Raw genomic sequence first — 107498 nt, 5'->3', positions numbered from 1 at the left:
AATCAAAACTAAAAAAATCATGTAGGCTATCATGTAACCTCAATGCAGCCTCTTTACACCATGTGGTCCCCCCTCATAAAGTAAGTTATCATGTAGGCTATCATGTAAACCCAATGCGGATGCTCTTAATAAAGTATAAAAGTGATAAACTAGAAGAGAGAAGATAATGTGTCAAGATTCGTAGGATGGTCCAAAAAAGAAAACGTGTCAAGATTCGTAGGACGGAGGAAGTAAAAGACACTCATCGATTGTATCGACCTTGGGCTCTAGGCGGTCACACTTTTGGCCCATCGTCAAAGCCGGCTATAAATTGAGGAGATTTCTATTCGATTGTATCATGTTCAATAAATTAAGACAGATTCTTAGTTTAATGAATTGTAATTCACATATTATAGGCTTATAGCGGATTCACACTTCAAAGTAATTAATATTCCCTCCATCCCGCGAAACTTGAGCAGAATTTCTTTACTCCTTTTACATTAGTAGTTAGATTATTTGATCTCACAATTAGTCCAACGTTGACTTGCGACGAATGGAGATTATGTAATAACAGTAGAGCCGCTTCATGCATGATTTGTTACAGAGAGTTAAGCACAAAAACAACTACGAAAGCTAATCTTGAGCAATTAATGATTTATTGCAATATAAAGTCCAAATCTCAAAAGGGTTTAGGGCTATACAATATATTATGCATCAAGAAGAGCTATGTGTAGAAAAATTATGAAACAACTATAATAATAATAGCTATACAACACTGAAAATCTAGAGCTTGTGCAGGAGCAGGTGAGCACCATGCTGAGGTTGAGTAGTAATCAAATTGAGAGGCGCATGCGTATACGCCGGAGAAAGCTCGAACGAGAAGCTTCTTAGAAGCACGGCCACCGCCATTTTCGCCTCCAGCATTGCAAACACTTGCCCTATACATATTCGAGGTCCCCAGCCAAAAGGGTAAAACAAACCTGGACCCTTCTGCGCCTTGGCCACTCCTTCACTGAATCTCTGTGGATTGAACTCCATCGCATCGTCTCCCCAAGTTTTCGTGTCGTGATGCAATACAATAATTTGCAGTGAAAGCTGAACTCCGGCTGGTAAGGTATATTTCCCCAACTTGGTTTCCTCGCTGGTTCTCCGACCAAGAGCTATTACCGGTGGATAAAGCCTCAGCACCTCGTGCAAAATCATCGTAACCTGCAATCAAGATCATCAAGGTAAGTTTACTCAATAAGATTAACATGTTTGACAGGAAGCTACTTACAATCTTAAGCCGATTCAGGCCATCAAAATCTGGCGTTCGGTTACCAATGACTTGCATAACCTCTTCCCTGGCTCGTGTCTGCCAGTCGGGATATCTACTCAGTAAAACCAGTGTCCAAACAAGCAACACGGAGGTAGTCTCCTGCCCAGCGAAATAGAACAGCTTGCACTCCTCTACTACTGCATCTATGGTCATCCCAAAACTCTTGTTACCACCTTCCTCGATTTCTTGGAAGTTGGACGCCAACAATATACTTAGTAAGTCTTCATCATGTCTAGCCTCCCTCGTCTTCATAGCCTCGATCCTTTTACTAATGAGGCCTCGAATTGTTGACTGAACTTCTCTTTCAATTTGTTTCATTCTCCGGTTCCTTTTGGTGGGCAAGAATCTACAGCATTGTGAAAACACATCGCACACGAAAATAGAGAAGCTCATTACACCATGTAGCTACATAGAACTACTATCTTGATGGGATCTAACTTTTTCAGTAAAGATTTTAGTTTTGGTGATTCGTAATGTAATTAATTACCTCAATCCCGGAACGTATGCAGAGCCCAGAGCTTGGATGATGTGCTCAACCTGTTCTCTTTGAAGCTCGAATATTCTCCTCCCTTCTTGGTAGCTGCTACCGAATGAAGTTCTTGATATTGCATCGCCCGTTAGATTTTGTAAATAAGGCCATACATCCACCTCATAAGATCCTTCCGATGAAACATTCTTTTCCCACGTTTTCAGAACTTCATCACAACTCATATAGAAGGCCGGAATCATGAGCTGCGCCCGAGCAATAGTAAGAAAAAAGCATACTTATCTCAACACATTATCCTATAACAGAATCTTCAAAAAATTGCTTCTCAAACACATAAACTTGAAATGACAGAGCAATTTGGCCAAAAACACTTCAATTTCTCAACTATAAGAAAACACAAAACAAGATTTTGCAATAGAAAACCTTCAATTTCTCAAGATGGAAAGCAGGGTTGATGATTTTCCTGTGCTTGGCCCATTCATCTTTCTCATAGCTCGCAAGTCCTTGTAGCAGCAGCTTCGTCATCGGATTCCTGTTCTCCGGCCTCAGGTACAGATAACTCTTGCTCAGCACCTCCTTAACTAGCTCTGGATCAGTAAGGATAATGGAAGGCCTTGGCCCAAGCCAAATAAACGACTCATTTCCTAGATAAATCGATATTTACCCAAATAAGAAAACAAGAAATTCATTTTGATGCTGCAAATTGAATTCAAGATAGCTGAGCATTCATCAATTGATACATTCAACAAAATTGTGAAGAAAGCTCACTCAATGAACTCACTGACATCATTTATCACTTAACAAAACTAAATTCGACATGAACTCACTGAAAATCATTGCATTGCACATGGTAATACTGCAACCCTATCCACTTCCCATATCACACTATCTCAAACAATTTAACCAATTCATTTCTAATCAAGCTACAAGACTTCATTTTTCCAACATATGGTGACATAGAAATCAAAGATATTAATCAACCCTCATGTCTCTATCTCAACATCCAATCGGAGCAAGATTCTAATAAATAACAAGAAATACAGCATACCATGTTTGTGAATAGTGTTGACGATAAAGGGCGCAACTCTATTCTTGATATCATCATCAAGATTGATGGGCTTGCTCCTGGCTTCCATGCTCAACTGCGTCAGTTCCTTCAAGTCGCCATACACCAATTTGTAGGCATTACCTTTGAACCCCTGCTTCCTGAGGGCTTCTCCCAGCCTCTTGGGCGTGATGTAGGCCCAACTCAGTAATTTCCATGTGTATATCAACGCCGCAAGCGCCAAAGCAGACGCAAATACTTGACACAGAGCTTCCATTTTTCGTTTTGATCGGTAGGCTAACTGAGCTCTTACTATTTGAAGTATATGTTGATTGTTGTGTGGGTGGGATTCTGAGTTTCTTGAAGTATATGGATAAAACGACTCATACTTTTTTGCGAAAAATCAAAAGCTTCGAATTATGGGCTTCTACGAGACACACGTGAAAATGATAAGAGTCATAAGACGTTCACAAAAATAAAATCTGGAATGGGACGAATGTTAAAAAAATATATTTTTATTTATTTAATAAAATGGAGAAAAAGAACCACGAACTTAGAAAATGAAAAAAAAAAAAAAACTAATCAAGTCAATAAGTGAAGAAATAAGTCTACAAATTAATCAAATTATTATTAAAATATTACTAAAAATATGTTACGATATACTTTTACGAACGAATGAAAATGACAAATTAAATCTTATTATGGAATACTATTATGAATTGGTGATAAATTGCGAATTTTGCTCTTTTGTTTATTCTAGAGCCGCGAGCGTGGTGGATTCTGTCAGACCTGATATGAAATTTTATTTGAATTTTAATCTATTTATTTTTATATACGACAATTATCACTTTTTATATCAGTAAGTATCACTTTAATCATAAAAAAAAATGATATTATTATTTGAGTTATTGTTAATTTTTTAAGAATAACTATCATCTTATTAATAAGAATTGTCACTTTTATAGTACATTAGAACTATTAGTTTTATTTAAAGGATTAAATGCAATGCACGTAAGATCACAAACTTTGGTTTAAATACATTTTGCACACGAACTAGATTTGCACCAAATCATCCATATATTATACTCCCTCCGTCTCATTACAAATGTCCCATTATTTTGGATATAATGGACACGGAGATTAAACATGCATAGCTATAGTAAAGACAAACTCTACGAACTCTAATAAAAAATATATAAAAATACTTATAACTATTGAAACCTGCTATGAACGGAGATTATGTAATAACAGTTGAGCCGCTTCATGCATGATTTGTTACTGAGAGTTAAGCACAAAACAGTTACGAAAGCTAATCTTGAGCAATGATTTTATTGTTTTTATGGCAATATAAAGTCCAAATATCAAAAGGGCTATACAATATATTATGCATCAAGAAGAGCTATATGTTGAAGAATTATGAAACAACTATAACAATAATAGCTATACAACGCTGAAAATCTAGAGCTTGTGCAGGAGCAGGTGAGCACCATGCTGAGGTTGAGTAGTAATCAAATTGAGAGGCGCATGCGTATACGCCGGAGAAAGCTCGAACGAGAAGCTTCTTAGAAGCACGGCCACCGCCATTTTCGCCTCCAGCATTGCAAACACTTGCCCTATACATATTCGAGGTCCCCAGCCAAAAGGGAAAAATATACCTGGACCCTTTTGTGCCTTGGCCACTCCTTCACTGAATCTCCATGGATTGAACTCCATCGCATCGTCTCCCCAAATTTTCGTGTCGTGATGTAATACAATAATTGACAGTGAAAGCTGAACTCCGGCTGGTAAGGTATATTTCCCCAACTTGGTTTCCTCACTGGCTCTCCGGCCAAGAGCTACCACCGGCGGATAAAGCCTCAGCACCTCATACAAAATCATCGTAACCTGCAATCAAGATCATCATGGTAAGTTTACTCAATAAGATTAACATGTTTGATAGGAAGCTACTTACAATCTTGAGCTGATTCAGGCTATCAAAATCTGGCGTTCGGTTACCAATGACTTGCATAACCTCTTCCCTGGCTCGAGTCTGCCAGTCGGGATATCTACTCAGTAAAACCAGTGTCCAAACAAGCAACACGGAGGTAGTCTCCTGCCCAGCGAAATAGAACAGCTTGCACTCCTCTCTACTACTGCATCTATGGTCATCCCGAAACTCTTGTTACCACCTTTCTCGATTTCTTGGAAGTTGGACGCCAACAATATACTTAGTAAGTCCTCATCATGTCTAGCCTCCCCCGTCTTCATAGCCTCGATCCTTTTACTAATGAGGCCTCGAATTGTTGACTGAACTTCTCTTTCAATTTGTTTCATTCTCCGGTTCCTTTTGGTGGGCACGAATCTATAGCATTGAGAAAACACATCACACACGAAAATGAAGAAGCTGATTACTCTATGAAGCTACATAGAACTACTATCTTTCTTGATGGGATCTAAAATTTTCATTAAAGATTTTAGTTTTTGTGATTCCTAATGTAATTACCTCCATCCCGGAATATATATAGAGCGCAGAGCTTGGATGATGTGCTCAACCTGTTCTCTTTGAAGCTCGAATATTCTCCTCCCTTCTTGGTAGCTGCTACCGAATGCAGTTCTTGATATTGCATCACTCGTTAGATTTTGTAAATAAGGCCATACATCCACCTCATAAGATCCTTCCGATGAAACATTCTTTTCCCACGTTTTCAGAACTTCATCACAACTCATATAGAAGGCCGGAATCATGAGCTGCGCACGAGCAATAGCAAGAAAATTAAAAGCATACTTGTCTCAACACATTATCCTATAACAGAATCTTCAAAAAATTGCTTCTCAACCACATAAACTTGAAATGAGAGATCAATTTGGCCTAAAACACTTCAATTTCTCAACTATAAGAACACAGAAAACAAGAATTTGCAATAGAAAACCTTCAATTTCTCAAGATGGAAAGCAGGGTTGATGATTTTCCTGTGCTTGGCCCATTCATCTTTCTCGTAGTTCGCAAGCCCTTGTGCCAGCAGCTTAATCATCGGATTCATGTTCTGCGGCTTGAGGTACAGATAACTCTTGGTCAGCACCTCCTTAACTAGCTCCGGATCATTCAGGATAATGGAAGGCCTTGGCCCAAACCAAATAAACGACTCATTTCCTAGATAAATCGATATTTACCCAAATAAGAAAACAAGAAATTCATTATGATGCTGCAAATTGAATTCAAGCCAGCTGAGCATTCATCAATTGATACATTCAACAAAATTAAGAAGAAAGCTCACTCAATGAACTCACTGGCATCATTCATCACTAACCTAACTAAATTGACACATTCAACCCCCAAAAATTGACATCATTTATCACTTAACAAAACTAAATTTGACATGAACTCACTGAAAATCATTGAATTGCACATGGTAATACTGCAACCCTATCCACTCCCCATCTTAAATTATCTCAAACAATTTAACCAATTCATTTCTAATCAAGCTACAAGACTTTACTTTTCCAACATATGGTGACATAGAAATCAAAGATATTAATCAAACCCTCATGTCTCTATCCCAACATCCAATCAGAGCAAGATTCTAATAAATAACTAGAAAATCAGCATACCATGTTTGTGAATAGCGTTGACGATAAAGGGCGCAACTCTATTCTTGATATCATCATCAAGATTGATGGGCTTGCTCCTGGCTTCCATGCCCAACCGCATCAGTTCCTTCAAGTCGCCATACACCAATTTGTAGGAATTACCTTTGAACCCCTGCTTCCTGAGGGCTTCTTCCAGCCTCTTGGGCGTGATGTAGGCCCAATTCAGTAATTTCCATGTGTATATCAACGCCGCAAGCGCCAAAGCAGACGCAAATATTTGATACACAGATTCCATTTTTCGTTTTGATCGGTAGCCTATATATCTGTTACTGAGCTCTTTCTATTCCTAGAATTCTAGTACTTCTATATGTAGTGTCTTAGTGAGGTTCTGCTTTTTTTTGGGAAAAAGTGGATTATGTGATTTCGAATTTTCGTGGCCGAAGAAGAAACTGCGACGTCATAATAAAGTATGGGCATCTACGATACACGTCACACGGGTTAGCTTTTAGAATCGCATGAACGAAAATTATGAGACCATTAATAATGTCTCGTTACTTTTTAAAGACGAAAATTAAGAAAAAGTATAATTATTATAAAAAATAAGTAGATAAAAAATATTTTAAAATTATTTTAAATAAATTAGTATATAAAATAAATTGAGCCCACCATTAATAATATTTAAAATAATTATTTTTTTATACTTAAAATAGTACGAAACATTATTAATGGTACGTCTCAATATAAGTAACTGTTGTGAATTGTGTGGTAAATTGCGAATTTTGCAATTTGAACTTTTTCTAGAACCGCGAGCGTGGTGGGTCCTTTTGAGCTCGAGTCCGACCTAATACAAATTTTTATTTGGATTTAATCGATTTATTTTTATACACCAAAATTATCACTTGTATTGTTCAATATTATCCTCTTCTTCTCATTAAAGTTAATTTATTTTTTTATTTTGGATCGTCCCACTAAAAATGACTCATTTTCATAAAAAATGTATTTAACTCTTTAAAAGACATGGATCCTGCCACATTTATCTAATTATTACACCTTCTCTTTAATCTCCGTATAAAAAAGAAGTGAGTCATTTTTAATGGGACGAAGAGAGTCTTAATTTCATTAAAACAATTGTTACTTTTTTAATCATAAAAATTAAAAAATTTATTTGAAACATTGTTACTTTTCATAGAATAACTCTCACTTTATCCAGAAGAATTGTCACTTTTATAGCTATTACAACTATTTTTTAGCATTAGAACTATTGGCTTTCTTTAAAATACAATGTTACTTTAATTCATAAAAATTATCACTTTTATTAATAAATACTCCCCTTCGTCTCATTAGCCAGTAATGTCTCATTATTTTTAGTCACAATAATTAAAAAAAATGTAATTAGTGTATAAAATTGGTGAAAAATATTTAAAGATTATTTTAAATGAGCCGATGTATTAAGTCAGATGAGCTCACCGTTAACAAAATTTTAAGTACTTATTTATTTTTTTTACTAAAAAGAATATAAGATATTACTAATGGGACGTTCCAATATAGTAATTAGGATATTATTAATGGGACGAAAAGAGTATTACTTTTATATAAAAAGTCATGAATTATAATTTGGATCAACTTTATGACATCCATCTTAAATTTTTTAAAAAGTCATGAATTAATAATTTGGATAAAATTTCTATGACATCGGTCTTAAATTTTCAAGACCGAGAGTCTTTGAGTACCCCAACTTTGTCACTTGAGCTAGGCTTCATTGGCCATGACAACTAAGTTATTATTACGTTATCCTTGCAAAATGTTGTCGAACTTCGAATAAAATTAGAATGCATTTTCTGTACTTTTTTTTAAAACAAGCATTTTATTTACCTAATAAGAAATTATTAATAAATAATTCAATTTAATTTTGAGTTGCATGATTCAACGGAATGGATAATTTGGTCCAATTGAATGATTATTATCACTTTAAAATTAAATTAATTATTTAATCATCCTTCAATCTCTATCTATGATATATCAATTTTATTTATTTCATCCATCAAACCAAATATCTTGTGACATGTTTACTTATCGCGATTGATAAAATAGATGATTGGATATTTTTCTATTCAGTTTTAAAATTCTCAAATCTCACACTGATTTAGCAAAATATAAATAAAGTAAAATTAACTGCAGGAGTTACAACGGCCTTGTCATTTATGGCAGGTTGGCATCCTTTTCATTGCCATAAGTTGAAATCTTTTGTGATATGATTGTTATTTGTTACTCCCTCCATCCACAAAAAATATGCCACAATTTTCTTCTTCATCCGTCCACAAAAAATATACCACATTCATTTTTAGTAGTAGGATCCACATCATTCCACTCACATTTAAAGTGGGACCCTTACTCCACTACCAACTTCACTAACTTTTTATTAAAACCCGTGTCGAAAGTAAAGTGACATATTTTTGATGGACGGAGGGAGTATTTCCTTTTGAGAAGATATGATTGTCATTTTTAGTAAAGGCAGTAATGAATGAGTTTGTTACTGAAAATAGAGGTCGACAGAACAGAAGGGCCTAAGAGCACTTCCAGCAGATCACCTAAATACATCACTAACTCTAAATTTAGGCTAAAACAATTGAAAATGAGATAAAAAATGCATCCAGCAGATCCCCTAAATTGAATGGGGCCCACAAAAATTTTTACACCTACCTAAATTCAATCTTAAATTTACACCCACCCTAAATTTATTTTAAGCTTATAATTAATAGGGCCCACACATAATTATTGTTTTTATGTAGAAAATAGGAGATCTGATGTATGCATTTATAAAATCGAGATCCTAAAATTAAATAAGAAAGCTTTAGAGAGGAATATAGGAGTATAATTTTGAGATTTCTGCTGGGAGTGCTCTAACATGTTTGGATCACCACATTGGCAAAAGAATTTTCGAAAAAATATGCATGTGTGTGTTGGTTAATGTTCAAGACCTATTCGAATCATTAATCGCACGATTTTTAAATTTATTTATTTAATTATATAATTTATCAAAAATAAATAAATAAAATTTGGAATAATATATTTTGCATTTTACCTATATGAATGTAACATCGTTCCTCCAAACTTATTTTTTAAATATATAAATTTAATTTTAAGCATTAGTTCAAGTTATGCCACGTTTTTATAAGCTTTTTAACTGGCCCGACCATAGTCCATGTGTTGGCCCAATGAGCCCAAATAATCTGTCCGAACGGCCCAACCCGACAAATTTGATACCTTTAGCGACGGATGCAGTAAATCTTTATTAACAAACGACGGTAAAAAAAAAAAAAAAAAAAAAAAGCTAGAGCTTGTGCAAGGTAAGGTGAGCGCCATGCTGAGGCTGAGTAGTAACAACGGTGAAAGGAGCGTGCGTATACGAAGGCGAGAGCTCAAACGAGAAGCGTTGCAGAATCATCGACACCGCCATCTTCGCCTCCACCATCGCGAACATTTGCCCGATGCAGATGCGAGGCCCCCACCCGAACGGGAAGAATATACCGTGCCCCTTCTGCGCCTTCGACACTCCTTCGCTAAATCTCTGCGGATTGAACTCGTCCGCGTCGTCCCCCCACACCGTCCGGTCGTGATGCAATATCAGCACCGGCAGCGACACCTGCGCCCCGGCCGGCAGCGTTATCTTGCCTAGCTTCGTCTCCTCGCTCACTCTCCGCCCCAGGGCCACTATCGGCGGATACAGCCTCAAGACCTCGTACAGAATCATGGTAACCTGTCATCAAAGAAAAAAGAGTATAAGACTCGTTAGTCATGACTAATCCTACGTGGCATTCTCTCGAGACTAAGTCACGAACCGAGTCCATTTAACTAAACAACATATCATAACTTATCATGAGATTAAATCTTATCTAATCCCAACAACAGAACACCACCTTAAAATACACTCGATTATATGTGAGATGGTCACGAATAAATAAATGTAACACATGCATCTTGATCACACATAGGTAAATTGCTAAAAACATATTTGCACTTACAATCTTGAGGTGACTCAAGCCAGCAAAATCTGGTTTCCTGTCACCAAAGACCTGCAAGACCTCTTCCCTGGCTTTGGCCTGCCAGTCCGGATGTATGCTCAGCATCACCATCACCCACACGAGCCACGCAGAGGTCGTCTCCTGCCCCGCGAAGTAGAAGAGCTTGCACTCCTCGACCACCTCAGCTATGCTCATCCCGTTGCCACCCTCTTCGATTTCTTGAAAGTTGGACTCCAACAATATCCCAAGCAAGTCGTCACGGCTGCTAGCCTCCTCTGTTTTCATCGACTTAATCCTTCTGTTGATGAGTTGCCGGATCAAGGATTGAACTTCTCTCTCAGTTTCCTTCATTCTCCTATGCCTCTTGATGGGGACAAATCTACACATCAACACACACACACACACAAACACCAACTTAGTTCCTCATTTTCATAAACATAAATCAAATTCTATATTACTACCTCCATCCCGGGATATATAGCGAACGCGAAGCCTGCATCACAAACTCTGCCTGCTCCTTCTGAAGCTGGAATATCCTTCTACCTTCTTGGTAGCTGCTACCAAACGCAGTTCTTGATATTGCATCGCTCGTTAAACTCTGCAGATAAGGCCATACATCCACCTCATACGACCCCTCACCGGAGACAATATTTTCCTCCCATTTGCTCAAAACCTCTTCACAGCTCAGATGAAAGGCTGGGATCATAAGCTGCACCACAACACGATCAAAATTCCATCGAAAATCCTAGTGACTAAGTAACAACGTAACATGAATTATGAAGATGATAACCTTGAGTTTTTCAAGATGGAAAGCAGGGTTGATGATTTTCCTGTGTTTGGCCCATTTCTCTTTCTCATAGGCCACAACTCCTTGTGCAAGCAGCTTTGATAGTGGATTCCTGTTTAATGGCTTCATGTATATATCACTCTTATTCATCACCTCCTTAACTAGCTCAGGATCCGTTATAATAACTGACGGAGTTGTCCCCAGCCAAAAGAAACACTCATTTCCTGCAAGTTTTATTAGAACACCCCCAAAAATTAGTAAAAAAAAAATTTAGGAATCATGATGATCGACCAGTTTAGAATTTGCCTTTTTTTGATTCATTCAATTCAACCAATTATCTATGAAATCATTGAATCACTCGGCTATAACTCAAATTAACTCAACGATTAACAAATTTGGCAACAAAAACAAAACCTAATATGGTAAGATCTGATATATAATATATTCAACACACAAAAGTGATCAACAAAAAAAGAAGCAAGAGAGAAAAAAAAAATCCTACTAAAATACCGTATTTTTGAATGATATTGAGGAAAAACGCTTGGAGCCTAGGTTTGATATCAGCGTCAAGACTAATGGGGGCGGATCTAGCTTCTATAATCGACTGCATAATCTCCTTGAAGTCGCCATACACCAATTTGTAAGAATTACCCTTTAGCCCCTGCTTCCTCAGGAATTTCTCCAACCTCTTGGGCGCGATGTATACCGAATTCAGTATTTTGTATGCGCATATCAACACCACAAACGCGATAGCTGCAGCAGCCAAAATTTGGTATTCGACCGCCATTTCTGTGCTTTCCTTCTGCTTTGGGCATGGGCTAGGAGTGTGCAGCTCTTTATATAGACTAGTATTTATGCCTTGACTCTGTAGAAACTTACACAACACGACAAAGGTAGGAAAAAGCGTGGCGGATTACGTATCATGTGGCAACACGCTCTTGTTCATAACCATAATAATTTTGTTATCTTCTTCTTGAAATTCTAATGCACTCACTTCACAAATTTTATACCGATCTTCATATTTGGTAATCATATTTGGTAACCCTTTGATAAGAACTAAGGAGACATGTATGTATATATACGTGAAATTTATTAATTAATGTGGTTGTTCTTATGGCGTCATAGTGGAGAGTCAATCTTGACTCTTAAAAGTGATCCTCATCATTTTAGAACCAACACCCGATTGGAGAATGGAGAGCCAATTCTTTGACTCTTAAATTTTAATTTTTAATTTGTATTTAATTTAATGTTTGTATTTAATAAAAAATGCCGGGAATTTTGTGATTGGGCGGTGGTGCATCACACGCGCCCAATCAAAATGGAGATTGCACTAGGGCGCAGAGGGGAGGGGTGGGCGTGGAGGTTGGGGGCACCAGGCCCGGGCCGGCATCCGCGCCCCCCACTGTGGGTGACCTTAACGTAAAAATGTTGTTTTCATTTGATCCTAAATCAAGTAATATAATGAAAGAATACAGTTAAAATGATTAAACACGGTGAGAAATGAGAATAAATTCTGAGCATGAGATATTCAAATCTTATGGCAAAAATTTGGCCTGGATTTGAATTTTAGATGAGGCAAAAATTTAACTACATACTCTTCAAAAAAAAAAAAAAACACACATACATAAACTAAATATTGTGTATTACAACAAGCTTATTCATTATTTTCGTTTCTCACAAAAAATAGTTATTTTAATTACATCCCAACTCTACGTATATATAACTATAATTACTTATTTGTAGTTTAAATTTCTATTTAGAATTTGTTTATGTTTAGATGTTAGAATTAAATTTATCATCCCCTTAAGTATAGAAATATTGACTTCAAATTCTTGTTTGGATCGACACTGAAAAAGTTTCTTTGTAGTCTCATGAAGGATGATGATATTGAAATATATTTTGATGGATCACAATGATTAATTTTTTAATGATATCATTTAATTTCACATAAGGTAATAATTAAATTACTTTCGTTTTACAATTAGATATGTAAAAGAATGTATATTTTCAATTGGTCAATAAACTTGATTTTATTTATATAAACAAACTCTTCTTCTAATTGTGAAGAAAATTTACTAAAATGAACGAGATTCAAAAATTAAAGACTTATTCTTTTTTGTCCTTTATATATTTTCTAAGAATTAGGATTTTCCTATGAAAATATTTTATCCATTGAAAAATGATATTTAGTGATCTCATATTGAATTCAGCCATTTCTTCGTTAGCTTTTTGTATCTTGACAAACAAGAGACGACAGTAGAGGAGGAATAGATGATGACAGAAAATGCAAAGAATACAAGAGATAATTATTCATTAATAATGTATCATAAATATTGAAATTCGTAGGTGGTGTTGCGTTTCAACCAAGAATTAATAGCTTTGAAAATCACACCGATTGCAATGTCTTTATCTCAATTTCATTTTTTCTTGATATCCATGTCAAAATGTAAACGTAATTAGGTCATAGCTGACGCATCTCTTAGAAAAATTGTCGTCTAGGGAAAGCAGCTATTGAAAACAACATATAGCTAAATTTAAGCTATAATAATAATAATAATAATAATAATAATAATAATAATAATAATATTATTATTATTATTATTATTATTATTATTATTATTATTATTATTATTATTATTATTATTATTAAACCTGAACGACCTATAAAAGGGGTTTTTATGGGATTGTAAAAGTTTTTACGCTAAACAAGTAAATATAGATGTAATTAATGTTATGGACCTTATGGTCCTAATAATTTGGACTTAAATTTCTTTTCAAAGATGATGCGATTTTAAGATAATTTTGAAATAAATTTGGCAACGATTTTCTAATATTCTTCCGAAATTTCTTTTCAAAGATTATGACATTTTAAGATAATTTTCAAATAATTTTGTTAGCCAAAACATATTAATTGCTTTATATACGAAACTGTCGACATCATATCTTACAATTATACCCCACTCAATATATATGATAAAACCAACAACTAATGAAAAGTAACACTGTGAAGAAAAAATTACAGAAAAAGAAATTGCTGATGATACGACGTTGCTTGATTTAATAAACAAATGTGACAAAACAGACAAAAATTACATATACATATGATAAGAAAGGGCAAAAAGAACTTTCCCTTTCTCGCAATATAATTAACATGATAGAAATGTATAAGTTTTTCATTTGAAAAAATTAAGAAAATCAACTTTTTATGAGCATATATTATTTACAAAATTCTTTATATTTTAGTCATTGCAGTAATATGTACTTTGCTATTAGTAATATACTTCACCCATATCAATCACGAATTTTAATAAATGATTGGGCGTATTGTGAGTGAAATAAGTGTCTCATATTTTACGTGAGTATTAAAATAATTAAATTGGAATAAGAATTCCATATACTTTTATTAAAAATAAATTAAAATAAATATAAAAATATAAAACATTTAAAAATAAAAATATGAATATTAAAAATTGAGACGAAGGGAGTAATAAAATAGCATGCTCAACCATTAGAAAATACAATGTGTCACAATTATTATTATGTTTATAAGAAGTTATTGAATATATATCCTATGTACATAGATTTTTAAAAGTTTTGCCCACATCCTCATCAGTCATCACAGTTAAGCAGCAATTTCTTCTAGAAGCACAGTGTACGTGGGCAGCTCCAGCTTCTTTGTACAAAGTTGTCATTATTAGTCAAATGTACAATTGCAATTAGTTCAGTGGTCCAGAGTGATATGATTATGAGGTTAAATATTTTAAATTTAAGTCTATTATCATGTACTCCCTCCGTCCACCAAAAATATGTCACTTTATTTTCGGCACGAGTTTTAATAAAATGTAAGTGAAGTTGGTAGTGGAGTAAGGGTCCCACTTTAAATGTGAGTGGAATGGTGTGGACCCTACTGCTAAAAATGGATGTGACATATTTTTTGTGGACGGACGAAAAAGGAAATTGTGGCATATCTTTAGTGGACGGAGGGAGTAATTTTTTAAATATATTTATTTTATTTTTGGAAAAAAAAAAACATAAACTACAATTACATATTATAACACCTTTTCTCAATTTTCGTTTTTTGAACTAAAAATATGACCTTTTATAATAGGTGCGTTTTAGAAAATCCTATCGGTCAACCAAAAATTAACATGACTATCGAAAAGCCACATATGCAAAAATTGCAATCAAATCATTTAAGGTGGTTGAGTAGCAAGTTCAGGACGTATATTTTTTTGACAATCTTGTTATCCTTAATTAGTTGTATCTAATTTCTATCGATATGGTAAATTACACAAATTATAAAAATAATATTATTGATTATTATAAATAAAAAAAACTAAAAATAGTATTATATGAAATTTCAAATGTGAAAACACGATCAACAACCTAGTTTTGACTCTCTTTAATACTCCCTCCATCCGTCAAAAGTGGATCACTTTTACTATATCGGACGTCTGCAAAGAATATATCATTTTCTTTTTATAGAAATGATTTCACCATTCACTTTAATCTTTTATCCTTACAAATACATTTTATTTACAAAAAAATCACTCCAAACTCAATCTCAACCACACATCTCATAAAGTGGTGGGACCATTTCTCCACTACATCAAAATTATCACCAATTTTATTAAATCGTGTATCCAACCAAAATGGTTCACTTTTGACTGCCGAATGGAGTATTATTTTTCTGTATTTTTGCCTATGTTACAACTTAAAAGGGGGACAAGGGCACGTGCGTTTCTTTATCATAAAACTCAAAATTGCAGGCCGGCCGACGTAACTTTAGTGACCAAAATCAATTGCTATATATATCCAAAAGGACCAAAACAATGAATGTCATTCACTCACTGTCTTCTAGATTATACGTAGAAAATTTCATTTCATATTCCCCACCTCCTCTTAAAAAAAAAAAAAAAAAATCTATTATATAACTCGCACAGAGACAAAATTATTATCTACGTAAAAGTGAAAAAATTACACATTAAACCTAAAACTTTTCATAAAAAAGAGTCATCAGGTACTTCAATTTTACCGCTTGAGTTAGGCTTATGGGATCCTATTGTCTTCTTTTTATATTAACTTTTTCTCACCTCATTTGCTTTGCATAACGTTAAATAAAAATTGCTAATTTTTGTAAATGTGAGATACGAACATAATATATATATATATATATATATATATATATATATATATTAATTTGGTGGAACTTTTTCTAACTATTTGATATCAGCAAAACTCTAATTTTGAAATTTTAAAAAATGGACACCAACATATTTCTTAACATTCATAAAAATACTTAATTCTAATTTCTACATATATTTAGGCTAAAGGGATATAACATTCAGGAAATTAAAATTTAAAATACTCTTTTTTTCCTCATAAATCATGTGTGTTGGACCATTATATATCTAATCATTGTTGCATTTTAAAGTCGGATACGTATCCATGATATATGAATATGAGTGGATAAGAGTAGAGATTTTTTTTCTAAAGTATAATATATGGTGGGATGGTATCATGTGCTCGAGCGTACGGTAACAACCACCCAAATTAGCATTAATTAGATTAATAATTAGTAAAACATTATTTAATTTTAAATATAATTTGATTTTTTTATGTGCATCGTGCCTTATTATTATTATTATACTATCTATTTATTTAATTAATTTCATATAAATTTATTATTATTATTATTATTATTATTATTATTATGAAGTATAATTAATTTTTATTTTCAAAAATTAAAATTTTTAAAAAATTATATATCCTCACTTTGAATTTATCAATCATAATAATGAATTTTAACTAATAAAAATAAAAATAAATAATTAAAAATAATTATATACCCTAACAAGATGAAATAAATTAACTATAAAATTAAACGAAAGCAAACATAATTAAAGTTGAAAAAAAAAGAGTCAAAAGTGAGACGTTAAGTGTAGGGATACAAAATGCAAAACAAACTAGCGGTGAAATTATTTGTCATCATTTCATAATAAACAATAGATAATTTATCTAAAACACAGAGCTACAACAGTATAATATGTATAATCTTATATATTTCATCCAATCAATCTGAAAATCTAGAGCTTGTGCAGAAGAAAGTGAGCCCCATGCTGAGGCTGAGCAGTAATGACAGTGCAAGGAGCGTGCGTATACGAAGGCGAGAGCTCAAAGGCGAAGCGTTGCAGAATCATAGCCATGGCCACTTTGGCCTCCACCATCGCGAACATTTGCCCGACACAGATGCGCGGGCCCCACCCAAACGGGAAGAATATTCCCTGCTTCTTCTGCGCCTTCGACACCCCTTCGCCGAATCTCTGCGGATTGAACTCCATCGCATCGTCGCCCCAGATTTCCCGGTCGTGATGGAGTATGATCGTCGGCAGTGTAACCTGAACTCCCGCCGGCAATCTCACTTTCCCTAGCTTGGTTTCTTCGCCAACGCCCCGACCAAGAGAGACTACCGGTGGATAAAGCCTCATCACCTCGTACAGAATCATTGTAACCTGTGATGTGATCCAGATCATCAAAGTTTTTTAGGATAACAACTTATATATATTGATTTGAAAATTAGGACAATAACTTTCGGACTTGTAAAAATAAGACACTAATTATTAAGTTTTGCACCCGCAGGACATTTATGGACCAGTTATCGAATTTTAGGACTTTTCCGCACAAACCAAGCACATGAAAATCCGCACGGAGGGGTTGATTATGTGTCAAGCACGTCATTTTTACGGCTCCAGATAGGATGTCATGTGCTTGGTCTCTGCGGGAAAGTGCGAAAATTCGATAATTGACCGAGAAATATCCTGCGTGTGCAACACTTATTAATTAGTGTCGTATTTTTACAAGTACGAAAGTTATTGTCCTAATTTCCAAATATTCAACCTAAGTTACTGTCCTAAAAAACCCTCTAACTCAAGGAGTTAATCACGTTATAAATTGGGAGTTTAAAATTTTTTAGGTCACTATTTTATGACGATTTGTAAAAATAAGCCAATTTTTTTGAATTTGCAAAAAATAGGCTAATTATATGAGCCATATTTGAGTCTAATCGAGCTATTTTGGCCCACATTTGGCGAAAATAAATAGTTGAAGTGAGATGGTCAATAATTGGAAACTACTTACAATCTTGAGGTGATTGAGACCATCAAAATGTGGTGTTCGGTTAGCAAAGACTTGCAAGACTTCATCCCTGGCTTTGGTCTGCCATTCTGGATACCTACTCAGCAAAACCATCGTCCACACAAGCAGCACTGAGGTGGTCTCCTGCCCTGCAAAATAGAAGAGCTTGCACTCTTCCACTACTTCTTCATTACTCATTCCGAAACTCTTGTGGCCTCCTTCTTCCATCTCACGCAAATTGGACTCCAACAAGATCCCTAGTAAGTCCTCCTCACAAGCTTCCCCTCCTTTCATCGCCTTCATCCTCCCCTCGATCAGCCGCCGAATCAACGACTGAATTTCCCTCTCGATTTCGTACATTCTCTTGTTCCTTTTTGTCGGCACGAATCTACGCGTGCGTTCACAATATAAACGGAGTGTTAAATTCCGTCATGGTAAAATTTTCATTGGAAAATGGTGGATAAAAAAATATGAGAAAATATTATCTTTTTCTCTTTTTATCTTATGTTTACTAGAGATGAAAAAATGAGAAAATGTTGGAAAATATTTTCACGGTCCTATCATAGGATAATATTATCCAACAGTGGAGATAAAATGAGTGAAAAGGAGTTGCTCGAGAAAATATTACACGCTGTAGCCCGGAGAAAATTTTCTATCATAGTAAACATATGAAAATAGTAAAAAATGAGTGTGAAAATATATTTTTTCTCTCATTTTCCATCAAAGTAAACACACTCAAATTAAAGCAATTGATTATAAGAAAAAGCACTAATATATGATTTTTATTATAACCAAACCCTAGCCTCGTGTATATATAAATTAGAGACAACACTTTATTCTAGCCAAAAGTAACTCTTATGCATTTACGCAGTACTTACACGATTTATATGAATTTTGGTTATATGAATAACAAAATTTGTGAAAGTGTGTAAGGTCGTAATAGTCCAAAATGACTACAGGCTATTTTCATATTTTTATCTACATGACTATAATTTTCTTGTGTTATTAGTCCAAAATGACTACAGGCTATTTTCATATTTTTATCTACATGACTATAATTTTCTTGTGTTATTAATTAATTAATTAATAGGTCATGTTTTCTTATTTGAATGTTCCATTTCAATATATTCATTCCTAAAGTGGAAAGTCAAACGTAACAAAATCGCCACATAATTCATTAATTACACTATATATGTCTCACAAATTAAATTATCTCTATTTTTATTTAAAAAATAATATCTCCATTTTTCTTTCTACTTTTTGGATAAATATATCCTCAAAAAAAGTTATTTTCTCTATCATATTTTATTATAAACTATTCATTTCTTAACATCTGTGTGCCCGAGCCCTATGCCTATTAAATTGGGACGATGGGAGTACGATCGTACTATACCTCCATCCTGGGATGTATATAGAGCGTTGAGCCGCCACGACGTATTCAGCTTGCTCTCTCTGAAGGTCGAATATTCGTCTCCCCTGCTCATAGCTGCTACCGAACGCAGTTCTTGATATCGCATCGCTTGTTAAGTTCTGTAAATAAGGCCACACATCCACCTCGCTGCATCCTTCACCCGAAACCCTCTTTTCCCATCGGTTCAACACTTCTTCGCAGCTCAAGTAGAAGGCCGGAACCATGAGCTGTGCAGTTCACTTGAAATATATTAAAATTTCTAATAAATTTGACAAAACCCTAAACCACGAATTTGGAATAGATCATGACCTTCACTTTGTGGAGGTGGAAAGCGGGATTGATGATTTTCCTGTGTTTGGACCATTTTTGTTTGTCGTAGGTAAAGACGCCGAGCGCAAGCAGCTTAGCCAGTGGGTTGGGGGTCTGCTGCTTCAGGTAGATATCAGTCTTGGTTAGCACCTCCTTCACTAGCTCAGCCTCCGTCACTACAACTGAAGGATTTGAGCCTAGCCAGAAAAAGCACTCATTTCCTGCAAAAATTTATTCCAAATTTAAATCTTAAGAAAATGAAAAATATTAGTTTTTATTTATTAAAAAAAGAAGAGATACATATACCATGTTTTTGAATGGTTTTGATGAAGAAAGAGACAACTCTTGGCTTGATATCATCGTCAAGATTGATGGGCTTGGAGTAGGCTTCATCCATCGTCTTCACAATCTCCTTCATGTCACCATACACCAGCTTATACGAATTACCCTTTAAGCCCTGCTCTCTCAAGGCTTTTTCCAGCCATTTTGGTCTGAAATATGCCCAATTTAGTAATTTCAATATGTATGTCAACGCCACTAATGAAAAACCAGCAGTAAGTATTTGATACAGGATCTCCATTTTTGATCATGCTATTATGGCCACTCTAATAATCTCTTTTTAAAGGGGGGATGAAATTAAAAAGTTGCCTAGATGTGGTTTGTATTTATTAATTATTATGTATTTGATTTTTTTTATATATATAAAACGAATTAGGATCGGATCGTGTGTTGTTGTCGTATCATTTTCAGATGATCAAATTATGAAACTTAATTTGCATGTGGTTAATATTATGTATTGATTTTTTTTGTATATAAAATGATGTGATCAGATTATTTATTGCAGTTGCATTTGATCGATGGAAAAACGTTTCTCTTTGATTCTCTCGGTAGTAATGAACAAAACAATCCTTCCAAAAAGTCTAAATATAAAACGTGTTTGATTCTCTTCATAGCAATCCTTCCAAAAAAATTAAATATATTTTAAACTTTTTGGAATGATTATTTACTACGTGCATTAATACTAGCTACCAAGAGAATCAGACAGAAACGTTTACATACAATAGAAATTACAGCGATTAAACAATTATGTTCCATGATTAATAAAATGCATGATTAAATATTTTTATTCTTAAAAGTAGGATTTCTCCAATTTCACCCTTTCGATGGCTTAAATAATATAGATAATCAAGGACAACTTTGGGATATATCTCAAAGTTTCAATCTGTCAGAATAAACAAGAGATTAACTTTACTATTTTTATTTGTTAATGCTAATCCTCCAATGTAAACGCGCTTTAAGAGTGGTTGTGGATGGCATATAAGACCAATCACGACCTTTTCCTACTTTATCTATTAAATATAAAATAAAACATATTAGAGGCACCCTATTTATTCATAATTTTATCTCTTCGTTCTTCATTTTTAGCTATCTTATTCCATCCACTGACTAATCTGAAAATCTAAAGCTTGTGCAGAAGAAAGTGAATTATCTTATTCCATCCAATTAATGTGAAAGTCTAGAGCTTGTGCAGAAGAAAGTGAGCTCCATGCTGAGGCTGAGCAGTAATGACAGTGCAAGGAGCGTGCGTATACGAAGGCGAGAGCTCAAAGGAGAAGCGTTGCAGAATCATAGTCACCGCCATCTTCGCCTCCACCATCGCAAACATTTGCCCGACGCAGATGCGCGGGCCCCACCCAAACGGGAAGAATATTCCTTGCTTCTTTTGCGCCTTGGACACCCCTTCGTGTTGGGAAATCAGTTCCCCATCCAAACTTGGTAGAAACAAGAAATAAGAATAAAACTAGACACAATTTAACAACACAAGAATTTAACGTGGAAACTCCAAATCCGGAGAAAAACCACGACACACTGGAAAATTACTATATGATAAATTTCTACAATCACACAGTATTTCTCACCCTCTCGACTCACAACCACTACACTCTTACAAGCCTTTGAAAACCTCTCACCCCTCTAAAACAAAGAGCAAGGAATTTCAAACTAGAAGTAATCACAAGACTAAAGGTAGTGATTGGTGCAATTGTATCAAAGACCTTGGAACTCCTTAAATAGCCTAAGAGTCTCCACCTACTTTGATAGCAAAACCAATGTGGGACAAAAATCCCCACTTTCATTTTTAACACAATTCCAACAATCTCCACCTTGTTAAAAATGAAAGAAAAACACCATTGTCTTCACCGACAATTATGATTCTTATCACAAAGAACCATCATCCTCAAAAGAGAATAAACCTACTCCACCAAATGAGTAGAACACTTAGAATAAACCATTCTAAGAATTTTGCTTCGGCACATGTCGAAAAAACCTTGCTGAAATTTTGGTGCAACCTTCTAGCTTTTGGCCCTCCTAGAAGTCATCAGCCATCGACATACTTTTCACCACACACCTGCATCCATGCCAAAAAACCATGCACATGTGGTCCAACTAACATCGTCACATCCTCTATCATGGCCATTGGACATGCCATAAGGATATTCATGTCCTCAAAGGACATCATCAAACACGATGTTAGCTGCTTGTTCGGAGCTTTCTGCCGAATCCGCTCCACCTTGACGAGCTCCACCTGGACAGTTTCGCTTCGTATGGCCGGGTTTTCCGCACCTCCAACAAACAACGCCCTTGGAGTCTTTCTTCCTCCCTCTGCTAAAGGCCACCATTGCTGAATTTTCCGATGAAGGACGTCCTTCACTCATCAGCCTTCTTTCTTCCAAAAGAAGTTTGCCCGTGACTTCAGCAAAGACCAAAGTTTCCTTCCCATAAACTAATATTGGCTTCATGTGTTCATAGGAACGTGGAAGAGACAAGATGAGTCTCAAAGCCTTATCCCCATCTTCAATTTTTGCTCCAATACTCTCCAGTTCAGAGATAATGCCATTGAGAATACTCAAGTGATCTGAAATCTTCACACCTTCATCCATCCGTAAGGTATGAAATTGTTCCTTCAAATACAACCGATTCGAGATGCCTTTTGCTTGGTACAGAGCTTCCAGCTTTTCCCAAAGCTCCTTCGCACTCGAAATCCCATGTACATTTGCAAGTACATTCTTGGCCAAGCAGAGACGAATTGTGCTTGCCGCCTTCAGATCCAGATCCTCCCAATCTTCATCACTCATACCGGACTTGTTGTTTGCGTCATCATCTGCACCAGGCTTTTTGACTGCACCCGGACGTCCTTTCAGGGCCTTGTGTAACCCAGATTGTATCAGCACATCCTTGACTTGCACTTGCCACAAGCCAAAATTCATCATTCCATCGAATTTCTCCACGTCGAACTTCATTTGGACTTGAAGTAGACTTGACGTACCGCTTCTCCACCAAAATGAACAGCCGTCTCGCAAGAGACACCCCCGCCCGGATCTTTCTCAAGAAATCCTTTCTGATGTGGAAGATCAGACAATGCTGCAACCACAGAGCATACTTGGAATATCAAGAGACCTCAGCCAGGCTCTGATACCAATTGTTGGGAAATCAGTTCCCCATCCAAACTTGGTAGAAACAAGAAATAAGAATAAAACTAGACACAATTTAACAACACAAGAATTTAACGTGGAAACTCCAAATCCGGAGAAAAACCACGACACACTGGAAAATTACTATATGATAAATTTCTACAATCACACAGTATTTCTCACCCTCTCGACTCACAACCACTACACTCTTACAAGCCTTTGAAAACCTCTCACCCCTCTAAAACAAAGAGCAAGGAATTTCAAACTAGAAGTAATCACAAGACTAAAGGTAGTGATTGGTGCAATTGTATCAAAGACCTTGGAACTCCTTAAATAGCCTAAGAGTCTCCACCTACTTTGATAGCAAAACCAATGTGGGACAAAAATCCCCACTTTCATTTTTAACACAATTCCAACAATCTCCACCTTGTTAAAAATGAAAGAAAAACACCATTGTCTTCACCGACAATTATGATTCTTATCACAAAGAACCATCATCCTCAAAAGAGAATAAACCTACTCCACCAAATGAGTAGAACACTTAGAATAAACCATTCTAAGAATTTTGCTTCGGCACATGTCGAAAAAACCTTGCTGAAATTTTGGTGCAACCTTCTAGCTTTTGGCCCTCCTAGAAGTCATCAGCCATCGACATACTTTTCACCACACACCTGCATCCATGCCAAAAAACCATGCACATGTGGTCCAACTAACATCGTCACATCCTCTATCATGGCCATTGGACATGCCATAAGGATATTCATGTCCTCAAAGGACATCATCAAACACGATGTTAGCTGCTTGTTCGGAGCTTTCTGCCGAATCCGCTCCACCTTGACGAGCTCCACCTGGACAGTTTCGCTTCGTATGGCCGGGTTTTCCGCACCTCCAACAAACAACGCCCTTGGAGTCTTTCTTCCTCCCTCTGCTAAAGGCCACCATTGCTGAATTTTCCGATGAAGGACGTCCTTCACTCATCAGCCTTCTTTCTTCCAAAAGAAGTTTGCCCGTGACTTCAGCAAAGACCAAAGTTTCCTTCCCATAAACTAATATTGGCTTCATGTGTTCATAGGAACGTGGAAGAGACAAGATGAGTCTCAAAGCCTTATCCCCATCTTCAATTTTTGCTCCAATACTCTCCAGTTCAGAGATAATGCCATTGAGAATACTCAAGTGATCTGAAATCTTCACACCTTCATCCATCCGTAAGGTATGAAATTGTTCCTTCAAATACAACCGATTCGAGATGCCTTTTGCTTGGTACAGAGCTTCCAGCTTTTCCCAAAGCTCCTTCGCACTCGAAATCCCATGTACATTTGCAAGTACATTCTTGGCCAAGCAGAGACGAATTGTGCTTGCCGCCTTCAGATCCAGATCCTCCCAATCTTCATCACTCATACCGGACTTGTTGTTTGCGTCATCATCTGCACCAGGCTTTTTGACTGCACCCGGACGTCCTTTCAGGGCCTTGTGTAACCCAGATTGTATCAGCACATCCTTGACTTGCACTTGCCACAAGCCAAAATTCATCATTCCATCGAATTTCTCCACGTCGAACTTCATTTGGACTTGAAGTAGACTTGACGTACCGCTTCTCCACCAAAATGAACAGCCGTCTCGCAAGAGACACCCCCGCCCGGATCTTTCTCAAGAAATCCTTTCTGATGTGGAAGATCAGACAATGCTGCAACCACAGAGCATACTTGGAATATCAAGAGACCTCAGCCAGGCTCTGATACCAATTGTTGGGAAATCAGTTCCCCATCCAAACTTGGTAGAAACAAGAAATAAGAATAAAACTAGACACAATTTAACAACACAAGAATTTAACGTGGAAACTCCAAATCCGGAGAAAAACCACGACACACTGGAAAATTACTATATGATAAATTTCTACAATCACACAGTATTTCTCACCCTCTCGACTCACAACCACTACACTCTTACAAGCCTTTGAAAACCTCTCACCCCTCTAAAACAAAGAGCAAGGAATTTCAAACTAGAAGTAATCACAAGACTAAAGGTAGTGATTGGTGCAATTGTATCAAAGACCTTGGAACTCCTTAAATAGCCTAAGAGTCTCCACCTACTTTGATAGCAAAACCAATGTGGGACAAAAATCCCCACTTTCATTTTTAACACAATTCCAACAATCTCCACCTTGTTAAAAATGAAAGAAAAACACCATTGTCTTCACCGACAATTATGATTCTTATCACAAAGAACCATCATCCTCAAAAGAGAATAAACCTACTCCACCAAATGAGTAGAACACTTAGAATAAACCATTCTAAGAATTTTGCTTCGGCACATGTCGAAAAAACCTTGCTGAAATTTTGGTGCAACCTTCTAGCTTTTGGCCCTCCTAGAAGTCATCAGCCATCGACATACTTTTCACCACACACCTGCATCCATGCCAAAAAACCATGCACATGTGGTCCAACTAACATCGTCACATCCTCTATCATGGCCATTGGACATGCCATAAGGATATTCATGTCCTCAAAGGACATCATCAAACACGATGTTAGCTGCTTGTTCGGAGCTTTCTGCCGAATCCGCTCCACCTTGACGAGCTCCACCTGGACAGTTTCGCTTCGTATGGCCGGGTTTTCCGCACCTCCAACAAACAACGCCCTTGGAGTCTTTCTTCCTCCCTCTGCTAAAGGCCACCATTGCTGAATTTTCCGATGAAGGACGTCCTTCACTCATCAGCCTTCTTTCTTCCAAAAGAAGTTTGCCCGTGACTTCAGCAAAGACCAAAGTTTCCTTCCCATAAACTAATATTGGCTTCATGTGTTCATAGGAACGTGGAAGAGACAAGATGAGTCTCAAAGCCTTATCCTCATCTTCAATTTTTGCTCCAATACTCTCCAGTTCAGAGATAATGCCATTGAGAATACTCAAGTGATCTGAAATCTTCACACCTTCATCCATCCGTAAGGTATGAAATTGTTCCTTCAAATACAACCGATTCGAGATGCCTTTTGCTTGGTACAGAGCTTCCAGCTTTTCCCAAAGCTCCTTCGCACTCGAAATCCCATGTACATTTGCAAGTACATTCTTGGCCAAGCAGAGACGAATTGTGCTTGCCGCCTTCAGATCCAGATCCTCCCAATCTTCATCACTCATACCGGACTTGTTGTTTGCGTCATCATCTGCACCAGGCTTTTTGACTGCACCCGGACGTCCTTTCAGGGCCTTGTGTAACCCAGATTGTATCAGCACATCCTTGACTTGCACTTGCCACAAGCCAAAATTCATCATTCCATCGAATTTCTCCACGTCGAACTTCATTTGGACTTGAAGTAGACTTGACGTACCGCTTCTCCACCAAAATGAACAGCCGTCTCGCAAGAGACACCCCCGCCCGGATCTTTCTCAAGAAATCCTTTCTGATGTGGAAGATCAGACAATGCTGCAACCACAGAGCATACTTGGAATATCAAGAGACCTCAGCCAGGCTCTGATACCAATTGTTGGGAAATCAGTTCCCCATCCAAACTTGGTAGAAACAAGAAATAAGAATAAAACTAGACACAATTTAACAACACAAGAATTTAACGTGGAAACTCCAAATCCGGAGAAAAACCACGACACACTGGAAAATTACTATATGATAAATTTCTACAATCACACAGTATTTCTCACCCTCTCGACTCACAACCACTACACTCTTACAAGCCTTTGAAAACCTCTCACCCCTCTAAAACAAAGAGCAAGGAATTTCAAACTAGAAGTAATCACAAGACTAAAGGTAGTGATTGGTGCAATTGTATCAAAGACCTTGGAACTCCTTAAATAGCCTAAGAGTCTCCACCTACTTTGATAGCAAAACCAATGTGGGACAAAAATCCCCACTTTCATTTTTAACACAATTCCAACACTTCGCTGAATCTCTGCGGATTGAACTCCATCGCATCGTCGCCCCAGATTTCCCGGTCGTGATGGAGTATGATCGTCGGCAGTGTAACCTGAACTCCCGCCGGCAATCTCACTTTCCCTAACTTGGTTTCTTCGCCGACTCTCCGACCAAAAGAAACTACCGGTGGATAAAGCCTCAACACCTCGTATAGAATCATTGTAACCTGTCATTTAGCACTAATCACATTATAAACTAGCTAGTGCAAGTGTTTACCTAAGCTAATTTTAGAAGTTTTAATACTTCCTTTGCCCCCCGAAGTTTGAGCAGTATTCCTTTTCGGATTATTCCACGAAACTTGAGCATTTTTTTTTATATGGTAAAAGATTTTTCATTTAAGAAATTGCTCAAGCTTCACGGGAGTAGTTTATAAGATGTAAATTTCAAGAGGTTATAAGCTCTCAAAATATTTGAATATTGAGCTTATAATAAGCTATAGAGAAAAAAAAAATCTATTTAAAGAAGAAAAAATTGTAAATGGATTGTCTATAAGATTATGAAAAAAATTTGAGTTTAATTTGAAGAAATTATTTTTTTGAGAGCTTATAAGTTGTTTAGTCTAAGCTTATTTTAAAGATCTTATAAGATATAGTTTTCTATAAGTCAATCTTTGGATGATTTGAGCTTATTAGAGAAGTTTGTTAAAAATAGAAAATACTACTCCCTCCGTCCGCCAAAAGTGGACCACTTTGGCTGGGCACGAGATTTAATAAAATTGGTGATAATTTTGATGTAGTGGAGAAAGGGTCCCACCACTTTATGAGATGTGTGGTTGAGATTGAATTTGAGGTGGTTTCTTTTGTAAATAAAGAGTGTTTGTAAGGATAAAAGATTAAAGTGGATGGTGGTACCATTTCTATAAAAGGAAAGTGGTATACTCTTTGCGGACGCCCGATATAGTAAAAATGGTCCACTTTTGGCGGACGGAGGGAGTATTTGTTAAAAAGAGAAAATTGAAGAGAGCTTTCAAATATATATTTGAAAGCGTACGTGATAAACCATAACCGAACATTATCAAAATGATTGTTGCATATAAGACCATAAAAAAATGAATTGAGGTATATGAACTTATTTAAATATATAGCTTTTAAGTTGTTTAACAACTTATAATTTTCTTTTAAAAAGCATATAAGCTCAAGCAAACACCCTCTTAGCCAAACATTTTTCAAGAGCTTATGCGTTGTTTTAGGTAGTTTGTAAATTCAGCCAAATATCCCCTAAATAGTTGAAGTGAGCTTATACTTACAATCTTGAGGTGATTGAGACCATCAAAATCTGGTTTTTGGTTTGCAAAGACTTGCAAGACTTCTTCCCTGGCTTTGGTCTGCCACTGTGGATACCTACTCAGCAACAACATTGTCCAAACAAGCAGCACTGAGGTGGTCTCCTGGCCTGCAAAATAGAAGAGTTTGCACTCTTGAACTACTTCATCATTACTCATTCCGAAACTCTTGTCGCCTCCTTCTTCCATCTCTCGCAAATTCGACTCCAACAAGATCCCCAGTAAATCCTCCTCACAAGCTTCCCCTCCTTTCATCGCCTTCATCCTCCCATCGATCAGCCGCCGAATCAACGACTGAACTTCTCTCTCGATTTCGTACATTCTCTTGTTCCTTTTGGTCGGCACAAATCTACGCATTCGCAAAATAAAAAATGAAAAACATTAATATATACTCCCTCCGTCTCACTTATCTTGACAGATTTGCTTTGGAGTACACGAAAGTTAAGAAAGGGTTAAGAGTGTAAAGTGGGTGTATAGAAAAAGTAGGGATCACATACTATTTCGGAAAAGTGTCATTATAAATAAGACAAATCGAAAAGAAAAGTGTTTATAGTGTTTTATGTCTCGAACTTTTGTTTTCTCCTAAAAACCCTGAACTTTCAATATTTTTAATAAACTGTTCCGTTATGCATAATCTAATGTTTTGTGGCGTAACTCGACTCCAATTAGTTTGAGAAGAGCCATCTTTCTGTCACCAGATCGTGCAGCTGAATATTTTATGAAAAATGCTGAAAGGTCGAAGTTTTTTTAGGAGAAAACTTGTAAAGTTGGACACTTTATAGAAATCACTAAAAATTTGGGGTGTTTGGAAGAAAACGAAAGTTCGAAATATTTTATGTAAAATACACAGTTACGCACTTTTTGCCACTATTACACGATTTTCACAAAAGATGTGTAACAACGTATTTTATACTGGTGTTGGTTGCCTCAAAATGAAAAGCATTAATATATAATTTTCATTATAACCAAAGCGTAGCCTCGTGTGTATACATACCTCCATCCTGGAATATATAGAGAGCGTTGAGCCGCCATGATGTATTCAGCCTGTTCTCTCTGAAGCTCGAATATTCGTCTCCCCTGCTCATAGCTGCTACCGAACGCAGTTCTTGATATTGCGTCGCTCGTTAAATTCTGTAAATAAGGCCACACATCCACCTCGCAGCATCCTTCACCCGAAACCCTCTTTTCCCATCGGTTCAAGACTTCGTCGCAGCTCAAGTAGAAGGCCGGAATCATGAGCTGTGCAGTTCACTTGAGATATGAAATTTCTAATAAAATTGACAAAACCCTAAAGTAGGAATTTGGAATAGATCATGACCTTGATTTTGTGGAGGTGGAAAGCGGGATTGATGATTTTCCGGTGTTTGGACCATTTGTGACTGTCGTAGGTGATGAGGCCGAGTGCGAGCAGCTTAGCCAGTGGGTTGGAGGTCTTCTGCTTCAGGTAGATATCAGTCTTGGTTAGCACCTCCTTCACTAGCTCAGCCTCCGTCACCATCACTGATGGCTTTGGGCCTAGCCAGAAAAAGCACTCATTTCCTGCAAAAATATATTCCAAATTTAAATTTTAAGAAAATGAAAAATATTAGTTTTTATTTATTAAAAAAAGAAGAGATATACATACCATGTTTTTGAATGATTTTGGTGAAAAAAGAGACGACTCTTGGCTTGATATCATCGTCAAGATTGATGGGCTTGGAGTAGGCTTCCTCCATCGTCTTCACAATCTCCTTCATGTCACCATACACCAGCTTATACGAATTACCCTTTAAGCCCTGCTCTCTCAAGGCTTTTTCCAGCCATTTTGGTTGGAAATATGCCCAATTTAGTAATTTCAATATGTATGTCAACGCCACTAATGAAAAACCAGCAATAAATATTTGATACAGGATCTCCATTTTTCATGCTATCATGGCCACTCTAATCGTCTCTATTAATAGGGGCAAAAATAATTCAGGAAGCCTAGTTCAAGTGACAAAGTTGAGATATCAACAAATTTTTCTTTTGAAAGATTATTGGCTCAAGTTCCAACGATGATACACGGGTTGTATTTGTTTAGATAATTGATTCAGCTTGGAACAATATGATAGTTATTTGATCAATTCAATTGTAATATACATGTATGTTGCATCTCTAGAAATAAATTAATAGAGGGGAAAACTTTGTGATTAATATTATGTAACATCCCAGAAAAATGGGCCATGTAAATTAAAAAAATGTCAATAAAGTAATGAATAGAGGGATAGAGAGAATAATGAAAAAGTAAGAGATATATAAAGTAAATGAGGAGAGAAATATAAATAAATTAGATAAGGTAATTTTTTTTTTTTTTGAATTGAGATTTATAAATGAGATGCCCAAACAAGAAAATGATTGGAACATAGGGAGTAATTTTTATATATACAAAGATAAGATGATGTGAACGGATTGTCTTTATTGCAGTTGTATTTGATCGATGAATTGAAAGCATCAACGTGCAATTGGCCCACACTACACGATTCTGTTTGCTCCACTTGGTAGTAATGCACAAAACGATCCTTTCAAATTAAAGTATAAATTATAGTGAAGAAATTTGGGAAAAAAAGGAAAAAGAAAAAAACAAGAAAAATGTGTACATTGGATGCATCAATCGAAATTACAGCGATTTAACCAATTAGTTAAGAGTTGTATGGAAAGGTATATAACATAACACCAACCGCTACTTTTTTACTTTTAGTTATTTTAATTCAAATGTTGACATTATGTTTATGTATAGGTAGCATAGATAATTAAGCATATCTTCTTTTGAAAACTAACAAGAAGAAACATAAAAGCCCGATGAAACGAAAATACATCCAACACGAAAACCACAATATCTATCTATACTATATTAAAAATGGAGTTTCCAATTTGAAATCAATTTCAAATTAATTTCAAAATTGAGTGTCAATTTTGTAATTATAATAAAATTGAAGGTTTATGTTTAAACTATATGTTTTTCTTTTTATTTTTATTTTCTTTAACTTCTTATTTGCTGTTCCATTTCTTTCCAAATTTGTGAAATTCGATTAATTATAAAATATTTAATATGCATATCAAATTAAAGATCACGATAAGAGCTTTAATATGATATATTTTATGAAAATATTTGATTTAAAATGTAAAAATTAAATTTGTTTAAATATTAAAGTTTTATAAATTTCTCTCTCCTCTCTCATCTTTTTTGAATAAATATATTTTAAATTCTTTTTAGTTAGTATTTTATTTCAATTTTTTTTAAATTTTTTATTTTTTTTATTTGTCATAATATCAAATTTTATAATTGTGAATTATTTTTAATTTTTTCAATATTCAATTCAAATAGATTCAATTAAAATTAATTTTTTATTATATTTATAAGTATAATAATTGAATTAGTATTAATTTTATATAAATATAAAAATTTAAAATATTTTTCCGTGCATTGCACGGGATGCAAATGCTAGTAATATATATTCATGAACCTAAAAAATTTAATAAGGTAAACGTAGAAATCCATCAATAAAGCATAAATTTTTTCCATAAACGATGCTAGGATTAAAAATAATAAAATAGGCCCATAACTCAGTCATTATTTGACTGTTTATAGCATTAAAAAGTGGTATGGGTAATTATGTGACACCTCACAGAATCATTTTTACACGAAAATATGTTTATTTTCGACGACTTTGCACATTGTAATGTCAAAAGATGACATGATTTGAATTAATTTGCTGACTACAATACAGAACATGCATGCTCATGAACATTTTTGAAAAATAATATTACTCTCATCTTGAAAGAGTGTTTAATTTGTTCACCATAAATTTTAATAAAATAATCCACTTTTATGAGTAAAGTGAAGAAATAATAGTGAATCATATTAATAAATAAAGGTTAAAGATGAGTCATGTTATAAAATGAACTGTACATCCTCTTATGGGATGAAAGAAAAATAAAAGTAAGCATATTTTGGAACAGAGAAAATAGGGGTGTCTAAACGGGGCGGGTCGGGTACCCTACCCGACATTTGCGGGTACCCGACCCCGATTTTTGTGCAATTCTCCTACCCGATACCCGACCCGACATTGTCGTCGGGTACCCTAATACCCGACGCGGGTATTAGGGTACCCGCATACCCGCCTACAATGAACTTTGCGAATTTTTTCCCTTTTAATTTTTTTCGATGAATAAATGATCATGGTTGATTTTCGTATAGATTAGTACTTACTTATGTACAATAATTTCTTTTTGTTTGATAAATATAATTATATAAAGACTAACTGTGTATAAATTGATAATTAATTACCACGAAGGGTGAGTTTTATAATTCACCCCATACGTATATTATATAAAAGAAAATTCAAGTTAATTAACAGCTTATGTATATAATATTCTTTCTTGACTACTTGAAGAAAAATAGTTATGTATTATTTTCTTAATGAAAAGGATGTAGTCACGATATGTCACTACTATATTTATTGAAGTTCCCAACGAGTATAGTAGCAATTAGATAATAAATTTAAATAAATGTTACAACAAAAAGATTCAATATGTTTTGAAGGAAATTATTATTAGTCTGTCTCATAAATAAATATTACAACAAAAAGCTTAAATAAATGTTAAAACAAAAAGCTTCACATTCTGTTGTTCACAGCAATTGACGTTAGAGAATAGAGAGAGTTTTAGAATTTAGGGATTTAATTCAAATTCTATTAAACTATTATTATAAATTAATAAAAAATAAAATATAAAATTAAATTAATTTTTTATGCGGATATTCGGGTATACCCGATACCTGACGGGTATACCCGATACCCGCAAATTTTGTCATCCTGAACCCCGATCCCGACCCGATTCCCGTGTCTAGCGGGTATCGGGGCCGGGTCGGGTATACCCGATACCCGCATCCCGTTTTGACACCCCTAAGAGAAAATATAAAAATGACCATGCTAGTCATGATATGATGCAAAATACATCCAACACAAAAACCACAATATAATATACTCATGAACCTAAAAATTAAATAGGTACACATACAAATGCATCAATAAAGCTCAAGTTATTTCCTTAAATTCTTCCACCTATTATAATAGGAGAGATTTTTCCTACACAACTTTTTAAATAAATTAACGAGTAAACAAAGAAATTTAAAAATAATATCACTGTGGACTTGAACTTATAACCTTTAACTTTATATATTAACCACATTATCGTTAAGTCAACACACATTTGAATAGCGACAGCGAGTCCTTCCCATCTAGAGTTTGCGTAAATGCAAATGAGCCCCGTGTTGCGGCCGAGTCGTCAAGGCGGCCATCGGAGCGTGGGTATACGACGGCGACAGCTCGAACGAGAAGCGTCGCAGCATCATAGCGAGCACCAATTTGGCCTCAATCATCGCGAAATTCAGGCCGATGCATATCCGAGGCCCCCACCCGAACGGGAAGAAGAAACCCCCACCACCCTTGGCCGCATTCGTCACTCCCTCACCGAACCTCCCCGGATCGAACTCCGCCGCGTCCTCGCCCCAACTCCGTCGGTCGTGCTGCGCCAAGATGATCGGCAACGACACCCGAACTCCCGCCGGCAGAGTGAGCCTCCCCAGCTGGGTCTCCTCGCTCACGCTCCGCTCCAGAGCGAGCACCGGCGGATAGTGCCTCAACACCTCGTGCAGAATCATGCCCACCTGCATCCATCGTCTCTCCCCAATCACTACTACTAATCATAACACCAATTCACATTTTTTTTCGACAGATTGATAAATTTAAACTCACAATTTTGAGGCGATTTATGGCATCGAAAGTCGGGTTTTCTTCCCCTAAGACGCGCACGGCTTCTTCCCTGGCCTTCGCCTGCCAATCTGGATGTCTGCTCAACAAAATCAATGACCAAACCAGCAACGAGGAAATGGTCTCCTGCCCCGCGAAATAGAACAATTTGCACTCTTCTATTACTTGGTCAATCGTCATCCCAAACTTTCTATTGCCATTCTCTTCGATTTCTTGAAGATTCGACTGCAACATCAACCCCAACAAGTCTTCATCGATAGCTTCCCCTGCTTTCATGGCGTCGATCCTTTTATCGATGAGGCCGCGGATATTAGACCTCACTTCTTCGTAAATCTGCTTAATCCTTCTGTTCCTTTTGGTTGGTAGAAATCTACAACATATATAAAATCAGACACCCGGGTGAGTATTCGGATTTGGAATCAGACTTTTGCCTAATCCGATCAGATCCGATCCAAAAAAATCCGTAAGTTTCTAAAATTCAATCCAATTCGAATCATATTATCCGAAAATCCAAAAATCTCAGATAAATCCGATCCGAACCAAAAAATTTAGAAATATTTGACTAATAATAATCACATTGATATAAATGATAATTCAGATTTCGGATTTTAAAAGTATCAATCCAATCTGATCCGAATATTCGAAATTTGCCTAAAATTCAATTCAGTCTCATCTGAATATCCGAATCAAATTTAAAATTTCGATTTGATTCGGATCGGATATTCGAATTTCGGTATTGTGCTCTCCCTACCTCAACTTTCTATAAGAAAGCAATTTGAGTACCTTGATCCTGGGATATACACCGACTGCATCGCCTTCATAATAAGGGCGGATTGCTCGAGCTGAAGCTCGAATACTCTTCTCCCTTGTTTATAGCTGCTACCAAAAGCGGTTCTTGAAATCGCGTCGCTGGTTATGCTCTCCAAATAAGGGCACACATCAAACTCACACCACCCTTCCCGCGAGACACGCTTTTCCCATTCCTTCAAAACCTCGTCGCAGCTCAAGTGGAAGGCTGGTACCATCAGCTGTAGTCAAAATCAACATTTCTATGAAATCTTGATCATACTAATAATATTAAAAAAGAGAAAATGAAAAATAGAGGGACCTTGAGCTTGTCAAGATGGAAAGCAGGGTTGATGATTTTTCTGTGTTTGCTCCATTTATCCTTTTCATGGCTGAAAATCCCTTGCGAGAACATCCTCACCAGTGGATTCAATACCCTGGGCTTCTCAAAAACCGAATGCTTGTTCAAAACTTGCTTGATTAGCTCAGTTTCTGTGATCACCACTACAGGAGTTGGGCCTTTCCATATAAAGCACTCATTTCCTGCAGTTTTGAAAAATATGAGTAATGGACAACAGGCGAAACCCGTTGTATATAAGAAAATCGTCTATCATAAATGAAGGTGTAGTCGATTTAGGGCGCTGATAGACAACGATTTGCAAATTTCTTGTAGTGCACGTACCGTGTTTGCGGATGGTATTGAGAAGAAAAGGTTGCAATCTTGGCTTGATATCATCGTCGAGATTGATGGGCTTGGAGTTGGCTTCTTGCATCGCCTTCACCATCTCCTTCATGTCACCGGACACCGGTCTGTATGAATTACCATTCAGCCCCTGCTTCCTCAGGATCTTCTCCAGCCTCTGTGGCCTCAAATATGCCCAATTTAGTAATCTCCATGCGTATGTTACCACAACTGCGATGGCGAAACAAGCAGCAACGATGCTGTATATCCCTCGCATTTTTCTTTACTCCAAACCTAGTTTCTGCTGCACATTTGTGAAAAAGAAAAAGACTAATTAAAACGATAAACCAAACAGGGGCTCCACCTCCATCCCCTGCTTTCTAGAGCTTCACGCACAGTTAATTGGGATAAAATATAAACAATGTTATGCGTGGCTTAGGCTAAATTTGCTTTCTTTTCTTTCTTTTTTGACTTGTTTACGTTTGATTGCTTATTATTATTAAAAAGATGAAAAATATTGTATCTTATTGCTAGAAAGTAACATGTTAATTATGATATCCTATATGCTGAATTCATCGATACAAAATATAATTGATCTATTACTCCAAATCTTTATGATATATTTAATTTTAAGAATAATTATAAATTGAAGTACTATATATTTTTAGCTTCACTATTGGTGCCTCACTTTTTCTGGGCACAAAAATTAAGAAAAATGTGTAAATTAAATAAAATGACTAAATTCTATACATTTTCAAGAATTAATTGTTGTCTTTAATGAAAATAAGCCACTTTAACAGGATAGACTAAAAAGCGCCAGAATAGACTAAAATGGAAAATAAGTCACTTTTAGCCGGACATGCTCCCTCTGTCCCACGAATCTTGACACATTTGGTTTCGACACAGAAATTAAGGAGTTGTAGATTAGTATTTTAAGTGTATAGTTAATAAAGTATAAAAGTGATAAAGTAGAAGAGAGAATGTAATAATTATTACCTTATTTGAAAATGTGTCAAGATTCGTGGGACGACCCTAAATTATACGGAGAATGGGAGTATGATTTAAAAAAATATATTAATTCATTGGTATTAAATTATACGGAGAATGGGCCAGTTTCCTGTATGAGGGGCCTTATGATGAACCTTAATTGAAATGAATACAACCCATACTTTTTTTTGATTAAAATATCATTAGAATATACATTAACGCACATTTGAATATACATTATCTTTTTACAAAATAATTTTACTTTGGGGTAGCTCGATCTGACCTACTCACATTAAAACGATCTCATGGGTCTATTTAGAACGTCAGCCTTTTGAACTTCATATCAGTGGGTCCCATATAATATTTTACTATATATTCTCAAAAAAAAAAAAAATTACTACTATATTTATTTGCGTACCGTTGAGTCGTTGACTGGCTATGGTCGATTTAATTGCATTTACTTCAACATGAAAACAAAATCTAAAACATTATCCACGAAAGAAAAATACTCCCTCCGTCCCATTATTTATGGGACGTTACTGTTCGACACGGAGATTAAGAAGAGTAAAATTAAGGAATTAGATATGTAATGTTATTTTAATCAACACACTCACAGTCACACTTCCTCTCTCTCGGCCTCTTTCTCGTCGGACCGGTACACGGCGGTGCCGCCTCGTCGGCCCCTCTCCGTTCCCCCTGTCCTCTATCTCCCTTCCCTCTTCCCTCTCTCCATCTCTCTCTCCGACTCTCTTTCGAAAAATAAAATCAATTTATGCAAAATCGATTTTGAAGACATCCCAAAACCAATTCACCAGCAAAATCAATTTTGAAGACATACAAGAACCAATTCTGCAAAATTCGCCGGCGTCGAGCAGTCACCAGGCTTCCTCACCGGCGTCGAGCAGTTACCAGATTCAAATTACCAAACCAAAAAACAAGATCTAAATTCACCAAATTACATAATCAAATCAACAAAATAAAAATCAGATGTGCTTTGAAAACCCACAAAATTAGTGGAACCAAAATCGAAACAAAACCCTCAAAAATCGAAACAAAAGCCACAAACAAAATCGAAACAAAACCCACAACAATCGAAATTCAGTTATTGAAGACGAGATCTACACATCCCAAACCTACAAACAAAATTCGAACTCCGCCACCGCTGCTTCGTCGCTGCTATTCACCGGTGAGATGAGGCGGTGGAGACATGGGGGAAAAGACGGTGGAGGCGTCGTGCAGAGGAGGGAGAAGGCAGCGTGCAGAGAGGGGGAGCCGGTGGAGACGTCGCACAGAGGAGGGAGAAGGCGGTGTGCAGAGGGGGGAGACGGGCACCGGCGTCGCACAGAGAGGCCGGCGGCCGGAACCCAAGAAAGCCGACGAGAGAGAGGAGGTTTCAGGTGGAACGTGAGAGGGAGAGGTTCAGATTTTGAAAATATTTTCAAGTCCCTAAACTCATTTAAGAGTAATTAGCGAATATATTAATGCTTAAATGCCTCCTGATTTTTTCCAAAAAAAGAAATGTGCCATATAGGTTGGGACAGCCCAAAAAGGAATACGTGTCATGAATAATGGGACGGAGGGAGTAAAGAATTATTGTTAATTATTAAAATATCTAATTATGTTAAGCTCCATGTGATTTTGACGATCGATTTTAAGGGTATATATTGAGTTTAGCAAAAATAAAAATATAATCCTTCATTAAATATGATTCCTCAACAAATGAATTTTAGGAATATGCATATAATTTACCAAATTATTCATTTTATGTTTGGAACATATCAAGGAAACTGTTAGCATTCTAATTAATAATTCAAATTTATCAATTAAAAAAAGTTCTGTTTAAAATGTTATAATCTGAAATTTCACAAGAAAATTATATTTTCATCAAATTAAATCTATGATGTCTAAATTAAAACTACAGAAGAAAAATAAATAATTACAAATAATTAAACATTGCCACTGTTTTTCAGTAAGAAGATGTTGTTATAACCGGGTACACGATCAAGATATTACAAAATAATATTTTGAGAAATTACAACTCAAAATAATTGAAATATTACAAAGTAAATAATTTGAGAAATTACAACTCAAATAATTTGATACAACTGAAATACACTGTATAAATAAATTATACGTATAAACTAAGTCGAGTCGAGATGAATCTCTTCCCGCAAGAAGATTATCGCCCCGGTAGTGCTCTTCGGTTAGGCGTATCTTCCCCAAAGGTAAAACGACTTCGTCTCGTTGGATGTAGCACCACAATCCGGCGAGCTCCGGCGAACTAAATAGGATCAAGAACTGAGCACAAGTGTTTGCAGAGAGTGTTGTATGTAAATGGCAGAATGCAGGATTTTGTAGTTCTAATCTGCATGTTCTCCATAGGCCTATTTATAGGCAAGTGGTAAGTATGAATTCAGCACCTTGAATTCTACTCCACGGCTGGAAGCCGTAAATGTTGAAGAAATGGCCGGTGGGCGCAGTCATTGAAGAAACTCAGTTGCAAAAATGAAGACGCCATGCAGAAGTCGAAGTTGGCGTCCTGCTAATGCTTCTTCTGCTGCTGCTGTCAACTGTTGCTGTTGCTGTGGGCTTGGGAATAAAAAATAATCATTGGGCCAAGAATAAATTCTGTTGGGCCAATAAATAAAAAGCCCAGTGGAGTTGGTCCAAAAAATAGTTTGGGCCCCAAACACCACCCCAAAGCACCAATTGCCAAGATCCAAGTCCTTGGCCGCGGCCCGTACCCGACCCGCCCGTCCGGCGGCGGCGACGTCGTCGTCCGTCCGATCGATCGATCGATCGTCGGCGGCGGCGCGCGTGTGTGTGTGCGCGCGAGGCTAGTACTTAGATCAAGCCCACTAGCAAGCCCACAAGTCAATTTATCAACTCCATGTGCTTTGCTATTCTTATACATGAAAAACATCTCTATGTTTTCCAATGTGGGATAACATAACAAATGTTATTTTCCCTCTTCAACATCCAAACTTTGACATACAATATCTCACTCATCGGAAATCGGTTTTGAGACTTCAAGTATATCACGTTGATCTACTCGAGATGTAGATTAACATACAATCATTATTTTAATTAAATAATAAATATTTAATTAAATAATAATTTTCAGATATGGCATAAAACCATATTTCCAACAATCCCCCACATGAGTGAGAAAATAGTATGCGAAAGTATGCAAACACTTAGCTCAGTCCTCTTAAGATACAACATTGCATTTGGAAAGGTAGCTTGTGGCTTTGAACCTGCCATAGTCAATATTATCGAGTATACCGGCGGCCTAGTGGATTGTGTTCCTTGAACTAGTCCTCATCGATGTATACTTAGTCAACAATATTGACACAATATTGCTTCAATCCTTATTCGTTCTCACGTTTGTGTCCATTACAGGCCTTGGAACACCTCTTTGGATTCATAAGTGTTTCAATCGAAGCGGCCCCACTTCACACTTACATAGGTGACTCTTAACTCAAGTATCCTGCTATACTTGTCCTCTTCGAGGAGTTCTAGAGTCATTAAAAGTCAAAGACTTAACCTCACCACGTGCAGGTTTCCGAACACTCACTGTTCTACAAGGAATAGGCAATTCGAGTGTTCAACACACGGATTTTCATAGCTTAGTTGTCCCATTGAACCAAGTTCTTGGGATCCTCCAGTCATCATGGTTGGGTTGCCACTATGATTATCCTTAATTTGTGGACTTCAAACCCATTCCCCCTAACAGTTTATACATCTGATCTCGATGGATACTTTTTGTCAAAGGATCCGCTATGTTATCAATTGATCTTATATAATCAATTGAGATAACTCCACTAGTGATCAAATGTCTCACGGTATTATGACGTCGACGAATATGTCTCGACTTACCGTTATACAAATGGTTTTGTGCTCGTCCGATAGCAGCTTGACTATCACAATGAATTATCACGGACGACACAGGTTTCGACCAACATGGAATATCCTCGAGGAAATTTCTAAGCCACTCGGCTTCTTCACCAGCTTTATCCAAAGCTATGAATTCTGATTCCATGGTCGATCTAGCAATACATGTTTGCTTCTTGGATTTCCAAGACACAGCACCACCCCCCACAGTGAACACATAACCGCTCGTTGAAAACGAGTCTTTGGCATCAGATATCCAATTTGCATCACAGTACCCTTCAAGTACAGAGGGTTCCCTAGTATAATGAATCGCATAGTTTTGAGTATATTTCAAATATCTCAAAACCCTTTCAAGAGCTTTCCAATGTTCATTACTAGGGTTAGCTGTAAAGCTGCCCAACTTGTTGACCGAGCATGCTATATCGGGACGAGTGCAATTTGTTAGATACAACAAGCTCCCAATAATCTTCGCATATTCTATCGCGTCAACAGGTTCTCCCTTGTGTACACTCAAATGCACACTAGGTTCCCATGGTGTCTTAGCTATTGGCTTGTCAAAAGCGTTGAATTTCTTTAACACTTTCTCAACGTAGTGAGATTGTGTTATAGTAATACCATCAGGTCTTCTTAGAATTTTAATTCCAAGGATAACATCAGCTAAGCCCATATCTTTCATGCTAAAATTTTTACTTAGCATGCCTTTGGTTTCTTGAATCACTCGGGAATTACTTCCCATGATGAGCATGTCATCTACATAAAGACAAACAATAACATATCCGTTATTAGAATTCTTAATGTAGACACATTTATCGCACTCATTGATTCTGAATCCATTTGACAACATTACACTGTCAAATTTTAAATGCCATTGAAGCGGTGCTTGCTTCAACCCATATAAAGACCTTTGAAGTTTGCATACTTTGTGCTCTTGCCCAGGTACTACAAACCCTTCAGGTTGCTTCATATATATTTCATCTTCCAACTCGCCATACAAGAACGCAGTTTTCACATCCATTTGGTGAATCTCGAGATTGTGCAAGGCAGCAATAGCGAGAAGCATCCGAATAGATGTTAGTCTGGTCACAGGTGAATAGGTATCGAAGAAATCGTACCCTTCTTTCTGCCTGAAACCTTGAACGACAAGTCGGGCTTTGTACTTATCTATAGTACCATCAGATTTGTACTTCTTCTTTAGGATCCATTTGCATCCTAAAGCTTTACTTCCAGGTGGTAGATCCACTAACACCCAAGTATGATTCTGCATAATGGAATCAATCTCAATATCGATGGCTTCTTTCCAGAGAGCTGCATCTGAGCCAGACATAGCTTCTTTAATCGTCACCGGTTCGCCATCTAGCATCAAGACAACATAATCCGGTCCATAGACATTAGCTTTTCTAACTCGTTCCCCACGTCTCGGTTCTACATCCATAGGTTTAGACCTTGGTCTTTTCCTATTAGGTGGTACATGATTAGAACCCGTGGCATCATCTACTTGAGTAGAATTATTAGCTACTTCCATAGGTTTAGAACCTGTAGCATCACCATCAACTCCATCATTAGAGTTCGATGTACCTTTATCCTTGTTAGGATAGATATTTTCAAAGAATATAGCATTCCTTGATTCTATCGTTGTCCCAACATGTATATCAGGTATCTCCGATCTGTGCACTATAAAACGATAGGCACTGCTATTAAGTGCATGACCAATGAAGATACAATCCACCGTTTTAGGTCCTATTGTAACTTGCTTTGGTAAAGGCACTTCTACCTTGGCTAAACACCCCCACACTTTGAGGTATTTATACGAAGGTTTCCTTCCTTTCCATAGCTCATAGGGAGTTACATCTTTCCCTTTGAGTGGAATCTTGTTCAAGATATAGTTGGCCGTTAAGACAGCTTCCCCCCACATGTTCTGGGGTAATCCTGAACTAATCAACAAGGCATTCATCATCTCCTTAAGAGTTCGATTCTTGCGTTCAGCAACGCCGTTAGATTGTGGTGAATAAGGAGCCGTCGTTTGATGGATTATACCACTTTCGTTGCATAATTCAGCAAACGGAGCTACATACTCTCCACCTCTATCACTTCGAACCATCTTAATTCGACATCCAAGTTGATTCTCGGCTTCATTTTTGAAGTTTATAAAAGCTTCAATAGCCTCATCTTTACTTTTCAATAAGTAAAGGTAACAATACTTTGTGCAATCGTCTATAAAGGTGATAAAGTACTTCTTGCCACCTCTAGTTTGCACGAACTTTAAATCACAAACATCGGTGTGAATAAGTTCCAATGGTTGAGTGCTCATTTTTACCGATTTAAACGGTAACTTAGCCATTTTGGCTTCAACACAAACTTCACATTTTTCTTGTGAGTTGTATTCATCAACTTTTAGTAAATTCATTTTTACTAATCTCTTTATAGCATTTAGATTAACATGTCCAAGTCTACAATGCCATAAATCAGAACACTCAATCAAGTAAGCAGAAGAGGTTGATGCATCTTTATTGATTTTAGCATTGGCAGGCTTACAAGCTCTTACACCAAGTTTGAAATGTCCTTCGGAGGCATAGCCTTTCCCTAGGAACTTTCCCCACTTGCGTATTACAACATAGTCAGATTTGAAAAACAATTCAAAATCCTTATTCGTAAGCCTAAAGCCCGAAATTAAATTCTTTCGGACAGTTGGAACGTGTAATACGTCTTTTAATGTGATCTCCACGCTCGACGTGAGTTGAAGAATCACATCTCTCATGCCAAGGACTTGGGATGTCCGTTCGCTAGCCTCCATTATCGTTTTGTTTTCCACTTCTTTGTAGTTGTGGAACAACTCACGATTTATGCATATATGGACGGTAGCGCCGGTGTCCACGAACCAAGCGTTCGGGTTGTCCACATGATTCACCTCGGAGATCATGGCAGCAAAGTCATCGTGGTTCCAATCGTCGAAGTCCTTCTCGACGTTGTTCACGTTGCTCTTTGCCTTCTTCCGCTTTGGCTTGCGGCAATCCTTAGCCATGTGACCTTGTTTGTCACAATTAAAGCATACACCATCAAACTTTGATGGTTGATTACCGCCTTGCTTCCCTTTACCCTTATTATTAGGGTTAGGGCGACCACGTTTGTTGGAGGGACCGCCTTTCTCGGTGAGATTGGCCTTTGCCTCCATTGGAGCTTTTCCCTTTTGATCACGACTTCTCACGTGATCCTCCATTTGAAGCTTGGATATTAATATCGGCACGGACATCTCCGAGCGCTCATGCTTCAAAAGGTTTTGAAATTTCCTCCAACTAGGAGGTAATTTCTCTATGATGATTGCAACGAGCAATGCATCCGCCAAGGGCATCCCTTCGGCTTGAACCTCATGTGAAAGATTTTGGAACTCTTCCACTTGGTCCATCAATGGCCGGGAGTCGACCATTTTATATTCCAACCATTTGGCGACAATATACTTGGTAGTATTTGCCTTGTCCACTTGATATTTCAGATCAAGGGCCTCCCACAATTGTTTCGCGGTTTCATGAACCTTGAAAACACGGTAGAGCCGTTCGTCCAGAGACATGAGAACGGTGTTACGGCACAAGTAGTCGCCGCGGCACCAGTTCAAATATCCGGTACGAATTTCTTGGCTTGTCTCCCCTTCCCCTTCACTCGGGGTTGGAGGTTTATCCTCCATTAAGAATCCGGCAAACCCCACGGTTGTGAGGTAGAATAGCATCTTCTCTTGCCAATATTTGAAGTTCTTGCCTGAGAACGTTGATGGTTTCTCGGCAAGACCAATAGTTCTAGATGTTGACGATGAAGCCCCCGTTGATGCAAACGAGGAAAATATTGACGACGTGGTTGAACCGATGGTTGTAGAGGTGGTGGAGCCATCCATATTGACGTCGGTGTGAGCCATTTCTCGAACGTGTATCAACGGCAGAGAAATAATCTTCTTGCGATTGTTAGAACCGGGTACACGATCAAGATATTACAAAATAATATTTTGAGAAATTACAACTAAAAATAATTGAAATATTACAAAGTAAATAATTTGAGAAATTACAACTCAAATAATTTGATACAACTGAAATACACTGTATAAATAAATTATACGTATAAACTAAGTCGAGTCGAGATGAATCTCTTCCCGCAAGAAGATTATCGCCCCGGTAGTGCTCTTCGATTAGGCGTATCTTCCCCAAAGGTAAAACGACTTCGTCTCGTTGGATGTAGCACCACAATCCGGCGAGCTCCGGCGAACTAAATAGGATCAAGAACTGAGCACAAGTGTTTGCAGAGAGTGTTGTATGTAAATGGCAGAATGCAGGATTTTGTAGTTCTAATCTGCATGTTCTCCATAGGCCTATTTATAGGCAAGTGGTAAGTATGAATTCAGCACCTTGAATTCTACTCCACGGCTGGAAGCCGTAAATGTTGAAGAAATGGCCGGTGGGCGCAGTCATTGAAGAAACTCAGTTGCAAAAATGAAGACGCCATGCAGAAGTCGAAGTTGGCGTCCTGCTAATGCTTCTTCTGCTGCTGCTGTCAACTGTTGCTGTTGCTGTGGGCTTGGGAATAAAAAACAATCATTGGGCCAAGAATAAATTCTGTTGGGCCAATAAATAAAAAGCCCAGTGGAGTTGGTCCAAAAAATAGTTTGGGCCCCAAACACCACCCCAAAGCACCAATTGCCAAGATCCAAGTCCTTGGCCGCGGCCCGTACCCGACCCGCCCGTCCGGCGGCGGCGACGTCGTCGTCCGTCCGTCCGATCGATCGATCGATCGATCGTCGGCGGCGGCGCGCGTGTGTGTGTGCGCGCGAGGCTAGTACTTAGATCAAGCCCACTAGCAAGCCCACAAGTCAATTTATCAACTCCATGTGCTTTGCTATTCTTATACATGAAAAACATCTCTATGTTTTCCAATGTGGGATAACATAACAAATGTTATTTTCCCTCTTCAACATCCAAACTTTGACATACAATATCTCACTCATCGGAAATCAGTTTTGAGACTTCAAGTATATCACGTTGATCTACTCGAGATGTAGATTAACATACAATCATTATTTTAATTAAATAATAAATATTTAATTAAATAATAATTTTCAGATATGGCATAAAACCATATTTCCAACAATCCCCCACATGAGTGAGAAAATAGTATGCGAAAGTATGCAAACACTTAGCTCAGTCCTCTTAAGATACAACATTGCATTTGGAAAGGTAGCTTGTGGCTTTGAACCTGCCATAGTCAATATTATCGAGTATACCGGCGGCCTAGTGGATTGTGTTCCTTGAACTAGTCCTCCTCGATGTATACTTAGTCAACAATATTGACACAATATTGCTTCAATCCTTATTCGTTCTCACGTTTGTGTCCATTACAGGCCTTGGAACACCTCTTTGGATTCATAAGTGTTTCAATCGAAGCGGCCCCACTTCACACTTACATAGGTGACTCTTAACTCAAGTATCCTGCTATACTTGTCCTCTTCGAGGAGTTCTAGAGTCATTAAAAGTCAAAGACTTAACCTCACCACGTGCAGGTTTCCGAACACTCACTGTTCTACAAGGAATAGGCAATTCGAGTGTTCAACACACGGATTTTCATAGCTTAGTTGTCCCATTGAACCAAGTTCTTGGGATCCTCCAGTCATCATGGTTGGGTTGCCACTATGATTATCCTTAATTTGTGGACTTCAAACCCATTCCCTCTAACAGTTTATACATCTGATCTCGATGGATACTTTTTGTCAAAGGATCCGCTATGTTATCAATTGATCTTATATAATCAATTGAGATAACTCCACTAGTGATCAAATGTCTCACGGTATTATGACGTCGACGAATATGTCTCGACTTACCGTTATACAAATGGTTTTGTGCTCGTCCGATAGCAGCTTGACTATCACAATGAATTATCACGGACGACACAGGTTTCGACCAACATGGAATATCCTCGAGGAAATTTCTAATCCACTCGGCTTCTTCACCAGCTTTATCCAAAGCTATGAATTCTGATTCCATGGTCGATCTAGCAATACATGTTTGCTTCTTGGATTTCCAAGACACAGCACCACCCCCCACAATGAACACATAACCGCTCGTTGAAAACGAGTCTTTGGCATCAGATATCCAATTTGCATCACAGTACCCTTCAAGTACAGAGGGTTCCCTAGTATAATGAATCGCATAGTTTTGAGTATATTTCAAATATCTCAAAACCGACGGATAGAGCCTCAACACCTCGTGCAGGATCATATTCATGATTTTGAGTTGATTTAGTACTTCAAAATTTGGCTTTTGTTCCCCCAAAACTTTCAAAACCTCTTGCATGTCTTGCTCTTGCCTTTCAATCTGGATGCTTTCTCAGTAAAATCAAGGTCCAAGCCAGCAAAGTGGCACTAGTCTCTTGCCCTGCGAAATAGAACAGTTTGCATTCTTCGACTACTTCATCAATGCTCATTCCGGAGCTCTTGTTGTCGTCTTGCTCCATTTCTTTGTAATTCGACTCCAGCAATATGCCCAGTAAGTCTTCAGCAGTGGTAGCTTCCCCTGCTTCCATGGCCTTGATCCTTTTATTGATGAGACTCCGTATGATTGACTGGACTTCTCTTTCGATTTCTTTCATTCTCTTGTTCCTTTTGGTCGGCAGAAATCTACATTTTCAAGAGATGAAATTTAAGATGATTCGTTTGTTTGTGTAAATGTGTAACAAGGCGAAATGAACTATTATACGATGAGGTGGTCTTGGATACAATCGGGTGTATCGTACAACCTAGTTGCACTCGCACCCAGACACTGACTGGCACCTTGATTGGAATCTGCATCCTGACCCGAATCGTGTAAATGACACTGTTCGATTATACAAATAACACTGTCTTATAATCAACACTATTTTGTTATACACATGACACTGCGTATAAATGACACTATAACATTGTAAATGACACTCTGTGTATAATTGACACTATTTTTTTTTTTTTGATTTGGGGGAGTTGGGGAGGGGAAGTAGTGGGGTTTGAACCCGGGACCTCACTGTTCACACACAGGAGGTCGCACCGCTTGGTGTATAATTGACACTATTCAGAAATATAAATAACACTTCTTGTAATTGGCACTATAAGATTGTAAATGGTACTATAATATTTTAAATGACACTATAACATTTTAAAATGTTACAGTATCAGTTATTATATAACTGAAAAATGTCAATTATAGGCAGTGTCATTTGTATAACCGAATATCGTTATTTACACGATTTGGGTCAGGATGCGAACCAAATCAGGATGTTGGTCAGAGTCTGAGTGCTGATGCAACACGGTTGTACAGTACACCTTGTTGTACACAAAGTTTGGAAGAATTCTAATTTTATACACAATTTTTGAAATTTAAAATAAAATAAAACAAGTTTTAATTTTTCAAAATTTTCCCCAATTAATGTAACCCTAACTTCAAAATTTTGTAGTTCAATATGAAACCTTTGACACTTCATTTGCTCCTCATCTTTGAAATTTGAAATGACACGCACTAAATTTTAAACTGTTATGGTTTTATTTTATTTTTTTATGACTTAATGTTTGATTGCGAGGGAAAACTTTATTTTCGTATTGAATTATTGAATTGTGGAGTATGTACGAGTTATGAGCTTCTTATATTAGGTTGTACTAGTAGCATATTTTTAAAAAAAATTAGGGGGAATTTTATATTAGGGCAAAAATCAAGAAAAACAAAATTTAAATTTAATGTATTTTATTTCAAATTTCAAAGGTTACGTGCAAAATCAAATTTCGTCCAAATTTTATGTATTTTACAGCAATTTTCCTTTTTCATAATTGTGGTATATTTACCTTGATCCGGGAATATATATATATGGACTGCAAAACCTTGTCAAAATGGGCAGCCTGTTCAATCTGAAGCTCGAAGATCCTCCTCCCTTCTTTGTAGCTACTGCCGAATGCAGTTCTTGATATTGCGTCGCTAGTTATGCTTTCCAGATAAGGCCACACATCCACCTCACACGCCCCTTTCGCCGACGACAGAATCCTCTCCCATTCGTTCAGAACTTCATCGCAGCTCAAGTAGAAGGCATGCACCATCAGCTGATCATAATGAAGACAAAATCAACACATTGTATTGATACTAAGAATTCGTGCAGGAAATGAGGTATGAGGAAATGCCCAAGGCCAGTTTACAGTCGTTCGGTCTTTAAATTTCTTTATTTATTTATATATTAAAAAAAAAATAGTGCAGGAAATGAGGACCTTGAGCTTGTCGAGATGGAAGGCGGGATTGATGATTTTCCTGTGCTTGGCCCATTTGTCTTCCTCGTAGTTCACCAGCCCTCGCGCGAACAGCTTCGTCAACGGATTCGACTCCTTCACCTTATGATACACCGGATACTTCGCCAGCACTTCCTTAATCAGCTCCACCTCTGTGATAATGATCACCGGCTGCGGCCCCGTCCAGAAAAATGACTCATTTCCTGCAGTTTTATATATTTGTAGAAATTAAAAGTTGATTACTTTCTAATCTAAACAAGACAAAGTAAATTAAATACACACACACCGTATTTCTGAACAGTTTTGAAGACGAAAGCGATGACTCTTGGCTTGATATCATCGCCAAGATTGATGGGTTTGGAAGTGGCATCTTGGATGGTCTCAGACATCTCTTTCAAGTCGCCATAGACTAATCTGTATGAATTCCCCTTGAAACCCTGCTCCCTCAAGATTCTTTCCTGCTTCTTTGGCCTCAAATATGCCCATTTCAGTAATTTCAATGTGTAACTCAGCAAAACGATTGCTAAACAAGAAGCTATTACTTGGTATGCAAATACTTCCATTCTATCCAATCTTTAGCTCTCTATGGCTTATACTACACCCGGCCCTCACCTTGTGGTGCCCATTTATAGGAATGGTTTGCAGTTATATTTACCCACACCCGCAGTGTATGTGGCTTCATAAATGGTAAATCCAGCAGATTACAAATGTGGGTGCAGGGTTCCCATTAAAAGAGTTAATTACTTACGAAAAGGGAAACGATCTTCTAGAAGTTTACTTTTATTTTGAGGCGATCTTATTGATGTTTACTAGAACAACGTGTATACAAGCACTAGATTGTGCATGCAAAAAGGGAAACGATCTTATAGAAGGTTACTAGAAGAACGTGTATACAATTATTGTGAATCTAAAGTTCCAAATGAGATTGTGAGCGCCCAGGACATTAGCAAGGAGTGATTGTCGGTGCATAAGGCATTAAGACTTCGAAGTGGAGGAATACATAAACGAATCGAAACACACCAGAAAGATAGGCATTCCAAGAATATGCAGGTATATATGGGACTGCATATATTCGAGGAGATTATAAATGATTTTATTGGTGCTACTCATACTGATAAGATACATCTTCTTTTTCAGTGACCACGTGGAAAAAACTCCAAAGTTAAGCGAGGTTGACTTGGAGCAATTTAAAAATTTAAAAAGATACACGTACAAATTAAAAAGGTAAAATTTAAAATGGTACACGTACAAATTATTTCCGTAAACTTTTCCACCTATAGAGATTTTTCCCAAAATACTTTTTTTTGATAAATTAACAAATTATAATATAAAATGATTTTTCATGGAAATTCCATGGACTACACACTAGTATTTTATAATAATAATAATAATAATAATAATAATAATAATAATAATAATAATAATAATAATAATAATAATATATTGGATTATATAATACGTAAAGTCCTTCACACTCTCTTTTCTACTCCGTGGGTTCCATTAAGTATGACTCAAGTGTTTTGGGTATACATAAAAAAAATATTGTTAAATGTATAAAGTAAAAGGGTTTCATTTATTTGAAGGCATAAAAACGTTTTGACTTTGAGCCATTATTAATGAGGAATCATAAAGTGATATATATATTTGGGCCATTATTAATGAGAGTATTTATTAATTAGTGCTATCTATTTGATTTTGTAAATTTAAAAGGCTAATTTGACTATTCGGTTAATTGCATAATCGATTACTTAAGTTGTATCTTGTTTATTATTAAATGGAATACATTTCATATATTAATGGTTTAGTTGCTCTTTCTTTTCCTTATCAAAATTAAATAAATTTTATAATAGATTTACTTTCATCATTTCTAATCTTCTATGTAAAAATTAAATTTCAAATAATAATATTTAATCTTATAGTATAATTTTATAATATTATTAATTTTTTTTAAAGACAAATTTGAGTTTTTAAAATATAGATAGAGCGAGAATTAATCAAATGAGAATGATCCTTAAAATGATAAACAAGATTAAATCTGGAACATCAGATATTCAAATCCTACAGTTGAGATTAATCATGTTAAATGAGTTCGAATCCTGGATGGGGCGAAATTTTACCACATTAGTTTAATACGGCTGTACGTATGTTATAATTTTTTGTTTGTAAATTTTTATTGACCTATTCATAGATTTTATTAATTTTATTCGTTATAGATATTTTTTCATAGATGTTAGATCTGGACCATAGACATAACAATCCTATAATGTATAAGTCATCTCATTTTTTTAGGTTAAAGTCTATTCTCACTTGTTAAAGGTTATATATTTGATCAAAAGTGAGTAGTTTTAATATTCACTCGAATATAAACACGATTAACAAAGTAAAATAGGAAATGGCAATAGCTAAGGCAAAATTGTTTCATGGCTGCAACATTATATGTTGGAAAATTTGCTTTGTGCTGATAAAAAAATGTCACTCGGGTCAGCTCCAATCAAGTAACTTCATTTGGAGCGAGTTTATTTTGAATTAGATTTTTTTGGGCCCTATATTTTTGTTTTTTTGGGCCGGTCCATCAAGCCCAATAGCTATATTTGCTTCTTTCTTTTTCTTATTTGGGGCTATACAATATTTTTGCGTAAAATTTTAAATTTATGGATTGTCGGGGTAATAAATATGTATATTTATTAATATTTAATTATTTTTTTAGTGAGAGGTTATAGTGAGAAATAAAATAAAATAAGGAGTATTTTTTTTAGAATTATAAGAGTAATCTATTATATAATCAAATAAGTCACCTGCATGCAGACGAGATCTCTACACTACACAAATGTAAGAAAATAACCGCACGCATGCAAGATTACTAAATATATGTGTGTATATTATTTTTTAAATATTTGTATTTATATGTATGGTGAACGTTCATTATTTGCGAGCATCTTTCATAAGTGTTCTTGGCATTGGTCCACGTCGGTATTTTTTAAAATATTAATTTTCTGCTAATGTCTCACGATAAATTATTATTGAGATTATATGTATAATTTATACATTGCATAAAAAATTTATCTTCCATAGCTACATTAAATTTATCTTGGATTTTATATTTACCATCAAAAAAATAGTTATTGTGAAATTTTAACAATTGACTAATGTGAAATTTGTAGATTGTGCGCAAAGGCACACATTCTATGCTTTCTTTAAAAAATCAATTATTTTGGTTTCACAAAAAAAAAAGAATTATTTTGAAATTGAAAGGTAAACTATGATATAGAAAATTAGGTGAAACTACCAACTTCAAACGATGGTCAATATTGACAAATATGACACAAGTAAGAAACTTATGTTGTTACATTTTATTCGGAAAGTATACAAAGACTAGACACTTGGGGATAATTTTTTGAAAAATCGATTATTTTAAAATTGAAAGATTAATTATACTATTATGAAAATTTATGTGAAACTAGCGATTTAAAACGTGAATGACTCAATATCGACAAGTATGTATATATGACAACTGACAATAAGATTTACATTAAAATGTATATTAGTACATTTTTTTAGAAAGTACTACTTAACACTTTAGTCTTTTTTCAGTTTTTTGAAAAGTAAAGTCTTAAAGATTGTTGCTTCATTACTAACTACATGTGAGCATAGTCGAATTGAAATCGAATATTTATACCAATTCAATAGATTTTGGTGGGGTTGTTTTTTTTTTTTTTTTGACCGAATTAATTTGATTATCAAACCGACCGAAATTAAATATGGATCTAATGTGACCCATTTAGAGGGTGCTTGACTGAGCTTATAAGCTCTTTAAAACAACAACTTATAAGCTCCTTCAAATTATTTGACAAAATAAGTTTTTTAGAACTTAAAAGCAGTAAAAATAAGCTCAAAAAACTTATAAACTCCCCAAAAAATAAGTTCATCTACCCCAACTTATTTTCTCATTATCATATAAGAAACTACATCTTATAATATCCAAGAGCTTATAAGCTCTTTAAAATAAGCTTAGCCAAACACCCTCTAACTCTCCACCTTTGTTCTAATTGCTTGAAAAATTATTTTCCCTTATCCAAGTAAAAAGGTTGAATCAATATGCCATAAAGATGAGACAAGATATAAAATGACTAAATTCTGTTAACTTATATTCCCTCCGTCCCAATTTTTAATAATTTAACTTTTCTTTTTGACTGTCCCATATTTTAATTACTATTTTTAGGTAAACACTTGTTCCACTTTAATTATTTTAACACTCGCATAAAAGATGAGACCCTTATTCCACTCACAACACACACAACCACTTTACAAAAATTCGTGTCACTCTCAAATGAATATTAAAGTTGGAACGGATAAAGTACATTTTTCTAGCTGCTGAATTGATGATACTGTTTTAAATAAGGGGTTTTGACAAATAAAATAATCAATTATTCACATAAGCTCTCAATTCAATATTTTGGCGGCCGAAAAAAAATTGGGGGGGACAGAATTATAAAAATTGAAGAGGTGATAATTTAATTTGTCACTATTCAAAAGTCACGTTAAAATTGTAAATTCGAAATAATTCATGATTTTACTTCATCCGTCCATGAAATTGAGTCCCGTTTAAGGGTGAACACAAATTTTAATAAAATTATTAAAGTTATTATAAGTAGAATAAATGTACAGTACAATTTATAAGAGTAGTATTGTTAGTACATAAAAGTAGAATAAAAGTATGATATTAATTAAAAAATAGAATAAAAATACAATTTACAGTTAAATATAGGAAAAAATGTATTATGTGGTGATTTTTTTTTTTATACTTCATCCGTCTACGAAAGAACTTCCTATCTTTTCTTTTTGGGACGTCCACAAAAAAAACTTCCTACCTATTTTTGAATTATACCCCACTACTTATAATTACTTACTTTTTATTTTTTACAACTCTCAATATTAATTAGTATAACACATTTTCACCACTCTCAATACACTCAACAATCTTTTTTTTAAACTCATGTCACTCCCTCCTAAGAAGATTTTTCAAGGATGAGGAAAGTATTTTTTAAGTATAATATGATAGTTCAAAAAGTTAAATATAACTCTTTTTCACAAACGGCGGCGGAAAAAAGGTAAGCAATTTCCACTTTCTAGTGCCGTAGAGTAGCAAAACACGAAAAGAGGGGCGTAACAGTAAAAAAGTGGAAGCTATAACAAAAGCAGAGCTTCATCTCAGCAAAGGCGATAACAAAGACTGATAAACTATGGAAATCGTATTTTCCCAGATAGTTGCTGCTGCTGCTGCTTTTGCGCTTGTGATGAAATTACTAAACTGGGCATACCTGCGCCCCAAGCGGCTGGAGAAGGCCCTGAGGAAGCAGGGGCTGAATGGTAATTCCTACAGACTGCTGATTGGCGACTTGAGAGATTTTACTCAGGCCATTGAAGAAGCTAAGTCGAAGCCCATCAATCTCGACGATGATATCAAGAGAAGAGTTGCGCCCTTTCTCGTCAACACGCTCTCCAAATTTGGTGTGTTATTTCCTACTGCTTGCCTTCAAATTTACGTTTCAAGTTTCCTTTTATTCCCAAAGCTGAAATTGAATACTAGGTTTACTTAAATGCCTACTTTACTAATCTATTATGAAGTGATTCGAGAATTTTATTTAGACATTAAATTTTGTACTATTTAATTAGTTAACAAAAAATAAATACTTTTTTTTTTTGGATAAATTAACAAGTAAATAAAAAAAAATGATGGAACTCGAATCTAGGATCTCTGGTCTTAAGCATTAACCACACGGTCCACACTATCGCCAACACATGCATACAATAAAATACCTTTTGACTCCGAACAACTTGTAGGAAAAGATTCATTTTTTTGGTTTGGCCCGAAACCGACACTCATCGTAACGGATCCCGATCTAACTAGGGAGATTCTGGGTAAGTCCGATTTGTTCTTGAAGCCGCGACACTCGAATCCGCTGGCTAGGCTACTCGTGCAAGGAGTTCAGAGCCACGAGAAAGAGAAATGGGCAAAGCACAGGAAGATCATCAACCCTGCATTCCATCTCAACAAACTCAAGGTTTTATCTCTTGCGTGATATCATATACTCCCTCTTTCCCATAAGATAAGATCTAAGAGTGCATTTTTTGTCATTTTTGGTATGTTCTATAAGAGTGTGTACTTTTTTTTTCTACTAATAAAAGTGGGCCCATTCTTCCACTAATAACATTGCAGCTAATGATTCCCGCCTTCTGTTTGAGCTGCGACCAAATTCTGAGTGAATGGGAAAAGAAACTTTCATCGGAAGGTTGCTGCGAGGTGGACGTGTGGCCTTACTTGCAAAGCATAACGAGCGATGCAATATCAAGAACTGCGTTCGGTAGCAACTACCAACAAGGCAGAAGGATAATCGAGCTGCAGAGCGAGCAGGCTAAGTACGCCATGCACGCAATGCTCTCTATATACATTCCTGGATGGAGGTAATTCAACAAGCTACGTTTACTTTTCATGATCGATATATATATGATTGAGTACTTTTATTGTTACTATGATTTCTCCAATCTCATATTTTCAATGAGATATGAATCAAAACAATATTAGCTCAAATGATAGTTCTTACCAAGGGCTGTGAGATATCCTAAATCCAATCCATCTAAGTATGCAATTAATAAAATGTCATATACTCCCCCTGTCTCCGATAAGTGTGGTGTGGATGAGAGAGCACAAAAAAGGGACTCATAAAAGTTGATTTGTTTTGTAATTAATAAATAATTCGTGAGATGAATTTTTTGTAAATATTATACTCGAATGAGGGTATAATGGTATATCAATTCTAAAATTGAAAGACCATATTTATTGTGGACGATATCCATTTCCCATGTTGAACCGAGCGGCCCCTAACCTTGTTTGATGTGAGTTTGCAATGTGCAGATATGTGCCCACAAAAAGGAACAAGAGAATGAAGGAGATCGCAAAGGAGGTTCGCTCCATAATCCAGAAACTCATCGATATAAGGGTGGAAGCGATGGGAAGAGAGGAAGGCAGGCACGAGGACTTGCTGAGCGTATTGCTGGAGTCGAATTCGCAAGAAATCGAAATGCATGGTAGCAAGAGCTTCGGGATGAGTATGGACGACATAGTGGAAGAGTGCAAGGTCCTATATTTCGCAGGGCAGGACACGACTGCATCGCTGCTCGTGTGGGCTCTGGTTTTGCTCAGCAAGCACCCGCATTGGCAGACGAAGGCGAGGGAGGAGGTCCTGCAAGTCTTCGGCCATCAAACCCCGCATTTTGATGGCCTCAATCAGCTCAAGATTGTGAGTCGTTAATACTACGTACCTCACCCCTAAAAAATAGTCTTAGAAGAGGACGATACAAATTTTAATAAAAGTAATAGAGTATATTATGAGTGAAGATATGTTCTTATTAAAGGGTAATTTTATTAATGATAAATAATTGTAGATCAGATGGTAGAATAGGTAAATAAATTAATATATTGAGTGTGTTTTCTTTGATATATAAATTCATCATGAGAAAATGAAGGATAATAAAAAATTATTCCTAGAAATTCCATATTTCTTTTCCTTCTTTTTTTTTCTATAAAAGTGAATTTAATCATTTCTTATTCTTCTTTACACTCCAAGAAGGGATAATATTATCCCTTTATTTTTGGTTTGATAATATTATCCTTCTTGAAGTGAAAAAGAGGAATAAAAAATGGTGAAATTCTTTTTTTATAAAATGACGGAAAAGAAATATGAGATTTAAAAGAATAATTTTTTGTTATCCTTTATTTTTTTCATGATAAATTTATCAACTTAAAAGAACACACCCTAAAAGTTAGTGTCCATAAATGAAAAAGGAATTTTTTTTGTCGACATATCAAAATGATAAAAATAAACTATTTTTCAGGGACGGGGGGAGTATTTTCAACCCACCACGTGAAATTAGTGGCAAAATGTGTGTTTAAGTTTCATTTCTTGCCTACAGGTGACCATGATTCTGTACGAGGTTTTGAGGCTCTACTCGCCGACAGTTGGTTTGAGGAGGCGAGTGAGCGAGGATACAAAGGTGGGGGAGCTGACATTGCCGGCTGGAGTTGAGTTCCTGTTGCCGTCCATCTTGCTGCATCACGACCGCGAGATTTGGGGGGACGACGCGTTGGAGTTCAATCCGGGGAGGTTTGGAGAAGGAGTGGTGAAGGCGCAGAGGAAGAAGCAAGGTGTGTTCTTCCCGTTTGGGTGGGGGCCTCGCATCTGCATCGGGCAGACATTCGCGATGCTCGAAGCTAAAGTGGTGCTAGCTGTGATTCTGCAACGCTTCTGCATCGAGCTTTCGCCTTCATATACGCATGCTCCAAGCTCTAGAACGATATTATTAGAAATAATATTAAAATATAAATGATATATTAAGACCGTATCGAACTCTATTAATTTATGCTATGTGAAAATTAAGAATTGATATTGAGTTATATTTTATTTTTATATTTTAGAATTAAGTAAATACATAATCAATAGTATTTGATTATATGGAGTTATATATGGATTGATTATAATCAGAATGTGTTATATGTGTCAAAATGTACACACACAAGAAATTAATTAAGAGAATCCAATAAAAGACCTAAGATTCGTAGCTAGGCTTAGGCCTAAAAGACTTGACTCTAGACTTTCTAAATTAACTTCTTCTACAACTATAATTATACACAAATGCTCATGTGCAATCGGTTGCACCGTGCAACTGGTTTCTAAAATGACACTACTTCATTCGGGAAATGACACTACTTCCACATACAAATGACATTTGAAGATCTTCAAACGTCATTTGTATATGGAAGTAGTGTCATTCAGAAACTAGTTGCACGAGAGAATGCCTCATAATTATAAGGTGTAGGAAGCTCATAAACACATAAAAACATTTGAAAAGCTCAACAATTGAAGATCACTATGAAATCATCTTCATGAACAATCAAGGCTTTCTACAAGGAAAAATAATTTATTTTTCATCAACGTCAACGTCTAATTCAGAAACAATATGAAAGTTTTCTAGATTGATGTTTCCAACTTCAAATATAAGTTATCAAATTCAAAGCAAGTCCAAAGGAGATCAAGAAACATACTTCTCTTCAAGGATTTCAATTGAAAGGCAGGACCCGATCGATATTAACAACCTTATAAGCTGATGACACGGATATAAAAGTGATATTTTACCCACTTTTAAACTTTAGGCAGTAAAATGATGGAGTTTTGATCATATATTTTTTATTAAAATTTATATAATTCAGCACATTTTCAATAAATATCATTAATTTGAATAATCAATTGAGATTATGTATAGTTCGAGATAATAATAATAATAATAATAATAATAGTTTCCATCAACTGTAGTTTTAGAGTGAATGAGGGATTCAAATTATACCAATTAACTAATTATTTGAACTCATTTTCTGAGAGAGGAAGAACTCATTTAATTGATCAAATCAAATAAGATATTATTTTAGTTGAAAAACTAATTATCATATTGTAATCATTTTATAGAGATTATTACAAGTTCGATACGGAATTGAATATATCATTTATATTTTAATATTATATATCTAAGAGAGCATAATGCACAAGCATATCCAGAAAGGTAAAATAGAACATGGCCTTCAAGTTTTATTCATCAAGAAAATATGCTATAATCCATGATAAATAAATGCCAATAAATGTGAAGACTAGGAACTTGAACTCTTACCATCTTCTCCAACTGTGATGTTCCCAAGGTCACCAGCATGGCGATTATCATCTTCAGGAGCACCATGCTCTTTGCCAGCAGGATTGAAGTGAGGTCCTGAGATTGAGATACCACAAACAATTTCAATCAAACAAAAATAATAAAACAAGAAAGTCAATGCAGCCAATACAGATATAACAGAGCCACCAACAATTATTGCAAGGAAGTTACCAGTTGACATGCAACCATTGGTGGTGTCACCAAGGGCATGCACGTGAAAGCCATGGAGTCCAGGCTTAAGACCAGAAACGTTTCCAGTCACGGTTGTTGGACCTGATGAAAAACAATAGCAAAACACTAAGCATCCATTACCCGAACATATAGTGATACAAAAACTGATTTATTGATAATGATAAATACCATCTCCCTCCTGAGTGAAGCTGACAGTGCCACTCACACCCTCGCTGCTGTTAAGAACTACGACAGCCTTCACCATTGTTATCTACTTATGTGATCTACAAAATTGAAAAGGAAACACCTCAATAATCTTGTGCAAAAGAAAATACCATCACAAAAGCAAGGATCCAATGAAATGGTTAACAGAAACATATCACTTAATATTGCAAATAGTACAAAAGATCGGGATTAAATTGGTAATCTAGCATCAATATGCTACAAAATGCCTCAGAAACGATCAACTCATGCTATGAAAGGCGAAAAATCCATCACTTAAAATTACACTCCCTCTTTCATAAGAACTTTCATTTCTTACAGCATGAAAATTTGTTTACTATTGCCAAATTCAATTAAATAGAAAAGAATCCATCGCAATTAAGCACAATACTGTCAAAACCAAATCCGTAGAGATATATACTCGAACATAACATGAAGGATCCAAATTATTCCAGCATCCAAATTCTATTCAACTCTTCTAAAGACAGATTGAATCACACAAAATAGACGAACGAACTTGAAACTAAATCAATCTATAACAAACGATTAACAAAAGGAGAACTAATGAAATATCATAATCAGATTCAAACCAGATCAAAAATAGCTTGAAAAATAAGCAGAAATGAATCAACAGATCAAGTCAAATTCGCATTTTAATTCAAACAATCCGAACAATGAGTCGATAAAACAGGATTCAAGCTACTGAAACACCTGCAGATTCTTTCTCTATTTTTTGTATCAAATAATAATAATAATACACTACAAGGAAACTAGGTGTGTTTCTTTGTCACATTTACCTGAAAACACCAGAGGTTGACATTTTGATTTCCAACTGTAAACCTGCCGGAGGGAAATGGAAGCAATTTCTGCTCTAGTAAATTGAGAAACAGAGAGAGGCACTTAATGAAGTTTGTAAAGAAAAACAAAATTCTCGCTTCAATCAGATATCGAAGAATGCAGTGGTGTGTGTGTGGCTGACTCTCGCTTCAAAATTCTCAAACAAAAACCTTAGCAAATGTAGAGATAAATCGAAGAACTTAACAAAAACCTTAGAAAATTGAAGTGCAGAGACAAAGTGAAGAAATTATAGGTATCGGAATTACATTAGCAAATTAAAAAATGAAGAATTTATAGGTATCGGACCACTTAACCTAATCAGTTGCTCTGTTTGGGGCTGTTGAAAGTGGTGAGGCGTCAGCAATCGACGGCGAGGCGAGGCGCAGCAATCGACGGCGAGTCGAAGCGCAGCAAGACGGCGAGGCGATTGAGCGAGGCGAGGAGCAGCAACAGACGGCGCGGCGAAGCAGACGCGCGGCGAGGCCAGGCGCAGCAATAGACGGCGAGACGAGACCAGGCGCTGCAATCGACGGCGCGGCGAGGCCAGGCGCAGTAGTGGATCGACGGTCAGGAGGCGCGGCGAGGCTGGACGGCGGTGGGTGGAGTGTCCAGGATGGACGACGGGAATGGGTGAGCGGCCAATTTTTTTTGAGAGGAGCGCGAATAGAGGCTGGTTAGGGTTGTTCAATTTTTTTTAAGATACACGACGACAAGTTTCGGGTCATCTAATTCATTAAACGCGTCGTCTATTTGCAAATGATAGACAACAAACTTTTACACGTCGCCTAATACACAAAACAACGACATATTGTCTCGCACGTTGTCTAAAGAAGGCGCTAATAGACCAACACACCTCAAACGCGTCGTCTATTATTGTCGAGTATAGACGACTAGCAAGCCATAAAACGTCGTCTATTAACTCATAGACAACGAATTTTGCAGCATGTTGTCTATAGCACGTCATCTATACCCTTAATTCTTCTAGTGAATAATAGTTTCCATCAACTGTAGTTTTAGAGTAAATGAGGGATTCAAATTATACCAATTAACTAATTATTTGAACTCATTTTTTGAGAGAGGAAGAACTCATTTATTTGATCAAATCAAATAAGATATTATTTTAGTTGAAAAACTAATTATCATATTGTAATCATTTTATAGAGATTATTACAAGTTCGATACGGAATTGAATATATCATTTATATTTTAATATTATATATCTAATCATATCGTCTAGAGCTTGTGCAGAAGTAGATGAGCCCCATGCTGCGGCTGGATGGTGACGACTACGGCAGGAGCATGCGTATATGAAGGCGAAAGCTCGAAGCAGAAGCGTTGCAGAATCACAGCTAGCACCACTTTAGCTTCAAGCATCGCAAATGTCTGCCCAATGCAGATACGAGGCCCCCACCCAAACGGGAAGAACACACCTTGCTTCTTCCTCTGCGCCTTGACCACTCCTTCTTCAAACCTCCCCGGATTGAACTCCAACACGTCGTCCCCCCAAATCTCGCGGTCGTGGTGCAGCAAGATGGAGGGCAACATGAACTCAACTCCGGCCGGCAATGTCAGCTCCCCCACCTTCGTATCCTCGCTCACTCGCCTCCTCTGAGCAACTATCGGCGTGTAGAGCCTCAAAACCTCGTACAGAATCATGGTCACCTGCAGGCATGAAATGAAACTTAAACACACATTTTGCCACTAATTTCACGTGTTGGGTTGAAAATAGTTTTTCTGTCCCTAAAAAATACAGTTCATTTTTATCATTTTGATATGTCGACAAAAAAAGTTCCTTTTCATTTATGGACACTACCATACAACATATTATCTTAGGAAGTGTTCTTTTAAATTGATAAATTTATCATGGGAAAAATAAAGAATAACAAAAATTATTCCTTTAAATTTCATATTCCTTTTCCGTCATTTTATACAAAAAAGAATTTCACTATTTTTCATTTCACCTTTTCACTTCAAAAAGGTAAAATATTATCACACGCCAAAAATGAATGGATAATATATTATCCTTTATTGGAGTGTAAAGAAAGAATAAGAAATAGTGAAATTCAATTTTGTAGAAAGAGAAGGATAAATATGGAATTTAAAGGAAGAATTCTTTGTTATCCTTCCTTTTTTTTGATGATAAATTTATTAACCAAAGAGACACATCCTCAATATATTACTTATTTACCTATTCTACCATCGGGTGTCCCTTCTTCATTTATAATATAATTAATTATCATTAATAGTATTAACGACTCACGATCTTGAGCTGATTGAGGCCATCAAAATGGGGGCTTTGATAGCCGAAGACTTGCAGGACCTCCTCCCTCGCCTTCGTCTGCCAATGCGGGTGCTTGCTGAGCAAAACCAGAGCCCACACGAGCAGCGATGCAGTCGTCTCCTGCCCTGCAAAATAGAAGAGCTTACACTCTTCCACTACGTCGTCCATGCTCATCCCGAAGCTCTTGCTACCATGCTCTTTGATTTCTTGCGAATTCGACTCCAGCAATATGCTCAGCAAGTCCTCGTGCCTGCCTTCCTCTCTTCCCATCGCTTCCACCCTTCTATCAATGAGTTGCTGGATTATGGAGCGAACCTCCTTCGCGATCTCCTTCATTCTCTTGTTCCTTTTCGTCGGCACATATCTGCACATTGCAAACTCACATCAAATAAGGTTAGGGGCATTTTGGTTCAACATGGGAAAGGGATATGAGTCAAGAAAGGGAAAAATTGAAAGGAAAAGAAGGCCGGATCGAATTTCCAAATTTTCAATTTGTTTGGTCAACAAACGAGGATCTTTTTGTTATTTTCGTTCGTCCATAATAAATGTGGTCATGCTATTTTAGAACTTATACCTTTGTATTTTTACCCTTGTTCAAGCTCAATATTTAAAAAAAAATTCATTTCACAAATCATTTATTAATTACCTAAACAAATCAACTTTGGTGGGTCCGTGCTCTCTCATCCACTATCACTTGGCCTAATATTACTTTGATTGATTCATATCCTATAAAAAAAGATGAGATTGAAGAAATCATGGTAACGATAAAAATACTCAATCACGTATATATAAATCGCTCGTTGAATTACCTCCATCCAGGAATGTATACAGAGCGCAGTGCGTGCATGGCATAGTTCGCCTGCTCGCTCTGCAGCTCGAATATCCTTCTGCCTTGTTGGTAGCTGCTGCCGAACGCAGTTCTTGATATTGCATCGCTCGTTATCTTTTGCAAGTAAGGCCACACGTCCACCTCACAACAACCTTCCGGTGAAAGGCTCTTCTCCCATTCACTCACAACTTGGTCGCAGCTCAAACAGAAGGCGGGTATCATTAGCTGTGGAAGATATGGCATTAATTAATAAGAAGAAACATACTATATATGCTATCATGCAAGAGATGAAAACCTTAAGTTTGTCGAGATGGAATGCAGGGTTGATGATCTTCCTGTGCTTGGCCCATTTCTCTTTCTCGTGGCTCAGAACTCCTTGCACAAGCAGCCTAGACAGCGGATTCGAGCTTTGTACCTTCGGGAACAAATCGGACTTACCCAGAATCTCCTTAGCTAGATCCGGATCCGTTACGATGAGTGATGGGTTTGGGCCAAACCAGAAGAACGAATCTTTTCCTGCAAGTTGTTAATTCAGAGTCAAAGATATTTTATTTTATGGTAATTAACTAAAGGGTTAATTTGTTTTAGATCCGCAAACTTTACATAATCTTTTCAATTTTTTCTAAAACACAAAAAAAAATTCTAAATACACAAATTTTCACATTTTTCGAAATTTCTTACAAAAGTCAATTCCGATTAAATTGAACCTGACATGGCGTCAAATTCTGCTAACGTGGAAGATATATATGATGTTAAATACTCTAATATTTGGATAGTTCAGTTATTGTGAAATAAATCAAATTGAACCTTTAGGGGGGCTTACTTTAAAAGACTTATCTTGATAGATAAAAATAATAAGGTTAATCGAGTCAGAGGGTGTTTTTTAGGACATTAACTTAGGTTGATTTGAAAATTAGGGCAATAACTTTCGAACTTGTAAAAATAGGACACTAATTAATAAGTGTAGCACTCGCAGGACATTTATGGGCTAGTTATCAAATTTTCAGACTTTTTCGCACGGACTAAGCACATGTCGAGCCGTAAAAATGACGTGCTTGCCACATAATCAACCCCTCCGTGCGGGTTGTCATGTGATTGGTATGTGCGGAAAAGTACGAAAATTTGATAATTGACCCATAAATGTTCTGTGGGTGCAACAGCTATTAATTAGTGTCCGTTTTTTACAAGTCCGAAAGTTATTATCCTAATTTCAAAATCAACTTAAGTGATTGTCCTATAAAACCCTCTCACTCAGGTTAATCTATTATTTACTTTAATGTATTGAAACTTTGGAATATTCTAAGGCCCTTGATTAGTTCTATCAGTTTAGCTAATTTTGCTTGATTATTATCTAATGAAAACAGTGAGATTGGAGAAATCATACTCTTAAAGATAAAAATACTCAATCATGCATATAATTACTCATGTAAATTAAAGGTCCCCTTTACCATATTCCATACACGTCCAATTCAATTTCATTTGAGTTGACTTCGGGGAAAATTTCTAAAAATGTGTGTATTTAAAACAAATTTCTATTACTTGTTTTGGGAGAAAACCAAAAATTGTGTATAGTTGATGGATTTAAAGCAAATTTTCCCTTCCGTAAATACAAAATTTAATGTCTAAATAAAATTCTTTGAAACGAGACCAGTATTGAATTTCGACTTTGGGAGTAAAAGGAAACTTCGAACGAAAAATTTGAAAGCAAAAATAACACACCAAATTTGGAGAGCGTGTTGACGAAAAAGGGCACAACTCTTGTGTTGATATCATCATCGAGATTGATGGGCTTCGTCTTGGCTTCTTCTGTGGCCTTGATCAAATCTCTCAAGTCGCCAATCAGCAGTCTGTAGGAATTACCATTCAGCCCCTGCTTCCTCAGGGCTTTCTCCAGCCGCTTCGGCCGCAGGTATGCCCAGTTCAGTAATTTCACCACAAGCGCAAAAGCAGCAACAGCAACAGCAGCAGCAGCAATTATCTGGGATAATACGATTTCCATAGTTTATCAATCTTTTTGCTGAGATGAAGCTCTACTCTACGGCACTAGAAAGTGGAAATTGCAGACCAGGAAAAGTCAGTCAACTCATTATTTTCTTGTGCAAATTATTTAAAAAGGTATCATCAATTCGTCAGCTGGAAATATGAGTCAACGGAATTTAATCATTTTACACTTTGTCTCATCTTTATGGCAGATTGATGGTTTATAGGAATGGTTTGCAATTATATTTACCCACACCCGCAGTGTACGTGGCTTCATAAATGGTAAATCCAGCAAATTACAAATGTGGGTGCAGGGTTCCCATCAAAAGAGTCAATTACTTACGAAAAGGGAAACAATCTTATAGAAGTTTACTTTTTTTTAATTTTGAGGCGATCTTATAGAAGTTTACTAGAACAACGTGTATACAAGCACTAGACTGTACAAAAAGGGAAACGATCTTATAGCAACGTGTATACAATTATTGTGAATCTAGGTTCCAAATGAGATTGTGAGCGCTCGGAACAGAAGTAAGGAGTGATCGTCGGTGCATAAGGCATTATTAAGGCTTCGAAGTGAAGGAGTACATGAACGAACTGAAACACACCAGAAAGATGGGCATTCCAAGATTAATATGCAGGTATGAGACTGTATATATTCGAGGAGATTATAAATGATTTGATTGGTGCTACTCATACTGACGAGATACATCTTTTTTTTTCGGTGACCACGTGGAAAAAACTCCAAGGCAACTCCATGATGGGTGACCCATGGAAAGTTTATTGGGGAACGTGTGACTGAGGACAAAATATGCGTTAATGTGTGGGGACGGTCGTCAAGTCTGGAACCTGGTCGTTACAGAGATTACTTTGAAATTAGGTTTATGGCAAGTATGAATATACTATAACTTATAAACGGATCGGACAATAAATTACATGTATATAGAGTATTTATTTTCTAATTTTTAATATTATTATATACTGCCTCTGTCTTATTGATAATGGCTCACTGAATTATTTGTACACAAAAAGTTTAGATGACTTTTCACAAAACTTTAGACGACTTTGCACATTGTAATGGCATAAGAGGTTGAATTGATTTGCTGGCTACAATACACAACATGCTCAACATTTTTAGAAAATAATACTAGTTTCGTCTTGAAAGAGTATGCTTAATTTATTCGACACGAAATTTAATAAATATTTCTTTCATAAAAGAAATTGTCACATTGTAGACAATACGAATTTTAATAAAATATGAGCGAAATTTTTTATGGCCGGAGTAAGAATTTCCCTGTAAATATGAGTGGAGTGGAGTGGAGTGGAGTAAATAAAAATGACAATTTTTTTTATGCAGAAAGAGAGTAGTTGAATGTGTTTTGTGTGGAAAAAAGGAATCCACATAGAGGGCCATATTAATAAATTATAAATAAATATTGAAAGTGAAGATAAAAATTAAAAACTATACAAGTAAGCATACTTTCTAGAACAGGGAGAATATAAAAATGGCCATGCTAGTCACGACATGATGCAAAATAGATCGAACACGAAAACCAAATATATATGAAACTAAAAATTTTAAAAGGTACACGTACAAATTATTTCCATAAACTTTTCCACCTATAGAGATTTTTCCCAAAATACTTTTTTTTTTGATAAATTAACAAATAAATAAAAAAATTTAAAGATACGCGTTATCGTGGACTTGAATTCATAACCTTTAACCTTAAACACTAACTACATTACCGATAAATCAACGAACACACTTGAATAGCGACGGCGAGTCCTCCTCATCTATAGTTTGCATAGACGCAAATGAGCCCCGTGTTGCGGCCGAGTTGTCAGGCGGCCATGGGAGAATGCGTATACGATGGCGAGAGCACTGAATCTCCTCCAACTGAACTCCGCCGCATCATCGCCCCAACTCCGGCAACGACACCCGAACTCCCACCGGCAGAATCAGCCTCCCCAGCTTGGTCTTCTAACTCACGCTCCGTTCCAAAGCAAGCTATCTTTTGGTAAACGGAGGGATTATTATAATATAAAGTAATTTTTCATCGAAATTCATGGACTACATACTAGTATTTTTAAATAATAATATATTGGATAAAAACGTTTTGAGCCATTATTAATGAGAAATCATAAAGTGATATTTGAGCCATTATTAATGAGAGTATTTATTAATTAGTGCTATTTATTTGATTTTGTAAATTTAAAAGGCTAATTTGACTATACGGTTAATTGCATAATCGATTACTTAAGTTGTAGCATGTTCATTATTAAATAATGGAATACATTTCATATATTAATGGTTTAGTTGCTCTTTCTTTTCCTTATCAAAATTAAATACTTTATAATAGATTTGCTTTCATCATTTCTCATTTTTTCTATGTCAAAATCAAATTTCAAATAATAATATTTAATTTTACAGGGTAATTTTATAATTTTGTTAATTTTTTTAAAGACAAATTATGAGTTTTTTAAATATAGATAGAGCGAGAATTGATCAAATGAGAATGATCCTTAAAATGATAAATGAGATTAAATCTAGAACATCAGATATTCAAATCCTACAGTTGAGATTAATCATGTTAAATGAGATTAACGAACAATGTTTGATTCTGAGTTCGAATCCTGGATGTGGCGAAATTTTACCACATTAATTAGTTTAATACAACTGTACATATGTTACAATTTTTGTTTCTAAATTTTTATTGGCTTATTTATAGATTTTATTAATATTATTCGTTATAGATATTTTTTCATAGATGTTAGATATGGACCATAGACATAACAATCCTATAATGTATAAGTCATCTCACTTTTTTAGGTTAAAGTCTATTCTCACTTTGATCAAAAGTGAGTAGTTTTAATATTCACTCTAATATAAACACGATTAACAAAGTAAAATAGGAAATGGCAATAGCTAAGGCAAAATCGTTTCATGGCTGCAACATTATTTGTTGGAAAATTTGTTTTATGCTGATAAAAATGTCAGTCGGGTCAGCTCCAATCGAGTAACTTCATTTGGAGCGAGTTTATTTTGAACTAAATTTTTTTGGGCCCTATGTTTTTGCTTTTTGGGCCGGTCCATCAAACCCAATAGCTATATTTGCTTCTTTCTTTTCCTTCATATTTGGGGCTGTACAATATTTTTTGCGTAAAATTTTAAATTTATGGATTGTCGGGGTAAATATGTATATTTATTAATATTTAATTATGCTTTTAGTAAGAGGTTATAGTGAGAAATAAAATAAAATAAGGAGTATTCTTTTGAGAATTATAAGAGTAATCTATTATATAATCAAATAAGTCACTCGTATGCAGACGAGACCTCTACACCACACAAAGGTGGGAAAATAACCGCACACATGCGAGATTACTAAATATATGTGTGTATATTATTTTTTAAATATTTGTATTTATATATATGGTGAACGTTCATTATTTGCGAGCATCTTTCATAAGTGTTGGTCCACGTCGGTATTTTTTAAAATATTAATTTTATGCTAATGTCTCACAATAAATTATTATTGAGATTATATGTATAATTTATACATTGCATAAAATTTTTATCTTCCATAGCTGCATTAAATTTATCTTGGATTTTATATTTACCATCAAAAAAATAGTTAATGTGAAATTTTAACAATGGACTAATGTGAAATTTATAGATTGTGCGCAAAGGCACACATTCTATGCTTTCTTTAACAAATCAATTATTTTGGTTTCACAAAAAAGAAAGAAAGAATTATTTTGAAATTGAAAGGTTAACTATGATATATATAGAAAATTAGGTGAAACTACCAACTTCAAACGATGGTCAATATTGACAAATATGACACGAGTAGGAAACTTATATTGTTACATTTTATTCGGAAAGTATACAAAGACTAGACTCTTGGGATATGAATCAAGCATATTAGCTCAAATGATAGTTCTTACCAAGGGCTGTGAGATATCCTAAACCCAATCCATCTAAGTATGCAATTAATAAAATTGTCATATACTCCCCCTGTCTCCGATAAGTGTGGTGTGGATGAGAGAGCACGAAAAAATGACTCATAAAAGTTGATTTGTTTGGTAATTAATAAATAATTGGTGAGATGAATTTTTTGTAAAAATGAGGGTATAATGGTATATACATTCTAAAATTGAAAGACCATATTTATTGTGGATGATATCCCTTTCCCATGTTGAACCGAGCGGCCCCTAACCTTGTTTGATGTGAGTTTGCAATGTGCAGATATGTGCCGACAAAAAGGAACAAGAGAATGAAGGAGATCGCGAAGGAGGTTCGCTCCATAATCCAGAAACTCATCGATATATAAGGGTGGAAGCGACGCGAAGAGAGGAAGGCAGGCACGAGGACTTGCTGAGCATATTGCTGGAGTCGAATTCGCAAGAAATCGAAATGCATGGTAGCAAGAGCTTCGGGATGAGCATGGACGACATAGTGGAAGAGTGCAAGGTCTTATATTTCGCGGGGCAGGACACAACTGCATCGCTGCTCGTGTGGGCTCTGGTTTTGCTCAGCAAGCACCCGCATTGGCAGACGAGGGCGAGGGAGGAGGTCCTGCAAGTCTTCGGCCATCAAACCCCCCATTTTGATGGCCTCAATCAGCTCAAGATTGTGAGTCGTTAATACTACCTCACCCCTAAAAAATAGTCTTAGAAGAGGACGATACAAGTTTTAATAAAAGTAATAGAGTATATTATGAGTGAAGATATGTTCTTATTAAAGGGTAATTTTATTAATGATAAATAATTGTAGAAGGGGCATCAGATGGTAGAATAGGTAAATAAATTATTATATTGAGTGTGTTTTCTTTGATATATAAATTCATCATGAGAAAATGAAGGATAATAAAAAATTATTCCTAGAAATTCCATATTTCTTTTTCTTCTTTTTTTTTCTATAAAAATGAATTTAATCATTTCTTATTCTTCTTTACACTCCAAGAAGGGATAATATTATCCCTTCATTTTTGGTGTGATAATATTATCCTTCTTGAAGTGAAAAAGAGGAATAAAAAATGGTGAAATTCTTTTTTTATAAAATGACGGAAAAGAAATATGAGATTTAAAAGAATAATTTTTTGTTATCCTTTATTTTTTCCATGATAAATTTATCAACTTAAAAGAACACACCCTAAAAGTAATACAGTAGTGTCCATAAATGAAAAAGGAATTTTTTTTGTCGACATATCAAAATGATAAAAATAAACTATTTTTCAGGGACGGGGGGAGTATTTTCAACCCACCACGTGAAATTAGTGGCAAAATGTGTGTTTAAGTTTCATTTCTTGCCTACAGGTGACCATGATTCTGTACGAGGTTTTGAGGCTCTACTCGCCGACAGTTGGTTTGAGGAGGCGAGTGAGCGAGGATACAAAGGTGGGGGAGCTGACATTGCCGGCTGGAGTTGAGTTCATGTTGCCGTCCATCTTGCTGCACCACGACCGCGAGATTTGGGGGGACGACGCGTTGGAGTTCAATCCGGGGAGGTTTGGAGAAGGAGTGGTGAAGGCGCAGAGGAAGAAGCAAGGTGTGTTCTTCCCGTTTGGGTGGGGGCCTCGCATCTGCATCGGGCAGACATTCGCGATGCTCGAAGCTAAAGTGGTGCTAGCTGTGATTCTGCAACGCTTCTGCTTCGAGCTTTCGCCTTCATATACGCATGCTCCTGTCATAGTCTTCACCATCCAGCCGCAGCATGGGGCTCATCTGCTTCTGCACAAGCTCTAGAACGATATTATTAGAAATGATATTAAAATATAAATGATATGTTTAATTCTGTATCGAACTTATAATAAAATTTAGAGACTATTAATTTATGCTATGTGAAAATTAAGAATTAAATATTGAGTTATATTTTAGAATTAAGTAAATACATAATCAATAGTACTCCCTCCGTTCACAATTTAAAGCCCTACTTGTTCTTAATATTTTGTTCACAAATTAAAGCCCTATTGTGTTTTTTGTACTTTTTACTCTTCTTCTTTTCATATATTTACTATCATTTGTCACTAATGGACCCACCTTAAAACACCTTTATCATTTTTATATTCTATATTTATTACACTTTATCACTAGTGGATCACCTTTATCACTTTAGTCAACTACTTTATCACTTTAGTCAGCTACCCTTATATTTCATCCACATCACATTTTTCAACTTTCTTAATCTCCGTGCCCACACTTTTAGTAAGGCTTTAAATTGTGGACGGATGGAGTATTTGATTATATGGAGTTATATATGGATTAACTATAATCAGAATGTGTTATGTGTCAAAATCTACACACAAAAAAATTAATTAAGAGAATCCAATAAAATCATGCCACATGCGTCCTAGGCCTAAGATTCGCAGGCTTAGGCCTAAAAGGCTAACTCCGAACTTTCTAAATTAACTTTTCCTACAAATATAATTATAAGGTGTAGGAAGCTCATAAACACATAAAAATCATTTGAAAGCTCAACAATGGAAGGAGATCACTATGAAATCATCTTCAACAATCAAGGTATTTTACAAAGAAAAATAATCTGTTTTTAACCAAAATCAACGTCTAATTCAAAAACGATACGAAAGTTCTCCAGATCGATGTTACCAACTTCAAATAAGTAAGTTATCAAATTCAAAGCAAGTCCAAAGGAGATGAAGAAACATACCTCTCTCCAAGGATTTCATTTGGAAGGTAGGCCCCTATATTAACAACCTGTTGACACAGATATAAAAGTGATATTTACCCACTTTTAAACTTTAGGCAGCAAAATGATGGGGTTTTGATCATAACTCAATTTTAATATATTTTGTTAAAATTTATATAATTCAGCACATTTTCATTAATTTGAATAATCAATTGAGATTATGTATAGTTCAAGATAATAATAATAATAATAATAATAATAATAATAATAATAATAATAATAATAATAATAATAATAATAATAATAATAATAGTTTCCATCAACTGTAGTTTTAGAGTAAATGAGGGATTCAAATTATACCAATTAACTAATTATTTGAACTCATTTTTTGAGAGAGGAAGAACTCATCATTTAATTGATCAAATCAAATAAGAATATACTCTATCCGTCCCTGAAATAAGTTCATGTTTTTTCTTTTTGGAACGTCCCTCAAATAACTTCCTCTTTCTTTCTTTTCATTTTTGGACAACTACCCCACCACTAATAATACTTAGTTATTCTTAATTTTCACTTTTTCATCACTCCCAATATTAATTATCACATTAATTTTCACAACTTCCAATAATAAGTATAACATTTTTTCTCCACTATCAATACATTTTACAAATTTTCCTTAAAACCTGTACCATCCCTAAAGAGGAACTTATTTTAGGGACGGATGAAGTATTATTTTAGTTGAAAAACTAATTATATCATATTGTAATCATTTGATAGATATTATTATAAGTTCGATACGGAATTGAATATATCATTTATATTTTAATATTATTTCCAATCATATCGTCTAGAGCTTGTGCAGAAGCAGATGAGCCCCATGCTGCGGCTGGATGGTGACGACTGTGGCAGGAGCATGTGTATATGAAGGCGACAGCTCGAAGTAGAAGCGTTGCAGAATCACAGCTAGCACCACTTTAGCTTCAAGCATCGCGAATGTCTGCCCAATGCAGATGCGAGGCCCCCACCCAAACGGGAAGAACACACCTTGCTTCTTCCTCTGCGCCTTGACCACTCCTTCTTCAAACCTCCCCGGATTGAACTCCAACGCGTCGTCCCCCCAAATCTCGCGGTCGTGGTGCAGCAAGATGGAGGGCAAGATGAACTCAACTCCGGCCGGCAATGCCAGCTCCCCCACCTTCGTATCCTTGCTCAGTCGCCTCCTCTGAGCAACTATCGGCGAGTAGAGCCTCAAAACCTCGTACAGAATCATGGTCACCTGCAGGCATGAAATGAAACTTAAACACACATTTTGCCACTAATTTCACGTGTTGGGTTGAAAATACTTTTTCTCTCCCTGAAAAATAGTTCATTTTTATCATTTTGATATGTCGACAAAAAAAGTTCCTTTTCATTTATGGACACTACCATACAACATATTATCTTAGAATGTGTTCTTTTAAGTTGATAAATTTATAATGGGAAAAGTGAAGAATAACAAAAATTATTCCTTTAAATTTCATATTACTTTTCCGTCATTTTATACAGAAAAGAATTTCACCATTTTTCATTTCTCCTTTTAACTTCAAAAAAGCATAATATTATCACATGCCAAAAATGAATGGATAATTATCCTTTCTTGGAGTGTAAAGAAAGAATAAGAAATAGTGAAATTCACTTTTGTAGAAAGAGAAGGAAAAGAAATATTGTGGAATTTAAAGGAATAATTATTTGTTATCCTTCCTTTTTCTGATGATAAATTTATCAACCAAAGAGACACATCCTCAATATATATTTACTTATTTACCTATTCTACCATCAGGTGTCCCTTCTTCATTTATAATATAATTAATTATCATTAATAGTATTAACGACTCACGATCTTGAGCTGATTGAGGCCATCAAAATGGGGGGTTTGATGGCCGAAGACTTGCAGTACCTCCTCCCTCGCCCTCGTCTGCCAATGCGGGTGCTTGCTGAGCAAAACCAGAGCCCACACGAGCAGCGATGCAGTCGTCTCCTGCCCTGCAAAATAGAAGAGCTTACACTCTTCCACTACGTCGTCCATGCTCATCCCGAAGCTCTTGCTACCATGCTCTTCGATTTCTTGCGAATTCGACTCCAGCAATATGCTCAGCAAATCCTCGTGCCTGCCTTCCTCTCTTCCCATCGCTTCCACCCTTCTATCAATGAGTTGCTGGATTATGGAGCGAACCTCCTTCGCGATCTCCTTCATTCTCTTGTTCCTTTTCGTCGGCACATATCTGCACATTGCAAACTCACATCAAACAAGGTTAGGGGCCGTTTGGTTCAACATGGGAAAGGGATATGAGTCAAGAAAGGGAAAAATTGAAAGGAAAAGAAGGCCGGATCGAATTTCCAAATTTTCAATTTGTTTGGTCAACAAACGAGGATCTTTTTATTATTTTCGTTCGTCCATAATAAATGTGGTCATGCTATTTTAGAACTCATACCTTTGTATTTTTACCCTTGTTCAAGCACAATATTTAAAAAAAATTCATTTCACAAATCATTTATTAATTACCTAAACAAATCAACTTTGGTGGGTCCCTTTTTCATGCTCTCTCATCCACATCACACTTATCGTGGACGGAGGGAGTATGTGACAGTTTATTGCATGTTTAGATGAATTGAAATTTAGGATCTCACGGCCCTTGATAAAAACTATCACTTGGCCTAATATTACTTGATTGATTCATATCCTATTAAAAAGATGAGATTGAAGAAATCATGGTAACGATAAAAATACTCAATCACATATATATAAATCGCTCGTTGAATTACCTCCATCCAGGAATGTAGACAGAGCGCAGTGCGTGTATGGCGTAGCCGGCCTGCTCGCTCTGCAGCTCGAATATCCTTCTGCCTTGTTGGTAGCTGCTGCCGAATGCAGTTCTTGATATTGCATCGCTCGTTACCTTTTGCAAGTAAGGCCACACGTCCACCTCGCAGCAACCTTCTGGTGAAAGGCTCTTCTCCCATTCACTCACAACTTGGTCGCAGCTCAAACAGAAGGCGGGTATCATTAGCTGTAGTGGAAGATATGGCATTAATTAATAAGAAGAAACATACTATATATGCTATCATGCAAGAGATGAAAACCTTAAGTTTGTCGAGATGGAATGCAGGGTTGATGATCTTCCTGTGCTTGGCCCATTTCTCTTTCTCGTGGCTCAGAACTCCTTGCACAAGCAGCCTAGACAGCGGATTCGAGCTTCGCGCCTTCGAGAACAAATCGGACTTACCCAGAATCTCCTTAGCTAGATCCGGATCCGTTACGATGAGTGTCGGGTGTGGGCCAAACCAGAAGAACGAATCTTTTCCTGCAAGTTGTTAATTCAGAATCAAAGTTATTTTATTTTATGGTAATTAACTAAAGGGTTAATTTGTTTTAGATCCGCAAACTTTACGTAGTCTTTTCAATTTTTTTTGAAACACAAAAAAAATTCTAAAAACACAAACTTTCACATTTTTCGAAATTTCTTACAAAAGTTAAGTCCGATGAAATTGAACCTGACATGGTGTCAAATTCTGCTAACGTAGAAGATATATATGATGTTAAATACTCTAATATATATTTGGATAGTTCAGTTATTGTGAAATAAATCAAATTGAACCTTTAGGGGCGCTTACTTTGAAAGATTAATCTTGATAGATAAAAATAATAAGGTTAATCGAGTCAGAGGGTGTTATTTAGGATATTAACTTAGGTTGATTTGGAAATTAGAACAATAACTTTCGAATTTGTAAAAATAGGACACTAATTAATAAGCGTAGCACTCGCAGGACATTTATGGGCCAATTATCAAATTTTTGAGCTTAGCCGCACGGACTAAGCACATGTCGAGCCGTAAAAATGACGTTCTTGCCACATAATCAACCCCTCCTTGCGGGTTGTCATGTGCTTGTTCTGTGCGGAAAAGTCCGAAAATTTGATAATTGGGCCATAAATGTCATGTGGGTGCAACAATTATTAATTAGTGTCCTTTTTTTATAAGTCCGAAAGTTATTGTCCTAATTTCAAAATCAACCTAAGTTATTGTCCCCTCTGACTCAGGTTAATCTATTATTTACTTTAATGTATTGAAACTTTGGAATATTCTAAGGCCCTTGATTAGTTCTATCAGTTTAGCTAATTTTGCTTTGATTATTATCTAATGAAAAGAGTGAGATTGAAGAAAATCCTATTCTTAGAAGATAAAAATACTCAATCATGCATATAATCACTCATGTAAAATAAACTCATGTAAAATAAACGTCCGCTTTTACCATATTCCATACACGTCAAATTCAATTTCATATGAACTAGTGGGCAACCCGTCGAATTTCGACGGGAAATTATTTTAACTTATTATATAAATTATTTTTAAATTTATTTAATTTAAGATAATATAGTGGAAATTATATTAATTTGAATCATATTCCTCAATTAAATGTTAACCTTTTGTTAGAATAATAAATATTCTTTTTATGTAGATTTTTATTTAATAATATTTTGAAAAATGTATTGATATTGAAACTTTTATTTCATATGAGCATCATCTCGTCTGAACCTTGTAGGATCATATCATAATCTAAATTTCGGAAGACGACAACTAATGTTTGAACATCAGACTTTTGAGTATCATCTCGTCTAGACCTTAAAATATGAAAAATGAATTTTATGCGTCAAGTTTTTTTAACATCACTATCTGGAGCTTTAAAAAATAAAGTTGACTTGTGAGATTGTATGATTTGGAGCTTCTAACATCATAACTAACTTGTAAACATCATTTTGTATGGAACTTGAAAAAATCTTGACAAACTTTTATGCATTATTAGTTCTAAATATTATCATTGGGTTCCAAGAATCATCTCATTTGGAGTTAAAAAAAACAAATTTAACTTGTGAGTATCATCTCATTTGAACTTTGAATGACCACAATTAAGTTACAAGAATTATCTTGTGTGTAGCTTTAAAGATCATTATCATCTTTAGCTTGTAAGATCATAACTAACTTCTAAACATCATCTTGTATGCAGCTTGAAAAATCTTGACAATTTTTTGTGCATTATTTCATGTGGAGCTTGAAATATCATAATTGAGTTTCAAGCATCATTTCCTTTGAAATTTTAAAGAATAAAATGGACTCGTGAACATTAATTATCTTCAAATCTTGAGTTTCGAGAATCATTCCGTCTGAAAATTGAAAGAATAAAATTGACCCGTGAACATTATCTCGTTTGAAGTTTGAAAGACCATAACTAAATTTTGAAAATCATCTAGTGTGTAGCTTAAGAAAGTTGACATGAGATTTAAATTGTATTAATTTATTTAGTAATTTAATTGATAGATTTTCATAAAAAATCTATGTTGAATCCAAATTTTATTTTTAAAATTTTATACAAAATATATTATTTTATAATCAAATTAAATTGAAGAAATAATTTACTTAATCAAACCAATTTATTTTTTCAAATTAAATTAATTAGACCATGTATTTAATTAAATAAATTTGGTCAAATAATTGACAAAACAATTCAAATTGTATTAGTCTCAATCATTCCGCCAATTAAATGTAGATTTTTAATTTGGAGAGCAAGAGCTTATTCTTGTATAAGTTTTATTTTGGTGAAATCTTATAAAAATACTCAATGTGAAATGAGGTGATTTATATGAATTCTTCACTCGTTTGAGATTATTATAAATTTGATACATGATTAAAGATTTCTAATATATTTTAACATCATATCCTCTATTGTTCTTTATCTAAATTCTTCATTTATGCATTACTAATTTCATAATTTATCTATTATTATTATTATTATTATTATTATTATTATTATTATTATTATTATTATTATTATTATTATTATTATTGTAGTAATGGACGAACAGAAACAAATAAAGTTTGCAGAAATGAAAAATATATTTTTCTTCCCTATATAAATAAAATGTATGGATTTATTTTATAAAAAATAAAAATAAAATTTTAATTATTTTGATAGACATAAAATAAGATTTTGTTTTAAAGTAATCAGTTTATAGAATTTGTGCCTTATTATGCAAACATGTAAATCAATGACCGGACCCGTTTATAATTTACATATACGTGCATGTCTCAATTCAAACTTAATTTAAAATTAATTTTATTGAAAATTAAGAATATAAATATTATATATATATATATATATATATATATATATATTCATACAATATAATATATTGCAACATATACATATAATATGTACGCTATTGAGAAATATAAAATTAATAACAAATATACATCTAATCACTAACATTCAATTAAAATAATTTATCGTATATAGATTATAGTAATTTTTTTCTTATCAGATATGTAATTATAATTTTTATCTAGAAAAAATAAATAATAAAATTTATTAATTTAAATTATATGTAATGTTAATATTATATATATATATACATTTATTATTAATTATATTTATTATGATTAATGAATCTTTATATAGAATGTAATAGTTAATTAATTAATAAATGATGAAGATTATATATGGTAAATTTTGAAATGGTGAGATTTTAGATATGCCACATAGGTTAAGGCTTAATCCTATTATATAATAGATTGACTTCGTGGGAAATTTCTAAAAATGTGTGTATTTAAAACAAATTTCTATTTCTTGTTTTGGGAAAAAAAACCAAAAATTGTGTATAGTTGATGGATTTAAAACAAATTTTCCCTTCCCTAAATACAAAATTTAATGTCTAAATAAAATTCTTTGAAACGAAACCAGTATTGAATTTCAACTTTGGGAGTAAAAGGAAACTTGGAACGAAAAATTTGAAGGCAAAAATAACACACCAAATTTGGAGAGCGTGTTGACGAAGAAGGGCACAACTCTTGTCTTGATATCATCATCGAGATTGATGGGCTTCGTCTTGGCTTCTTCCGTGGCCTTCATGAAATCTCTCAAGTCGCCAATCAGCAGTCTGTAGGAATTACCATTCAGCCCCTGCTTCCTCAGGGCCTTCTCCAGCCGCTTCGGCCGCAGGTATGCCCAGTTCAGTAATTTCACCACAAGCGCAAAAGCAGCAGCAACAGCAGCAGCAACAATTATTTGGGATAATACGATTTCCATAGTTTATCAGTCTTTGTTATCGCCTTTGCTGAGATGAAGATCTGCTTTTGTTATAGCATCCACTTTTTTTACTGTTATGCCCCTCTGCTTTTCGTATTTTGCTACTCTACGGCACTAGAAAGTGGAAATTGCAGACTAGGAAAAGTCAGACAACTCATTGTTTTCTTGTGCAAATTATTTAAAAAGGTATCATCAATTCGTCAGCTGGAAATATGAGTCAACGGAATTTAATCGTTTTACACTTTGTCTCATCTTTATGACAGATTGATTTAACGTTGTTACTTGGATAAGGGAAAATAAAATTTCAAGCAATTAGAAAAGGAGTAGTGATATTTATACATATTATGTATATACATAATAGGATATTTATACATATTAGGTATAGTTAGAAGCTTTAATTAACTTAATTAATATGACTTAATTAAAGTAAATATTTCTATTTTAGGAAAGTGGCCACTTTTAATGGGACAAACCAAAATGGAAAGGTGGCCACTTTTATTGGGACGGAGGGAGTAGTAATTTTCTTTAATTATTGATTAATACTTAATTAGTACTAATTAACTAATATAGTATTTTACCTATGTAACCTCGTCCGATAATTTAGGCAAATTAGTAAAAGTCAAAGTTCTACCTTTCCATAATAATTTAAGATTTTTTCCATAAATATATTGTACTCCTTCCGTCCCATGAATCTTGAGTCACTTTCCTTTTTCGGTCGTCCCACGAATCATGAGTGATTTCCTTTTATGACAAAAAAATTCTTTTTATTCACATTTTCACTTTTTCACCTACCTTAACAAATTAAACACTATTTTCTTAATCCTGGTGTCGAAAAGAATTGACTCAAGATTCGCGGGATGAAGGGAGTACTAATTTATTAAACAACTCACTAAAAGTTTTGATTATGTTTTACTAATTAATTTCAATTTAATTTTTCCTTTTGATTGAAAAGTTTCGATAAAAAAAAAAAGAAATGCAAAAGTTGGCAAAAAGAATAATAAAAGGATTGCATGACTCACTAATTTTAGTTATATTTAAGTTATTTTGATTATTTCAATTCTTTTAGTTACATTTATTTGATTAAAAATTTGAAAAAAATAAATAAAAGAAAGATAAAAGTTGGAAAAAACCATAACAAATGACTAAAGTCAAAAGTTAAGGAAAAAAATAAAGTAGTGGCAAAAAATTAAACTAATTCAATCGTATATGATTAATATATATGTTTTCTTTTTTTTTCCGCGAGCTTATGTATTTATTTAATTCTGCACATTTTCATTAAAATATTATTAATTTGAATAATAAATTGAGATTATGTATAGTTCGAGATAATAATGATAATAATAATAATAATAGTTTCCATCAACTGTAGTTTTAGAGTAAATGAGAGATTCAAATTATACCAATTAACTAATTATTTGAACTCATTTTTTTTTTTTTTTTTTGAGAGAGAGAGAGGGGAAGAAACTCATTTAATTGATCAAATCAAATAAGATATTATTTTAGTTGAAAAACTAATTATTATATGTAATCATTTATATAGAATATTATAAGTTCGATATGGAATTGGATATGATCATTTATATTTTAATATTATATCTAATCATATCGTCTAGAGCTTGTGCAGAAGTAGATGAGCCCCATGCTGCGGCTGGATGGTGACGACTACGGCAGGAGCATGCGTATATGAAGGCGAAAGCTCGAAGCAGAAGCGTTGCAGAATCACAGCTAGCACCACTTTAGCTTCGAGCATCGCAAATGTCTGCCCGATGCAGATGCGAGGCCCCCACCCAAACGGGAAGAACACACCTTGCTTCTTCCTTTGCGCCTTCACCACTCCTTCTCCAAACCTCCCCGGATTGAACTCCAACGCGTCGTCCCCCCAAATCTCGCGGTCGTGGTGCAGCAAGATGGACGACAACATGAACTCAACTCCGGCCGGCAATGTCAGCTCCCCCACCTTCGTATCCTCGCTCACTCGCCTCCTCTGAGCAACTATCGGCGAGTAGAGCCTCAAAACCTCATACAGAATCATGGTCACCTGCAGGCATGAAATGAAACTTAAACACACTTTTGCCACTAATTTCACGTTTGGGTTGAAAATACTTTTTTTGTTCCCGAAAAATAGTTCATTTTTATCATTTTGATATGTCGACAAAGTAAATTCTTTTCCATTTATGGACACTACCATACAACATAATTATTTTTAGGATGTGTTCTTTTAGATTGATAAATTTATCATGTGAAAAATGAAGGATAACAAAAAAAATTTCCTTTAAATCTCATATTCCTTTTTCATCATTTTATACAAAAAAGAATTTCACTATTTTTCATTTCTCCTTTTTAACGTCAAAAAGGCATAATATTATCACATGCCAAAAATGAATGGATAATCATACTTTCTTGGAGTGTAAAGAAAGAGTAAGAAATAGTGAAATTCACTTTTGTAGAAAGAGAAGGAAAAGAAATATGGAATTTAAAGGAAGAATTCTTTGTTATCCTTCCTTTTTTTGATGATTTATCAACCAAAGAGACACACCCTCAATATATATTACTCCCTTCGTCCTACGAATCTTGACACGTTTTTCTTTGTGGGCAGTTCCACGAATCTTGACACATTTTCATTTTGGGTAATAATTATTACCTTCTATCTCCTACTTTATCACTTTTATATTTTATTAACTACACACTTAAAACACTAATCTACAACTCCTTAATTTCGGTGCCGAATCCAAACGTGTCAAGATTCGTGGGACGGAGGGAGTACTTATTTACCTATTCAACCATCGGGTGTCCCTTCTTCATTTATAATATAATTAATTATCATTAATAGTATTAACGACTCACGATCTTGAGCTGATTGAGGCCATCAAAATGGGGGGTTTGATGGCCGAAGACTTGCAGTACCTCCTCCCTCGCCCTCGTCTGCCAATGCGGGTGCTTGCTGAGCAAAACCAGAGCCCACACGAGCAGCGATGCAGTCGTCTCCTGCCCTGCAAAATAGAAGAGCTTACACTCTTCCACTACGTCGTCCATGCTCATCCCGAAGCTCTTGCTACCATGCTCTTCGATTTCTTGCGAATTCGACTCCAGCAATATGCTCAGCAAGTCCTCGTGCCTGCCTTCCTCTCTTCCCATCGCTTCCACCCTTTTATCGATGAGTTGCTGGATTATGGAGCGAACCTCCTTCGCGATCTCCTTCATTCTCTTGTTCCTTTTTGTCGGCACATATCTGCACATTGTAAACTCACATCAAACAAGGTTAGGGGCAGTTTGGTTCAACATGGGAAAGGGATATGAGTCAAGAAAGGGAAAAATGGAAAGGAAAAGAAGGCCGGATTTGGTCAACAAACGAGGATCTTTTGATGATTAGTTAAAGAGATAAAAATAGTATTCTCTCCGTTCAAGACAAGTATGGTATTTTTAACATTTTCATTTGTCCATAATAAATGTGGTTTCAGAACGTGTACCCTTGTATTTTTTCTCTCGTTCAAGCACAATATTTAAAAAAAAAATCATTTCACAAATTATTTATTAATTACCTAAACGAATCAACTTTGGTGGGTCCCTTTTTCCTGCTCTCTTATGATCCACATCGCACTTATCGTGGACGGAAGGAGTATATGACAGTTTATTGCATATTTAGATGGATTGAAATTTTAGAATATCTCATGGGCCTTGATAAAAACTATCACTTGGCCATTAAAAAGATGAGATTGAAGAAATCATGATAACGGTAAAAATACTCAATTATGTATCTGTCAATCGCTCGTTGAATTACCTCCATCCAGGAATGTATACAGAGCGCAATGCGTGCATGGCGTAGTTGGCCTGCTCGCTCTGCAGCTCGAATATCCTTCTGCCTTGTTGGTAGCTGCTGCCGAACGCAGTTCTTGATATTGCATCGCTCGTTACCTTTTGCAAGTAAGGCCACACGTCCACCTCGCAACAACCTTCCGGTGAAAGGCTCTTCTCCCATTCACTCACAACTTGGTCACAGCTCAAACAGAAGGCGGGTATCATTAGCTGTTGTGGAAGAAGATGTGACATTAATTAATAAGAAGAAACATGCTACATCTGTCCACAAAAAATGAGGCACAATTATTATATTTGGCGTCCACAAAAAATGGGGCACTTTCCTTGCATGGGCCCATCTCTTTTCCTTATATTTTATCCTTATAAATACCTCTTATTTACAAAAAAATCAACTTTAATTCAATCTCAACTACTCATTTCAAATAATGGTAGGATCATTTCTCCACTAACCACCAATTTTATTAAAACCTGTGCCCAATGAATGTGTCCCATTTTTAGTGGACGGAGAGAGTACTATACATGATATCACAAAAGAGATGGAAACCTTGAGTTTGTCGAGGTGGAATGCAGGGTTGATGATCTTCCTGTGCTTGGCCCATTTCTCTTTCTCGTGGCTCTGAACTCCTTGCGCAAGAAGCCTAGTCAGCGGATTCGAGCTTCGCACCTTCGGGAACAAATCAGACTTACCCAGAATCTCCTTGACTAGATCCGGATCTGTTACGATGAGTGTCGGGTTCGGGCCAAACCAGAAGAACGAGTCTTTTCCTGCAAGTTGTTATTTCAGAGTCAAATTTATTCTAAATACACAAACTTTCACATTTTTTCAGAGTTTTTTTCACGAAAGTTAACTCCGATGAAATTGAATTTGACGTGGCGTCGAATTCTACAAACGTGGAAGATATATACAATATATGTTAAATACTCTCACACTTGGATAGTTCAATTATTGTGAAATAAATTGTACCAAATTAAATTTTTAACATATTCCATATTAGCAGAATCTGACAAGAAGTCGGATTCAATTTCATATGAGTTAACTTTTGTGGGAAATTTTGGAAAATGTAAAAATTTGTGTATTTAAAACAAATTTGTAGTATTTGTTTTAGGAAAACCAAAAATTATATAAAGGTCGTGAATTTAAAACAAATTAACCCTTAACTAAATACTAAATTTAATGTCTAAATAAAATTCTTTTAATCACTTTGTGAAAAAGAAATACGCTAGCTAGATTAGTAAAGTAGGCATTTAAGTAAAACCAGACCAGTATTGAATTTCGACTTTGGGAAAGTTTGAAGGCAAGTAGTAGAAAATAACACACCAAATTTGGAGAGCGTTTTGAATAAAAAGGGCACAACTCTTGTCTTGATATCATCGTCGAGATTGATGGGCTTCGACTTGGCTTCTTCCGTGGCCTTGTTGAAATCTCTCAAGTCGCCAATCAGCAGTCTGTAGGAATTACCATTCAGCCCCTGCTTCCTCAGGGCTTTCTCCAGCCGCTTCGGCCGCAGGTATGCCCAGTTCAGTAATTTCACCACAAGCGCAAAAGCAGCAACAGCAGCAGCAGCAGCAGCAATTATCTGGGATAATACGATTTCCATAGTTTATCAATCTTTGATATCGCCTTTGCTGAGATGATGCTCTGCTTTTATTATAGCATCCACTTTTTTTACTGTTATGCCCCTCTGCTTTTCCTAATTTGCTACTATACGGCACTAGAAAGTGGAAATTTCAGACCAGGAAAAGTCAGTCAACTCCACTACAAGAATTTAGATCATAGACTACATGAAATAGACGACATTCAACAAAGAATGTTGTGTAATAAGGTGATAGACGACGCATTTTAAATTCGCGTTGTCTATGAGCAAGGGAATAGACAACACACAGCCAAGCATGTTGTCTAATGTGATAATAGACGACGTGCAACAGAGTCTTGTCGTCTATTGTTGGCGGTCATAGACGACAAGCCCGAAACACGTCGTCTATTATAGAATAGACGACGTGTTTCGGGTTTGTCGTCTATGACCGCCAACAATAGACGACAAGACTCTGTTGCACGTCGTCTATTATCATATTAGACAACATCTAAAATTGCGTCGTCTCTATCAAAATTCAGATTTACTCAAAATCCAAATTTTCTCCCTCACGCAATATGTTCTCTCTCCCTCCCTCTCTGCCGTTTCCTTCTCCCAAATTTCTCCGGCGAACGTCGCCGGTTCTCGTCGCCTCCGGCGCGGCGAGGCTGGCGTCTCTCTCCCCTCCTCCTTTCTTTCTTTTTTCTTTCCCTTAATTTAAATTAGTAACTACCTAGGATTTTTAAATCTTGTTCAATCCTGTTCTCCGACGAGTTCTGCCGCGCCGCCGCCGTGCTCCTCGCATCGCCACTCCTCCATCTCAGGTAAACCCCCTATCTCTCTCTCCATCTCTCACACTCGATCTCCTTTGCTCTCGATCTCTCTCTGCCCTAGATCTCTCTCTGCCTCTCGCTATCTCTCTCTCTCTTTCTGACTATTTTAGGTAAAATGCTTCTTATAAGTTTTGGTGGTTTATTTACTTATATTTTCACTTTTTTCTGGATCTGGAAGGCTTATGATTGTTGCTTTGAGTCTGAGTTCATGAATTTCTTCTAGTTATTGATGGAGATTTCGTGTATTCCGTAATATTATAGAATCATTGGCGTTGTTATTGATTAAATTATTGCTCGAGTCTGACAATTGATCCTTATTTTAAGTGATTTTGTTCTGCATTACACGAATTCATCCGCAGAAATTTGTGTTGAATTTGGCTTTGCAAAATGACAAAGATCAACAGAGGAGGGCTTTGAAGACGGTCTCTACCCTTTCCGGTACGCCGTCGTTTATCGTTTAGATTGGTGCTCGTTTATCGTTTAGATTGGTGCTCTTCTCTGTTTCTGCATTAGTGAAGATTAATGGTGAAGGGAAGAAGTAAAGCAGAAGACATGTGATAGAAGTTTTCTCTCTTAAGTTGTGGTTCATGTTGATTCCTTAACAAACAAACCTTCACACTACATAATGACAACTGGTCCAGTTTATTTGTGGGCTCTTTTTGAGCTAATCTCATTAATGGAATCAAGTTTTTAGCTTTAATTCCACATCAAAATGAGGTATAGTGTTTAGTGAATTAGATGTTGAGATTGGTTTGTTTATGCAGTTGATCAATGATCATGTTAGCAGTAGCAACCAGATCAAGAGCAGCTTCGTGGTTGGAACCTCTGCAGGCGGAAGGAAGACGGTGGGGAGGTGGTTGAAGGATAGGAAGGAGAAGAAGAAAGAGGAGGTGAGGGCGCAGAATGCACAGCTTCATGCTGCCATTTCTGTTGCTGGTGTAGCAGCTGCAATTGCTGCCATCGCGGCTGCCACAGCCGTGTCGTCTGGAGCTAGAAAGGATGAGCAGATGACCAAGACTGACATGGCGGTGGCCTCGGCTGCAACACTAGTGGCTGCTGCACAGTGTGTTGAGGCGGCTGAGGCAGCCGTTGGCGCAGCCGGAGCTATACTGTACGAGGATCGGTTAAGAGATGTGGCTCTCTCTTTTCCCCTCCCGGCCTCTTACTTGGGATCACTTGATGGTGCTCAAGTTTATGATTATATCAATAGAACTAGGTGCTTTTTTGGTATATCCATTCTTGTTTAATTCTCAAGATTGGTTGATTTTTTCACTCATTGTTTTGGGCATGCATGCAGGAATCCAACAGCTACCATTTTGAGGAGTGATGAAGTCAATGAAACAATGGCTCCCTTTGTTGTCTCCTTTTCTTCAAGGGGTCCCAATCCCATTACCATGGACATCCTCAAGGTGACATATATAATTTACTAATTCTAGTCGTTATTCCATTTCTTGAAAATGAAGTCTTTTTCTTGAAAATGCATGTTACGTAGCCTGATGTTAGTGCACCCGGAGTGGACATTATTGCAGCGTGGTCGGAGGCTAATACGGCGTCGGGATATCCTGAAGATCCAAGAGTAGTAGGATGTAGGATGTTTGATGTAGGATGTTTGTATGATGGATACTTTTTCAATGTAGGATGATAATTAACTTTGAAACTAATGAATGACCTTTTTATTATTTGTGTATATATTTTAAATTATTTATTATGAATTTTTAGATTTCATAAAATATTTATTTAAAAAATAAGAAATTTAAGTATAATTGCAAAATTAAAATAAAAAATTAAAAAATTCAACGAATAGACGACGGATGCATGCACGTCGTCTATTAGCTAATAGACAACATGCACATGCGCGTTGTCTATCAGCTAATAGACAACGCGCATGCGCATGTTGTCTATTAGCGCCCTCAATAGACTACACCCACATAGATGACATGCGATTTTCAAATAGATGACACGCTTCGCATGTTGTCTATTAGCATTTTTCTTGTAGTGCTCCTTATTTTCTTGTGCAAATTATTTAAAAAGGTGACATCCATTCGTCAGCTGGAAATATGAGTCAACGGAATTTAGTCATTTTATACTTGGATAAGGGAAAATAAATTTTCAAGCAATTAAAAAAGAGGTGGAGAGTAAATGGGTCAAATTAGATCCATATTTAATTATGGATAATATTAAACCCTGAATTATATTCGTTTTATAAAAAAATATCTTAAACTATAAAAAATATCGTATATAATCTCAAGCTATTAAGTTTGTATCAAAAATATTCGTCGTCCATTTTTCTAATCACTAGAAACGTGATGTGGTTAACCAAATGCTACAATGTAATTTATAAATATATTTTTCAAATGACATGGCATAAAATGACGTCGTTTCGTACTATGTCAATTAAAAAAAATTAAAATCCATGCTGGAATTTGAATTAATCGTGAGTGAACAAAAAAATGTAAGAAAATCAGCCCTAGAAACGCATATGAAACTGCAAGTTCTCCCTCCTCCAGACGCTTTCTCAATCGCTCTACGTCGTTGGTCTTCTCCGCGTCGAGCCCGTCGACAACAAGAACGGCAAGCTTCTCCTCTACCTCGTCTTTAAGTATCTCGACACTGATCTCAAGAAATACATTGATTCTCACCACAAGGGGCCCAACCCTAGGCCCTTGCCGCCACAGCTGATCCAGAGTTTCCTTTACCAACTCCGCAAGGGGGTGGCGCACTGCCACAGCCACGACGTTCTCCACCACGATCTCAAGCAACATAATCTGTTGCTCGATAAGAAAAAGAGGATACTTAAGATCGCTGATCTCGGTCTCGGGAGAGAAATTATATTATAGATCAAATAAGATCAAGATTAAACATTTCCCTCGCAACCAATTCGAAAATCACTTGTCCAAAAAATATTTGTTTGGGTAAGGATAAAATTGATTTGGAAGGAAATTTGCTTTGAGATTAATCCTAAATATGCCGAATATGAAAAGATTGGCAAAGATTTGAGATGGTTAACGAAGGAAAAACAACCAACGTCATTAATTTCATTAATCGAGAGGTATCTATATATTATATAATCAAATAAGTCATTAATTGCACGCGGGCAAGACCTCTACACAACATAAAGTTGGGAAAATAACCGCAGGCAAGCGAACCACCACACCACACAAAGGTGGGGAAACTACACCGTACGCAGGTGAGATTGAATCTAAGACCTCTTATAAAGGAGAGTCTTTAGGTGCCTCAGTTTTGCCACTTGAGCTAGGCCTTTTATTGGCATTTTTGAATCAATTTTTAGATCCCAATTTATTTAGGATATTTGAAACGTAGAAACAAGAAGCGGAATTCAATTCAAAAATCCTGGATCCGCCACTGTATACATGCTTCACAAATTCATTATTGCTCATTATATTCACCTACTACTTATTATGCCCTCAAATTTAAGTGGCAAGTAAATAGCCACACAAAAATAACTGAAATATGACTATATGAGAAATAACAGCTCACTTAATTTGCATTAGTGTCCTAAAGACGTGGTAAACTCGAGACTAAATCATAAAACAGGTCCCTTAACTATAGTGATTAGTGAAAACATGTCGTAACACAAAGTAAGACTCTCTCTCTCTCTCTATTTATATATATAGGCACAACGGCGAGAAGAGAACCCACGAAATGCTACCCAAAAAAAAAAAAACAAAATGGTAGCCCACTTTCAAATTCTGGCAGCTTGCGTCGCCTTGATTGTGTTAGTACAGGCATGGAAGCTTCTAAACATGATGTATTTGACGCCGAAACGTCTAGAAAGAATCTTAAGAAAACAAGGGTTCAAGGGAAACCCATACAGATTCCCTGCTGGTGATTTGAAAGAACTAGGGCTCGCCATTCACGAGCTCCTGTCCAAGCCCCTCAGATTGGAGGATGATATCAAGCCAAGGGTCATGACTTTTGTCCACAAAACCATGCAAAAACACGGTATGTATGTGTGTGATGAACTTAATTAATTAGTACCATAATCTTGAATTTTTTTTTTTTTTAAAAAGTAAAAAATGAAATATTCTGCAGGAAATGAGTCCTTCTTTTGGCAAGGGCCACAGCCGTCGGTTATCATCACAGACGTGGGCCTGATCAAGGAGGTGACGGCGAAGCACGCCGTGTTTGGGAAGCCGCTGACGCCGAATCCACTCACCGATTTGTTCGCGTCGGGGGTGGTGACGTTGGAGAAGGACAAATGGGCTAAGCACAGAAAAATCATCAATCCCGCTTTCCACATTGAGAAATTGAAGGTCTTCTAATTTTCTTACACAAATATCTTGGATTATACTATATTATAGGATTGGTTTATAGTAAAAGTATGTATTTTTTCATAAAAACTATGACCTCACAATTAATATACATATTAACTCCATTTAATATATATAGAAATTGTCCTGAGTCAGGATTATGAAATAGCAGTTACGTTATGGCTCGATTTGTTTGACATGAAAATAATGTTAATTGAGAATGTTTTTTTAAAAAAATTATTCCGTGGAAAATGAAATCTTATGATGAACTAATAAATATAATACTTAATTTGTAATTAATATGCATAATTTCTTTCTTTTAATAACAAAAATATATAGTATTATTAAGGTATATACCACATGAACCGTAATTCTAAAATTATATTAATATTTTCTTAAATTAATTTTAATTATAATAATGATATAGCAGTAGTAGTAGTATTTATAGTAATACTAGTAGTACTAGTAGTAGGGGTAGGGGTGGTGGTACCCTAATCCCTAAATAATAATAATAATAATAGTAATAATAATAATAATAATTTTCTTCTATCATAAGTATGACATTTTGAGTTTATATTTTTATAAAATAATAAAAATAATATTAAATACACAAGAATCTTGAGAATGCAGAAAAATGATACTCCCTTCATTCAAGAAAAATATGTTTACTTTTATTTTTCGTCCGTCTCATAAGATTATGAACAACCTATTTTTAGATATGATCTCAATACTAACCCCTTAAGGTATGTTTACTTTGATAGTAAAGGAGAGAAAAAATATATTTTTCACTCATTTTCCACTATTTTCATATATTTACTATGATGAAAAAATTTCTCCGGCGGAGTGGAATATTTTCTCAGGCAGCTTCTTTTCACTCCTTTTGTCTCTAATGTTGGATAATATTATCCTAGGGGGGGGGGTGTGTGAAATTTTTTTCCAACAATTTATCATATTTTCATCTCTAGTAAACATATGATCAAAAAAGGAGGAAAAAAATAATATTTTCTTATCCATCTTTTTCCAATGAAAATTTTACATCATAGTAAATACATTCTTAATTGATATCCTTACTTTCAACACTTATTTACAATTTTACCAATATGGTCCACCAATATTTTTTCACTCCACTCACAAAAATGGACCCTTTTTTTTCATGTTCACCTAACAATTATTAAAAAAAAAAAATCCAAACAAACTAAGAATACTCTTCCGAGATTGAGAGAATGCATAATAAAAGTTGAGAAATAAGAACTCGATAAAATTAGCACTATTTTCCTTATTGTTATTACTTATTTTATTTGATATAAAAATCAACCAAATACACAACTTCAAAATTTCGGAATCAGATTACTTTCCTATAACATAATCCATGCCAAACAAACAAGCCCCTATAGGTTAAGGACAAGCAGTGTGGTCATGTAATTGCAACCTCTGTAAAATTCGAACCCAGAACTCCGAAAGTGCAGTTATTTTATAAATTAAGTAGAAACGGTTTTACGTTAAGTGAGATTTTTATTCAGTCATAATCTATATAGTACATATGTAATGTGGTGATGTGAGAGGCTTAGTTTTTTTGTTGGGCAGCTGATGGTGCCTGCCTTCTACATGAGCTGCGAGGAGGTTCTGAGCGAAATAGAGAGTAAGATGTCCGCGGAAGGGTCGTGTGAGCTGGACGTGTGGCCGTATTTGGAAAACATAACGAGCGACGCCATCTCAAGAACTGCATTCGGCAGCAGCTACGAAGAAGGGAGGCGAATATTCGAGCTGCAGAAGGAACAGGCTGACCACGTTCTTGCCGCTCTGCGTTCATTCTATTTTCCAGGAGCACGGTAAAGCATACTACCTCCGTCCCATTACTTTTAGGTACGGAGATTAAGAAATATGTAAAAAGTAGATAAAGTTGGTTGATGAAAATTATTTAAATATTAAGTATAGAGAGAGAATATATTGTCAAAAATGATTGGATGTCCACAAGCAAATGTGTGTGTGTGTTTGTTTTTTAAGGTTTTTGCCAACCAAAAGGAACAAGAGAATGAAGGAGATCGAGGGCCAAGTCCGCCCCATCATTCGAGGCCTCATCGATAAGAGGGTGAACGCGATCAAATCAGGGGAGGCCGTCAATCCGGACTTGCTAGGGATGCTGCTCGAGTCCAACTTCCAAGAGATCGAGCAGCATGGCAACAAGAGCTTTGGAATGACCATTGATGAAATCATAGAAGAATGCAAGCTCTTCTACTTCGCGGGCCAAGAGACGACCTCGACATTGCTTTCCTGGACACTGGTTTTACTAGGCAGACACCAAGAGTGGCAGAAGAGAGCTAGAGAAGAAATCTTCAATGTCTTTGGCAAAGACAAACCAAATTATGAGGGCTTAAATCAACTCAAACAGGTAACCACGGCACGAGTTTTAATAAAAAGTTATTTGAAGTATTGATAGTGGAGAAAGAGTCCCATATTAAGGGTAAAATTATGAAAATTATGCGTGGGAAAGTGTCCAAAAAGAGAGTGTGCATAAATTTGAAGGACAGATGGAGTATGAGACATAAATCAAGAATCTAATTTTGAGCATTAACCTTAACACTAACTAACTTGGTACAACACTTATGGCAGGTTTCGATGATACTGTTCGAGGTGTTGAGGTTTTATCCGCCGGTAGTTACGCTGCTCCGACAAACGAATGAGGAAGTCAAGTTAGGCAAATACACATTGCCTAAAGGGATTGGTCTTACAATGCCGATCCTGTTGTTGCATCACAACCGCGAGTTCTGGGGCGACGACGTAATGGAGTTCAATCCGGGGAGGTTTAGTGATGGGGTGGCGAAGGCGATGAAGGGCCCCGGCATGTTCTTCCCCTTCGGGTGGGGGCCTCGGATATGCCTCGGACAGAATTTCGCGATGGTGGAGGCCAAAATTGTGCTGGCAATGATTCTGCAGCGTTTATCTGTCGAGCTCTCGCCCTCGTACACGCACGCCCCTCAGAACATCTTCACCATGCAGCCACAGCACGGAGTTCATTTGACTCTGCGCCGTGTCTAGAGATTTCGACATTTGTTTCCACATTGCATCAATAACTATGATCTTACATATTTCATAATGTAATTTGAAAAACTAGCTTCCCTTTATTTATACAAAGAAATGTATGTCTTAAGTATGCTATGATGCCTCATATCACAAACATGGGAAACAGAGAGAGAGAGAGATAAGCTTATAACAACAACAAATTAAAACACAGTTTGCAGCAAGGCCTAATAGAGTCTGTGCATGATCAATGGCGCGCCATATTGAGGTTGGAGCGACAATACCAGATCGGGCGCGTGTGCATACGAAGGAGAAAGCTCGAATGAATAATGCTTCAAGATGAGGGCCAGTGCCATTTTTGCTTCTAGCATGGCAAAGTTCTGGCCAATGCATATCCGAGGGCCTCCACCAAACGGGAAGTACACGAGCTGCCCTCTCGTTGCCTTGGAAACGCCTTCTCTAAACCTCTCTGGATTGAATTCCTTTGCATCTTCTCCCCATATCTTGCAGTCATGTTGCAGTAGCAGTGTAGGTAGGAAGAGGTTCACTCCAGCAGGTAGGCTCACATTCCCTAGCGTCGTCTCCTTATGAATGGTTCGTCTCAGAATAGCTGCAGCCGGATACAATCTCAGAACCTCGTGAAAAATCATTGTCACAATCTGGAGGCGGCTCAGCTCTTGGAAATCTGGTTCATGGCTGCCAAGAACTTGCAGGACCTCGTCTCTGGCTCGAGCCTGCCAGTCCGGATGCTTGCTCAGCAGAATCATGGTCCACACGAGCAGGGTAGACGTTGTTTCCTGCCCGGCAAGGTAGAAGAGTTTGCACTCATCAATCACCTCGCGCAAGCTCATCCCAAGATCTTCACCATTCTTCTGGATCTCCTTGTAATTGGACTCCAACAATATTCCAAGCAAGTCATTGGACTCTGTTATTTCCCCTGCTTCAATCATTTGCATTCTTTTATTTATGATGCCTAGAATTGATGAGTCCACTTCCATGGCTATTTCTTTCATCCTTTTGGTTGTTCTCGTTGGCAAGAATCTCCAACCGGGGATGTAAAGCATTTGAAACGCCTTCAACAAGAGCACGCCTTGCTCTTTCTGGAGCTCGAATATCTTTCTACCTTCTTCGTAGTTGCTCCCAAACGCAGTGCGCGAGATCACATCTCTCGTGAGGGCTTGAAGATGAGGCCACACATCCACTTCACATGCTCCCTCACTTGGTATTATCTCATCCAACTTGCTCAACATGTCACCACAGCTCAAGTAAAACGACGGAAGCATAAGCTGCAACATATTATGCCAAACTTTTTAATTAGTTGCATTGCATCTAAGAGAGATGAACAGAAGCTGTTGGGCTCTGTTTTTACCTTCAATTTCTCTAGATGAAAAGCAGGATTTAGTAGTCTTCTATGCTTTGCCCATTTATCTGCTTCGTACGTTGCCACGCCTTGTGCTAGCAGCTTATCTAGTGGAGTTGAAGTCTTCTGAAAAACATAATTCTTGGACAGAATCTCTTTTATCATTTTGTGATCCGAGATAACTACTGCAGGCTTTGAGCCATACCATATGAAACAGTTTTCACCTATATATAATTTCACCATATATCAAAATATTCAGCCTAAACATAAACTACTAAGGGTGCGTTCTCTTTGGTTATAAATTATCATGAGAAAATGAAGGATATATAAACAAACCTTTAAATCATTTCTTCCTTTTTCCATGATAAATTTACAATCAAAGAGAACACACCTTAATAGAATATTCATAACTGAAACTGAAAAACGTGATACCGTATTTTAGAAGGGATTGATGAATGAAGGGGATGACACGAGGCGCTATATCGTTGGAAAATGCGATGGGTTTGGAGTGAGCTTGTTTGTCCGTGGCGGCTATTTCTTTGAAGTCGCCGGTGATAAATCTGTAGCTGTTTCCACTGAAGCCCTCTTGCCTTAGCCGTTTTTCCACCTTTCTTGGCTCAAACCAAACCCTCTTCAAGAATTTCCATGCATTATGTGAGAGAAAAACAGCGCAGAAAACCGCCAATATGCTGTATAATATTTCCATGAATCTCCCTCTCTCTCTCTCTCTCTCAGTTTTTGGTTCTGCGTTGAACGTGGTGGAGTGAAGAATTTCAGCTCCGAGAGTAATAATAGACTTTTAGTTTGACTTTGATGCTTTACATTACACGAACATAACCAAATACGAACACAACTTTTTTGCTACACGTATTCTACTTCACACCACACAACCAACTCTAATTCACATCCACACACCTTAGACATTGGAGGTCTTCTCCGTCAACGTTTCTCCCTCCCTCGCTCATCTCTCCCTAAACCACCATCGCTTCTCATCTCTCCTTCCTTTGATTTGCTCAAAGATGGCCTACGCTGCTCTGTCTTCACTTGCCCAAACAACACACCAAATCCTCAATCACGATCAATACCTCATCTCCCACGATGAAAAACAACAAGTCACACTGCTCCGTGGAAAAGTTATTTTCTTGCGAGAAGCTTTCCACAAGTTTCCAAAGCAAGCCAGCAGCTTGGAAGCAAGAATCAGGGGCTCCGCCAACCAGGCAGAGGATATCATCGAGCATTTCATGTACGACCAAATTTGGAATCATTATTATTCGACTACAAACAACCCTCATCATCTTCATAATGACCTAGAAAAGGCGATGGAGGAAATCAACTCGATTTCTCGAGAGGCAGAGGACTTCACAACAGAAGACTCGGCGGCGCTTGGTGATGATGATAGCCCTACTGTGAGGATTTCATCGTCAATGCAGCAGCTCTCCGGCGGCATCACGGTCGGTCTTGACGAGGATCTGCTAAAAATCGTCGATTCGCTCAACGGAGGATCATCCAACCGCCAGATCATCCCAATCGTGGGGATGGGAGGAATCGGGAAGACAACACTGGCTCAGAAGGTTTATCACCATCCGAAGATCACGGAGACTTTCGAGATTCGTGCTTGGGTCACAGTATCACAAGATTACAAGGCCCAAAATATCTATTCGGATCTCTTAGCTTGCTTTGAAGAAGTCGGCATTGAAAGATTTGAACAGAGCAATGAGTGTTTGGAGGTAAAAGTCCACAAAATCTTGAAGGGAAGGAAGTACCTCATCGTATTGGATGATATGTGGAGTCAAAACGCTTGGGATGATGTTAACATTTATTTTCCTGATGACGGTAATGGGAGTCGAATTGTGATAACCACGAGGTTAGTGGATGTGGCTTCTTACTCTAGCAGTCATCTTCATCAGATGCGTTTCATGGATCAGCATCAAAGCTGGGATCTGCTCAAGAAGAAGGTGTTTCCGAGCAAAGATTGTCCATCTCATTTGGAGGAGATTGGAGTGGAGATTGCCAGAAGGAGCGGAGGATTGCCCCTTGCAATTGTGCTAGTTGCAGGTATGTTGTCCGCAGTGAGTGAGACTGAATTCTCATGGAAACAAGTTGCAGAGAAGGTAGGCTCAGCTGGGGAGTTGGAGAAGATAATATCTTTGAGTTACACCAACTTGCCTCATCATTTGAGGTCATGCTTCCTGTACGTGGCAGCCTTCCCCGAAGATTACGAGATTCGTGCCTCAAAGCTCATCAAATTGTGGAGTTCTGAAGGATTTGTGGAACCAAGAGCCGGTAGAAGCTTGGAAGAGTGGGCCATTGAGTATTTGGAAGATCTTGTCAAGAGAAGTCTAGTTTTGGTGAAAGAGAGGAAGTCTGATGGCAAAATCAAAAAATGCAGCGTGCATGATCTGGTACGTGAGATCTGCAGAAGAAGAGCTGAGGAAGAAAATATTCAGCACCGCGTGAGTATTGCTCATCCTGATCTATTTCTCCTTGCAAGAACTTATTGTTCAACTCTCCGCTCTGTTATATGCTTTCAACTAATTAGTGCAAGTTCGTTAGACGCCCTACGAGTGTTTAAATTGTTGAGGGTGTTGGATGTGGTGGATGATTGTAATGAGCACCCGTTGCCGGCTCAAGTATTTGACCTGTTTCACTTGAGGTACCTTGCTTTCGCGTGTCCAAATGAGATTCCAGCAGCCATATCTAGGCTTCGGAATCTCCGGACATTGATCATCTGTCCGAGGATCAGATTAAGGCGCTACATAGAGGATGTGGTATATTTACCATTAGAGATATGGACGATGCCACTATTGACTCATCTTGTTTCCTATTATAGTCTTCTGCCTGATCCAGGAGTGACTTCTCCTCTGAATAGACTGCTGGAGCTTTCGGTAGGAAGAAGGTTCGTATGTACCAAAGAGATTACAGAAATGATTCCCAATGTGAGAAAGCTGGGAATCACTTATTTTGGAGGCAAATTCAGAGAAAACTACCAGCTCTACAATCTTGTCTTTCTGCATCATCTTGAAAAGCTGAAACTAGTTATGGAGGATGGTTATGTTATCCCGCGTAATGTTCGGCCTGTTTTTCCAGAGTCGCTGAGAAAGTTAACCTTGAATGGATGGCGATTTCCATGGAAATACATGGAAACTATTGGCTCCCTGCCTAATCTTCAAGTGCTCAAATTGAGAAATGGTGCCTGCAGAGGCCGTACATGGGAAACTAAGGAAGACCAGTTTCCTAGTCTGGAGTTTTTGGAGATTAATAAATGTAATTTGAAGAATTGGGTTACTCAAGGGAGCCATTTCCCAAGACTCAAGTGCCTTGTGCTTTTTGATTGTTCTCGCTTGAGCAAGATACCAAGTGACATTGGACATATACCAACACTTGAATTGATTGATGTTTATTCTGTTCACAAATCTCTTGTAAAGTGTGTGAAACGGATCCAAGAGGAACAACGTGAATGCGGAAACGATGCCCTTCAAGTTCATTGCACGCGTTATCGGGTAAGTCCACTTCATTGTTATTTCAAAACGCATAACACTTCTGCCTAGATACAACAATTCAGGATTCTAAATCTCATCCCAGCCTAGATATTCTTTCTCAGAAAAGAAGTCGGCTCTATCTCTTTCTCTTTGATTCATTGTCGACATTGATAATTTGATTATGTTTCTGCCTATTTTGTGGTTGAGTTTCGTGATTATGTTTTCAGGATTGGAAGAATCTGATGGGAAGGGTTACAGTTACAGCACCAGCAACAATAGCATTAATTGCGTTCATCCAGGATTTAATAGTGGAGCGGGCTGAAAATTAAATACTTCAACACGTTAAATTTTCAAAATAACAAAATATTTCGATGTTCACATAAGTTGTGCCCTGTGAGACTTCAATACATAAAATTTAGGGTTAATAGTATTTTATGTCCCGAACTTTCAACGTTTTCCACAAAATGTCCCGAACTTTCATTTTCTCCTAAAAAACCCTGAACTTTCAGTTTTTTCCATAAAATGTCCTGCTATACAAAATTCGATGACAAAAAGATGAATTATTGTCCCCTTGGGATGGCCTAGTGGTTGGGGTGGTTGCCTGTTGTCCAAGAGATCACAGGTTCGAATACTCTCGGCCACAATAACCACTAGGTGGGGTGTGTGTGTGGTTTGTATTATTTATAATGCAATTTCATCAAAAAAAAAAAAAGATGAATTATCTCGCTGGAAGAAATATTTTGGGGACCACTATTGTTGAAAAACCATACTGAGAACCACCATTGTTGGAAAACGGTGAAAGTTCGGGATTTTTTTATCATCTTTCCGTCATCGAATTTTGTATAGCAGGACATTTTATGGAAAAAACTGAAAGTTCGGGGTTTTTTAGGAGAAAATGAAAGTTCGGGACATTTTGTGGAAAACGCTGAAAGTTCGGGACATAAAACACTATTAACCCTAAAATTTATCAATAACTTAGTCTATATGTATATCTTTAACAAAGTCTCTCTCAATATATTATATAAAGCATTAGCGAATCTTCAAGTAAATCATCCCCCATCTTGTTACGAAGTGCCGTTTTCACATGCTTCATTGAAGAAAATGTTGTTCAGTTGTAGCAGTAGAAACATGCAATGTCAAAATAAGATGTATTAAGCATATAGTATGTGGTGATGTAGCTGCAGAACCAACATGAGTAAGAAATGCACATTTATTTCCTTGATTTATTCTTTTCCAATTGTCAAATTCTTCCTTGACTAATGCAGAAGAGCTAGGCATATTAACATCACTGATGAAAAGAAAGCAATAGAAACAATATTGCTTATTTTGTGGAAAGTGAATACTCCAACCAATGAAACTTGTCAAACCATCTCTTCTGAAAACTACGATTTTGCGTGTCGAACTTTGTAATAGGATACACTTCCAATTTCGGTTGATAAGGCCCAACTTTTAGATATGCACGTCTTATATCATCTCGTACATTAACAAAATATTCCCATAATTGTTTCCTTTTACCCGGATCACACTCAATAGATGTAACTGGATCTTGCTCAATAGGAGTCGGAGGAGATTGATTAGTTTGATTTTGGAAAGCTGTGGTTGAAGGTTCCGAGCTACCTTCATTGTTTTGAATATCTTGACGATTACGTTTCTTAAAGAAAGATGATATAAGACCTTTTCCTTTCTTTGAAATATGTTGATTCTCCATTTAAAGTACTACAAAACAATAAAAAATTAATAATTTTATTACTCTTGCTTTTATATATTAAAACTACCAATTATAGTTTAAATAAGAGCTATCAAATAAAAGATTAAATAAGAGGTATCAAATAAAAGATTAAAAATTCATCTACCTGACTACCTCTATTTCAAGCATCGATCAATTTTATCAAACTAAATTCAACGAAAATAAATTTAATTTTGATATTAATTCAATTTAGGACTCTCAAATAGTTGAACTCCATACCTAAAAAATATGCGAGGAAAAACGAGTTGAGTTGGAATACTTTCAAAATTTCAGAATAATTTCTGAAACATAGTTGGAATACTTTTCAATGACTGCGGCTAATTTTCAAATTTTGATTATAATGAGCATTGTATTATAATGATTAAATTTATAGATTGTAGCGCAAATAATTAAATTAAATCTCATTTTGAGAAAATAACATTAATCCATTAATATAGCAAAATTAAGAGTTACTTATTTAATAGAGTAAAATTTTGAAGTAGCCAAAATGAAGCATAAAACACAATTTATGGCCACACATTGAAAAAACACAAATTTTGGCCATTTTTATAGCTTTGGGACGCTTTTGCCCTTAATTGGGCGGACTGGGTAGGGTCAGACACGCGGGTCGCGTGCCGGGTCGGGTTAGGCACTTATGGCACTATTAGTGCCATAAGTGCCATCGAAAATCCAAAATAAAACCAAGTAAAATAGTCATTTTGGCACTTATGGCACTATTAGTGCCATAAGTGCCAACGAAATTCAAAATAAAACTAAGTAAAATGGTCATCAGCACAAATACAGAAACAACAACATCATTTAAACCCTAAATGGAACATCTAAACCCTAAATGGATAATCTAAACCCTAAATGGAACATCTAAACCCCAAATGAATAATCTAAACCCTAAATGGAATATCTAAACCCTAGGGGGAAGTGTGCACTTATGGCACTTATGGCACTTATGGCACTAATAGTGCCATAAGTGCCTAACCCGACCCGGCACGCGACCCGCGTGTCTGATCCTACCCAGTCCGCCTCATTAAGGGCAAAAGCGTCCAAATCAATAAAAATGGCCAAAATTTGTGTTTTTTCAAATGGTGGACAAAATTTGATTTTCATTCTTCATTATGGCCATTTGGGTGGATTGAATCTATTTAATATATCAATTTTGGGTTCTTAAAATTTTAAACTATATTATTAAAAGTTTATATTGGACTCTGTTACTTCCCCTGCTTCAATCATTTGCATTCTTTTATTGATGATGCCAAGAATTGATGAGTCCACTTCCATGGCTATTTCTTTCATCCTTTTGTTTGTTCTGGTTGGCAAAAATTTCCAACCAGGGATGTAAAGCATTTCAAAAGCCTTCAACAAGAGCGCACCTTGCTCTCTCTGGAGCTCGAATATCTTTCTACCTTCTTCGTAGTTGCTCCCAAACGCAGTGCGCGAGATCACATCGCTCGTGAGGGCTTGAAGATGAGGCCACACATCCACTTCACATGCTCCATCACTTGGTATCATCTTTTCCAATTTGCTCAACATGTCAACACAGCTCAAGTAAAACGACGGAAGCATAAGCTGCAACAATACTAAAACTGTTGGGAAAAGTGGTGAATAAATATTCACGAGTGTCCAAATAAATGACACTTGCACAGCGGAACCAGGATAATTCTTTTCCCTCTTGCTGGATTACAAAATGGGATCCAAACCAAGAAAAATATTTGGTGCAAAATATAAGAAAATATGAGACAAGAATTTTTACGTGGAAAACCCAAATTGGGAAAAACCACGAGACCGTAGTCTAGAAATCTTCCACTATGTATATAGTAGGCTTACAAAATTCTCCCTACACAAAATAGGGGAAACACAAAACTCAAGTTTAATAACTTGGAAAACACAAGAGGACTGAGCTACTATTTTAAGAGAGATGAAAAAATCCTATGATTTTTCCTCACAATTTTCTTCTCTCAAATGCACTCACCAAACTCTCTTTTGTTTTGCCTCACACCTCTCGCACTTCTGCACATTTTTCCTTCTGCAGAATGAGCTCAATTTATAGAGGAATTGAGCTGATGTTTGTTGAAAAATGAGCAGCAATTGTTGAAGATAACTGCCGCAATTGTTGATGGGAGAAAACGTGGGCTGCAGCTATTTTTTCTCCCCCTCCACTGTCAAAAGTTGATCCTCAATGTCAAAAGGTGTGGGCTTGTGGGGACCATCCACATGAAAGTGGAAAAGCTCAACAATTCTCCCCCTCCACGTCATGTGGAGATTCAACTAGACCTGCTTCACGTTTGCAGATCTCAAACTTATCTCGGGGTAAGGACTTGGTAAACTGTTCGCTATTATTTTCACCACGCCGCAAGTATACGGTGTAGTTGCAACATAGGGAAGCAAGGTCGTATTCCACAAGGATTGGTGAATTTAAACTTCTAAATATTATTAATAAGTTGTTCTCAATCTATTTAGACAACCAAAGTTCAAGAGGTGTTGATAACTAAAACAAAGCTAAATAAAGCAAGTAAATAAAATAACAAGAAAATAAACTTAATTAATAAATTGGGGAATGACTCGAAGGAAAGTTATCCTAGGGACTAGATTTCGATGGATCGTAATGAACTTCAATCTAAATCAATATAAATCTTGATATGGCCTACTTATCTAGGGCGATCTCCCCACTAGTTTTAGCCCCCTCCCGGACGACTAAAACAGTAGATTACGGGTCATAATTGCCGTCCCCGGTCAATTTCTAACCTATAACTCCCAAGAGCACAAAAGATCAACAAGCCCTCACCCAACTCTCAACCTCCCGGTTTATTGAGATGATATGTATCAAACTCCTAATCTATTGTAATTATCCTCTCCCGATTCAAATCACAAATTAGAAATGCACAAAAGGTGGCCAACCAATCATACAAGAGATAAATCTAGGACTTGAAAAGATAACAATAAGCACAATCAAGATATATATTGAACAAAGAAATCAATCCATTACAAATCCATCTAATCTAATCCCTAAGATAAGAGATTTTAGCCAAGCATATTCATAATAAAAGCAAATCTCAAGTCATAAGAAAACATAAATAAAGATATAGAGAGATAGAGATTCATAGACAAATCCTATAATCTTGATCTTCAATCATGTAGTCTTGATGAGCTCCTTTCCAAGTCTTCCCCTTCTTTATTTGATTTTGGTGTTGTTTTTGTGTGTGGAAGAGAGAAAAAATGGTAGAGAATGGAGGCTAGGGTTTGGGATTGGAGAGTTGGGGAAGATGAAGTGGGTGTGTGTGAGGTTGGGGAAGATGAATAATGTGAGGAAAATGGGGAGAAAGGGGTTAAAAACGCGTTTGGGGGAGCCCCGCCCTTTTCCCGCGGTCACGGCCCGCGTCCGCGGCCTTCAAACGTGGGGGATGCTCAGGGGACCCGCGGTCCCGCCCCGCGGCCGCGGGTGGTGACCGCGGGTGTCTCCTGAGTCGGGAACAGCTGACCCGCGGTCCCACCCCGCGGCCGCGGGTGGTGACCGCGGGCTACTGGGCGTATTGCGCAGGCCGCTCGTTTTGCTCCGTTCTCCCTCGTCCGGACTCGGATTTGGTCGCCGTTTGCGCTCACGGATTCCTCTCGAGACGTACTTCAATCTCATATCTTCAAAATCCTCCAATTAATCCTTGATGTTTCCTGAAATTACTCCAAAACTACACCAAAACATCACATCTTCATAAAACTCAACATTATGGTACAAACACGCATTGGCAAACAAAACATGAAGGAAAATGACAACAAATCATGTGGAATTGAGGTACGAAAACCATGTTTGTCAACCCCCCCAAACTTAAAGCGTTGTTTGTCCCCAAACAACAAAGAGAAGAGAAATAAAAGATAACAAACATGTGAGAATGAATTGGTGTCATTTCAAGGGCTTCAATTTTTTCAAAATATTTCACTAGTGTATCACAAGTAGATATGCATTTCAAGAAGTCACAAATGATAGTAAGTTCAACATTATAGCCTCCAAGCTTGAATCCTCACAAGGTGAATGTTTCAATGATGCACTCGACTCTCAAGTGTTTAGAATGGACGTGTTTACACTCAATTCGAAACAATGCATGCAATCTACCATAGGCTTGCCGTTTGTCCTAACTCTCTATGCTTCAATGTGTTATAAATAGAGATCAAAAAGGGCTTTCATTGGGTTGTAATGAGGGCTCTTTGGTAAGGTGAGTAGTTTTTTTAGGCAAAGTGACTCATCCCACAATCCATCAATCACAATGAACAAATCAACTTCACCATTTCTCTTATCAATCAAAAACCAAAATCCCTACATTTCATCTTTTCATCCTTAGTGATATCTATCATGGCTATGATTCAAAAGGCAAATCACTCCCCTTTATGCTCTTTTATTCACATTCATTTTCATTTCTTTTTCTTTTTGAGCTCATAGGGGATTAGTGATTTTCACACAATCAAAGCTTGATAAGCAATTTCAATCATTTCCCAAACTTTTTTCTTCATCAAAGCAACCACTAACACTCTAAGTTCTACCCCTTTATCATTGGTTCATTCAAAGAAAGGCTACAAGGCACAAAAGGGGTAAACTAGGATCATATGAGAATTTGGCACAATTGGGGTCAAGTGGCTAACAAAGATGGCCTTAAATCACTTCAATATTAACAACACATCTACTTTTATTTTCAAGAGAGGACTCATGGCAAGTTCTAGAGACCAACATACATGCTCAATCGATTTACACTCAAGAACAAAATGAGATTGTGATAATATGACAATCAATGGCTCAAATCTTACAAGCTCATTATCAAGTTCTTGGAGGCAAAACATTTAACTCACTTGTCACAAGTTCAAACTTTTCATGCATAATCCACAAGTGATACACACAATTTCTTTTCAAAAGCAACATTCATATCATAAGCCCAACACACATTTCATCCAACTCATGTTTTTCAACAATCAAGCTCAAAAACAAAAGACAAGGAAAAGCTCAAAAACAGAGACAAAATCTCATTATTCGAAAACTAAACTAACTAAATAAATAAACAACGGATAAACGAGATAAGTAACCCATCTTCACCCTCCCCCCAAACTTATTTCACACAAAGGAGAAATAAGTTTGGATGAAGGAGAAAATGGTTACTTGTCTCGTACTCACAAACGAGGTGGAGGCTTAGGCGGTGGCCATTTCTCATCAAATTTGCATGCTCCATCCACCGCGACCCAAAAATATGGTGGCTTTGCAATTCTTGAGACATCCCGGGCGTCATGGTAATCTCGTTCACCATCTAGAGTACCACCACACTCAAACAATTCCTTATTAGACAAATCAAAGTGAAAATCAAAAGATGAAGATAAATAAAAGTGAAAGAAGCAAGCCTTCATAGAATCGCCTGTGGCGAGGTAAGGATCGACAAAATTTTTGACTTTGCTTTCTTTAAAGCTTGTGAAATCTTCATCTTTTTGAAATTGTAGAGGTTGTGTCGGAAAAGTTGGGCTCTCGACTTCAAGGGGTTTGGAGAATTGATCCTCATCTTCTTCATACTCTTCTTCAACTTCTTGAGGCTCTTCACTTAGCATTGGCATTGGTTCCTCATACAAGGTTCCATTTTGAAGGCTAATGGCCATGCACAAATCATCAATTCGCTTTTGATTTTCCATAGTGGTAGCCAAAGACCTCCTTTGCTCATCTAGCATAACCTCCGATTTTGCTAGACTTTTTTCTATCCAAGCTTGTGTAGTTAAGAAGCATTGTAGGAGATCATCTTTCGAATTCGATTTCTCCTCTTGATAGTATCGATTTCCCCCTTGGAAGCCTTCTTGAGTGGAATAAGAATTTTCATAATTCCAACTATTGAAATGGTCCTCATACTCCAATGGTGATTGCCACTCCATGGCATTGCACCCCATGTCATAATACTCACCATAGGAAGGTGTTGGTTGGAAGGCTTTTTGGATCATTGGTTGCCTACAATTTCTTTTGGCTTCCAAAACACGCAACTTAAGTTGCATCAACGCCAATTGTAGTTGGAGTTGCTCAACCAACTCATTCCTTCCATCATCCATTTTTGGTGCCGCTTTTACGGTTGTGGAGCAATTTTCTCTAACAAAAATAAATAAACATATAAATAAACAAACATAAAAACAATATCTAGATTAGATAAAAACAACTTTTCACAATATCAAAAGTAAAAATTCAACCAATCCCCGGCAACGGCGCCAAAAACTTGTTCGCTATTATTTTCACCACGCCGCAAGTATACGGTGTAGTTGCAACATAGGGAAGCAAGGTCGTATTCCACAAGGATTGGTGAATTTAAACTTCTAAATATTATTAATAAGTTGTTCTCAATCTATTTAGACAACCAAAGTTCAAGAGGTGTTGATAACTAAAACAAAGCTAAATAAAGCAAGTAAATAAAATAACAAGAAAATAAACTTAATTAATAAATTGGGGAATGACTCGAAGGAAAGTTATCCTAGGGACTAGATTTCGATGGATCGTAATGAACTTCAATCTAAATCAATATAAATCTTGATATGGCCTACTTATCTAGGGCGATCTCCCCACTAGTTTTAGCCCCCTCCCGGACGACTAAAACAGTAGATTACGGGTCATAATTGCCGTCCCCGGTCAATTTCTAACCTATAACTCCCAAGAGCACAAAAGATCAACAAGCCCTCACCCAACTCTCAACCTCCCGGTTTATTGAGATGATATGTATCAAACTCCTAATCTATTGTAATTATCCTCTCCCGATTCAAATCACAAATTAGAAATGCACAAAAGGTGGCCAACCAATCATACAAGAGATAAATCAAGGGTTTGAAAAGATAATGTGCAAATGAACAAACAAGATTTATATTGAGCATAAATAATCAATCCATTACAATAATCATCTAGCCTAATCCCCAAATCAAAGAGAAATTTAGCCTAACATGTTCAAACACAACAAACCAAAATCAAAGAAATACATAAATGAAAGAGAGAGTAAGAAGTGACAAATCCTATTAATGAGCTTTCTTCAATCTTCTCTCCTCTTCAATGCCTTCAATCTTGGTAAAAGATGTGGTAATGGAGGCTAGGGTTTGGTGTGAATGAATTGGGGAAGATGGAAATGGGTGAGTATGAGGTTGGGGATGATGAATAATGTGAGGAAAAGGGGGAGAAATGGGTTTAAGGGCTGAAAAACGCGACTCCGCTCTTTTCCCGCGGTCATGGCCCGCGCCCGTGGTGCTCAAACGTGGGCAAAACTCAGGGAACCCGCGGTCCCGCCCCGCGGCCGCGGGTGGTGACCGCGGTACACCCCTGGAATTGGGAACAGCTGACCCGCGGTCCCACCCCGCGGCCGCGGGTGGTGACCGCGGGGTACTGGGCGTATTGCGCAGTCCGCTCGTTTTGCTCCGTTCTCCCTCGTCCGGACTCGGATTTGGTCGCCGTTTGCGCTCACGGATTCCTCTCGAGACGTACTTCAATCTCATATCTTCAAAATCCTCCAATGAATCATTGAGGTTTCCTGAAATTGCTCCAAAACTACACCAAGATATCAAATCTTTATAAAACTAAATATTCGGGCACAAACAAGCATTCACAAGCAAAACATGAAGGGAAATGACAACAAAACATGTGGAATTGAGGTACGAAAACCATGTTTGTCATAAACATATCTGCACCATTCTCATCGGTGTGGATCTTCTCGAGCTGCATTAGTTTTCTTTCAAGTGCATCTCGAATCCAGTGATATCTCACATCAATATGTTTCGATCTTGAGTGAAAACTCGAATTCTTACTCAAGTGAATTGCGCTTTGACTGTCGCAGTAAAGCACATACTTCTCTTGCTTCAAGCCCAACTCTTGTAGAAACTTCTTCAACCACAACACCTCTTTGCAAGCTTCCGTCACAGCAATGTACTCAGCTTCCGTTGTGGATAATGCCACGCATTTTTGAAGTTTCGATTGCCACGAGATAGCTCCCCCTGCAAGTCTCATCAGGTATCCAGATGTGGATTTCCTGGAATCTATGTCACCAGCCATGTCTGTATCCACATATCCTTCAAGTAGAATATGGTTATCACCAAACTTCAGACAAAGTTTAGAAGTACCTCTCAGGTACCGAAATATCCATTTCACTGCTGTCCAATGCTCTTTTCCTGGGTTTGAGAGAAATCGACTTACCACACCAACTGCATGAGCGACGTCAGGTCTAGTACATATCATAGCATACATTAGACTCCCCACCGCAGAAGCATATGGAATCTTTTGCAGTTCTTCCTTTTCTGTCTCACTTGTCGGGCATTGTGCTGAACTTAGCTTCATATGACCCGCAAGTGGAGTGGCGACTGGCTTCGACTTGCTCATTCTAAATCTTTCAAGAACTTTCTCAATATATTGTTCTTGAGATAACCAGAGCTCCTTGCTCTTCCTATCCCTGAAGATCTTCATTCCAAG

The 107498-nt window shown here is 36.5% G+C and overlaps 14 protein-coding genes, 1 long non-coding RNA gene and 2 pseudogenes across 20 annotated transcripts; 6 read left to right on the top strand and 11 right to left on the bottom strand.

Moving 5' to 3' along the window:
* Positions 1–618: 618 nt before the first annotated feature.
* Positions 619–3323, bottom strand: LOC131009125 (cytochrome P450 72A397-like). The gene is made up of 5 exons (XM_057936342.1): positions 2833–3323; positions 2208–2428; positions 1785–2029; positions 1256–1643; positions 619–1188 (listed from the first exon to the last, which is right to left on the bottom strand). Exons 1-5 carry the CDS (start codon positions 3104–3106, stop codon positions 763–765), a joined length of 1554 nt encoding a protein of 517 aa, XP_057792325.1. The 5' UTR covers positions 3107–3323; the 3' UTR covers positions 619–762.
* An 806-nt stretch (positions 3324–4129) lies between these two features.
* Positions 4130–6832, bottom strand: LOC131009124 (cytochrome P450 72A397-like; annotated as a pseudogene).
* A 2829-nt stretch (positions 6833–9661) lies between these two features.
* LOC131009123 (cytochrome P450 72A397-like) lies at positions 9662–12820 on the bottom strand. The gene is made up of 5 exons (XM_057936341.1): positions 11716–12820; positions 11209–11429; positions 10880–11127; positions 10419–10797; positions 9662–10153 (listed from the first exon to the last, which is right to left on the bottom strand). Exons 1-5 carry the CDS (start codon positions 11990–11992, stop codon positions 9728–9730), a joined length of 1551 nt encoding a protein of 516 aa, XP_057792324.1. The 5' UTR covers positions 11993–12820; the 3' UTR covers positions 9662–9727.
* A 4340-nt stretch (positions 12821–17160) lies between these two features.
* On the bottom strand, positions 17161–20697 carry LOC131009121 (cytochrome P450 72A397-like). The gene is made up of 5 exons (XM_057936339.1): positions 20366–20697; positions 20060–20280; positions 19733–19977; positions 18343–18727; positions 17161–17717 (listed from the first exon to the last, which is right to left on the bottom strand). The coding sequence occupies exons 1-5, from the start codon at positions 20637–20639 to the stop codon at positions 17292–17294; spliced, it is 1551 nt and encodes a 516-aa protein (XP_057792322.1). The 5' UTR covers positions 20640–20697; the 3' UTR covers positions 17161–17291.
* Positions 20698–21525: 828 nt separating this feature from the next.
* Positions 21526–30654, bottom strand: LOC131009122 (cytochrome P450 72A397-like). Its single transcript, XM_057936340.1, has 6 exons — positions 30358–30654; positions 30052–30272; positions 29728–29972; positions 28698–29082; positions 27421–27617; positions 21526–21804 (listed from the first exon to the last, which is right to left on the bottom strand). The coding sequence occupies exons 1-6, from the start codon at positions 30629–30631 to the stop codon at positions 21576–21578; spliced, it is 1551 nt and encodes a 516-aa protein (XP_057792323.1). The 5' UTR covers positions 30632–30654; the 3' UTR covers positions 21526–21575.
* Positions 30655–33773: 3119 nt separating this feature from the next.
* LOC131009120 (cytochrome P450 CYP72A219-like) lies at positions 33774–49707 on the bottom strand. Of its 2 annotated transcripts, none has more exons than XM_057936338.1 (5): positions 49427–49707; positions 49123–49343; positions 35306–35550; positions 34508–34892; positions 33774–34419 (listed from the first exon to the last, which is right to left on the bottom strand). In XM_057936338.1, exons 1-5 carry the CDS (start codon positions 49701–49703, stop codon positions 33991–33993), a joined length of 1557 nt encoding a protein of 518 aa, XP_057792321.1. In that variant the 5' UTR covers positions 49704–49707; the 3' UTR covers positions 33774–33990. The 2 variants fall into 2 exon arrangements, with proteins under 2 accessions (XP_057792321.1, XP_057792320.1); XM_057936337.1 differs by lacking the exons at positions 49123–49343; positions 49427–49707 and adding exons at positions 35631–35851; positions 35991–36453.
* A 4566-nt stretch (positions 49708–54273) lies between these two features.
* Positions 54274–57592, top strand: LOC131009117 (cytochrome P450 72A397-like). The gene is made up of 5 exons (XM_057936335.1): positions 54274–54648; positions 54982–55202; positions 55358–55602; positions 56054–56438; positions 57112–57592. The coding sequence occupies exons 1-5, from the start codon at positions 54381–54383 to the stop codon at positions 57523–57525; spliced, it is 1533 nt and encodes a 510-aa protein (XP_057792318.1). The 5' UTR covers positions 54274–54380; the 3' UTR covers positions 57526–57592.
* Positions 57593–58793: 1201 nt separating this feature from the next.
* LOC131009118 (superoxide dismutase [Cu-Zn]-like) lies at positions 58794–60132 on the bottom strand. The gene is made up of 4 exons (XM_057936336.1): positions 60087–60132; positions 59257–59351; positions 59068–59169; positions 58794–58953 (listed from the first exon to the last, which is right to left on the bottom strand). Exons 2-4 carry the CDS (start codon positions 59330–59332, stop codon positions 58838–58840), a joined length of 294 nt encoding a protein of 97 aa, XP_057792319.1. The 5' UTR covers positions 59333–59351; positions 60087–60132; the 3' UTR covers positions 58794–58837.
* A 1083-nt stretch (positions 60133–61215) lies between these two features.
* On the bottom strand, positions 61216–65303 carry LOC131009115 (cytochrome P450 72A397-like). The gene is made up of 5 exons (XM_057936333.1): positions 64956–65303; positions 63532–63752; positions 63217–63461; positions 62387–62771; positions 61216–61788 (listed from the first exon to the last, which is right to left on the bottom strand). The coding sequence occupies exons 1-5, from the start codon at positions 65233–65235 to the stop codon at positions 61360–61362; spliced, it is 1560 nt and encodes a 519-aa protein (XP_057792316.1). The 5' UTR covers positions 65236–65303; the 3' UTR covers positions 61216–61359.
* Positions 65304–65717: 414 nt separating this feature from the next.
* LOC131009119 (uncharacterized) lies at positions 65718–66212 on the top strand. Its single transcript, XR_009096404.1, has 2 exons — positions 65718–65854; positions 65963–66212. It is a non-coding gene; the product is annotated as an uncharacterized LOC131009119 (long non-coding RNA).
* A 3239-nt stretch (positions 66213–69451) lies between these two features.
* LOC131009960 (cytochrome P450 CYP72A219-like) lies at positions 69452–71072 on the top strand (annotated as a pseudogene).
* Positions 71073–72465: 1393 nt separating this feature from the next.
* On the bottom strand, positions 72466–79166 carry LOC131009116 (cytochrome P450 72A397-like). Its single transcript, XM_057936334.1, has 5 exons — positions 78696–79166; positions 74977–75197; positions 74659–74903; positions 73733–74117; positions 72466–73132 (listed from the first exon to the last, which is right to left on the bottom strand). The coding sequence occupies exons 1-5, from the start codon at positions 78970–78972 to the stop codon at positions 72704–72706; spliced, it is 1557 nt and encodes a 518-aa protein (XP_057792317.1). The 5' UTR covers positions 78973–79166; the 3' UTR covers positions 72466–72703.
* A 1279-nt stretch (positions 79167–80445) lies between these two features.
* LOC131009114 (cytochrome P450 72A397-like) lies at positions 80446–84540 on the bottom strand. The gene is made up of 5 exons (XM_057936332.1): positions 84104–84540; positions 83330–83550; positions 82751–82995; positions 81817–82201; positions 80446–81010 (listed from the first exon to the last, which is right to left on the bottom strand). Exons 1-5 carry the CDS (start codon positions 84381–84383, stop codon positions 80582–80584), a joined length of 1560 nt encoding a protein of 519 aa, XP_057792315.1. The 5' UTR covers positions 84384–84540; the 3' UTR covers positions 80446–80581.
* Positions 84541–84869: 329 nt separating this feature from the next.
* LOC131009113 (subtilisin-like protease SBT4.3) lies at positions 84870–86878 on the top strand. 2 transcript variants are annotated; one of them, XM_057936330.1, is made up of 5 exons: positions 84870–85180; positions 85549–85627; positions 85954–86405; positions 86487–86598; positions 86682–86878. In XM_057936330.1, exons 3-5 carry the CDS (start codon positions 86197–86199, stop codon positions 86829–86831), a joined length of 471 nt encoding a protein of 156 aa, XP_057792313.1. In that variant the 5' UTR covers positions 84870–85180; positions 85549–85627; positions 85954–86196; the 3' UTR covers positions 86832–86878. The 2 variants fall into 2 exon arrangements, with proteins under 2 accessions (XP_057792313.1, XP_057792314.1); XM_057936331.1 differs by lacking the exon at positions 84870–85180 and having other exon boundaries at positions 85298–85627; positions 86719–86878.
* Positions 86879–88821: 1943 nt separating this feature from the next.
* On the top strand, positions 88822–92496 carry LOC131009111 (cytochrome P450 CYP72A219-like). Its single transcript, XM_057936327.1, has 5 exons — positions 88822–89152; positions 89243–89463; positions 91045–91289; positions 91465–91849; positions 92071–92496. Exons 1-5 carry the CDS (start codon positions 88879–88881, stop codon positions 92494–92496), a joined length of 1551 nt encoding a protein of 516 aa, XP_057792310.1. The 5' UTR covers positions 88822–88878.
* Positions 92497–92559: 63 nt separating this feature from the next.
* LOC131009112 (cytochrome P450 72A225-like) lies at positions 92560–94648 on the bottom strand. 2 transcript variants are annotated; one of them, XM_057936328.1, is made up of 3 exons: positions 94271–94648; positions 93848–94062; positions 92560–93764 (listed from the first exon to the last, which is right to left on the bottom strand). In XM_057936328.1, exons 1-3 carry the CDS (start codon positions 94542–94544, stop codon positions 92706–92708), a joined length of 1548 nt encoding a protein of 515 aa, XP_057792311.1. In that variant the 5' UTR covers positions 94545–94648; the 3' UTR covers positions 92560–92705. The 2 variants fall into 2 exon arrangements, with proteins under 2 accessions (XP_057792311.1, XP_057792312.1); XM_057936329.1 differs by having other exon boundaries at positions 93848–94112; positions 94230–94639.
* A 44-nt stretch (positions 94649–94692) lies between these two features.
* Positions 94693–98560, top strand: LOC131009110 (putative late blight resistance protein homolog R1B-14). 3 transcript variants are annotated; one of them, XR_009096403.1, is made up of 3 exons: positions 94693–97338; positions 97545–97744; positions 98297–98560. XR_009096403.1 is itself a non-coding variant. In XM_057936326.1 (3 exons), exons 1-2 carry the CDS (start codon positions 94858–94860, stop codon positions 97644–97646), a joined length of 2583 nt encoding a protein of 860 aa, XP_057792309.1. In that variant the 5' UTR covers positions 94695–94857; the 3' UTR covers positions 97647–97658; positions 98250–98560. The 3 variants fall into 3 exon arrangements, 2 of the variants coding, with proteins under 2 accessions (XP_057792308.1, XP_057792309.1); XM_057936326.1 differs by having other exon boundaries at positions 94695–97338; positions 97545–97658; positions 98250–98560; XM_057936325.1 differs by having other exon boundaries at positions 97545–98560.
* Positions 98561–107498: the final 8938 nt, after the last annotated feature.

Source organism: Salvia miltiorrhiza, chromosome 2 (assembly GCF_028751815.1).
Source record: "Salvia miltiorrhiza cultivar Shanhuang (shh) chromosome 2, IMPLAD_Smil_shh, whole genome shotgun sequence".
In the NCBI taxonomy this organism is placed as follows: domain Eukaryota; kingdom Viridiplantae; phylum Streptophyta; class Magnoliopsida; order Lamiales; family Lamiaceae; genus Salvia; species Salvia miltiorrhiza.
Note: the sequence above shows the minus strand (reverse complement) of the source record. Positions and strands in the feature narration are given on the sequence as shown.

Excerpts from the sequence above, each read along its gene's own strand:
- LOC131009125 (XM_057936342.1), bottom strand. The coding sequence starts at position 3,106 with ATGGAAGCTCTGTGTCAAGTATTTGCGTCTGCTTTGGCGCTTGCGGCG. Across the intron at positions 2,429-2,832 it reads CAACACTATTCACAAACATG|GAAATGAGTCGTTTATTTGG; the intron begins GTATGCTGTATT and ends CGATTTATCTAG. Across the intron at positions 2,030-2,207 it reads TCCATCTTGAGAAATTGAAG|CTCATGATTCCGGCCTTCTA; the intron begins GTTTTCTATTGC and ends GCTCGGGCGCAG.
- LOC131009123 (XM_057936341.1), bottom strand. The coding sequence starts at position 11,992 with ATGGCGGTCGAATACCAAATTTTGGCTGCTGCAGCTATCGCGTTTGTG. Across the intron at positions 11,128-11,208 it reads TCCATCTTGAAAAACTCAAG|CTTATGATCCCAGCCTTTCA; the intron begins GTTATCATCTTC and ends GTTGTGGTGCAG. Across the intron at positions 10,154-10,418 it reads GCTTGAGTCACCTCAAGATT|GTTACCATGATTCTGTACGA; the intron begins GTAAGTGCAAAT and ends CTTTGATGACAG.
- LOC131009121 (XM_057936339.1), bottom strand. The coding sequence starts at position 20,639 with ATGGAGATCCTGTATCAAATACTTACTGCTGGTTTTTCATTAGTGGCG. Across the intron at positions 20,281-20,365 it reads CAAAACCATTCAAAAACATG|GAAATGAGTGCTTTTTCTGG; the intron begins GTATATGTATCT and ends AAATTTTTGCAG. Across the intron at positions 19,978-20,059 it reads TCCACCTCCACAAAGTGAAG|CTCATGGTTCCGGCCTTCTA; the intron begins GTCATGATCTAT and ends TGAACTGCACAG.
- LOC131009122 (XM_057936340.1), bottom strand. The coding sequence starts at position 30,631 with ATGGAGATCCTGTATCAAATATTTATTGCTGGTTTTTCATTAGTGGCG. Across the intron at positions 29,083-29,727 it reads CTATATATTCCAGGATGGAG|ATTTGTGCCGACCAAAAGGA; the intron begins GTATGTATACAC and ends GCGAATGCGTAG. Across the intron at positions 27,618-28,697 it reads GTCTCAATCACCTCAAGATT|GTTACAATGATTCTATACGA; the intron begins GTAAGTATAAGC and ends GCTAAATGACAG.
- LOC131009120 (XM_057936338.1), bottom strand. The coding sequence starts at position 49,703 with ATGGAAGTATTTGCATACCAAGTAATAGCTTCTTGTTTAGCAATCGTT. Across the intron at positions 49,344-49,426 it reads CAAAACTGTTCAGAAATACG|GAAATGAGTCATTTTTCTGG; the intron begins GTGTGTGTGTAT and ends ATAAAACTGCAG. Across the intron at positions 34,420-34,507 it reads CCATAAATCGCCTCAAAATT|GTGGGCATGATTCTGCACGA; the intron begins GTGAGTTTAAAT and ends CGATGGATGCAG.
- LOC131009117 (XM_057936335.1), top strand. The coding sequence starts at position 54,381 with ATGGAAATCGTATTTTCCCAGATAGTTGCTGCTGCTGCTGCTTTTGCG. Across the intron at positions 55,603-56,053 it reads ATATACATTCCTGGATGGAG|ATATGTGCCCACAAAAAGGA; the intron begins GTAATTCAACAA and ends TGCAATGTGCAG. Across the intron at positions 56,439-57,111 it reads GCCTCAATCAGCTCAAGATT|GTGACCATGATTCTGTACGA; the intron begins GTGAGTCGTTAA and ends TCTTGCCTACAG.
- LOC131009118 (XM_057936336.1), bottom strand. The coding sequence starts at position 59,332 with ATGGTGAAGGCTGTCGTAGTTCTTAACAGCAGCGAGGGTGTGAGTGGC. Across the intron at positions 59,170-59,256 it reads CTTCACTCAGGAGGGAGATG|GTCCAACAACCGTGACTGGA; the intron begins GTATTTATCATT and ends GTTTTTCATCAG. Across the intron at positions 58,954-59,067 it reads CAATGGTTGCATGTCAACTG|GACCTCACTTCAATCCTGCT; the intron begins GTAACTTCCTTG and ends TCTCAATCTCAG.
- LOC131009115 (XM_057936333.1), bottom strand. The coding sequence starts at position 65,235 with ATGGAAATCGTATTATCCCAGATAATTGCTGCTGCTGCTGTTGCTGTT. Across the intron at positions 63,753-64,955 it reads CAACACGCTCTCCAAATTTG|GAAAAGATTCGTTCTTCTGG; the intron begins GTGTGTTATTTT and ends AACAACTTGCAG. Across the intron at positions 61,789-62,386 it reads GCCTCAATCAGCTCAAGATC|GTGACCATGATTCTGTACGA; the intron begins GTGAGTCGTTAA and ends TCATGCCTGCAG.
- LOC131009116 (XM_057936334.1), bottom strand. The coding sequence starts at position 78,972 with ATGGAAATCGTATTATCCCAAATAATTGTTGCTGCTGCTGTTGCTGCT. Across the intron at positions 74,118-74,658 it reads GTCTACATTCCTGGATGGAG|ATATGTGCCGACGAAAAGGA; the intron begins GTAATTCAACGA and ends TGCAATGTGCAG. Across the intron at positions 73,133-73,732 it reads GCCTCAATCAGCTCAAGATC|GTGACCATGATTCTGTACGA; the intron begins GTGAGTCGTTAA and ends TCATGCCTGCAG.
- LOC131009114 (XM_057936332.1), bottom strand. The coding sequence starts at position 84,383 with ATGGAAATCGTATTATCCCAGATAATTGCTGCTGCTGCTGCTGCTGTT. Across the intron at positions 82,996-83,329 it reads TCCACCTCGACAAACTCAAG|CTAATGATACCCGCCTTCTG; the intron begins GTTTCCATCTCT and ends CTTCCACAACAG. Across the intron at positions 82,202-82,750 it reads GTATACATTCCTGGATGGAG|ATATGTGCCGACAAAAAGGA; the intron begins GTAATTCAACGA and ends TACAATGTGCAG.
- LOC131009113 (XM_057936330.1), top strand. The coding sequence starts at position 86,197 with ATGACCAAGACTGACATGGCGGTGGCCTCGGCTGCAACACTAGTGGCT. Across the intron at positions 86,406-86,486 it reads GATTATATCAATAGAACTAG|GAATCCAACAGCTACCATTT; the intron begins GTGCTTTTTTGG and ends GCATGCATGCAG. Across the intron at positions 86,599-86,681 it reads TTACCATGGACATCCTCAAG|CCTGATGTTAGTGCACCCGG; the intron begins GTGACATATATA and ends CATGTTACGTAG.
- LOC131009111 (XM_057936327.1), top strand. The coding sequence starts at position 88,879 with ATGGTAGCCCACTTTCAAATTCTGGCAGCTTGCGTCGCCTTGATTGTG. Across the intron at positions 89,153-89,242 it reads CAAAACCATGCAAAAACACG|GAAATGAGTCCTTCTTTTGG; the intron begins GTATGTATGTGT and ends AATATTCTGCAG. Across the intron at positions 91,850-92,070 it reads GCTTAAATCAACTCAAACAG|GTTTCGATGATACTGTTCGA; the intron begins GTAACCACGGCA and ends CACTTATGGCAG.
- LOC131009112 (XM_057936328.1), bottom strand. The coding sequence starts at position 94,544 with ATGGAAATATTATACAGCATATTGGCGGTTTTCTGCGCTGTTTTTCTC. Across the intron at positions 94,063-94,270 it reads TCAATCCCTTCTAAAATACG|GTGAAAACTGTTTCATATGG; the intron begins GTATCACGTTTT and ends AATTATATATAG. Across the intron at positions 93,765-93,847 it reads TTCATCTAGAGAAATTGAAG|CTTATGCTTCCGTCGTTTTA; the intron begins GTAAAAACAGAG and ends AATATGTTGCAG.
- LOC131009110 (XM_057936325.1), top strand. The coding sequence starts at position 94,858 with ATGGCCTACGCTGCTCTGTCTTCACTTGCCCAAACAACACACCAAATC. Across the intron at positions 97,339-97,544 it reads TTCATTGCACGCGTTATCGG|GATTGGAAGAATCTGATGGG; the intron begins GTAAGTCCACTT and ends TTATGTTTTCAG.